This window comes from Electrophorus electricus, chromosome 6, assembly GCF_041902795.1.
Source record: "Electrophorus electricus isolate QZ-2024a chromosome 6, ASM4190279v1, whole genome shotgun sequence".
In the NCBI taxonomy this organism is placed as follows: domain Eukaryota; kingdom Metazoa; phylum Chordata; class Actinopteri; order Gymnotiformes; family Gymnotidae; genus Electrophorus; species Electrophorus electricus.
In genome coordinates, this window is record NC_137502.1 from 10,080,588 (window position 1) to 10,224,766 (window position 144,179).

The 144,179-nt window shown below is 40.8% G+C and overlaps 2 protein-coding genes and 1 pseudogene across 2 annotated transcripts; all 3 read left to right on the plus strand.

Annotated features, from left to right (window-relative positions):
* The first annotated feature begins 8,770 nt into the window (after positions 1-8,770).
* Positions 8,771-33,152, plus strand: LOC145658469 (inosine-5'-monophosphate dehydrogenase 1a-like). Its single transcript, XM_081715355.1, has 6 exons — positions 8,771-11,003; positions 11,081-11,155; positions 11,279-11,485; positions 11,813-11,898; positions 12,026-12,227; positions 33,105-33,152. Exons 1-6 carry the CDS (start codon positions 10,962-10,964, stop codon positions 33,150-33,152), a joined length of 660 nt encoding a protein of 219 aa, XP_081571481.1. The 5' UTR covers positions 8,771-10,961.
* Positions 33,153-34,520: 1,368 nt separating this feature from the next.
* Positions 34,521-76,923, plus strand: LOC145658470 (inosine-5'-monophosphate dehydrogenase 1a-like). The gene is made up of 6 exons (XM_081715356.1): positions 34,521-34,760; positions 34,884-35,090; positions 35,432-35,517; positions 35,645-35,846; positions 69,702-69,803; positions 76,774-76,923. Exons 1-6 carry the CDS (start codon positions 34,689-34,691, stop codon positions 76,921-76,923), a joined length of 819 nt encoding a protein of 272 aa, XP_081571482.1. The 5' UTR covers positions 34,521-34,688.
* Positions 76,924-93,977: 17,054 nt separating this feature from the next.
* LOC145658471 (inosine-5'-monophosphate dehydrogenase 1a-like) lies at positions 93,978-111,247 on the plus strand (annotated as a pseudogene).
* The last annotated feature ends 32,932 nt before the right edge of the window (positions 111,248-144,179 follow it).

A 144,179-nucleotide genomic window follows, 5' to 3' on the forward strand; every position in this document is an offset into this window, starting at 1 on the left:
CAGTAAAGTCAAATAATACGATTCCGACCATTATTTTCTTGTAAAAATATCTTGTCGATCATTTTTGTCAGTGCTGTGCACGTAGAATGATCTGCTTTATAGGCATGCTTGAAATCAATGATTCATTAAGTGAAAAATAGTAGATTATCTGCTCAAGAATAACTTTTTCCATTAGGTTGCTCAATACAAAAGAAACTAATTCCAGGCAAAACACACCATTCTAAATTTGATAATAATAGCCCAAAAGTAACACCAGCAACCTTTGAAAGGATGATCAATACAATGTTTGATAATAATAATAATAACAATAATAATAATAATAATAAGAAGAAGAAGAAGAAGAAGAAGAAGAAGAAGAAGAAGAAGAAGAAGAAGAAGAAGAAGAATTTTATTCTAATTAAGAAATTACGGGCATTTCTTGTTACCCAATGGCACTTTACAAGTTCATACAATATAAAAAAGGTCAAATAAAATATAAAGAAGATTCAAATATATAAATAAGATAACAGGAGGGAGTAAAATTGGTTAAAAAAAATAGACATAATATTGATGCAAGTGCATACTATAGTAACCAATTAAAGGGCAGATGAGTGTCAGAGGGATGGAGACAGAGTGAAGGAAAAGACATATGAGGAACACCAGAAAGGGATGGACAGGTCAGACCATGAGGGCAAAAACCAAGAGAAGGATTTTGTACTGCACACAGCCACGAACAGGAACCCAGTGTAAATGTTTGAGTGTAGTAGTTATATGTTCCCTTAAGCTGGTGTGTGTAAGAACTCCAGCAGCCATTTTCTGAATGTTCTGCAGCTTCTTTAACCTACAGACAGGAAGCCCATAAAGAACAACACTGCAGCAGTCTAATCAACATCGCACAGCACTGTATTAGCCTAATCAGCATCACACAGTTCTGCAGTAGTCTAACTGGTATCATACAGAACTGCAGTAGTCTAGCTGGCATCACACAGCACTTCAGTAGTCTAATTAGCATCACAAAGCGCTGCAGTAGTATAATCATCATCAAAAATGCATAAATAAGTAACCTTGTATCACAATTTGCATGCCTATATCCTTACACATAGATATATTTGCTGACTATTACACCATTGTAACATTTTTTAAACAAATTAATTGCAATAACTAAACAATTGAATAATTTAAATTTAATGTCTCTTATACAATCATAAAGCTGACTAAGGCTGACAACTAATCAATAGGAGAACTTCTACCTTAAAGGATTAGTGTGACGGTTGAGTCTAAGGCATTGTGGGAATTGGAGAAATAATTGAATCATGTAGGTGTAACATAATGAAGAGAGGATAACTTAATAAAACATAGAAGGCTAAGGTTAGTCTAATTTTAATTGGCCCAGGCCATTCACTACCACTAAATGACTAAATAGGGATGTTGTGCCCTCTAGTGGGTGAGTCAGAGATAATTATGCAACAAAAATACTTGTGAAGTCTGGTATGCTTTATCATTAAAGTTGCTATAAGATCTTTTTTGGAAGCACTTTGACTAAACTGTTTTATGTATTTGTAGCTACCAATAAACCTCTCTTGTAGGAGGATATATTCTGTATCTGTTAATTCTATGTGTACATTCAGCACATGGAATCTGCCAACATCCATTCCTGCATGTTCTTTCAGGATCAAGGCCTCTGGAATGGTGACTGATGTAGCAGAGCACCTAGGCAACTTTCAGTATGTGATAAAAATGAAAAATAATATTGAACAAGCTGGTATGCATGCACACATGTGCACACACAAGCAGACCTTTCTTAACCTCTTCTCTTGCCAACCCCAGTTCACCTGTTTCTTACAGTTTATTGAAATTACTGTTTCTCCTTTCAATGTGCCTGTTATTTTTTTTAAATGTTGCTTCTGAGGAACTCACACAAATTTCCCCAATCAGATATGCTGAGCAGAGGTGGTGTTTGTCCTATTCAGCAGCTTCTTCCTGCTTACTTAGAAGCTTTTGCTCCTATAAGCTTCTTCTGGGCTTTGTGGGCTTTCAATCAGGGACTCTGCTGGGTCACTGGTGTATATGTGCATGTGTGATGTGGGCCCTGTGCGTGTGTGTGTGTGTGTGTGTGTATGTGTGGGTGTGGAGCCCAGAGAAGGGAGCTGCTCTTGGAGAGGACCTTCTCCAGTGGGTACTGGGCAAAAGCGCTAATCCCCTTCATTGTGAAGTAGAGCCTCCACAGAGGGTCATAGCAATACAGGCCTGACACAGAGCATGGGCTTCTATGTCATACACATGTCCACATATTCACCTTCAAGCTCACTGAGAGAGGCTTTCCTGCCTTCGCAAACAGTAGTCTCATTCATTATGAGAGAATACTTCTACTGAGAGTGCCTTAACTCTAGAACACTATATATTCAAATAAAAGACACATTTGTTACATATGTTTAATGTTCATAGGAATCATTATTTGTGACTTAATATTTTAATTTCAAAGAGCTGGACAAAGACTTTGAGTTCCTCTGAACAGTACATGGAGATCAGATTACATCTCAGTAAGATGCATGATGAGATCTTGTACTGCAGCTTGTGTTTATTGTAGTTTTCTATGGAATGACCATGATATTTGCATTAAATAGATGCCAGTCAGTTCAGTCAGCAATATATATTGCTAAAAAGATTCCCCTATGTTCTAACAGGCAAAACCTGTATGTCTAGGTTGGATGTAATCATTGAATTAGAACTGAAATTTAATTAATTAGTAAGATGCACAAAATATGGTTGTTTTTGATTGTGTAATGTTTTCCTTTTCCACATATGCCTTTCAGCACTTTAGTTCTGTTTAGTGGTTTATATTTCAGTGGAAACAGGTCCTTACATATTCCGCAGAAAGCAAAAAATAAAAACAACTAAACAACTACCAACTAATAAAGATGTCAAGTTGAACATGGAAAGTCTTGTTTTGTTTATTCATCTGTTGTTGTGGTTTCTCTTTATGCCGTTCTGTTGATTTGTATCCACTTCATGGCAGGTTGAAAATGATTTGATTCTGTGAGACATTTGGAGGAAGTGTGAGTACAGAAAAAAGCATGTAACTGAAGCATGACATTCTTTAATAGGCTGTATCACTTTTTCTTCTGTGAGTCTGTGAGGACCTCATAAAGCATGGCTTGTGGCAAGTGGGTTAGTACAAGGGTAAATATGGGATAGGAGTGTCAGACGAGAGGCTGATGCCTCTTGCCATGAAGCAGACCCTCCAGCAGATCAGAGTGCTCCTGGACTGGGACAGTGGTCTGATCTCCTTCTTTGATCCTCTCAACAACAGATATGTGCACACCTTCAGACAAACATTCACCAAGCAAGCCTATCCATACTTCTATAATGTTTGTCCTGCTATGAGGGTGTTACCAGAATAGGCTGCAACCACTAAGGACATTATGCTAGTGTAATGGAAAAAAGGAACCTAGTCTATTGAAAATGAACACATTTCTACTTGATCATCATTTCAACAAGGGTGCACCGTGAGATAACATTTATTATGGTAATTATGGATGGCCTTTTCACACTTGGCCAAAGTTTTTGCTTTCGGCTCAGTTTTCCATTGCTCTGAGGTTGTCTGCTTAAAGGATTCAAACCTAGTTTAAAGGCAATCAGACTTTCTTTTGTTTCCTGTGATCATATACCTTAAATCATTTAATGTGATAATGTTATTTCTATTTAGGAGTTGTTTTCCTTGTGCACGCAGATGCATGCAATTGAGAAACCATTGTTTAGTGAAAAGAATCAAATTTGTTTGCAACTTCCTGGATTTTCATTTATTTGCAATTTTCCTCAGAACTGTTGTGAGAATACACACTCCCTGATAAACAAATATAAAAGGTTTATTGTAGATATTTCCTGTCCACTAGACACCTCCAATGTTTGCTGTCTAGCAAATGTCAGCTGGGTTTACTAGTTTCTGGGAAAACCCATATTATGTGTATCACCTTCATGGTAACCTTTATAATCTCTGGACCTTTAGCTTTGCTGTTGATTTTCTCAAATACCCCAATATGGTCTTATGTAGCATTAATGCATGCTTTAAAATCTTCTAAGCCAAGTGAAAAGCACTCAGGTATTTACTCTTAAGTGCTGGTCATACTGCTGATTTACTGTGATGTTTTCAGTGTTGTGTAATTACTGAATAGGGCTTAAATAAAACCATTGTCATTGTAAGAAGGCTCAACAGCAGTACTCATCTACTGAAAAAACAAGATGTGGGTTCAGATGAATCTACTTCCCTTTTCATGTACACTGAAAAACATCAGTTTTTCAAATGCTAGGATATATTTTGTCTACAAACACATTTCTATTTATGGTCTTTCTTATCTTTTATAGCATCAAGGGTTCTTTGGAAGGTCAGCAGAAAATGGAAGAGAGGAAGCTGTGTGTGAGTGAATGCTTGTGTGTAATGTCATTTTCTATGTTGAGTGTAGCTCTATGATGTACTCTGGAGAGCTGAAGTTTGAGAAGAGGACCATGTCTGCTCAGGTGGAGGGGGGTGTTCATGGCCTGCACTCGTAAGTCTTCGTCCTCTCTGCTCACTAAACTCCTACTACCGAATCCATCATGCTCAGTGGCTCTTTTAGGGAACACTCCACCAACTGTCAAGCAGTGCCACAAAAGCACTCAAGGACTGGAAAATAACCTGTGTGTGTCTGTTCTCACAGTTTGCAGGCACAGTGTTATGAATAATAATACACAGCAATAGACCCCTGCTGATCTCCACTGAAATCTGAATGGACATGAAGCTGACAATTTATTTATGAATAATTAATTCAGATAAATTGTGGGTTTCTAATAGATAACAGGGTCATGACATAATGAGTAATGCCTCTATAGATTTCTATTCATGTCTTCAAGTAATTCATGTACATACATTGAATTGAAAGAAAACTGGCTTTGGCATGACTGGACAGAGCATTGTAATGTAAACGTCAGTACTATGCACATTTTGCAGTGTGGACTTTTATAAACTCATCAGCTCTGTGCAGATATAGACTGTAGAGCTCTATATTGAATTGTGGATGAGCATATTAAAACCACAAGGCGGAGCTTCGAGAGAGAGAGAGAGAGAGAGAGAGAGAGAGAGAGAGAGAGAGAGAGAGAGAAGATGAAACAGAGCTGTTTAATGTTCAACAAATGGAAAGAAGAAGAAAATTATGAAAATCAGTAGAACTATTAGCAAAGTTGAAACTAGTTAATATTTAGTGACAGCGGAGTGGCTCTAGATCCCTGTGGCAGGGACTACGGACGATCACGGACTACAGGAGCCCACCCTCCGGACTGATGAGTGCGAATGAGTCTCTGGCGAACGAGCTGAATACATTCTTCGCTCGCTTCGAGGCTACATCTAGCAGCGCTAATGCTAACGGCGCTAATGCTAGCAGCGCTAATGCTAACGGCGCTAGTGCTAACAGCACTAATGCTAGCAGCGCTAGTGCTAATGGCACTATCGGCGCAGCCAATGGCACATGCGCGGGGCCCACCATAGAACAGCGCCCTCTCATCGTCACGGAGAGTGACGTGAGAAGAGTGTTTAAAAGGGTGAATACCAGGAAGGCGATGGGAGCAGACGGTATCTGCGGGAGGGTCCTCAAAGCCTGCGCATATCAGCTAGCCCCGGTATTCACCGACATCTTCAATCTCTCCCTGACGCTCGGTATCGTCCCGTCCAGCTTCAAGCGATCCACCATCGTCCCCGTCCCGAAGAAACCTCGACCCTCCGACCTCAATGACTACCGACCTGTCGCCCTCACATCAGTCGTGATGAAGTGCTTTAAAAAGCTAGTCGGAGACTTCATCACATCTTCACTGCCAGCCTCCATGGACCCACTGCAGTTTGCATACCGCCACAACCGCTCCACTGACGATGCAATTGCACATCTGCTCCACACTACACCGACTCACCTGGACGAAGGGAGGGGAAATTATGTTAAAATGCTATTTGTCGACTACAGTTCAGCATTTAACACTATCATCCCCTCCCTACTCACTACTAAGTTGGGGGATCTAGGACTGCATACATCCCTGTGCGACTGGATCTCCAACTTCCTAACAGACAGACCACAATCAGTACGGGTGGGCAACTGCGCCTCATCCACCCTCACCCTCAGCACTGGAGCTCCTCAGGGTTGTGTCCTAAGCCCCCTGCTCTACTCACTGTACACCTACGACTGCACAGCCACTTCCAGCTCCACCATCATTGTCAAGTTTGCTGACGACACCGTTGTCATGGGTCTGATCTCGGACAACGACGAGAGGGCCTACCTGGATTAAACACCTGGAAAACTGGCGCCAGGAAAATTATCTCCTCCTAAACGTCAGTAAGACAAAGGAGCTGATCGTGGATTGCAGCAAGAAGCAGGAGCGGCACTACCAACCTGTGAGGATCAGTGGAACCACGGTGGAGAGAGTAGATAGTTTCAGGTACCTTGGTGTTCACATCTCGCAGGACCTGTCCTTCAGACTGCCCTCCAAGGTACTGCGGAACTTCTATACCTGCACTATCGAGAGCATCCTCACGGGGAACATCACAGTCTGGTTTGGGAATAGCACCAAGCAGGACAGACAAGCACTCCAAAGGGTAGTGCGTTCAGCAGAGCGCATCACTCACACGGAACTTCCTGACCTGCAGACCATCTACTACAAGCGGTGCCAGACCAAGGCCAGGAGGATTGTGAAGGACCCCACCCATCCCAACAATAGACTCTTCTCTCTGTTGAGGTCAGGGAGGCGCTTTCGCTCCCTGAAGACCAAGACAGAGAGGCTGAAGAGCAGCTTCTTCCCACAGGCCATTCGGGCCCTGAATCAGGGAAACTGATAAACTGTGGGGACCACCACCACAATGTAACATAACTGTATATCTGTATATATATATTTATATTCAATGACCTTGTTACACAACAACTGTAGATATGTTATTATACGAAATGGATCTGTACATTCTGTAGATTGTGTACATATATACACAACCATATACATTGTACATTGTGTATATAATCATAATATACATATATTGTATACATTGTTAATATATTTTGTACATACATAGAATATATATATTTATCTTTGCATATATATATTTCACATATAGAGAATGTCTATATTTCTCTATGCACCCCTGTTTTCTTTTCCTCAGTTTGGACAGAGCACTCTCCACCATTTCACTGCGAGTTATGCTGTGTATGACTATGTATGTGACGAATAAACCAAACTTGAACTTGAACTTGAACAGTACTTGTGGTAGCCTTTTTAACTAAGTGTACTTAAAATCAGACATTAGCACACTAAAACATTAAAGCATTAAGATAAAAGATAAATCCTTTATGCAAATGCAGTTGTTTCTTAAAGATTGTTTCTTTTAGAAATATAAGTTCTTATCACACCTGTATTAGAATATGAGCCCAGGAGAGTAACCCTAGAACACTAGGAACATTTATTTTACAATTTCCTTGCAAAATCACAAGCCTGATGTGAATATTAAAATAAGAACAACAAATAGATACACCTGTTATCATTTTATTATCCATCTTCACATAATATAGGGAAGGTGCTTATGTGCTCATTTCTCCTTTGTTAAAAAAGCACTGACATTTTGCTGCATCAAACATTTGTGTGCCATGCATTTAGTGTGTAGCATAACAACAAACAAATTCTGCAAACTCCTACTTTATGAGCATTAAAGGCGGTAGGGCAGAGTGTTGAGTGAAGCTTCAGAGCTTGACTGTAACCTTGTTATATTTCAATGGCAATGAGGGCAGTACAGGTAGTGACTAAGAGGCTTTCCTTCCCAATCCCTCTGAATGTTGTCTCTGACAACATTCCAGACAGCACTTTAGAGAAAACAGTAGTCCAATGGCAGCAGACAGGCCTTTTTAGGGATCACCACTTACAGAGTCTTACCAAGACACCCAGTAGCTTTATTTTGTTTGGGACGAAGCCTCTATCAGAGCCGTATTTCATTCTACCTGATTCAGCTGCTGCTTGTATGATGCATGTTGGATGAATCTCTTACTCTGCTCCTCAGCTAAGAGAAAGCTCTCCATCTCGATCTGAGGAACAAACTTGGATTGTGTGCGTGGCTCCAGCACAACCACTGGTGAATGCGCACGCAGTGTCCCAGGAGCCGCTCTGTGGTGCAGGTGGAGAGGGGAGGTGGGCGGAGGCCCGGGGCGTCAGCTCACGCAGGGTTGTAGAGGAGGATTGGAGTACTGGACATCGCTTACATTGAGGGCCATGTCTATGAGCACTTTGCCAATGGCAAGCACGACAGCTACCAGATCGACTACCGCCTCATTGTGGGCGACACAGAGCCAGCCAGATTGCAGCTGTCGCCTCGCGACCCTGAGCACCAGGGGCCATTTGGCCACAACACATCTCATGGGCATGAGACTGCAGCTCAGCGCTACAGCGCCACGCGCATCCAGGCTGGCTACGAACCAGAGAGGTGAGACTCCTACAGTTTCAAAGGAGTGCTGATCAGCAAAATTAACCATGTTTGCATCACTAGGTTAACGTTAGTGTCACTAAACAAGTTCATTAGGAGTGGACTTTATTTTTCTTTTGGATTGTGTACTTTTAAACTGTTGCACAGACTGGGTTGGGTTCTCAGTGATGTGCAATTTTAGCCCAATTCCATATTGTTGGTCTCAGAAGAACACATTCCTTTCGGGGATTATCATCACATAAAATAGACCTATACATTTACAGTCTCTACAGAGAAATACAGTCATGTCATAGTATAATAAAATGTCCTAATGTGTAAATAGTGATGTTTACTCATTTATAATGTCCAGCACTACTCAAATATAACTGCTTGCCTTCTTTGCCCATCATATTAACATTCCCATGTCATCAGAGTAAAAAGGACCATAAATCTGATTAAGAATTATATTATCAAGACCGATATAATCTGTGTTGTAGAACAGATATGAAAACATTTTGCCATAGCAATGCTCAAAAGCATCACATTCCATTTGTTTTACAGACCCATATCTCTGTACATTTCAATTTACAGAATGGACTAAATTAACTTCCAGGTGTTTAAAGCTCAGTTGGGGGCTGTGTCAGATCCTTTGTGAATAACATAATAAAGTTGAGTATTGGGCAGCCTGACCACGGCTTCAAAACGATTGTGTGGATTTGCTACATCACCAGTCCTCCTTTTATAAGCAAGATGATTATTTCAACCCAAGTCAAAAACATTTTTGTCTCATCCAAACGTAAATTTCACACGTCAGACCTGAACTGGGCTGGCCAGCTAATAGCGTGGACAGTAAAACAAAGGCGCATCGCCCGTCTGTTCTCTCTCACTTCACATCCAAATCCAACTGAAACGCACTATCAGTATTTCAGTTCCATGCCGGAGCTGAGAGACGTGAGCGCCCTTAAAATGTCCCGTCGTCATCCACCACGTTGAGAGGATGAGAGTTTTCTCAAACTGAGCAGGTCGAGTCTTTAAAATGTGTAAACTCCAACTGTGATTCTGGGTGATTTAGCTAAGGGCTAGACTTTCGCTTGACTTTGAGAGATGCCGCAGAGGCTAGTCTGTAACGGTCGCAGATGAAGACCAGCTGTGTTCCTTGACGTCGTTTTTTGTTGTCTGAAGTACGCGACGCTATCGTCTTGTGAGTAACCCGAGAAGCGGGATTTTCATTCACATTCACTAAGAATAAAGCATCATTGTTCAGTCTTGGAAGTATATCACACTAAATCCGTGTGTACTACTTGAGTACGATAATGACGGTTGTTGTTTGCATGCTGCGAATGCGAGACATCGGCTCTCCCGAATAAAAGGATAGCACGTCGAAATGGAGAAAGGGCAAAGCGTAACGAATAGAAATAGCTTTAGCATCCTCGGCCAACACCCACTGGATAAATATTTCGATCCGCGGATCAGTAAAACGCTTACGTTTTAACTCTGTTTACATGAGAGCACAGACAGAATAGCCTTTCTTTAGCGTACATCTACTTCTGATGTGACTTGTATTTGCTAGGTTGTTAGTATAATGTATTTTTAGTATCAGTTTTTCTTTGTTTGTTTGTTCTGTGGTCTTTGATTCAGTGATTTTCTGATCCTGCCTGGCTTCATTGACTTTACCTCAGATGAAGTGGTGAGTACTTTTGCAAAATGCACCAAAACAGCTCAGCAGGTTTCCTGACATGCCCCATAAGGGCTTACCAGTATGTGTGTTTCAGTAAATACAGCACATCTAGTAATGATTTAGTGGAGGGGGCGGGATCTTCCTAATTAATTAGTGAGCTGGCGGTCTCCTCTACCTTCAGTGAGATGGAGGAGCTGAGTCAGTTGCCATGTAGTGCGAACACGACTACAACAGAGGGTGGAGTGTGGCATAGTGTAAGAGAGGGATGAAGGAGTGCAAATAAGATGTGCAAAATAGGTGGTGTTGGCATCCCAGGTGCATAGGGTGTGTTGTCACAGGCAGAGAGGCTGAGGGGTGTGTGGGTGTGTGTGTGTGTGTGTATGACAGTGTGAGGGAGGCACGAACCAAAATTCCCATGTGTAATGGATATGGGATAGTATATATTGTGGTATTTATATTTGGTGTTACATTTTGTGTGTGTGTGTGCTAGAATGTGGGAGAGAACGTAGGATGTTTTTGTCTGTCTTACCACAGGGAGATTAAACTGATGCCCTGCTTATAAAAACAGCAATATTTGTGCTTTGAATGAGCACATCCAAGTCACTTGAAGTCAAATTAATAATGGGATAGAGATGTGTGCATATGTGAAAGCTGTCCAAAGTAACACCCCAAACTGTTCTTATCTTTGTGCAATGCATAGTCTGTATGAAAATACAAGCATGAACATAAACAAAGATAATTGTTCTGTAGAACATTGGTTCCTTTCTGTTACCATTTGCGTCTGTCATTCAGGATCTGACCTGTGCTCTGACCCGGAAGATAACCCTGAAGACGCCGCTTATTTCCTCCCCCATGGGTACTGTGACTGAATCCTCCATGGCCATCGCTATGGCCGTGAGTATCCCCCACACACTCAAAACCATGAAGTCCTGTTGCTTTTCCATTTAGCTTTCTGTGATTTTGTATTACAGCTCATGGGCGGTATTGGGATCATCCATCACAATTGCACCCCAGAGTTCCAAGCAAATGAAGTCCGGAAAGTTAAGGTGTCAAACTTTCAGTGAATTGTCTTAATAGGAATATAATGAACAACACGTTGAACATGCAGATTTACACACAAGCTTCCCTGAGGCCTCTCATCAGCAGAGCAATATATGGTGTCATGGCAGAAATTCGAGCAGGGCTTCATCACGGATCCGGTGGTGATGAGTCCACAGCACACGGTCGGAGATGTGTTTGAGGCCAAGGTGCGACACGGCTTCTCTGGAATCCCTGTCACCGAAACCGGCAAGATGGGCAGCAAGCTTGTGGGAATCGTGACGTCACGAGACATTGACTTCCTCTCAGAGAAGGACTATGACCGGCTGTTGGAGGAGGTTTGTGATTCATCTTTGATTGTACATACAATATACAAAAGGTTTTTAAAAACACAAATGAATCACATATGACATACAATGCTTAAAAATATAGGTGGAATAGAACTATCATGAAATTGTGATATTTCTGTGTCAGTGTGTGAAAGAGGGCAATATATATATATATATATATATATATATATATATATATATATATATATATATATAAAAATAAAAAATGTGTATATATATATAAGTGTGTGTGTGTGTGTGTGTGTGTGTGTGTGTGTATAAAATCACATTCTTTAAACTCACATCTTTTTGTGATTTATTTGTGATATTTGCCAGGCAATGACAAAGAGGGAAGATTTAGTGGTTGCACCAGCAGGTGTTACACTCAAAGAGGCCAATGACATCCTGCAGTGCAGCAAAAAAAGGTCTGATTCTTCATCTTTTCAGCTTGAGAAGTGAAACTGCTTCTAAAGGACTTTGAAAGGTTATTTTCACTTCTCCACTTCTTCTCTGAGTAACGGGTCGGTCGTGGGGACGCTTGTTGATTGCAGGTAAACTGCCCATTGTGAACGACAGTGATGAGCTGGTGGCTATAATTGCTCGCACTGATCTGAAGAAGAACAGAGACTACCCTCTGGCCTCTAAAGACTCCCGCAAACAGCTGCTGTGTGGCGCTGCCATCGTTACCCGTGAGGATGACAAGTACCGGCTGGACCTGCTCGTGCAGGCAGGAGTGGACGTGGTGGTGCTGGTAGGTCTTAAGGTCCTAAAGGGAGTGGGATTAGTCTCCATCCTGAGTATGGTGCCTGAATCAAATGACAAACTATTTTTGCTATGAGGCTGTGTAACACAGGACTGTGATTGGACATAGTGAATTTGGTCTGAAGGCTGTGTCTATTGTTTTAGGACTCATCTCAGGGAAACTCGGTGTTTCAGATCAGCATGATTAACTACATTAAACAGAAGTATCCTGAGCTCCAGGTGGTGGGGGGGAATGGTGAGTCACAGTTCTCACATTTGCTTGTTCTGTAAACTGAGAGGGTTGAGGTAGGTAAGAATTGATGGTGTTTGGTTCTTTTCATTTGTTGCTGTGTTCACTTTCATCCTTCTCTCTCGCTCTGTCTCTGTGTATGTCTGTGTAGTAGTGACAGCTGCTCAGACGAAGAATTTGATTGATGATGGTGTGGATGCTCTTAGAGTGTGGATGGGTTATCTTTGATAAGACATCGTATACCAGAAAATTGTTTAAAAGATGGTAATAGCTAAACCACCAGACATAATAGTGATGGATAAACAGCAGAAAAGAGTCATAGTGATGGATGTAGCAATCGCAAGAGATAGCAACATCAGCAACAAGGAACATGAGACGCTAAAAGAAGAGGCAACACTGGCTCTGGTAGCAATCAGGGCACCAGGGGTTTAGGGACGATGACCATCAAACTGGGAGAGTGGCTCCAGCAGATCCCAGGAACAACATCCGAGATCCTCATCCAGAAGAGTGCAGTCGATGGAACACTTGGGATACTATGCAGGCAAATGTATATATTGTAAATTCCTGTTCTTTTTTATCAACATTCTTAGAACATAATTACTGTTCTAAGTTTACAACATCTGGTCGAGGTTTTCGTTTATTCAAGATGCATCCTGTAGTGCCTTTTCACATTTTTGCACTATTTCTTTATTTTGAGTCAAATGTTTCAAATAAAATAATACAATCCACAAGGAAATGAAAACGAGAATTAAATCAAACTTATTGTTTCAGAAAGATTACTACTCATTCACACACCAGGACGCTACATCTTCTGGAGTATTATGCTCACGTTTCTAAACTTTTAAACATTATAATGTATTTCAGTTATGGAAATCAGTTAAACACTATAGGAAGGCCTACAACAGGAATGTACTACAAATACCTTCCTACTCCAGCACCCCTAATCGTCCACTCCCAATGGTGGGATATCCCTGAATAACAGTTGAATGCTATCTTTGCCTATATTTGCCTCTGTCTGTCTTTCAGGAGACTACAATATGAGAGTTACACACTAACATAAAAGATGAATAATGAATTAAGTAAATGCTGCACCGGCTAACATCTACTTTCTTCCCTGTTTTATTACCTGTATTATTATTTATAATATTTGTGAGCTGAAAACATGATATCCACCAAAAACATGATTCACTGACTCATGAACAATGTCAACAAATCTACACACACACACACACACACAGCAGGTGAGTTTTCTGTGGTGGCAGATGGGTCCAAGTGGGCTCATACTGGCCCTGCCCACATGTCGCCTCCTGCAGGTGTCAACCGTAGCCACTGTGCTCCATGTGCCCTTTCTCCTCTGCCACTGCTGGGAGAGGGCTCTGCCCACCCTCCTGACATGCTCCGCTACGCCTCCTGCATACCCCCTTTGTGCTTCAGACAGAGGCCAAAACCACTGGCTTTGCTGGTTCCAGGAACAGCCTGAGGTTGTCCAGGAGAGTGAAAGAATGCTATACCTTGCAAGGTATGATGGTCTTCATTGAAATGGGGGTTAAAAACATTTCAAGCCAGTGTTTTGTGCACTGACATCCCTCCTGCTACCGAAGGCCACCCGAGTGTTTCTTGTGTTTGTGAGTGTGAGGCAAAGGAGTGTGAAAGTGTTTGTGTGGATCAAGATGTAAATGCATGAAATGAAACGTACTGAGGCTATGTTTATTGTCACATATTTTATATCTAGAATGTTGGCCTACCTCCAAGTGAATTTGCACAAAGACCAAACATTTGTGTGGGGTGTTTGTTTGTGCATGTGAATATAGATGTGTGTAGTTCAATGGTGTATACATGTGTACATGTGAGTATGGATGTGTAAGTGTGAAAGATGTGTGTGTGTGTGTGTGTGTGTGTGAATTATATATTTGTTGGGGGCACATTCATATACTGCCACACTGCTATTCTCTCTGCTACTTTCTGTTTTTCAATTGGCGGAGTGGATTAGGGCCTGTCAGAGAGACTCTGAGAGATCTGGTGAGCCCTGATTGTGATTCTTTTTGTTTCTCTCTCTCTCTCTTTGTGTGTGTGTGTTTGTGTGTGTGTCTCTTGTCAACACAGTGTGAATAATTTTGATTTTAATTGGTTCGTTGTCATGAAATTATCTCTCAACTCTCTCAACCGTCTAAATCACACGCGCACACACACAAACAGTTGACACCCCCCATCCTATAGTCCACATTCATTCATGAGAAACAGAAAATTTGAATTTGAAATTTATTGGATTGAATAACAAAGATCCTTTTCTTTAGAACCATACACAAGCATGGACAATGACAATGTTGTGCTAAATGGTGTGATCAAACCCTATCATCATCCTTCCCAGCAAAGCCCTGATCTAATCCTTCTGTAGTGAGCTAAACGCTATTAATAAACTCCCAAACTCCTCCAGTGCTCTCTCACCATTCTGAGCAGAGCCTGTGCCAGGCCTGCAATTTTATCAACTACATCACAGCTGTTTTCTCTCTTCCAAATGTGTAGAGAAAACACACACACACGCGCGCGCGCGCTCTGTATTCTGACAGTCCCTGCAATGCTCCACTGTAATCCTCTTAGCCTGTAAGCGCTGGGCTCTCCCTGCAAACACACCCTAAACCCAGCACAGCATGGGACTATGTGGAAGACCACTTGCACAAACATCGACCGCACAGCTCCTTTTGCCTTTGCTTGCTATAGTTTCAACTGCTCGATGCACTGAAATGCCAAATACAGAGGCTAAAGCTCGAACACATGCGCCATGAACCAGCTGCACCCATTCCGAGGTAAATCAAATACACAGTTGCCAATGTTTAAAAAAGCTTTTTGAGCTTTTTACATTTTATTGATTTATTTTTTTTTAAAGAACATGAGGACTTTTTCATTTTTATTTGTTCAGAATGTTAAATAGTAGTAGTCCCAGTAATTTTGTAGTTCCAGTAGTATCGTCATTCAGGTCTCCTTTATCAGGTTTTGGATGGATTGGTAGAAGTTCATATTGACTGGTTATAAACATAGTTCTGATGTAGTCAAGCACAGCGTCTGTCTCTTTGGCCAGTTGGTAATCATAGCCTTTTTATGTGCTCGGGAAACCTTTCTGCATACTACCGATTTCTTTAGCTGGTCCTCCTTGGGAAGTGTGTGGTCCCTTTGAGCAGTACAAAGCTTCCCCAGCCATGGCTCTCCCCATGCGCTGCTGCTTAGTTTTCTTCCCCACTACTTTGTCCCATAACGTCTTCAGGTTCTTTCTTTCACACTTTGGGTTTTGGTTTTCACTCTCTAGAGCCTCTCTTTCACTCTTCAGGTGTTGTCTTTCACTCTCAAGATTCTCTCTTTCACCCTTCAGGTGTTGTCTTTCTCTCTCCAGAGCCTCTCTTTCACTCTTCAGGTGTTGTCTTTCACGCTCTAGATCCTCTCTTTCACTCTTCAGGTGTTGTCTTTCACTCTCAAGATTCTCTCTTTCACCCTTCAGGTGTTGTCTTTCTCTCTCTAGAGCCTCTCTTTCACTCTTCAGGTGTTGTCTTTCACGCTCTAGATCCTCTCTTTCACTCTTCAGGTGTTGTCTTTCACTCTCAAGATTCTCTCTTTCACCCTTCAGGTGTTGTCTTTCACTCTCTACATCCTCTCTTTCACTCTTCAGGTGCCATCTTTCACTCTGTTCATTTTTTGTCTCCTTCTGCTTCTCCTCCAACTCCTTCCCACTACATTCCTCCTCAAATTTTCCAATTTTAACACAGTGTCGTTTTCTAATTTCCTTCGTATCTACTCTGTCAGGTAGTTCTTGTTGCAATCTACTCATTGCTTTTTGTGTGTTCCTGTCCAACAAAATCTTCGTTTTCTTCTTCTTCGAAGATCTTCTGTGAGAGCAGCAGAACTGCATTTTGCTGCTGCAACCTCCCATTTCTGTCAACAGACTGACCAATTTTACCTTTGTCAAGCAGATTATAAGAATAGCTATTATGACAATGGTCAGTGATATTATGACATCACAGTTTTGGTTTTGTTGACAATTCCATTGTCATCACACAGAATAGAATAAACTATTGTGGGCTTGCTTTCTTTTCACTTTAGCCTTAATTAGATTAATTAGATTCATATGTTTGCTTTAGATTTGCCTTTTTACATTTTATTTATACCATGAAAAACAATACAGAAACAATTAAAGAAGTCAAAGCCTTTGTCACAGTCTCTCCAGACATGCCTTTCTCTGGTTGTCAAAAAGACAAAAGAGATGACTATGGACTACAGAAGGATGCAAATGCCTCACACCCCAATACATACAGTGAAGAGTGAGAACATACACTCTCTTAAAATCACAAACAATCTCTCATGGTCCCTGAGCACTTTTTCCTTAGTGAAGAAAGCTCTGCTTCCTGAGGAGACTGAAGAAGGACAGCATGTCCGTCATCCTGATCTGGTCTGCAACAGCATCATAGAGAGTGTCCCGACCTGCGCCATCGCTGTCTGGTACTGGCACTGCTCCCCCTGCTCTTTTGGATTGTTTAGTTGAATTTAGCAGTCTGCTCTCAAATTTTCTGTGCCTGTTTTCTGGGATTCTGAAATTCAGGCAATGTTTTTGTTGTTCTTCTGCAACACTATTAAAACTCTGAACTCCTCAAACTATTTTACTTCTCGAAGTAAATCTGTCACACATTTGTCTAGTACAGAATTATTAGATTTCTTTCTTTGACCATAAGCAAGATACACACATTTACTTTGCACATTTACATATTTCTTTGTCTGTTTCTCTCTATCGCTCTCCTTTTCTCAGAGAGTTGGATAAGAGATTAAGGACACTTCCTGAGGCAGAGAATGATTGGTCAGTAGTACATTAGAATGGCCCTACATACATTTCATCATTCCATATCTTTTCAGTGGTTATCAAAACCATTTATACACTTTTGCAGTTAAACAATGTTAAGATATTGATTAGTGTTTCAGTCAAATCAGTCTAACTCTGAAAGTATGTGTTTACCTTCCATATGAGACGCTATTTAAGACTACACACACATCAGATTTTGCAATGAAAATAAAAATGATAAAACAAACAAAGGGAAATAGTCTTTTTAACCTCTTGTTTGCTAGCAGAAAGCAAATAGAGCCTATAGGGATAAGAGAGAAAGAGAAAGAATGACATAAAAAATAAGAATGAGATAAAAAGAGATCCAGATACATGAAGCACATGTTGATGAGGGTTGGACTTGCAGAGGCCACATGGCAGTCACGTTAGAAGTGTTGATGCAGTAACTGCATCTGCAGCTAAACTAATGCTGCGTGCGTGTGTGTGTGTGCATGCGTGCGCGGGTCTGTGTATATGTGTATCTTTTTCCATTCTCCACCAAAAAGAGGCCAGGAGGCAATTGTCTCTCTAGAGATGTAACACACTTTCTGCAAACATATCATCAGATAATGGCAGAACACCTTACAACACACCAATGCATATCTGTTTACATATACAGTTGAATCATGAGAGATTATGCAAGGTGAGAATTATGATTTTAATGTCCTCTGGTTCTATGGCTTTTGATACAGCCTGTGCTAACTGAACATGGTTTTTCTTTTCTCCAAGACAATTGTGTCTCAGTTTTATTGCAGCTTAATGGTTTAATGCTTGGTTCCTAATATACATATACATATACATGCATGCACCCATACACACGTTTTTTCCTTGACAAGCTCTTATAGGCCTCTGGACTAATTAATCCCCAAGAAAAGTGAAATGACAAATATTTATATATATACACACACACAGCGCTTCACTTTTTCCACATTTTATGTTATGTTACAGCCTTATTCCAAATTGGATTAAAAAAAAAAAAATTCCCCTCAAACTCCTACACACAATACCCCATTATGACAAAGTGAAAAAATCTTTGTTTGGAGTTTTTGCAACTTTATTAAAAATAAAAAAACCAAAAATCACATGTACATAAGTATTCATAGCCTTTGCTCAATACTTGGTTGAAGCACCTTGGGCAGCAATTACAGCCTCAAATGTTTTTGAGTATGATGCTACAAGCTTGGCACACATATTTTTGGGCAGTTTCTCCCATTCTTCTTTGTAGAACCTCTCAAGCTCCATCAGGTTGGATGGGGCGCGCCGGGGTACAGCCATTTTCAGATCTCTCCAGAGATGTTCAGTTGGGTTCAAGTCTGGGCTCTGGCTAGGCCACTCAAGAACATTCACAGAGTTGTCCTGAAGCCAGTCCTTTATTCTCTTAGTTGTGTGGTTAGGGCCATTGTCCTGTTGGATGAACCTTCACCCTGGTCCAGAGCACTCTGGAGCAGGTTTTCTTCAAGGATGTCTCTGTATGTTGCTGCATTCATCTTTCCCTGACTAGTCTCCCAGTTCCTGCTGCCAAAAAACAACCCCACAGCATGATGCTGCCACCAGCATGCTTCACTGTAGGGATGGTTTTGGCCAGGTGCTGAGCGCTGCCTGGTTTCCTCCAGACATGATGCTTGGCATTCAGGCCAAAGAGTTGAATCTTTGTTTCATCAGACCAGAGAATTTTGTTTCTCATGGTCTGAGAGTCCTTCAGGTGCCTTTTGGCAAACTCCAAGCAGGCTGTCTTATGCCTTTTACTGAGGAGTGGCTTCCGTCTGGCCACTCTACCATACAGGCCTGATTGGTGGAGTGCTGCAGGAATGGTTGTCCTTCTGGAAGGTTCTCCTCTCTCCACAGAGCAATGCTAAAGCTCTGTCAGAGTGACCCTTGGGTTCTTGGTCACCTCCCTGACTAAGGCCCTTCTACCCCGATCACTCAGATTGGCTGGGCGGCCAGCTCTAGGAAGAGTCCTGGTGGTTCCAAACTTCTTCCATTTACGGATGATGGAAGCCACTGTGCTCATTGGGACCTTCAATGCTGCAGAAATTTTTCTGTACCCTTCCCTCGATCTGTGCCTCGATACAATCCTGTCTCAGTAGTCTACAAAGAATTCCTTGGACTTCATGGCTTGGTTTGTGCTCTGACATGTACTGTCAACTATGGGACCTTATATAGACAGGTGTGTGCCTTTACAAAGCATGTCCAATCAACTGGATTTACCACAGGTGGACTCCAATCAAGTTGTTGAAACAACTGAAGGATGATCAGTGGAAACAAGATGCACATGAGCTCAATTTTGAGTGTCATGGTAAAGGCTGTGAATACTTATGTGCATGTGATTTTTTTGTTTTTTTTATTTTTAATAAATTTGTTACAATTCCAAACAAACTTTTTTTACTTTGTCATTATGGGGTATTGTGTGTAGAATTTTGAGGGGGAAAAAAATAATTTAATCCAATTTGGAATAAGGCTGAAACATAACAAAATGTGGAAAAAGTGAAGCACTGTGAATACTTTCTGGATGCACTGTATATATATATATATATATATATATATATATATATAGAGAGAGAGAGAGAGAGAGAGAGAGAGAGTGTTTATTATAATGGCTTTGTTTGCATACATGGATGTCCTTACTTGAGCAGTCATAATTCATAATCATAATAATTCACTAAAATGATTCATTATAGCTAATGTTTTGAAATAATGAAATCATAGTGTCTGTGATTTCTTTTTTGTGTAAAGTGTCAGACTTTGTTTTTACTAAGATGTTGGGCCCATCAGTACCACCCTAGCTGCTAAGAACTGCTACTTCCTTTACTGAGCCTGTATTCCTCTGTTCACCACACTGCACTCACACTCAATGTGCAACACAATTAATGTGTGAAGAATTGTGAGTTTACTAAAATCTAATGGCTTTAGTTCACTCATTACACTTTAGTAAATCTAAACTCCAATTTCTTTTTTCTACTGAAAAAGAGATGAGCAATAGCTAATAATTAGTAATAGCTACTCTGCAATCTGAAATGTTTTTTTGTTTGTTTGTTTGGCATACATATTACCTCTTGGATTTTAAAGTTCTTTGAATCACAAAGAAAAACAATACGAGACAGTATGATGCTGCAGTAATTTAATCAAAAGAACAAAATTGATTATTCAGAATAAATTAACAGACAGGAATTAGGTCAAACCTTCTAATCATGTTTTTGTCAAATGTAATACTGTATACATACTACATTAAAATGACAGAAAAAAGAAAAGAAAAGTATAGGAAAATGCACTATTAAATGCACTATTATGAAGTTATGCATATTGGTCAGCATCATCCTCAGTTATAGCCTTCATCTCAGTTGCTGGTTTGTCTTCCTCCACCTTCTGAATTGGTTCCTTCATTGCATCTATTGCCTTCTTCAGATTGAGATTGTCCTTTTCACTCAGTGGGGCCAGTGCTGGGGTAAGGATTGTCTTGATTTGAGTTATTCTTTCCTCGCATCTGTTGTAAAACTCCTTCCTGTTTCTTGCTGCAAGGCTGTTGATACCATTTTGGGCAGATTCGCATTCCTTCCCTAACTTGTCAATCTCTGCAAGGAACTGAGGTGAGTTTGGATCCATGGTCATCAGTCTTCCCAGAGTACTGACATTGTTCATCAGGTACTGGACAGACACCTCAGTGTAAGTGGTAGACATCATGTTAACCAAATAGGCGTAGGCAGAAGTATTCAGAGCATTAGTGTAGATTTTGTCTTTGACAAACATGCTGTAGGTGTAGTTGTTCTCTACAGCTATTTCAACAGTCTGCTTAAAATGTTTAAGATTTTCACTAAGAGTGGTCTTAACAATGTTTGAAATGATCTGAAAGAAGTGCACCAGTTTCTCCCACTGTTCTTTCACCTGCCCCATGATTTCCAGGCCTTTCGCTAGCACCACAATTCTCTTGTTGAAGTCGATCTCCTTGAGATTATAATGTTTCAGCTCACTCACAATTTCAGCAAGAGCTTTTTTCTTCTGATCCAAGTTGTCCATAGTCTTCTCGTTCCGTTCATTTGCAATTTTTAGCTGGGTTTCAGCCATTTGTAGACGTAGATGAGATTGTCTTAAGTGCATCTGGACCACATCTGTATTTGCTGAGTCATAGATTTGCTGTTGACTTGACTTGGGGGGTGCTGTCAAGAAAGATGGCTGATTTGTAAAAGACTTGCTTTTGGAATAAAAGGCCATGGCCCTTACATTCAGTTCGTCAATGGCTTTAATAAGCTCCTCTGTTTTGGCATCATCACATTTCCCCTCTGGAGCATATTTACCTAGCTCTGTTAAAGTGGAGATACCCTTGTCACAGATGCCTAGTGCCTCGGATTTAATCGGGCATTCAGCTTCTTGCTGTATATCTCTGCTGACTTGCTGAAATAGTCCCACCAAGTAATCAGACTTTACCGTTTGCTTCTCCTGATCATACACCTCAGGCCAATTTATTTCCTTACCTTTGCAAAGTTCTTCCATTTTCTCAACCACTAGTAGAAATGTTATAGATTTAGAAAATATGTTACTTGTTGCCAACATTTCATCCACGTTACTCTTCATTCCAGTGGCCATGTTTCTGTGGCTTTCAGGAGTGCCTTTTCAGTTTTTGATCACATGTGTTATGGCTTTTGGTGTAATAGTGTCCGCTTGGAGATAGGTTTGGATAATTTGTCCTGGAAGAAATTCTGTTGCAAACGCACAGGCTATTGATATTGCTTGCTCTGACATACTTGATATTAGCTTCAGGCCAAAAAGGCCCCATCCACTTGGCAAATCTTTCATTGCTTGCTGGTAGGCCCTTCTGTCCTCAGCTAATCTTTCATTAGCCAGATTGAAAGCAGCCTCGGCCCTGTCGCTTGCCTCCTTAGCTTCAGCCCGTTTAATCTTTGCTATCTCAATGTTTTTCTTGATTTCTTCCATCTCCTCATCATGACTCTGTCTTGCATTCACCAAAGCCTCCACCAGTTCTTGCATCAGCTTGATGATATCTGAGAATTGTTTCTCAGTCATGATGGCCAGGTTTAAGCATTCTGATGATATGTGCGCAATGTTCTGAAGCTCAGCTGGTAAGAAGGCTTGGACAAGACCATCATCCTCCTGTATTATGAGCCCAACTGAGTTTTTGATGTACTCTGGAACCTGTCCGGTGTACATACGAATTTGGTCCATGTTCTTGTGAGCAACATTAAAGGCTTGCCAGCAACCATTACATACTTGAAAGAGGCAGGCCCTAAAAGAATTGGGGTATCTGATGAATTTGAACCCGTCTTTTGGTGGATTTTTATTGATGGAGAAGTCATCTGCAGCAGAAATGCGTACCAGCTGAGCCAGTAAATCGATGGAGACGGGTGCCGGCAATAGATACTGCTCCCAGTTAGCATAGGGCTGCATCAGCAGCATGATGTCATTTCTGTAATCCTGTGCTTTGGTGAAACTCTTAGTAGCTTGGTTGAGCTTTGACAGCGCCATTGTTTTCCCTAAAATAGAGTAAGGCAGAAAATTTGTATAACATAAAGCCATAATAAGACAATCAGGAGATTCAGCATTTATTATTTCTGTACTATAAAGCAGTTAGCACTAACAACAACAGCACCTGCAGTGTTTCATCCACTAAACAATTTCAGATTAGAACACATCATAAGTTACATGTGGTTGCTTAGTAGTTTTTTTTTTCCTTCACAACAAGTGAAGTAAAATTAGTAGAAAGCAGAAAATAATACTATTTTAACTACCCACCATTTTACAAAATTAATACTCTTTGATTGAGGAGCATTTAAATGCTTTTTTTCATAAACATTGTTTTTTCATAAACTTCATTATGGTGTAGACTTCAACAAATTCACTATACAGTATATTTCATAAAAAAGTTGATGAATGTAAACAGAAATTCATATTATGCAAACATAAACTCACAGAAATCTGTAGAGGATAGAATAGAACGGTTTGTACCTGAAGTACTGTGGATACCTCTTGAAGAAGTGAGTAGTTGAAGTAGTAGCCTACCAGACTAGATGCTGTTCTGCTCCAAAACAACAACTTTTATATCATCCTTTCATATTTGTCAGCAAAGCAATATAACTGTGTCCTGCAAAAATATGCAGTCTGAGTTGTAATTCTGAATTCTACAGAACAGCTTTACTTCCTATAACTACTGAAATGTCTTTGTTTTTCGTGTCTTTATTTGGATCCCCATTAGCTGAGGTAGCAGCTGCTCTTCCTGGGCTCCACCAACAAAACTGTGTACTCCCATGATCATAGTTGGTAACTTGTTCCATACTGTGGTGACCAAGACAATACAGATCTGCACGCTGCATCTGTTTTGGGTTTTGGTTTAACTAACCTGCCTGGCAGTGTGACTATGTTGAGCTCTCGCATAATTTATATTGTGTTTACTATCACAGATATTCCTAAAGACGCCCATTAGACCGCAGGCCAGCCTCTCCTGAGTTCTGAGCCATGAGAGAGGCATGCTCGCTCTCCTTACTGACAGGGCAGTGTGAGGCTTGCAGATTCATTCTCAGCTAACCAGAGCTTAGACAGCTCTTTCCTGACAGCTCCCCTGGGAAACACCACAATGAAAGCATCTAGGGGAGGAGAAACTGCTGTTTTACCATAGACTAAACCCATATATACTTTGTTTTGTTAATAACAAATGCCACAGTAAAGTCAAGTAATACGATTCCGACCATTATTTTCTTGTAAAAATATCTTGTCGATCATTTTTGTCAGTGCTGTGCACGTAGAATGATCTGCTTTATAGGCATGCTTGAAATCAATGATTCATTAAGTGAAAAATAGTAGATTATCTGCTCAAGAATAACTTTTTCCATTAGGTTGCTCAATACAAAAGAAACTAATTCCAGGCAAAACGCACCATTCTAAATTTGATAATAATAGCCCAAAAGTAACACCAGCAACCTTTGAAAGGATGATCAATACAATGTTTGATAAAAATAATAATAATAATAATAAGAAGAAGAAGAAGAAGAAGAAGAAGAAGAAGAAGAAGAAGAAGAAGAATTTTATTCTAATTAAGAAATTACGGGCATTTCTTGTTACCCAATGGCACTTTACAAGTTCATACAATATAAAAAAGGTCAAATAAAATATAAAGAAGATTCAAATATATAAATAAGATAACAGGAGGGAGTAAAACTGGTTAAAAAAAATAGACATAATATTGATGCAAGTGCATACTATAGTAACCAATTAAAGGTTGAAATAATCTCAGACAAAGAGATGAGTTAGGAAATTCTTGGAAATGAGCAGCTGGAGGAAGAAGCCTTGGGTCTGCAGCTCCAGAAACGCCAATAGTGCAGAGTGTGATGTGAGGGACAGAGAGCAGATGAGTGTCAGAGGGATGGAGACAGAGTGAAGGAAAAGACATATGAGGAACACCAGAAAGGGATGGACAGGTCAGACCATGAGGGCAAAAACCAAGAGAAGGATTTTGTACTGCACACAGCCACGAACAGGAACCCATTGTAAATGTTTGAGTGTAGTAGTTATATGTTCCTTTAAGCTGGTGTGTGTAAGAACTCCAGCAGCCATTTTCTGAATGTTCTGCAGCTTCTTTAACCTACAGACAGGAAGCCCATAAAGAACAACACTGCAGCAGTCTAATCAACATCGCACAGCACTGTATTAGCCTAATCAGCATCACACAGTGCTGCAGTAGTCTAACTGGTATCATAAAGTACTGCAGTAGTCTAGCTGGCATCACACAGCACTTCAGTAGTCTAATTAGCATCACAGAGCACTTCAGTAGTCTAATTAGCATCACACAGTGCTGCAGTAGTATAATCATCATCAAAAATGCATAAATAAGAAACCTTGTATCAAAATTTGCATGCCTATATCCTTACACATAGATATATTTGCTGACTATTATGCCATTGTAACATTTTTTAAACAAATTAATTGCAATAACTAAACAATTGAATAATTTAAATTTAATGTCTCTTATACAATCATAAAGCTGACTAAGGCTGACAACCAATCAATAGGAGAACTTCTACCTTAAAGGATTAGTGTGACGGTTGAGTCTAAGGCATTGTGGGAATTGGAGAAATAATTGAATCATGTAGGTGTAACATAATGAAGAGAGGATAATTTAATAAAACATAGAAGGCTAAGGTTAGTCTAATTTTAATTGGCCCAGGCCATTCACTACCACTAAATGACTAAATAGGGATGTTGTGCCCTCTAGTGGGTGAGTCAGAGATAATTATGCAACAAAAATACTTGTGAAGTCTGGTATGCTTTATCATTAAAGTTGCTATAAGATCTTTTTTGGAAACACTTTGACTAAACTGTTTTATGTATTTGTAGCTACCAATAAACCTCTCTTGTAGGAGGATATATTCTGTATCTGTTAATTCTATGTGTACATTCAGCACATGGAATCTGCCAACATCCATTCCTGCATGTTCTTTCAGGATCAAGGCCTCTGGAATGGTGACTGATGTAGCAGAGCACCTAGGCAACTTTCAGTATGTGATAAAAATGAAAAATAATATTGAACAAGCTGGTATGCATGCACACATGTGCACACACAAGCAGACCTTTCTTAACCTCTACTCTTGCCAAGCCCAGTTCACCTGTTTCTTACAGTTTATGGAAGTTACTGTTTCTCCTTTCAATGTTCCTGTTATTAAAGACACATTTGTTACATATGTTTAATGTTCATAGGAATCATTATTTGTGACTTAATATTTTAATTTCAAAGAGCTGGACAAAGACTTTGAATTCCTCTGAACAGTACATGGAGATCAGATTACATCTCAGTAAGATGCATGATGAGATCTTGTACTGCAGCTTGTGTTCATTGTAGTTTTCCATGGAATGACCATGAGATTTGCACTAAATAGATGCCAGTCAGTTCAGTCAGCAATATATATTGCTAAAAAGATTCCCCTATGTTCTAACAGGCAAAACCTGTATGTCTAGGTTGGATGTAATCATTGAATTAGAACTGAAATTTAATTAATTAGTAAGACGCACAAAATATGGTTGTTTTTGATTGTGTAATGTTTTCCTTTTCCACATATGCCTTTCAGCACTTTAGTTCTGTTTAGTGATTTATATTTCAGTGGAAACAGGTCCTTACATATTCCGCAGAAAGCAAAAAATAAAAACAACTAAACAACTACCAACTAATAAAGATGTCAAGTTGAACATGGAAAGTCTTGTTTTGTTTATTCATCTGTTGTTGTGGTTTCTCTTTATGCCGTTCTGTTGATTTGTATCCACTTCATGGCAGGTTGAAAATTATTTGATTCTGTGAGACATTTAGAGGAAGTGTGAGTACAGAAAAAAGCATGTAACTGAAGCATGACATTCTTTAATAGGCTGTATCACTTTTTCTTCTGTGAGTCTGTGAGGACCTCATAAAGCATGGCTTGTGGCAAGTGGGTTAGTACAAGGGTAAATATGGGATAGGAGTGTCAGACGAGAGGCTGATGCCTCTTGCCATGAAGCAGACCCTCCAGCAGATCAGAGTGCTCCTGGACTGGGACAGTGGTCTGATCTCCTTCTTTGATCCTCTCAACAACAGATATGTGCACACCTTCAGACAAACATTCACCAAGCAAGCCTATCCATACTTCTATAATGTTTGTCCTGCTATGAGGGTGTTACCAGAATAGGCTGCAACCACTAAGGACATTATGCTAGTGTAATGGAAAAAAGGAACCTAGTCTATTGAAAATGAACACATTTCTACTTGATCATCATTTCAACAAGGGTGCACCGTGAGATAACATTTATTATGGTAATTATGGATGGCCTTTTCACACTTGGCCAAAGTTTTTGCTTTCGGCTCAGTTTTCCATTGCTCTGAGGTTGTCTGCTTAAAGGATTCAAACCTAGTTTAAAGGCAATCAGACTTTCTTTTGTTTCCTGTGATCATATACCTTAAATCATTTAATGTGATAATGTTATTTCTATTTAGGAGTTGTTTTCCTTGTGCACGCAGATGCATGCAATTGAGAAACCATTGTTTAGTGAAAAGAATCAAATTTGTTTGCAACTTCCTGGATTTTCATTTATTTGCAATTTTCCTCAAAACTGTTGTGAGAATACACACTCCCTGATAAACAAATATAAAAGGTTTATTGTAGATATTTCCTGTCCACTAGACACCTCCAATGTTTGCTGTCTAGCAAATGTCAGCTGGGTTTACTAGTTTCTGGGAAAACCCATATTATGTGCATCACCTTCAAGGTAACCTTTATAATCTCTGGACCTTTAGCTTTGCTGTTGATTTTCTCAAATACCCCAATATGGTCTTATGTAGCATTAATGCATGCTTTAAAATCTTCTAAGCCAAGTGAAAAGCACTCAGGTATTTACTCTTAAGTGCTGGTCATACTGCTGTTTTACTGTGATGTTTTCAGTGTTGTGTAATTACTGAATAGGGCTTAAATAAAACCATTGTCATTGTAAGAAGGCTCAACAGCAGTACTCATCTACTGAAAAAACAAGATGTGGGTTCAGATGAATCTACTTCCCTTTTCATGTACACTGAAAAACATCAGTTTTTCAAATGCTAGGATATATTTTGTCTACAAACACATTTCTATTTATGGTCTTTCTTATCTTTTATAGCATCAAGGGTTCTTTGGAAGGTCAGCAGAAAATGGAAGAGAGGAAGGTGTGTGTGAGTGAATGCTTGTGTGTAATGTCATTTTCTATGTTGAGTGTAGCTCTATGATGTACTCTGGAGAGCTGAAGTTTGAGAAGAGGACCATGTCTGCTCAGGTGGAGGGGGGTGTTCATGGCCTGCACTCGTAAGTCTTCGTCCTCTCTGCTCACTAAACTCCTACTACCGAATCCATCATGCTCAGTGGCTCTTTTAGGGAACACTCCACCAACTGTCAAGCAGTGCCACAAAAGCACTCAAGGACTGGAAAATAACCTGTGTGTGTCTGTTCTCACAGTTTGCAGGGACAGTGTTATGAATAATAATACACAGCAATAGACCCCTGCTGATCTCCACTGAAATCTGAATGGACATGAACTGACAATTTATTTATGAATAATTAATTCAGATAAATTGTGGGTTTCTAATAGATAACAGGGTCATGACATAATGAGTAATGCCTCTATAGATTTCTATTCATGTCTTCAAGTAATTCATTTACATACATTGAATTGAAAGAAAACTGGCTTTGGCATGACTGGACAGAGCATTGTAATGTAAACGTCAGTACTATGCACATTTTGCAGTGTGGACTTTTATAAACTCATCAGCTCTGCAGATATAGACTGTAGAGCTCTATATTGAATTGTGGATGAGCATATTAAAACCACAAGGCGGAGCTTCGAGAGAGAGAGAGAGAGAGAGAGAGAGAGAGAGAGAGAGAGAGAGAGAGAGAGAGAAGATGAAACAGAGCTGTTTAATGTTCAACAAATGGAAAGAAGAAGAAAATTATGAAAATCAGTAGAACTATTAGCAAAGTTGAAACTAGTTAATATTTAGTGACAGCGGAGTGGCTCTAGATCCCTGTGGCAGGGACTACGGACGATCACGGACTACAGGAGCCCACCCTCCGGACTGATGAGTGCGGATGAGTCTCTGGCGAACGAGCTGAATACATTCTTCGCTCGCTTCGAGGCTACATCTAGCAGCGCTAATGCTAACGGCGCTAATGCTAGCAGCGCTAATGCTAACGGCGCTAGTGCTAACAGCACTAATGCTAGCAGCGCTAGTGCTAATGGCACTATCGGCGCAGCCAATGGCACATGCGCGGGGCCCACCATAGAACAGCGCCCTCTCATCGTCACGGAGAGTGACGTGAGAAGAGTGTTTAAAAGGGTGAATACCAGGAAGGCGATGGGAGCAGACGGTATCTGCGGGAGGGTCCTCAAAGCCTGCGCAGATCAGCTAGCCCCGGTATTCACCGACATCTTCAATCTCTCCCTGACGCTCCGTATCGTCCCGTCCAGCTTCAAGCGATCCACCATCCTCCCCGTCCCGAAGAAACCTCGACCCTCCGACCTCAATGACTACCGACCTGTCGCCCTCACATCAGTCGTGATGAAGTGCTTTAAAAAGCTAGTCGGAGACTTCATCACATCTTCACTGCCAGCCTCCATGGACCCAATGCAGTTTGCATACCGCCACAACCGCTCCACTGACGATGCAATTGCACATCTGCTCCACACTACACTGACTCACCTGGACGAAGGGAGGGGAAATTATGTTAAAATGCCATTTGTCGACTACAGTTCAGCATTTAACACTATCATCCCCTCCCTACTCACTACTAAGTTGGGGGATCTAGGACTGCATACATCCCTGTGCGACTGGATCTCCAACTTCCTAACAGACAGACCACAATCAGTACGGGTGGGCAACTGCGCCTCATCCACCCTCACCCTCAGCACTGGAGCTCCTCAGGGTTGTGTCCTAAGCCCCCTGCTCTACTCACTGTACACCTACGACTGCACAGCCACTTCCAGCTCCACCATCATTGTCAAGTTTGCTGACGACACCGTTGTCATGGGTCTGATCTCGGACAACGACGAGAGGGCCTACCTGGATTAAACACCTGGAAAACTGGCGCCAGGAAAATTATCTCCTCCTAAACGTCAGTAAGACAAAGGAGCTGATCGTGGATTGCAGCAAGAAGCAGGAGCGGCACTACCAACCTGTGAGGATCAGTGGAACCACGGTGGAGAGAGTAGATAGTTTCAGGTACCTTGGTGTTCACATCTCGCAGGACCTGTCCTTCAGACTGCCCTCCAAGGTACTGCGGAACTTCTATACCTGCACTATCGAGAGCATCCTCACGGGGAACATCACAGTCTGGTTTGGGAATAGCACCAAGCAGGACAGACAAGCACTCCAAAGGGTAGTGCGTTCAGCAGAGCGCATCACTCACACGGAACTTCCTGACCTGCAGACCATCTACTACAAGCGGTGCCAGACCAAGGCCAGGAGGATTGTGAAGGACCCCACCCATCCCAACAATAGACTCTTCTCTCTGTTGAGGTCAGGGAGGCGCTTTCGCTCCCTGAAGACCAAGACAGAGAGGCTGAAGAGCAGCTTCTTCCCACAGGCCATTCGGGCCCTGAATCAGGGAAACTGATAAACTGTGGGGACCACCACCACAATGTAACATAACTGTATATCTGTATATATATATTTATATTCAATGACCTTGTTACACAACAACTGTAGATATGTTATTATACGAAATGGATCTGTACATTCTGTAGATTGTGTACATATATACACAACCATATACATTGTACATTGTGTATATAATCATAATATACATATATTGTACATACATTGTTAATATATTTTGTACATACATAGAATATATAGATTTATCTTTGCATATATATATTTCACATATAGAGAATGTCTATATTTCTCTATGCACCCCTGTTTTCTTTTCCTCAGTTTGGACAGAGCACTCTCCACCATTTCACTGCGAGTTATGCTGTGTATGACTATGTATGTGACGAATAAACCAAACTTGAACTTGAACTTGAACAGTACTTGTGGTAGCCTTTTTAACTAAGTGTACTTAAAATCAGACATTAGCACACTAAAACATTAAAGCATTAAGATAAAAGATAAATCCTTTATGCAAATGCAGTTGTTTCTTAAAGATTGTTTCTTTTAGAAATATAAGTTCTTATCACACCTGTATTAGAATATGAGCCCAGGAGAGTAACCCTAGAACACTAGGAACATTTATGTTACAATTTCCTTGCAAAATCACAAGCCTGATGTGAATATTAAAATAAGAACAACAAATAGATACACCTGTTATCATTTTATTATCCATCTTCACATAATATAGGGAAGGTGCTTATGTGCTCATTTCTCCTTTGTTAAAAAAGCACTGACATTTTGCTGCATCAAACATTTGTGTGCCATGCATTTAGTGTGTAGCATAACAACAAACAAATTCTGCAAACTCCTACTTTATGAGCATTAAAGGCGGTTGGGCAGAGTGTTGAGTGAAGCTTCAGAGCTTGACTGTAACCTTGTTATATTTCAATGGCAATGAGGGCAGTACAGGTAGTGACTAAGAGGCTTTCCTTCCCAATCCCTCTGAATGTTGTCTCTGACAACATTCCAGACAGCACTTTAGAGAAAACAGTAGTCCAATGGCAGCAGACAGGCCTTTTTAGGGATCACCACTTACAGAGTCTTACCAAGACACCCAGTAGCTTTATTTTGTTTGGGACGAAGCCTCTATCAGAGCCGTATTTCATTCTACCTGATTCAGCTGCTGCTTGTATGATGCATGTTGGATGAATCTCTTACTCTGCTCCTCAGCTAAGAGAAAGCTCTCCATCTCGATCTGAGGAACAAACTTGGATTGTGTGCGTGGCTCCAGCACAACCACTGGTGAATGCGCACGCAGTGTCCCAGGAGCCGCTCTGTGGTGCAGGTGGAGAGGGGAGGTGGGCGGAGGCCCGGGGCGTCAGCTCACGCAGGGTTGTAGAGGAGGATTGGAGTACTGGACATCGCTTACATGGAGGGCCATGTCTATGAGCACTTTGCCAATGGCAAGCACGACAGCTACCAGATCGACTACCGCCTCATTGTGGGCGACACAGAGCCAGCCAGATTGCAGCTGTCGCCTCGCGACCCTGAGCACCAGGGGCCATTTGGCCACAACACATCTCATGGGCATGAGACTGCAGCTCAGCGCTACAGCGCCACGCGCATCCAGGCTGGCTACGAACCAGAGAGGTGAGACTCCTACGGTTTCAAAGGAGTGCTGATCAGCAAAATTAACCATGTTTGCATCACTAGGTTAACGTTAGTGTCACTAAACAAGTTCATTAGGAGTGGACTTTATTTTTCTTTTGGATTGTGTACTTTTAAACTGTTGCACAGACTGGGTTGGGTTCTCAGTGATGTGCAATTTTAGCCCAATTCCATATTGTTGGTCTCAGAAGAACACATTCCTTTCGGGGATTATCATCACATAAAATAGACCTATACATTTACAGTCTCTACAGAGAAATACAGTCATGTCATAGTATAATAAAATGTCCTAATGTGTAAATAGTGATGTTTACTCATTTATAATGTCCAGCACTACTCAAATATAACTGCTTGCCTTCTTTGCCCATCATATTAACATTCCCATGTCATCAGAGTAAAAAGGACCATAAATCTGATTAAGAATTATATTATCAAGACCGATATAATCTGTGTTGTAGAACAGATATGAAAACATTTTGCCATAGCAATGCTCAAAAGCATCACATTCCATTTGTTTTACAGACCCATATCTCTGTACATTTCAATTTACAGAATGGACTAAATTAACTTCCAGGTGTTTAAAGCTCAGTTGGGGGCTGTGTCAGATCCTTTGTGAATAACATAATAAAGTTGAGTATTGGGCAGCCTGACCACGGCTTCAAAACGATTGTGTGGATTTGCTACATCACCAGTCCTCCTTTTATAAGCAAGATGATTATTTCAACCCAAGTCAAAAACATTTTTGTCTCATCCAAACGGAAATTTCACACGTCAGACCTGAACTGGGCTGGCCAGCTAATAGCGTGGACAGTAAAACAAAGGCGCATCGCCCGTCTGTTCTCTCTCACTTCACATCCAAATCCAACTGAAACGCACTATCAGTATTTCAGTTCCATGCCGGAGCTGAGAGACGTGAGCGCCCTTAAAATGTCCCGTCGTCATCCACCACGTTGAGAGGATGAGAGTTTTCTCAAACTGAGCAGGTCGAGTCTTTAAAATGTGTAAACTCCAACTGTGATTCTGGGTGATTTAGCTAAGGGCTAGACTTTCGCTTGACTTTGAGAGATGCCACAGAGGCTAGTCTGTAACGGTCGCAGATGAAGACCAGCTGTGTTCCTTGACGTCGTTTTTTGTTGTCTGAAGTACGCGACGCTATCGTCTTGTGAGTAACCCGAGAAGCGGGATTTTCATTCACATTCACTAAGAATAAAGCATCATTGTTCAGTCTTGGAAGTATATCACACTAAATCCGTGTGTACTACTTGAGTACGATAATGACGGTTGTTGTTTGCATGCTGCGAATGCGAGACATCGGCTCTCCCGAATAAAAGGATAGCACGTCGAAATGGAGAAAGGGCAAAGCGTAACGAATAGAAATAGCTTTAGCATCCTCGGCCAACACCCACTGGATAAATATTTCGATCCGCGGATCAGTAAAACGCTTACGTTTTAACTCTGTTTACATGAGAGCACAGACAGAATAGCCTTTCTTTAGCGTACATCTACTTCTGATGTGACTTGTATTTGCTAGGTTGTTAGTATAATGTATTTTTAGTATCAGTTTTTCTTTGTTTGTTTGTTCTGTGGTCTTTGATTCAGTGATTTTCTGATCCTGCCTGGCTTCATTGACTTTACCTCAGATGAAGTGGTGAGTACTTTTGCAAAATGCACCAAAACAGCTCAGCAGGTATCCTGACATGCCCCATAAGGGCTTACCAGTGTGTGTGTTTCAGTAAATACAGCACATCTAGTAATGATTTAGTGGAGGGGGCGGGATCTTCCTAATTAATTAGTGAGCTGGCGGTCTCCTCTACCTTCAGTGAGATGGAGGAGCTGAGTCAGTTGCCATGTAGTGTGAACACGACTACAACAGAGGGTGGAGTGTGGCATAGTGTAAGAGAGGGATGAAGGAGTGCAAATAAGATGTGCAAAATTGGTGGTGTTGGCATCCCAGGTGCATAGGGTGTGTTGTCACAGGCAGAGAGGCTGAGGGGTGTGTGGGTGTGTGTGTGTGTGTGTGTGTATGACAGTGTGAGGGAGGCGCGAACCAAAATTCCCATGTGTAATGGATATGGGATAGTATATATTGTGGTATTTATATTTGGTGTTACATTTTGTGTGTGTGTGTGCTAGAATGTGGGAGAGAACGTAGGATGTTTTTGTCTGTCTTACCACAGGGAGGTTAAACTGATGCCCTGCTTATAAAAACAGCAATATTTGTGCTTTGAATGAGCACATCCAAGTCACTTGAAGTCAAATTAATAATGGGATAGAGATGTGTGCATATGTGAAAGCTGTCCAAAGTAACACCCCAAACTGTTCTTATCTTTGTGCAATGCATAGTCTGTATGAAAATACAAGCATGAACATAAACAAAGATAATTGTTCTGTAGAACATTGGTTCCTTTCTGTTACCATTTGCGTCTGTCATTCAGGATCTGACCTCTGCTCTGACCCGGAAGATAACCCTGAAGACGCCACTTATTTCCTCCCCCATGGGTACTGTGACTGAATCCTCCATGGCCATCGCTATGGCTGTGAGTATCCCCCACACACTCAAAACCATGAAGTCCTGTTGCTTTTCCATTTAGCTTTCTGTGATTTTGTATTACAGCTCATGGGCGGTATTGGGATCATCCATCACAATTGCACCCCAGAGTTCCAAGCAAATGAAGTCCGGAAAGTTAAGGTGTCAAACTTTCAGTGAATTGTCTTAATAGGAATATAATGAACAACACGTTGAACATGCAGATTTACACACAAGCTTCCCTGAGGCCTCTCATCAGCAGAGCAATATATGGTGTCATGGCAGAAATTCGAGCAGGGCTTCATCACGGATCCGGTGGTGATGAGTCCACAGCACACGGTCGGAGATGTGTTTGAGGCCAAGGTGCGACACGGCTTCTCTGGAATCCCTGTCACCGAAACCGGCAAGATGGGCAGCAAGCTTGTGGGAATCGTGACGTCACGAGACATTGACTTCCTCTCAGAGAAGGACTATGACCGGCTGTTGGAAGAGGTTTGTGATTCATCTTTGATTGTACATACAATATACAAAAGGTTTTTAAAAACACAAATGAATCACATATGACATACAATGCTTAAAAATATAGGTGGAATAGAACTATCATGAAATTGTGATATTTCTGTGTCAGTGTGTGAAAGAGGGCAATATATATATATATATATATATATATATATATATATATATATATATATATATATATATATATATATATATATATATAAAAATAAAAAATGTGTATATATATATGTGTGTGTGTGTGTGTGTGTGTGTGTGTATAAAATCACATTCTTTAAACTCACATCTTTTTGTGATTTATTTGTGATATTTGCCAGGCAATGACAAAGAGGGAAGATTTAGTGGTTGCACCAGCAGGTGTTACACTCAAAGAGGCCAATGACATCCTGCAGTGCAGCAAAAAAAGGTCTGATTCTTCATCTTTTCAGCTTGAGAAGTGAAACTGCTTCTAAAGGACTTTGAAAGGTTATTTTCACTTCTCCACTTCTTCTCTGAGTAACGGGTCGGTCGTGGGGACGCTTGTTGATTGCAGGTAAACTGCCCATTGTGAACGACAGTGATGAGCTGGTGGCTATAATTGCTCGCACTGATCTGAAGAAGAACAGAGACTACCCTCTGGCCTCTAAAGACTCCCGCAAACAGCTGCTGTGTGGCGCTGCCATCGTTACCCGTGAGGATGACAAGTACCGGCTGGACCTGCTCGTGCAGGCAGGAGTGGACGTGGTGGTGCTGGTAGGTCTTAAGGTCCTAAAGGGAGTGGGATTAGTCTCCATCCTGAGTATGGTGCCTGAATCAAATGACAAACTATTTTTGCTATGAGGCTGTGTAACACAGGACTGTGATTGGACATAGTGAATTTGGTCTGAAGGCTGTGTCTATTGTTTTAGGACTCATCTCAGGGAAACTCGGTGTTTCAGATCAGCATGATTAACTACATTAAACAGAAGTATCCTGAGCTCCAGGTGGTGGGGGGGAATGGTGAGTCACAGTTCTCACATTTGCTTGTTCTGTAAACTGAGAGGGTTGAGGTAGGTAAGAATTGATGGTGTTTGGTTCTTTTCATTTGTTGCTGTGTTCACTTTCATCCTTCTCTCTCGCTCTGTCTCTGTGTATGTCTGTGTAGTAGTGACAGCTGCTCAGACGAAGAATTTGATTGATGATGGTGTGGATGCTCTTAGAGTGTGGATGGGTTATCTTTGATAAGACATCGTATACCAGAAAATTGTTTAAAAGATGGTAATAGCCAAACCACCAGACATAATAGTGATGGATAAACAGCAGAAAAGAGTCATAGTGATGGATGTAGCAATCGCAAGAGATAGCAACATCAGCAACAAGGAACATGAGACGCTAAAAGAAGAGGAAACACTGGCTCTGGTAGCAATCAGGGCACCAGGGGTTTAGGGACGATGACCATCAAACTGGGAGAGTGGCTCCAGCAGATCCCAGGAACAACATCCGAGATCCTCATCCAGAAGAGTGCAGTCGATGGAACACTTGGGATACTATGCAGGCAAATGTATATATTGTAAATTCCTGTTCTTTTTTATCAACATTCTTAGAACATAATTACTGTTCTAAGTTTACAACATCTGGTCGAGGTTTTCGTTTATTCAAGATGCATCCTGTAGTGCCTTTTCACATTTTTGCACTATTTCTTTATTTTGAGTCAAATGTTTCAAATAAAATAATACAATCCACAAGGAAATGAAAACGAGAATTAAATCAAACTTATTGTTTCAGAAAGATTACTACTCATTCACACACCAGGACGCTACATCTTCTGGAGTATTATGCTCACGTTTCTAAACTTTTAAACATTATAATGTATTTCAGTTATGGAAATCAGTTAAACACTATAGGAAGGCCTACAACAGGAATGTACTACAAATACCTTCCTACTCCAGCACCCCTAATCGTCCACTCCCAATGGTGGGATATCCCTGAATAACAGTTGAATGCTATCTTTGCCTATATTTGCCTCTGTCTGTCTTTCAGGAGACTACAATATGAGAGTTACACACTAACATAAAAGATGAATAATGAATTAAGTAAATGCTGCACCGGCTAACATCTACTTTCTTCCCTGTTTTATTACCTGTATTATTATTTATAATATTTGTGAGCTGAAAACATGATATCCACCAAAAACATGATTCACTGACTCATGAACAATGTCAACAAATCTACACACACACACACACACACACACACACAGCAGGTGAGTTTTCTGTGGTGGCAGATGGGTCCAAGTGGGCTCATACTGGCCCTGCCCACATGTCGCCTCCTGCAGGTGTCAACCGTAGCCACTGTGCTCCATGTGCCCTTTCTCCTCTGCCACTGCTGGGAGAGGGCTCTGCCCACCCTCCTGACATGCTCCGCTACGCCTCCTGCATACCCCCTTTGTGCTTCAGACAGAGGCCAAAACCACTGGCTTTGCTGGTTCCAGGAACAGCCTGAGGTTGTCCAGGAGAGTGAAAGAATGCTATACCTTGCAAGGTATGATGGTCTTCATTGAAATGGGGGTTAAAAACATTTCAAGCCAGTGTTTTGTGCACTGACATCCCTCCTGCTACCGAAGGCCACCCGAGTGTTTCTTGTGTTTGTGAGTGTGAGGCAAAGGAGTGTGAAAGTGTTTGTGTGGATCAAGATGTAAATGCATGAAATGAAACGTACTGAGGCTATGTTTATTGTCACATATTTTATATCTAGAATGTTGGCCTACCTCCAAGTGAATTTGCACAAAGACCAAACATTTGTGTGGGGTGTTTGTTTGTGCATGTGAATATAGATGTGTGTAGTTCAATGGTGTATACATGTGTACATGTGAGTATGGATGTGTAAGTGTGAAAGATGTGTGTGTGTGTGTGTGTGTGTGTGTGAATTATATATTTGTTGGGGGCACATTCATATACTGCCACACTGCTATTCTCTCTGCTACTTTTTGTTTTTCAATTGGCGGAGTGGATTAGGGCCTGTCAGAGAGACTCTGAGAGATCTGGTGAGCCCTGATTGTGATTATTTTTGTTTCTCTCTCTCTCTCTTTGTGTGTGTGTGTTTGTGTGTGTGTCTCTTGTCAACACAGTGTGAATAATTTTGATTTTAATTGGTTCGTTGTCATGAAATTATCTCTCAACTCTCTCAACCGTCTAAATCACACGCGCACACACACAAACAGTTGACACCCCCCATCCTATAGTCCACATTCATTCATGAGAAACAGAAAATTTGAATTTGAAATTTATTGGATTGAATAACATAGATCCTTTTCTTTAGAACCATGCACAGCATGGACATGACAATGTTGTGCTAAATGGTGTGATCAAACCCTATCATCATCCTTCCCAGCAAAGCCCTGATCTACTCCTTCTGTAGTGAGCTAAACGCTATTAATAAACTCCCAAACTCCTCCAGTGCTCTCTCACCATTCTGAGCAGAGCCTGTGCCAGGCCTGCAATTTTATCAACTACATCACAGCTCTGTTTTCTCTCTTCCAAATGTGTAGAGAAAACACACACACACACACACACACACACGCGCGCGCGCGCTCTGTATTCTGACAGTCCCTGCAATGCTCCACTGTAATCCTCTTAGCCTGTAAGCGCTGGGCTCTCCCTGCAAACACACCCTAAACCCAGCACAGCATGGGACTATGTGGAAGACCACTTGCACAAACATCGACCGCACAGCTCCTTTTGCCTTTGCTTGCTATAGTTTCAACTGCTCGATGCACTGAAATGCCAAATACAGAGGCTAAAGCTCGAACACATGCGCCATGAACCAGCTGCACCCATTCCGAGGTAAATCAAATACACAGTTGCCAATGTTTAAAAAAGCTTTTTGAGCTTTTTACATTTTATTGATTTATTTTTTTTAAAGAACATGAGGACTTTTTCATTTTTATTTTTTCAGAATGCTAAATAGTAGTAGTCCCAGTAATTTTGTAGTTCCAGTAGTATCGTCATTCAGGTCTCCTTTATCAGGTTTTGGATGGATTGGTAGAAGTTCATATTGACTGGTTATAAACATAGTTCTGATGTAGTCAAGCACAGCGTCTGTCTCTTTGGCCAGTTGGTAATCATAGCCTTTTTATGTGCTCGGGAAACCTTTCTGCATACTACCGATTTCTTTAGCTGGTCCTCCTTGGGAAGTGTGTGGTCCCTTTGAGCAGTACAAAGCTTCCCCAGCCATGGCTCTCCCCATGCGCTGCTGCTTAGTTTTCTTCCCCACTACTTTGTCCCATAACGTCTTCAGGTTCTTTCTTTCACACTTTGGGTTTTGGTTTTCACTCTCTAGAGCCTCTCTTTCACTCTTCAGGTGTTGTCTTTCACTCTCAAGATTCTCTCTTTCACCCTTCAGGTGTTGTCTTTCTCTCTCCAGAGCCTCTCTTTCACTCTTCAGGTGTTGTCTTTCACGCTCTAGATCCTCTCTTTCACTCTTCAGGTGTTGTCTTTCACTCTCAAGATTCTCTCTTTCACCCTTCAGGTGTTGTCTTTCTCTCTCTAGAGCCTCTCTTTCACTCTTCAGGTGTTGTCTTTCACGCTCTAGATCCTCTCTTTCACTCTTCAGGTGTTGTCTTTCACTCTCAAGATTCTCTCTTTCACCCTTCAGGTGTTGTCTTTCACTCTCTAGATCCTCTCTTTCACTCTTCAGGTGCCATCTTTCACTCTGTTCATTTTTTGTCTCCTTCTGCTTCTCCTCCAACTCCTTCCCACTACATTCCTCCTCAAATTTTCCAATTTTAACACAGTGTCGTTTTCTAATTTCCTTCGTATCTACTCTGTCAGGTAGTTCTTGTTGCAATCTACTCATTGCTTTTTGTGTGTTCCTGTCCAACAAAATCTTCGTTTTCTTCTTCTTCGAAGATCTTCTGTGAGAGCAGCAGAACTGCATTTTGCTGCTGCAACCTCCCATTTCTGTCAACAGACTGACCAATTTTACCTTTGTCAAGCAGATTATAAGAATAGCTATTATGACAATGGTCAGTGATATTATGACATCACAGTTTTGGTTTTGTTGACAATTCCATTGTCATCACACAGAATAGAATAAACTATTGTGGGCTTGCTTTCTTTTCACTTTAGCCTTAATTAGATTAATTAGATTCATATGTTTGCTTTAGATTTGCCTTTTTACATTTTATTTATACCATGAAAAACAATACAGAAACAATTAAAGAAGTCAAAGCCTTTGTCACAGTCTCTCCAGACATGCCTTTCTCTGGTTGTCAAAAAGACAAAAGAGATGACTATGGACTACAGAAGGATGCAAATGCCTCACACCCCAATACATACAGTGAAGAGTGAGAACATACACTCTCTTAAAATCACAAACAATCTCTCATGGTCCCTGAGCACTTTTTCCTTAGTGAAGAAAGCTCTGCTTCCTGAGGAGACTGAAGAAGGACAGCATGTCCGTCATCCTGATCTGGTCTGCAACAGCATCATAGAGAGTGTCCCGACCTGCGCCATCGCTGTCTGGTACTGGCACTGCTCCCCCTGCTCTTTTGGATTGTTTAGTTGAATTTAGCAGTCTGCTCTCAAATTTTCTGTGCCTGTTTTCTGGGATTCTGAAATTCAGGCAATGTTTTTGTTGTTCTTCTGCAACACTATTAAAACTCTGAACTCCTCAAACTATTTTACTTCTCTAAGTAAATCTGTCACACATTTGTCTAGTACAGAATTATTAGATTTCTTTCTTTGACCATAAGCAAGATACACACATTTACTTTGCACATTTACATATTTCTTTGTCTGTTTCTCTCTATCGCTCTCCTTTTCTCAGAGAGTTGGATAAGAGATTAAGGACACTTCCTGAGGCAGAGAATGATTGGTCAGTAGTACATTAGAATGGCCCTACATACATTTCATCATTCCATATCTTTTCAGTGGTTATCAAAACCATTTATACACTTTTGCAGTTAAACAATGTTAAGATATTGATTAGTGTTTCAGTCAAATCAGTCTAACTCTGAAAGTATGTGTTTACCTTCCATATGAGACGCTATTTAAGACTACACACACATCAGATTTTGCAATGAAAATAAAAATGATAAAACAAACAAAGGGAAATAGTCTTTTTAACCTCTTGTTTGCTAGCAGAAAGCAAATAGAGCCTATAGGGATAAGAGAGAAAGAGAAAGAATGACATAAAAAATAAGAATGAGATAAAAAGAGATCCAGATACATGAAGCACATGTTGATGAGGGTTGGACTTGCAGAGGCCACATGGCAGTCACGTTAGAAGTGTTGATGCAGTAACTGCATCTGCAGCTAAACTAATGCTGCGTGCGTGTGTGTGTGTGCATGCGTGCGCGGGTCTGTGTATATGTGTATCTTTTTCCATTCTCCACCAAAAAGAGGCCAGGAGGCAATTGTCTCTCTAGAGATGTAACACACTTTCTGCAAACATATCATCAGATAATGGCAGAACACCTTACAACACACCAATGCATATCTGTTTACATATACAGTTGAATCATGAGAGATTATGCAAGGTGAGAATTATGATTTTAATGTCCTCTGGTTCTATGGCTTTTGATACAGCCTGTGCTAACTGAACATGGTTTTTCTTTTCTCCAAGACAATTGTGTCTCAGTTTTATTGCAGCTTAATGGTTTAATGCTTGGTTCCTAATATACATATACATATACATGCATGCACCCATACACACGTTTTTTCCTTGACAAGCTCTTATAGGCCTCTGGACTAATTAATCCCCAAGAAAAGTGAAATGACAAATATTTATATATATACACACACACAGCGCTTCACTTTTTCCACATTTTATGTTATGTTACAGCCTTATTCCAAATTGGATTAAAAAAATAATAATTCCCCTCAAACTCCTACACACAATACCCCATTATGACAAAGTGAAAAAATCTTTGTTTGGAGTTTTTGCAACTTTATTAAAAATAAAAAAACCAAAAATCACATGTACATAAGTATTCATAGCCTTTGCTCAATACTTGGTTGAAGCACCTTGGGCAGCAATTACAGCCTCAAATCTTTTTGAGTATGATGCTACAAGCTTGGCACACATATTTTTGGGCAGTTTCTCCCATTCTTCTTTGTAGAACCTCTCAAGCTCCATCAGGTTGGATGGGGCGCGCCGGGGTACAGCCATTTTCAGATCTCTCCAGAGATGTTCAGTTGGGTTCAAGTCTGGGCTCTGGCTAGGCCACTCAAGAACATTCACAGAGTTGTCCTGAAGCCAGTCCTTTATTCTCTTAGTTGTGTGGTTAGGGCCATAATAATCATAATAATTCACTAAAATGATTCATTATAGCTAATGTTTTGAAATAATGAAATCATAGTGTCTGTGATTTCTTTTTTGTGTAAAGTGTCAGACTTTGTTTTTACTAAGATGTTGGGCCCATCAGTACCACCCTAGCTGCTAAGAACTGCTACTTCCTTTACTGAGCCTGTATTCCTCTGTTCACCACACTGCACTCACACTCAATGTGCAACACAATTAATGTGTGAAGAATTGTGAGTTTACTCAAATCTAATGGCTTTAGTTCACTCATTACACTTTAGTAAATCTAAACTCCAATTTCTTTTTTCTACTGAAAAAGAGATGAGCAATAGCTAATAATTAGTAATAGCTACTCTGCAATCTGAAATGGTTTTTTGTTTGTTTGTTTGGCATACATATTACCTCTTGGATTTTAAAGTTCTTTGAATCACAAAGAAAAACAATACGAGACAGTATGATGCTGCAGTAATTTAATCAAAAGAACAAAATTGATTATTCAGAATAAATTAACAGACAGGAATTAGGTCAAACCTTCTAATCATGTTTTTGTCAAATGTAATACTGTATACATACTACATTAAAATGACAGAAAAAAGAAAAGTATAGGAAAATGCACTATTAAATGCACTATTATGAAGTTATGCATATTGGTCAGCATCATCCTCAGTTATAGCCTTCATCTCAGTTGCTGGTTTGTCTTCCTCCACCTTCTGAATTGGTTCCTTCATTGCATCTATTGCCTTCTTCAGATTGAGATTGTCCTTTTCACTCAGTGGGGCCAGTGCTGGGGTAAGGATTGTCTTGATTTGAGTTATTCTTTCCTCGCATCTGTTGTAAAACTCCTTCCTGTTTCTTGCTGCAAGGCTGTTGATACCATTTTGGGCAGATTCGCATTCCTTCCCTAACTTGTCAATCTCTGCAAGGAACTGAGGTGAGTTTGGATCCATGGTCATCAGTCTTCCCAGAGTACTGACATTGTTCATCAGGTACTGGACAGACACCTCAGTGTAAGTGGTAGACATCATGTTAACCAAATAGGCGTAGGCAGAAGCATTCAGAGCATTAGTGTAGATTTTGTCTTTGACAAACATGCTGTAGGTGTAGTTGTTCTCTACAGCTATTTCAACAGTCTGCTTAAAATGTTTAAGATTTTCACTAAGAGTGGTCTTAACAATGTTTGAAATGATCTGAAAGAAGTGCACCAGTTTCTCCCACTGTTCTTTCACCTGCCCCATGATTTCCAGGCCTTTCGCTAGCACCACAATTCTCTTGTTGAAGTCGATCTCCTTGAGATTATAATGTTTCAGCTCACTCACAATTTCAGCAAGAGCTTTTTTCTTCTGATCCAAGTTGTCCATAGTCTTCTCGTTCCGTTCATTTGCAATTTTTAGCTGGGTTTCAGCCATTTGTAGACGTAGATGAGATTGTTTTAAGTGCATCTGGACCACATCTGTATTTGCTGAGTCATAGATTTGCTGTTGACTTGACTCGGGGGGTGCTGTCAAGAAAGATGGCTGATTTGTAAAAGACTTGCTTTTGGAATAAAAGGCCATGGCCCTTACATTCAGTTCGTCAATGGCTTTAATAAGCTCCTCTGTTTTGGCATCATCACATTTCCCCTCTGGAGCATATTTACCTAGCTCTGTTAAAGTGGAGATACCCTTGTCACAGATGCCTAGTGCCTCGGATTTAATCGGGCATTCAGCTTCTTGCTGTATATCTCTGCTGACTTGCTGAAATAGTCCCACCAAGTAATCAGACTTTACCGTTTGCTTCTCCTGATCATACACCTCAGGCCAATTTATTTCCTTACCTTTGCAAAGTTCTTCCATTTTCTCAACCACTAGTAGAAATGTTATAGATTTAGGAAAATATGTTACTTGTTGCCAACATTTCATCCACGTTACTCTTCATTCCAGTGGCCATGTTTCTGTGGCTTTCAGGAGTGCCTTTTCAGTTTTTGATCACATGTGTTATGGCTTTTGGTGTAATAGTGTCCGCTGGAGATAGGTTTGGATAATTTGTCCTGGAAGAAATTCTGTTGCAAACGCACAGGCTATTGATATTGCTTGCTCTGACATACTTGATATTAGCTTCAGGCCAAAAAGGCCCCATCCACTTGGCAAATCTTTCATTGCTTGCTGGTAGGCCCTTCTGTCCTCAGCTAATCTTTCATTAGCCAGATTGAAAGCAGCCTCGGCCCTGTCGCTTGCCTCCTTAGCTTCAGCCCGTTTAATCTTTGCTATCTCAATGTTTTTCTTGATTTCTTCCATCTCCTCATCATGACTCTGTCTTGCATTCACCAAAGCCTCCACCAGTTCTTGCATCAGCTTGATGATATCTGAGAATTGTTTCTCAGTCATGATGGCCAGGTTTAAGCAGTCTGATGATATGTGCGCAATGTTCTGAAGCTCAGCTGGTAAGAAGGCTTGGACAAGACCATCATCCTCCTGTATTATGAGCCCAACTGAGTTTTTGATGTACTCTGGAACCTGTCCGGTGTACATACGAATTTGGTCCATGTTCTTGTGAGCAACATTAAAGGCTTGCCAGCAACCATTACATACTTGAAAGAGGCAGGCCCTAAAAGAATTGGGGTATCTGATGAATTTGAACCCATCTTTTGGTGGATTTTTATTGATGGAGAAGTCATCTGCAGCAGAAATGCGTACCAGCTGAGCCAGTAAATCGATGGAGACGGGTGCCGGCAATAGATACTGCTCCCAGTTAGCATAGGGCTGCATCAGCAGCATCATGTCATTTCTGTAATCCTGTGCTTTGGTGAAACTCTTAGTAGCTTGGTTGAGCTTTAACAGCGCCATTGTTTTCCCTAAAATAGAGTAAGGCAGAAAATTTGCGATAATAAGGCAATCAGGAGATTCAGCATTTATTATTTCTGTACTATAAAGCAGTTAGCACTAACAACAACAGCACCTGCAGTGTTTCATCCACTAAACAATTTCAGATTAGAACACATCATAAGTTACATGTGGTTGCTTAGTAGTTTTTTTTTCCTTCACAACAAGTGAAGTAAAATTAGTAGAAAGCAGAAAATAAAACTATTTTAACTACCCAACAATTTTACAAAATTAATACTCTTTGATTGATGAGCATTTAAATGCTTTTTTTTCATAAACATTGTTTTTCATAAACTTCATTATGGTGTAGACTTCAGCAAATTCACTATACAGTATATTTCATAAAAAAAGTTGATGAATGTAAACAGAAATTCATATTATGCAAACATAAACTCACAGAAATCTGTAGAGGATAGAATAGAACGGTTTGTACCTGAAGTACTGTGGATACCTCTTGAAGAAGTGAGTAGTTGAAGTAGTAGCCTACCAGACTAGATGCTGTTCTGCTCCAAAACAACAACTTTGATATCATCCTTTCATATTTGTCAGCAAAACAATATAACTTTGTCCTGCAAACATATGCAATCTGAGTTGTAATTCTGAATTCTACAGAACAGCTTTACTTCCTATAACTACTGAAATGTCTTTATTTTTCGTGTCTTTATTTGGATCCCCATTAGCTGAGGTAGCAGCTGCTCTTCCTGGGCTCCACCAACAAAACTGTGTACTCCCATGATCATAGTTGGTAACTTGTTCCATACTGTGGTGACCAAGACAATACAGATCTGCACGCTGCACCTGTTTTGGGTTTTGGTTTAACTAACCTGCCTGGCAGTGTGACTATGTTGAGCTCTCGCATAATTTATATTGTGTTTACTATCACAGATATTCCTAAAGACGCCCATTAGACCGCAGGCCAGCCTCTCCTGAGCTCTGAGGCATGAGAGAGGCATGCTCGCTCTCCTTACTGACAGGGCAGTGTGAGGCTTGCAGATTCATTCTCAGCTAACCAGAGCTTAGACAGCTCTTTCCTGACAGCTCCCCTGGGAAACACCACAATGAAAGCATCTAGGGGAGGAGAAACTGCTGTTTTACCATAGACTAAACCCATATATACTTTGTTTTGTTAATAACAAATGCCACAGTAAAGTCAAGTAATACGATTCCGACCATCATTTTCTTGTAAAAATATCTTGTCGATCATTTTTGTCAGTGCTGTGCACGTAGAATGATCTGCTTTATAGGCATGCTTGAAATCAACGATTCATTAAGTGAAAAATAGTAGATTATATGCTCAAGAACAACTTTTTCCATTAGGTTGCTCAATACAAAAGAAACTAATTCCAGGCAAAACGCACCATTCTAAATTTGATAATAATAGCCCAAAAGTAACACCAGCAACCTTTGAAAGGATGATCAATACAATGTTTGATAATAATAATAATAATAATAATAATAATAATAAGAAGAAGAAGAAGAAGAAGAAGAAGAAGAAGAAGAAGAAGAAGAAGAAGAAGAAGAAGAATTTTATTCTAATTAAGAAATTACGGGCATTTCTTGTTACCCAATGACACTTTACAAGTTCATACAATATAAAAAAGGTCAAATAAAATATAAAGAAGATTCAAATATATAAATAAGATAACAGGATGGAGTAAAACTGGTTAAAAAATAGACATAACATTGATGCAAGTGCATACTATAGTAACCAATTAAAGGTTGAAATGATCTCAGACAAAGAGATGAGTTATGAAATTCTTGTAAATGAGCAGCTGGAGGAAGAAGCCTTGGGTCTGCAGCTCCAGAAACGCCAATAGTGCAGAATGTGATGTGAGGGACAGAGAGCAGATGAGTGTCAGAGGGATGGAGACAGAGTGAAGGAAAAGACATATGAGGAACACCAGAAAGGGATGGACAGGTCAGACCATGAGGGCAAAAACCAAGAGAAGGATTTTGTACTGCACACAGCCACGAACAGGAACCCAGTGTAAATGTTTGAGTGTAGTAGTTATATGTTCCCTTAAGCTGGTGTGTGTTCGAACTCCAGCAGCCATTTTCTGAATGTTCTGCAGCTTCTTTAACCTACAGACAGGAAGCCCATAAAGAACAACACTGCAGCAGTCTAATCAACATCGCACAGCACTGTATTAGCCTAATCAGCATCACACAGTGCTGCAGTAGTCTAACTGGTATCATACAGAACTGCAGTAGTCTAGCTGGCATCACACAGCACTTCAGTAGTCTAATTAGCATCACAGAGCACTTCAGTAGTCTAATTAGCATCGCACAGTGCTGCAGTAGTATAATCATCATCAAAAATGCATAAATAAGAAACCTTGTATCAAAATTTGCATGCCTATATCCTTACACATAGATATATTTGCTGACTATTACGCCATTGTAACATTTTTTAAACAAATTAATTGCAATAACTAAACAATTGAATAATTTAAATTTAATGTCTCTTATACAATCATAAAGCTGACTAAGGCTGACAACCAATCAATAGGAGAACTTCTACCTTAAAGGATTAGTGTGACGGTTGAGTCTAAGGCATTGTGGGAATTGGAGAAATAATTGAATCATGTAGGTGTAACATAATGAAGAGAGGATAATTTAATAAAACATAGAAGGCTAAGGTTAGTCTAATTTTAATTGGCCCAGGCCATTCACTACCACTAAATGACTAAATAGGGATGTTGTGCCCTCTAGTGGGTGAGTCAGAGATAATTATGCAACAAAAATACTTGTGAAGTCTGGTATGCTTTATCATTAAAGTTGCTATAAGATCTTTTTTGGAAACACTTTGACTAAACTGTTTTATGTATTTGTAGCTACCAATAAACCTCTCTTGTAGGAGGATATATTCTGTATCTGTTAATTCTATGTGTACATTCAGCACATGGAATCTGCCAACATCCATTCCTGCATGTTCTTTCAGGATCAAGGCCTCTGGAATGGTGACTGATGTAGCAGAGCACCTAGGCAACTTTCAGTATGTGATAAAAATGAAAAATAATATTGAACAAGCTGGTATGCATGCACACATGTGCACACACAAGCAGACCTTTCTTAACCTCTACTCTTGCCAAGCCCAGTTCACCTGTTTCTTACAGTTTATGGAAGTTACTGTTTCTCCTTTCAATGTTCCTGTTATTAAAGACACATTTGTTACATATGTTTAATGTTCATAGGAATCATTATTTGTGACTTAATATTTTAATTTCAAAGAGCTGGACAAAGACTTTGAATTCCTCTGAACAGTACATGGAGATCAGATTACATCTCAGTAAGATGCATGATGAGATCTTGTACTGCAGCTTGTGTTCATTGTAGTTTTCCATGGAATGACCATGAGATTTGCACTAAATAGATGCCAGTCAGTTCAGTCAGCAATATATATTGCTAAAAAGATTCCCCTATGTTCTAACAGGCAAAACCTGTATGTCTAGGTTGGATGTAATCATTGAATTAGAACTGAAATTTAATTAATTAGTAAGATGCACAAAATATGGTTGTTTTTGATTGTGTAATGTTTTCCTTTTCCACATATGCCTTTCAGCACTTTAGTTCTGTTTAGTGGTTTATATTTCAGTGGAAACAGGTCCTTACATATTCCGCAGAAAGCAAAAAATAAAAACAACTAAACAACTACCAACTAATAAAGATGTCAAGTTGAACATGGAAAGTCTTGTTTTGTTTATTCATCTGTTGTTGTGGTTTCTCTTTATGCCGTTCTGTTGATTTGTATCCACTTCATGGCAGGTTGAAAATGATTTGATTCTGTGAGACATTTGGAGGAAGTGTGAGTACAGAAAAAAGCATGTAACTGAAGCATGACATTCTTTAATAGGCTGTATCACTTTTTCTTCTGTGAGTCTGTGAGGACCTCATAAAGCATGGCTTGTGGCAAGTGGGTTAGTACAAGGGTAAATATGGGATAGGAGTGTCAGACGAGAGGCTGATGCCTCTTGCCATGAAGCAGACCCTCCAGCAGATCAGAGTGCTCCTGGACTGGGACAGTGGTCTGATCTCCTTCTTTGATCCTCTCAACAACAGATATGTGCACACCTTCAGACAAACATTCACCAAGCAAGCCTATCCATACTTCTATAATGTTTGTCCTGCTATGAGGGTGTTACCAGAATAGGCTGCAACCACTAAGGACATTATGCTAGTGTAATGGAAAAAAGGAACCTAGTCTATTGAAAATGAACACATTTCTACTTGATCATCATTTCAACAAGGGTGCACCGTGAGATAACATTTATTATGGTAATTATGGATGGCCTTTTCACACTTGGCCAAAGTTTTTGCTTTCGGCTCAGTTTTCCATTGCTCTGAGGTTGTCTGCTTGAAGCATTCAAACCTAGTTTAAAGGTAATCAGACTTTCTTTTGTTTCCTGTGATCATATACCTTCAATCATTTAATGTGATAATGCTATTTCTATTTAGGAGTTATTTTCCTTGTGCACGCAGATGCATGCAATTGAGAAACCATTGTTTAGTGAAAAGAATCAAATTTGTTGGCAACTTCCTGGATTTTCATTTATTTGCAATTTTCCTCAGAACTGTTGTGAGAATACACACTCACTGATAAGCAAATATAAAAGGTTTATTGTAGATATTTCCTGTCCACTAGACACCTCCAATGTTTGCTGTCTAGCAAATGTCAGCTGGGTTTACTAGTTTCTGGGAAAACCCATATTATGTGTATCACCTTCAAGGTAACCTTTATAATCTCTGGACCTTTAGCTTTGCTGTTGATTTTCTCAAATACCCCAATATGGTCTTATGTAGCATTAATGCATGCTTTAAAATCTTCTAAGCCAAGTGAAAAGCACTCAGGTATTTACTCTTAAGTGCTGGTCATACTGCTGTTTTACTGTGATGTTTTCAGTGTTGTGTAATTACTGAATAGGGCTTAAATAAAACCATTGTCATTGTAAGAAGGCTCAGCAGCAGTACTCATCTACTGAAAAAACAAGATGTGGGTTCAGATGAATCTACTTCCCTTTTCATGTACAATGAAAAACATCAGTTTTTCAAATGCTAGGATATATTTTGTCTACAAACACATTTCTATTTATGGTCTTTCTTATCTTTTATAGCATCAAGGGTTCTTTGGAAGGTCAGCAGAAAATGGAAGAGAGGAAGGTGTGTGTGAGTGAATGCTTGTGTGTAATGCCGTTTTCTATGTTGAGTGTAGCTCTATGATCTACTCTGGACAGCTGAAGTTTGAGAAGAGGACCATGTCTGCTCAGGTGGAGGGGGGTGTTCATGGCCTGCACTCGTAAGTCTTCGTCCTCTCTGCTCACTAAACTCCTACTACCGAATCCATCATGCTCAGTGGCTCTTTTAGGGAACACTCCATCAACTGTCAAGCAGTGCCACAAAAGCATTCAGGGACTGGAAAATAACCTGTGTGTGTCTGTTCTCACAGTTTGCAGGCACAGTGTTATGAATAATAATACACAGTAATAGACCCCTGCTGATCTCCACTGAAATCTGAATGGACATGAAGCTGACAATTTATTTATGAATAATTAATTCAGATAAATTGTGGGTTTCTAATAGATAACAGGGTCATGACATAATGAGTAATGCCTCTATAGATTTCTATTCATGTCTTCAAGTAATCAAGTAAGAGACTGTTTTTGTTCGTTTTGTGGATCATGGATCACAATGACTTAAATAGCCTAAAGAAGCAGTATTTGCAAACTGTCCATATTACATATTACACCTGCACTGTACATTCTGTAGATTGTGTACATATATACCCAACCATATACATTGTACATTGTGTATATAATCATAATATACATATATTGTACATACATTGTTAATATATTTTGTACATACATAGAGTATATATATTTATCTTGCATATATATATTTTTCTCTATGCACCCCTGTTTCCTTTCCTCAGTTTGGACACAGCACTCTCCACCATTTCACTGCGAGTTATACTGTGTATGACTATGTATGTGAGGAATAAACCGAACTTGAACTTGAACTTGAACAATGACAAAGAGGGAAGATTTAGTGGTTGCACCAGCAGGTGTTACACTCAAAGAGGCCAATGACATCCTGCAGTGCAGCAAAAAAAGGTCTGATTCTTCATCTTTTCAGCTTGAGAAGTGAAACTGCTTCTAAAGGACTTTGAAAGGTTATTTTCACTTCTCCACTTCTTCTCTGAGTAACGGGTCGGTCGTGGGGACGCTTGTTGATTGCAGGTAAACTGCCCATTGTGAACGACAGTGATGAGCTGGTGGCTATAATTGCTCGCACTGATCTGAAGAAGAACAGAGACTACCCTCTGGCCTCTAAAGACTCCCGCAAACAGCTGCTGTGTGGCGCTGCCATCGTTACCCGTGAGGATGACAAGTACCGGCTGGACCTGCTCGTGCAGGCAGGAGTGGACGTGGTGGTGCTGGTAGGTCTTAAGGTCCTAAAGGGAGTGGGATTAGTCTCCATCCTGAGTATGGTGCCTGAATCAAATGACAAACTATTTTTGCTATGAGGCTGTGTAACACAGGACTGTGATTGGACATAGTGAATTTGGTCTGAAGGCTGTGTCTATTGTTTTAGGACTCATCTGAGGGAAACTCAGTGTTTCAGATCAGCATGATTAACTACATTAAACAGAAGTATCCTGAGCTCCAGGTGGTGGGGGGGAATGGTGAGTCACAGTTCTCACATTTGCTTGTTCTGTAAACTGAGAGGGTTGAGGTAGGTAAGAATTGATGGTGTTTGGTTCTTTTCATTTGTTGCTGTGTTCACTTTCATCCTTCTCTCTCGCTCTGTCTCTGTGTATGTCTGTGTAGTAGTGACAGCTGCTCAGACGAAGAATTTGATTGGTGATGGTGTGGATGCTCTTAGAGTGGGGATGGGTTATACTTGATAAGACATCGTATACCACAAAATTGTTTAAAAGATGGTAATAGCTAAACCACCAGACATAATAGTGATGGATAAACAGCAGAAAAGAGTCATAGTGACGGATGTAGCAATCGCAAGAGATAGCAACATCAGCAACAAGGAACATGAGACGCTAAAAGAAGAGGAAACACTGGCTCTGGTAGCAATCAGAGCACCAGGGGTTTAGGGACGATGACCATCAAACTGGGAGAGTGGCTCCAGCAGATCCCAGGAACAACATCCGAGATCCTCATCCAGAAGAGTGCAGTCGATGGAACACTTGGGATACTATGCAGGAAAATGTATATATTGTAAATTCCTGTTCTTTTTTATCAACATTCTTAGAACATAATTACTGTTCTAAGTTTACAACATCTGGGCGAGGTTTTCGTTTATTCAAGATGCATCCTGTAGTGCCTTTTCACATTTTTGCACTATTTCTTTATTTTGAGTCAAATGTTTCAAATAAAATAATACAATCCACAAGGAAATGAAAACGAGAATTAAATCAAACTTATTGTTTCAGAAAGATTACTACTCATTCACACACCAGGACGCTACATCTTCTGGAGTATTATGCTCACGTTTCTAAACTTTTAAACATTATAATGTATTTCAGTTATGGAAATCAGTTAAACACTATAGGAAGGCCTACAACAGGAATGTACTACAAATACCTTCCTACTCCAGCACCCCTAATCGTCCACTCCCAATGGTGGGATATCGCTGAATAACAGTTGAATGCTATCGTTGCCTATATTTGCCTCTGTCTGTCTTTCAGGAGACTACAATATGAGAGTTACACACTAACATAAAAGAACGAATAATGAATTAAGTAAATGCTGCACTGGCTAACATCTACTTTCTTCCCTGTTTTATTACCTGTATTATTATTTATATTATTTGTGAGCTGAAAACATGATATCCACCAAAAACATGATTCACTGACTCATGAACAATGTCAACAAATCTACACGCACACACACAAACACACACACACACACAGCAGGTGGGTTTTCTGTAGTGGCAGATGGGTCCAAGTGGGCTCATACTGGCCCTGCCCACATGTCGCCTCCTGCAGGTGTCAACCGTAGCCACTGTGCTCCATGTGCCCTTTCTCCTCTGCCACTGCTGGGAGAGGGCTCTGCCCAACCTCCTGACATGCTCCGCTACGCCTCCGGCATACGCCCATTGTGCTTCAGACAGAGGCCAAAACCACTGGCTTTGCTGGTTCCAGGAACAGCCTGAGGTTGTCCAGGAGAGTGAAAGAATGGTATACCTTGCAAGGTATGATGGTCTTCATTGAAATGGGGGTTAAAAACATTTCAAGTCAGTGTTTTGTGCACTGACATCCCTCCTGCTACCGAAGACCACCCGAGTGTTTCTTGTGTTTGTAAGTGTGAGGCAAAGGAGTGTGAAAGTGTTTGGATCAAGATGTAAATGCATGAAATGAAACGTACTGAGGCTATGTTTATTGTCACATATTTTATATCTAGAATGTTGGCCTACCTCCAAGTGAATTTGCACAAAGATCAAACATTTGTGTGGGGTGTTTGTTTGTGCATGTGAATATAGATGTGTGTAGTTCAATGGTGTATACATGTGTACATGTGAGTATGGATGTGTAAGTGTGAAAGATGTGTGTGTGTGTGTGTGTGTGTGTGAATTATATATTTGTTGGGGGCACATTCATATACTGCCACACTGCTATTCTCTCTGCTACTTTCTGTTTTTCAATTGGCGGAGTGGATTAGGGCCTGTCAGAGAGACTCTGAGAGATCTGGTGAGCCCTGATTGTGATTCTTTTTGTTTCTCTCTCTCTCTCTTTGTGTGTGTGTGTTTGTGTGTGTGTCTCTTGTCAACACAGTGTGAATAATTTTGATTTTAATTGGTTCGTTGTCATGACATTATCTCTCAACTCTCTCAACCGTCTAAATCACACGCGCACACACACAAACAGTTGACACCCCCCATCCTATAGTCCACATTCATTCATGAGAAACAGAAAATTTCAATTTGAAATTTATTGGATTGAATAACAAAGATCCTTTTCTTTAGAACCATGCACAGCATGGACATGACAATGTTGTGCTAAATGGTGTGATCAAACCCTATCATCATCCTTCCCAGCAAAGCCCTGATCTACTCCTTCTGTAGTGAGCTAAACGCTATTAATAAACTCCCAAACTCCTCCAGTGCTCTCTCACCATTCTGAGCAGAGCCTGTGCCAGGCCTGCAATTTTATCAACTACATCACAGCTGTTTTCTCTCTTCCAAATGTGTAGAGAAAACACACACACACACACACGCGCGCGCGCGCTCTGTATTCTGACAGTCCCTGCAATGCTCCACTGTAATCCTCTTAGCCTGTAAGCGCTGGGCTCTCCCTGCAAACACACCCTAAACCCAGCACAGCATGGGACTATGTGGAAGACCACTTGCACAAACATCGACCGCACAGCTCCTTTTGCCTTTGCTTGCTATAGTTTCAACTGCTCGATGCACTGAAATGCCAAATACAGAGGCTAAAGCTCGAACACATGCGCCATGAACCAGCTGCACCCATTCCGAGGTAAATCAAATACACAGTTGCCAATGTTTAAAAAAGCTTTTTGAGCTTTTTACATTTTATTGATTTATTTTTTTTAAAGAACATGAGGACTTTTTCATTTTTATTTTTTCAGAATGTTAAATAGTAGTAGTCCCAGTAATTTTGTAGTTCCAGTAGTATCGTCATTCAGGTCTCCTTTATCAGGTTTTGGATGGATTGGTAGAAGTTCATATTGACTGGTTATAAACATAGTTCTGATGTAGTCAAGCACAGCGTCTGTCTCTTTGGCCAGTTGGTAATCATAGCCTGTTTATGTGCTCGGGAAACCTTTCTGCATACTACCGATTTCTTTAGCTGGTCCTCCTTGGGAAGTGTGTGGTCCCTTTGAGCAGTACAAAGCTTCCAAAGCCATGGCTCTCCCCATGCGCTGCTGCTTAGTTTTCTTCCCCACTACTTTGTCCCATAACGTCTTCAGGTTCTTTCTTTCACACTTTGGGTTTTGGTTTTCACTCTCTAGAGCCTCTCTTTCACTCTTCAGGTGTTGTCTTTCACTCTCAAGATTCTCTCTTTCACCCTTCAGGTGTTGTCTTTCTCTCTCCAGAGCCTCTCTTTCACTCTTCAGGTGTTGTCTTTCACGCTCTAGATCCTCTCTTTCACTCTTCAGGTGTTGTCTTTCACTCTCAAGATTCTCTCTTTCACCCTTCAGGTGTTGTCTTTCTCTCTCTAGAGCCTCTCTTTCACTCTTCAGGTGTTGTCTTTCACGCTCTAGATCCTCTCTTTCACTCTTCAGGTGTTGTCTTTCACTCTCAAGATTCTCTCTTTCACCCTTCAGGTGTTGTCTTTCACTCTCTACATCCTCTCTTTCACTCTTCAGGTGCCATCTTTCACTCTGTTCATTTTTTGTCTCCTTCTGCTTCTCCTCCAACTCCTTCCCACTACATTCCTCCTCAAATTTTCCAATTTTAACACAGTGTCGTTTTCTAATTTCCTTCGTATCTACTCTGTCAGGTAGTTCTTGTTGCAATCTACTCATTGCTTTTTGTGTGTTCCTGTCCAACAAAATCTTCGAAGATCTTCTGTGAGAGCAGCAGAACTGCATTTTGCTGCTGCAACCTCCCATTTCTGTCAACAGACTGACCAATTTTACCTTTGTCAAGCAGATTATAAGAATAGCTATTATGACAATGGTTCCATGTGACATCACAGTTTTGGTTTTGTTGACAATTCCATTGTCATCACACAGAATAGAATAAACTATTGTGGGCTTGCTTTCTTTTCACTTTAGCCTTAATTAGATTAATTAGATTCATATGTTTGCTTTAGATTTGCCTTTTTACATTTTATTTATACCATGAAAAACAATACAGAAATAATTAAAGAAGTCAAAGCCTTTGTCACAGTCTCTCCAGACATGCCTTTCTCTGGTTGTCAAAAAGACAAAAGAGATGACTATGGACTACAGAAGGATGCAAATGCCTCACACCCCAATACATACAGTGAAGAGTGAGAACATACACTCTCTTAAAATCACAAACAATCTCTCATGGTCCCTGAGCACTTTTTCCTTAGTGAAGAAAGCTCTGCTTCCTGAGGAGACTGAAGAAGGACAGCATGTCCGTCATCCTGATCTGGTCTGCAACAGCATCATAGAGAGTGTCCCGACCTGCGCCATCGCTGTCTGGTACTGGCACTGCTCCCCCTGCTCTTTTGGATTGTTTAGTTGAATTTAGCAGTCTGCTCTCAAATTTTCTGTGCCTGTTTTCTGGGATTCTGAAATTCAGGCAATGTTTTTGTTGTTCTTCTGCAACACTATTAAAACTCTGAACTCCTCAAACTATTTTACTTCTCTAAGTAAATCTGTCACACATTTGTCTAGTACAGAATTATTAGATTTCTTTCTTTGACCATAAGCAAGATACACACATTTACTTTGCACATTTACATATTTCTTTGTCTGTTTCTCTCTATCGCTCTCCTTTTCTCAGAGAGTTGGATAAGAGATTAAGGACACTTCCTGAGGCAGAGAATGATTGGTCAGTAGTACATTAGAATGGCCCTACATACATTTCATCATTCCATATCTTTTCAGTGGTTATCAAAACCATTTATACACTTTTGCAGTTAAACAATGTTAAGATATTGATTAGTGTTTCAGTCAAATCAGTCTAACTCTGAAAGTGTTTACCTTCCATATGAGACGCTATTTAAGACTACACACACATCAGATTTTGCAATGAAAATAAAAATGATAAAACAAACAAAGGGAAATAGTCTTTTTAACCTCTTGTTTGCTAGCAGAAAGCAAATAGGGCCTATAGGGATAAGAGAGAAAGAGAAAGAATGACATAAAATATAAGAATGAGATAAAAAGAGATCCAGATACATGAAGCACATGTTAATGAGGGTTGGACTTGCAGAGGCCACATGGCAGTCACGTTAGAAGTGTTGATGCAGTAACTGCATCTGCAGCTAAACTAATGCTGCGTGCGTGTGTGTGTGTGCATGCGTGCGCGGGTCTGTGTATATGTGTATCTTTTTCCATTCTCCACCAAAAAGAGGCCAGGAGGCAATTGTCTCTCTAGAGATGTAACACACTTTCTGCAAACATATCATCAGATAATGGCAGAACACCTTACAACACACCAATGCATATCTGTTTACATATACAGTTGAATCATGAGAGATTATGCAAGGTGAGAATTATGATTTTAATGTCCTCTGGTTCTATGGCTTTTGATACAGCCTGTGCTAACTGAACATGGTTTTTCTTTTCTCCAAGACAATTGTGTCTCAGTTTTATTGCAGCTTAATGGTTTAATGCTTGGTTCCTAATATACATATACATATACATGCATGCACCCATACACACGTTTTTTCCTTGACAAGCTCTTATAGGCCTCTGGACTAATTAATCCCCAAGAAAAGTGAAATGACAAATATTTATATATATACACACACACAGCGCTTCACTTTTTCCACATTTTATGTTATGTTACAGCCTTATTCCAAATTGGATTAAAAAAAAAAAAATTCCCCTCAAACTCCTACACACAATACCCCATTATGACAAAGTGAAAAAATCTTTGTTTGGAGTTTTTGCAACTTTATTAAAAATAAAAAAACCAAAAATCACATGTACATAAGTATTCATAGCCTTTGCTCAATACTTGGTTGAAGCACCTTGGGCAGCAATTACAGCCTCAAATCTTTTTGAGTATGATGCTACAAGCTTGGCACACATATTTTTGGGCAGTTTCTCCCATTCTTCTTTGTAGAACCTCTCAAGCTCCATCAGGTTGGATGGGGCGCGCCGGGGTACAGACATTTTCAGATCTCTCCAGAGATGTTCAGTTGGGTTCAAGTCTGGGCTCTGGCTAGGCCACTCAAGAACATTCACAGAGTTGTCCTGAAGCCAGTCCTTTATTATCTTAGTTGTGTGGTTAGGGCCATTGTCCTGTTGGATGAACCTTCACCCTGGTCCAGAGCACTCTGGAGCAGGTTTTCTTCAAGGATGTCTCTGTATGTTGCTGCATTCATCTTTCCCTGACTAGTCTCCCAGTTCCTGCTGCCAAAAAACAACCCCACAGCATGATGCTGCCACCAGCATGCTTCACTGTAGGGATGGTATTGGCCAGGTGCTGAGCGGTGCCTGGTTTCCTCCAGACATGATGCTTGGCATTCAGGCCAAAGAGTTGAATCTTTGTTTCATCAGACCAGAGAATTTTGTTTCTCATGGTCTGAGAGTCCTTCAGGTGCCTTTTGGCAAACTCCAAGCAGGCTGTCTTATGCCTTTTACTGAGGAGTGGCTTCCGTCTGGCCACTCTACCATACAGGCCTGATTGGTGGAGTGCTGCAGGAATGGTTGTCCTTCTGGAAGGTTCTCCTCTCTCCACAGAGCAATGCTAAAGCTCTGTCAGAGTGACCCTTGGGTTCTTGGTCACCTCCCTGACTAAGGCCCTTCTACCCCGATCACTCAGATTGGCTGGGCGGCCAGCTCTAGGAAGAGTCCTGGTGGTTCCAAACTTCTTCCATTTACGGATGATGGAAGCCACTGTGCTCATTGGGACCTTCAATGCTGCAGAAATTTTTCTGTACCCTTCCCCCGATCTGTGCCTCGATACAATCCTGTCTCAGTAGTCTACAAAGAATTCCTTGGACTTCATGGCTTGGTTTGTGCTCTGACATGTACTGTCAACTATGGGACCTTATATAGACAGGTGTGTGCCTTTACAAAGCATGTCCAATCAACTGGATTTACCACAGGTGGACTCCAATCAAGTTGTTGAAACAACTGAAGGATGATCAGTGGAAACAAGATGCACATGAGCTCAATTTTGAGTGTCATGGTAAAGGCTGTGACTACTTATGTGCATGTGATTTTTTTGTTTTTTTTATTTTTAATAAATTTGTTACAATTCCAAACAAACTTTTTTTACTTTGTCATTATGGGGTATTGTGTGTAGAATTTTGAGGGGGAAAAAAATAATTTAATCCAATTTGGAATAAGGCTGAAACATAACAAAATGTGGAAAAAGTGAAGCACTGTGAATACTTTCTGGATGCACTGTATATATATATATATATATATATATATATATATATATATATATATATATATATATATATATAGAGAGAGAGAGAGAGAGAGAGAGAGAGAGAGAGAGAGAGAGAGTGTTTATTATAATGGCTTTGTTTGCATACATGGATGTCCTTACTTGAGCAGTCATAATTCATAATCATAATAATTCACTAAAATGATTCATTATAGCTAATGTTTTGAAATAATGAAATCATAGTGTCTGTGATTTCTTTTTTGTGTAAAGTGTCAGACTTTGTTTTTACTAAGATGTTGGGCCCATCAGTACCACCCTAGCTGCTAAGAACTGCTACTTCCTTTACTGAGCCTGTATTCCTCTGTTCACCACACTGCACTCACACTCAATGTGCAACACAATTAATGTGTGAAGAATTGTGAGTTTACTCAAATCTAATGGCTTTAGTTCACTCATTACACTTTAGTAAATCTAAACTCCAATTTCTTTTTTCTACTGAAAAAGAGATGAGCAATAGCTAATAATTAGTAATAGCTACTCTGCAATCTGAAATGGTTTTTTGTTTGTTTGTTTGGCATACATATTACCTCTTGGATTTTAAAGTTCTTTGAATCACAAAGAAAAACAATACGAGACAGTATGATGCTGCAGTAATTTAATCAAAAGAACAAAATTGATTATTCAGAATAAATTAACAGACAGGAATTAGGTCAAACCTTCTAATCATGTTTTTGTCAAATGTAATACTGTATACATACTACATTAAAATGACAGAAAAAAGAAAAGAAAAGTATAGGAAAATGCACTATTAAATGCACTATTATGAAGTTATGCATATTGGTCAGCATCATCCTCAGTTATAGCCTTCATCTCAGTTGCTGGTTTGTCTTCCTCCACCTTCTGAATTGGTTCCTTCATTGCATCTATTGCCTTCTTCAGATTGAGATTGTCCTTTTCACTCAGTGGGGCCAGTGCTGGGGTAAGGATTGTCTTGATTTGAGTTATTCTTTCCTCGCATCTGTTGTAAAACTCCTTCCTGTTTCTTGCTGCAAGGCTGTTGATACCATTTTGGGCAGATTCGCATTCCTTCCCTAACTTGTCAATCTCTGCAAGGAACTGAGGTGAGTTTGGATCCATGGTCATCAGTCTTCCCAGAGTACTGACATTGTTCATCAGGTACTGGACAGACACCTCAGTGTAAGTGGTAGACATCATGTTAACCAAATAGGCGTAGGCAGAAGCATTCAGAGCATTAGTGTAGATTTTGTCTTTGACAAACATGCTGTAGGTGTAATTGTTCTCTACAGCTATTTCAACAGTCTGCTTAAAATGTTTAAGATTTTCACTAAGAGTGGTCTTAACAATGTTTGAAATGATGAGATTGTCTTAAGTGCATCTGGACCACATCTGTATTTGCTGAGTCATAGATTTGCTGTTGACTTGACTTGGGGGGTGCTGTCAAGAAAGATGGCTGATTTGTAAAAGACTTGCTTTTGGAATAAAAGGCCATGGCCCTTACATTCAGTTCGTCAATGGCTTTAATAAGCTCCTCTGTTTTGGCATCATCACATTTCCCCTCTGGAGCATATTTACCTAGCTCTGTTAAAGTGGAGATACCCTTGTCACAGATGCCTAGTGCCTCGGATTTAATCGGGCATTCAGCTTCTTGCTGTATATCTCTGCTGACTTGCTGAAATAGTCCCACCAAGTAATCAGACTTTACCGTTTGCTTCTCCTGATCATACACCTCAGGCCAATTTATTTCCTTACCTTTGCAAAGTTCTTCCATTTTCTCAACCACTAGTAGAAATGTTATAGATTTAGAAAATATGTTACTTGTTGCCAACATTTCATCCACGTTACTCTTCATTCCAGTGGCCATGTTTCTGTGGCTTTCAGGAGTGCCTTTTCAGTTTTTGATCACATGTGTTATGGCTTTTGGTGTAATAGTGTCCGCTTGGAGATAGGTTTGGATAATTTGTCCTGGAAGAAATTCTGTTGCAAACGCACAGGCTATTGATATTGCTTGCTCTGACATACTTGATATTAGCTTCAGGCCAAAAAGGCCCCATCCACTTGGCAAATCTTTCATTGCTTGCTGGTAGGCCCTTCTGTCCTCAGCTAATCTTTCATTAGCCAGATTGAAAGCAGCCTCGGCCCTGTCGCTTGCCTCCTTAGCTTCAGCCCGTTTAATCTTTGCTATCTCAATGTTTTTCTTGATTTCTTCCATCTCCTCATCATGACTCTGTCTTGCATTCACCAAAGCCTCCACCAGTTCTTGCATCAGCTTGATGATATCTGAGAATTGTTTCTCAGTCATGATGGCCAGGTTTAAGCATTCTGATGATATGTGCGCAATGTTCTGAAGCTCAGCTGGTAAGAAGGCTTGGACAAGACCATCATCCTCCTGTATTATGAGCCCAACTGAGTTTTTGATGTACTCTGGAACCTGTCCGGTGTACATACGAATTTGGTCCATGTTCTTGTGAGCAACATTAAAGGCTTGCCAGCAACCATTACATACTTGAAAGAGGCAGGCCCTAAAAGAATTGGGGTATCTGATGAATTTGAACCCGTCTTTTGGTGGATTTTTATTGATGGAGAAGTCATCTGCAGCAGAAATGCGTACCAGCTGAGCCAGTAAATCGATGGAGACGGGTGCCGGCAATAGATACTGCTCCCAGTTATCATAGGGCTGCATCAGCAGCATGATGTCATTTCTGTAATCCTGTGCTTTGGTGAAACTCTTAGTAGCTTGGTTGAGCTTTGACAGCGCCATTGTTTTCCCTAAAATAGAGTAAGGCAGAAAATTTGTATAACATAAAGCCATAATAAGACAATCAGGAGATTCAGCATTTATTATTTCTGTACTATAAAGCAGTTAGCACTAACAACAACAGCACCTGCAGTGTTTCATCCACTAAACAATTTCAGATTAGAACACATCATAAGTTACATGTGGTTGCTTAGTAGTTTTTTTTTTCCTTCACAACAAGTGAAGTAAAATTAGTAGAAAGCAGAAAATAATACTATTTTAACTACCCACCATTTTACAAAATTAATACTCTTTGATTGAGGAGCATTTAAATGCTTTTTTTCATAAACATTGTTTTTAAAAACTTCATTATGGTGTAGACTTCAAGAAATTCACTATACAGTATATTTCATAAAAAAGTTGATGAATGTAAACAGAAATTCATATCATGCAAACATAAACTCACAGAAATCTGTAGAGGATAGAATAGAACGGTTTGTACCTGAAGTACTGTGGATACCTCTTGAAGAAGTGAGTAGTTGAAGTAGTAGCCTACCAGACTAGATGCTGTTCTGCTCCAAAACAACAACTTTTATATCATCCTTTCATGTTTGTCAGCAAAGCAATATAACTGTGTCCTGCAAAAATATGCAGTCTGAGTTGTAATTCTGAATTCTACAGAACAGCTTTACTTCCTATAACTACTGAAATGTCTTTGTTTTTCGTGTCTTTATTTGGATCCCCATTAGCTGAGGTAGCAGCTGCTCTTCCTGGGCTCCACCAACAAAACTGTGTACTCCCATGATCATGGTTGGTAACTTGTTCCATACTGTGGTGACCAAGACAATACAGATCTGCACGCTGCACCTGTTTTGGGTTTTGGTTTAACTAACCTGCCTGGCAGTGTGACTATGTTGAGCTCTCGCATAATTTATATTGTGTTTACTATCACAGATATTCCTAAAGACGCCCATTAGACCGCAGGCCAGCCTCTCCTGAGCTCTGAGCCATGAGAGAGGCATGCTCGCTCTCCTTACTGACAGGGCAGTGTGAGGCTTGCAGATTCATTCTCAGCTAACCAGAACTTAGACAGCTCTTTCCTGACAGCTCCCCTGGGAAACACCACAATGAAAGCATCTAGGGGAGGAGAAACTGCTGTTTTACCATAGACTAAACCCATATATACTTTGTTTTGTTAATAACAAATGCCACAGTAAAGTCAAGTAATACGATTCCGACCATCATTTTCTTGTAAAAATATCTTGTCGATCATTTTTGTCAGTGCTGTGCACGTAGAATGATCTGCTTTATAGGCATGCTTGAAATCAACGATTCATTAAGTGAAAAATAGTAGATTATCTGCTCAAGAACAACTTTTTCCATTAGGTTGCTCAATACAAAAGAAACTAATTCCAGGCAAAACGCACCATTCTAAATTTGATAATAATAGCCCAAAAGTAACACCAGCAACCTTTGAAAGGATGATCAATACACTGTTTGATAATAATAATAATAATAAGAAGAAGAAGAAGAAGAAGAAGAAGAATTTTATTCTAATTAAGAAATTACGTGCATTTCTTGTTACCCAATGGCACTTTACAAGATCATACAATATAAAAAAGGTCAAATAAAATATAAAGAAGCTTCAAATATATAAATAAGATAACAGGAGGAAGTAAAACTGGTTAAAAAAAATAGACATAATATTGATGCAAGTGCATACTATAGTAACCAATTAAAGGTTGAAATGATCTCAGACAAAGAGATGAGTTATGAAATTCTTGTAAATGAGCAGCTGGAGGAAGAAGCCTTGGGTCTGCAGCTCCAGAAACGCCAATAGTGCAGAGTGTGACGTGAGCGACAGAGAGCAGATGAGTGTCAGAGGGATGGAGACAGAGTGAAGGAAAAGACATATGAGGAACACCAGAAAGGGATGGACAGGTCAGACCATGAGGGCAAAAACCAAGAGAAGGATTTTGTACTGCACACAGCCATGAACAGGAACCCAGTGTAAATGTTTGAGTGTAGTAGTTATATGTTCCCTTAAGCTGGTGTGTGTAAGAACTCCAGCAGCCATTTTCTGAATGTTCTGCAGCTTCTTTAACCCACAGACAGGAAGCCCATAAAGAACAACACTGCAGCAGTCCAATCAACATCGCACAGCACTGTATTAGCCTAATCAGCATCACACAGTTCTGCAGTAGTCTAGCTGGCATCACACAGCACTTCAGTAGTCTAATTAGCATCACAAAGCGCTGCAGTAGTATAATCATCATCAAAAATGCATAAATAAGAAACCTTGTATCAAAATTTGCATGCCTATATCCTTACACATAGATATATTTGCTGACTATTACACCATTGTAACATTTTTTAAACAAATTAATTGCAATAACTAAACAATTGAATAATTTAAATTTAATGTCTCTTATACAATCATAAAGCTGACTAAGGCTGACAACTAATCAATAGGAGAACTTCTACCTTAAAGGATTAGTGTGACGGTTGAGTCTAAGGCATTGTGGGAATTGGAGAAATAATTGAATCATGTAGGTGTAACATAATGAAGAGAGGATAACTTAATAAAACATAGAAGGCTAAGGTTAGTCTAATTTTAATTGGCCCAGGCCATTCACTACCACTAAATGACTAAATAGGGATGTTGTGCCCTCTAGTGGGTGAGTCAGAGATAATTATGCAACAAAAATACTTGTGAAGTCTGGTATGCTTTATCATTAAAGTTGCTATAAGATCTTTTTTGGAAGCACTTTGACTAAACTGTTTTATGTATTTGTAGCTACCAATAAACCTCTCTTGTAGGAGGATATATTCTGTATCTGTTAATTCTATGTGTACATTCAGCACATGGAATCTGCCAACATCCATTCCTGCATGTTCTTTCAGGATCAAGGCCTCTGGAATGGTGACTGATGTAGCAGAGCACCTAGGCAACTTTCAGTATGTGATAAAAATGAAAAATAATATTGAACAAGCTGGTATGCATGCACACATGTGCACACACAAGCAGACCTTTCTTAACCTCTTCTCTTGCCAACCCCAGTTCACCTGTTTCTTACAGTTTATGGAAATTACTGTTTCTCCTTTCAATGTGCCTGTTATTTTTTTTAAATGTTGCTTCTGAGGAACTCACACAAATTTCCCCCAATCAGATATGCTGAGCAGAGGTGGTGTTTGTCCTATTCAGCAGCTTCTTCCTGCTTACTTAGAAGCTTTTGCTCCTATAAGCTTCTTCTGGGCTTTGTGGGCTTTCAATCAGGGACTCTGCTGGGTCACTGGTGTATATGTGCATGTGTGATGTGGGCCCTGTGCGTGTGTGTGTGTGTGTGTGTGTATGTGTGGGTGTGGAGCCCAGAGAAGGGAGCTGCTCTTGGAGAGGACCTTCTCCAGTGGGTACTGGGCAAAAGCGCTAATCCCCTTCATTGTGAAGTAGAGCCTCCACAGAGGGTCATAGCAATACAGGCCTGACACAGAGCATGGGCTTCTATGTCATACACATGTCCACATATTCACCTTCAAGCTCACTGAGAGAGGCTTTCCTGCCTTCGCAAACAGTAGTCTCATTCATTATGAGAGAATACTTCTACTGAGAGTGCCTTAACTCTAGAACACTATATATTCAAATAAAAGACACATTTGTTACATATGTTTAATGTTCATAGGAATCATTATTTGTGACTTAATATTTTAATTTCAAAGAGCTGGACAAAGACTTTGAGTTCCTCTGAACAGTACATGGAGATCAGATTACATCTCAGTAAGATGCATGATGAGATCTTGTACTGCAGCTTGTGTTTATTGTAGTTTTCTATGGAATGACCATGATATTTGCACTAAATAGATGCCAGTCAGTTCAGTCAGCAATATATATTGCTAAAAAGATTCCCCTGTGTTCTAACAGGCAAAACCTCTATGTCTTGGTTGGATGTAATCATTGAATGTGTTGGATGTAATCATTGAATTAGAACTGAAATTTAATTAATTATTAAGATGCACAAAATATGGTTGTTTTTGATTGTGTAATGTTTTCCTTTTCCACATATGTCTTTTAGCCATTTAGTTCTGTTTAGTGGTTTATATTTCAGTGGAAACAGGTGCTTACATATTCCGCAGAAAGCAAAAAATAAAAACAACTAAACAACTACCAACTAATAAAGATGTCAAGTTGAACATGGAAAGTCTTGTTTTGTTTATTCATTTGTTGTTGTGGTTTCTCTTTATGCCGTTCTGTTGATTTGTATCCACTTCATGGCAAGTTGAAAATGATTTGATTCTATGAGACATTTGGAGGAAGTGCGAGTACAGAAAAAAAGCGTGTAACTTAAATGTGACGTTCTTTAATAGGCTGTATCACTTCTTTTTCTGTGAGTCTGTGAGGACCTCATAAAGCATGGCTTGTGGCAAGTGGGTTAGTACAAGGGTAAATATGGGATAGGAGTGTCAGACGATAGGCTGATGCCTCTTGCCATGAAGCAGACCCTCCAGCAGATCAGAGTGCTCCTGGACTGGGACAGTGGTCTGATCTCCTTCTTTGATCCTCTCAACAACAGATACGTGCACACTTTCAGACAAACATTCACCAAGCAAGTCTATCCATACTTCTATAATGTTTGTCCTGCTAAAACTATGAGGGTGTTACCAGAATAGGCTGCAACCACTAAGAACATTATGCTAGTGTAATGAAAAAAAATTGTAATTATGGATGGCCTTTTCCCACTTGGCCAAAGTTTTTCCTTTTGGCTCAGTTTTCCATTGCTCTGAGGTTGTCTGCTTGAAGCATTCAAACCTAGTTTAAAGGTAATCAGACTTTCTTTTGTTTCCTGTGATCATATACCTTCAATCATTTAATGTGATAATGCTATTTCTATTTAGGAGTTATTTTCCTTGTGCACGCAGATGCATGCAATTGAGAAACCATTGTTTAGTGAAAAGAATCAAATTTGTTGGCAACTTCCTGGATTTTCATTTATTTGCAATTTTCCTCAGAACTGTTGTGAGAATACACACTCACTGATAAGCAAATATAAAAGGTTTATTGTAGATATTTCCTGTCCACTAGACACCTCCAATGTTTGCTGTCTAGCAAATGTCAGCTGGGTTTACTAGTTTCTTGGAAAACCCATATTATGTGCATCACTTTCATGGTAACCTTTATAATCTCTGGACCTTTAGCTTCGCTGTTGAATTTCTCAAATACCCCAATATGGTCTTATGTAGCATTAATGCATGCTTTAAAATCTTCTAAGCCAAGTGAAAAGCACTCAGGTATTTACTCTTAAGTGCTGGTCATACTGCTGTTTTACTGTGATGTTTTCAGTGTTGTGTAATTACTGAATAGGGCTTAAATAAAACCATTGTCAGTGTAAGAAGGCTCAACAGCAGTACTCATCTACCGAAAAAACAAGATGTGAGTTAAGATGATTCTATTTCCCTTTTCATGTACACTGAAAAACATCAGAACAAATGCTAGGATATATTTTGTCTACAAACACATTTCTATTTATGGTCTTTCTTATCTTTTATAGCATCAAGGGTTCTTTGGAATTTCAGCAGAAAATGGAAGAGAGGAAGCTGTGTGTGAGTGAATGCTTGTGTGTAATGTCGTTTTCTATGTTGAGTGTAGCTCTATGATGTACCCTGGAGATCTGAAGTTTGAGAAGAGGACCATGTCTGCTCAGTTGGAGGGGGGTGTTCATGGCCTGCACTCGTAAGTCTTCTTCCTCTCTGCTCACTAAACTCCTACTACCAAATCCATCATGCTCAGAGGCTCTTTTAGGGAACACTCCACCAACTGTCAAGCAGTGCCACAAAAGCACTCAGGGACTGGAAAATAACCTGTGTGTGTCTGTTCACACAGTTTGCAGGCACAGTGTTATGAATAATAATACACAGTAATAGACCCCTGCTGATCTCCACTGAAATCTGAATGGACATGAAGCTGACAATTTATTTATGAATAATTAATTCAGATAAATTGTGGGTTTCTAATAGATAACAGGGTCATGACATAATGAGTAATGCCTCTATAGATTTCTATAGACAGAATTGGAGATCATGACCTCTCTTGTTCTGCTTTTCAAGTAGGGCAGTGCAAAGAGCTTTCTTTGATGATGTTATCAAAGATGTGAAGATGTATCCCTAGGCACTATCTAGCTGAGAAGAGGTCTCTGTCTATTTCTGCCCACTAGGCCGCCATCTTTAATCTCTGTAATGGAGGCTTTATCTGCACTAGATCCCACACTAGAGGACACTCTGAACTGTGGCCTTATGATTGTCGTACTGCTGGGATGCTCTCTCTCTCACACACGGATGTTCGCATACGCTGCTCTATTTTGTTTACAGTTAGGCTTCCTTTGGCTGCCTCTCTGTCTCCCGTGTCCTCTCAAGCAGTGGTGGGACATTAATGCCACTTTAATGGATAGGCTGTGACATGACGCATGCTTAAGAACATTAACACGACATCATTGGACAACATACTCTTAGGTAGATTAACTTATTCCATACTCCAGAATATGCGCTCAACTCTGCAAATCAAGCAGGTATGTTCAATTCATGCTACTGGGACATGAAGTTTGAAGTTGAAATTGACCTCACATGTATGCACACAAAGTGTCCGAGCTTCTGCTAGTCGCAGGTGGCTATGGGAGCAATCATCAGTCATGTCTCCTCGTTCTATCAGCATGGGTGTGTGGAACTCCCCACGGTCATTTGGTATATGATGCACTAACTGATATGAGAATGTGAGAGTGTAGCATGTATGTCTCAGTGAACTAATTGGTATATATTTTTTTATTTGGCTTGTTTTTCTTTATTTGTTTGTTCTGTGGTCTTTGATTCAGTGATTTTCTGATCCTGCCTGGCTTCATTGACTTTACCTCAGATGAAGTGGTGAGTTCTTTTGCAAAATGCACCAAAACAGCTCAGCAGGTTTCCTGACATGCCCCATAAGGGCTTACCAGTGTGTGTGTTTCAGTAAATACAGCACATCTAGTAATGATTTAGTGGAGGGGGCGGGATCTTCCTAATTAATTAGGGAGCTGGCGGTCTCCTCTACCTTCAGTGAGATGGAGGAGCTGAGTCAGTTGCCATGTAGTGCGAACACGACTACAACAGAGGGTGGAGTGTGGCATAGTGTAAGAGAGGGATGAAGGAGTACAAATAAGATGTGCAAAATAGGTGGTGTTGGCATCCCAGGTGCATAGGGTGTGTTGTCACAGGCAGAGAGGCTGAGGGGGGTGTGTGTGTGTATGTGTATGACAGTGTGAGGGAGGAGCGAACCAAAATTCCCATGTGTAATGGATATGGGATAGTATATATTGTGGTATTTAAATTTGGTGTTACATTTTGTGTGTGTGTGTGTGTGTGCTGGAATGTGGGAGAGAACGTAGGATGTTTTTGTCTGTCTTACCACAGGGAGGTTAAACTGATGCCCTGCTTATAAAAACAGCAATATTTGTGCTTTGAATGAGCACATTCAAGTCACTTGAAGTCAAATTAATAATGGGACAGAGATGTGTGCATATGTGAAAGCTGTCCAAAGTAACACCCCAAACTGTTCTTATCTTTGTGCAATGCATAGTCTGTATGAAAATACAAGCATGAACATAAACAAAGATAATTGTTCTGTAGAACATTGGTTCCTTTCTGTTACCATTTACGTCTGTCATTCAGGATCTGACCTCTGCTCTGACCCGGAAGATAACCCTGAAGACGCCGCTTATTTCCTCTCCCATGGATACTGTGACTGAATCCTCCATGGCCATCGCTATGGCTGTGAGTATCCCCCACACACTCAAAACCATGAAGTCCTGTTGCTTTTCCATTTAGCTTTCTGTGATTTTGTATTACAGCTCATGGGCGGTATTGGGATCATCCATCACAATTGCACCCCAGAGTTCCAAGCAAATGAAGTCCAGAAAGTTAAGGTGTCAAACTTTCAGTGAATTGTCTTAATAGGAATATAATGAACAACACGTTGAACATGCAGATTTACACACAAGCTTCCCTGAGGCCTCTCATCAGCAGAGCAATATATGGTGTCATGGCAGAAATTCGAGCAGGGCTTCATCGCGGATCCGGTGGTGATGAGTCCATAGCACACGGTCGGAGATGTGTTTGAGGCCAAGGTGCGACACGGCTTCTCTGGAATCCCTGTCACCGAAACCGGCAAGATGGGCAGCAAGCTTGTGGGAATCGTGACGTCACGAGACATTGACTTCCTCTCAGAGAAGGACTATGACCGGCTGTTGGAGGAGGTTTCTGATTCATCTTTGATTGTACATACAATATACAAAAGGTTTTTAAAAACACAAATGAATCACATATGACATACAATGCTTAAAAATATAGGTGGAATAGAACTATCATGAAATTGTGATATTTCTGTGTCAGTGTGTGAAAGAGGGCAATATATATATATATATATATATATATATATATATATATATATATATATAAATAAAAAATGTGTATATATATATATATATATATAAGTGTGTGTGTGTGTGTGTGTGTGTGCGCGTAAAATCACATTCTTTAAATTCACATCTTTTTTTGATTTATTTGTGATATTTGCCAGGCAATGACAAAGAGGGAAGATTTAGTGGTTGCACCAGCAGGTGTTACACTCAAAGAGGCCAATGACATCCTGCAGTGCAGCAAAAAAAGGTCTGATTCTTCATCTTTTCAGCTTGAGAAGTGAAACTGCTTCTAAAGGACTTTGAAAGGTTATTTTCACTTCTCCACTTCTTCTCTGAGTAACGGGTCGGTCGTGGGGACGCTTGTTGATTGCAGGTAAACTGCCCATTGTGAACGACAGTGATGAGCTGGTGGCTATAATTGCTCGCACTGATCTGAAGAAGAACAGAGACTACCCTCTGGCCTCTAAAGACTCCCGCAAACAGCTGCTGTGTGGCGCTGCCATCGTTACCCGTGAGGATGACAAGTACCGGCTGGACCTGCTCGTGCAGGCAGGAGTGGACGTGGTGGTGCTGGTAGGTCTTAATGTCCTAAAGGGAGTGGGATTAGTCTCCATCCTGAGTATGGTGCCTGAATCAAATGACAAACTATTTTTGCTATGAGGCTGTGTAACACAGGACTGTGATTGGACATAGTGAATTTGGTCTGAAGGCTGTGTCTATTGTTTTAGGACTCATCTCAGGGAAACTCGGTGTTTCAGATCAGCATGATTAACTACATTAAACAGAAGTATCCTGAGCTCCAGGTGGTGGGGGGGAATGGTGAGTCACAGTTCTCACATTTGCTTGTTCTGTAAACTGAGAGGGTTGAGGTAGGTAAGAATTGATGGTGTTTGGTTCTTTTCATTTGTTGCTCTGTTCACTTTCATCCTTCTTCTCTCTCGCTCTGTCTCTGTGTATGTCTGTGTAGTAGTGACAGCTGGTCAGACCAAGAATTTGATTGATGATGGTGTGGATGCTCTTAGAGTGTGGATGGGTTATCTTTGATAAGACATCGTATACCAGAAAATTGTTTAAAAGATGGTAATAGCTAAACCACCAGACATAATAGTGATGGATAAACAGCAGAAAAGAGCCATAGTGACGGATGTAGCAATCCCAAGAGATAGCAACATCAGCAACAAGGAACATGAGACGCTAAAAGAAGAGGAAACACTGGCTCTGGTAGCAATCAGAGCACCAGGGTTTTAGGGATGATGACCATCAAACTGGGAGAGTGGCTCTAGCAGATCCCAGGAACAACATCCGAGATCCTCATCCAGAAGAGTGCAGTCGATGGAACACCTGGGATACTATGCAGGCAAATGTATATATTGTAAATTCCTGTTATTTTTTATCAACATTCTTAGAACATAATTACTGTTCTAAGTTTACAACATCTGGTCGAGGTTTTCGTTTATTCAAGATGCATCCTGTAGTGCTTTTTCACATTTTTGCACTATTTCTTAATTTTGAATCAAATGTTTCAAAAATAATACAATCCACAAGGAAATGAAAACGAGAATTAAATCAAACGTATTGTTTCAGAAAGATTACTACTCATTCACACACCAGGACGCTACATCTTCTGGAGTATTATGCTCACGTTTCTAAACTTTTAAACATTATAATGTATTTCAGTTATGGAAATCAGTTAAACACTATAGGAAGGCCTACAACAGGAATGTACTACAAATACCTTCCTACTCCAGCACCCCTAATTGTCCACTCCCAATGGTGGGATATCCCTGAATAACAGTTATCCACCAAAAACATGATTCACTGACTCATGAACAATGTCAACAAATCTACACACACACACACACACGCACGCACACACACACACACACACACACACACACACACACACACACACACACACACACACACACACAGCAGGTGGGTTTTCTGTGGTGGCAGATGGGTCCAAGTGGGCTCATACTGGCCCTGCCCACATGTCGCCTCCTGCAGGTGTCAACCGTAGCCACTGTGCTCCATGTGCCCTTTCTCCTCTGCCACTGCTGGGAGAGGGCTCTGCCCACCCTCCTGACATGCTCCGCTACGCCTCCTGCATACCCCCTTTGTGCTTCAGACAGAGGCCAAAACCACTGGCTTTGCTGGTTCCAGGAACAGCCTGAGGTTGTCCAGGAGAGTGAAAGAATGCTATACCTTGCAAGGTATGATGGTCTTCATTGAAATGGGGGTTAAAAACATTTCAAGTCAGTGTTTTGTGCACTGACATCCCTCCTGCTACCGAAGGCCACCCGAGTGTTTCTTGTGTTTGTGAGTGTGAGGCAAAGGAGTGTGAAAGTGTTTGTGTGGATCAAGATGTAAATGCATGAAATGAAACGTACTGAGGCTATGTTTATTGTCACATATTTTATATCTAGAATGTTGGCCTACCTCCAAGTGAATTTGCACAAAGACCAAACATTTGTGTGGGGTGTTTGTTTGTGCATGTGAATATAGATGTGTGTAGTTCAATGATGTATACATGTGTACATGTGAGTATGGATGTGTAAGTGTGAAAGATGTGTGTGTGTGTGTGTGTGTGTGTGAATTATATATTTGTTGGGGGCACATTCATATACTGCCACACTGCTATTCTCTCTGCTACTTTCTGTTTTTCAATTGGCGGAGTGGATTAGGGCCTGTCAGAGAGACTCTGAGAGATCTGGTGAGCCCTGATTGTGATTCTTTTTGTTTCTCTCTCTCTCTCTTTGTGTGTGTGTGTTTGTGTGTGTGTCTCTTGTCAACACAGTGTGAATAATTTTGATTTTAATTGGTTCGTTGTCATGAAATTATCTCTCAACTCTCTCAACCGTCTAAATCACACGCGCACACACACAAACAGTTGACACCCCCCATCCTATAGTCCACATTCATTCATGAGAAACAGAAAAATTGAATTTGAAATGTATTGGATTGAATAACAAAGATCCTTTTCTTTAGAACCATGCACAGCATGGACATGACAATGTTGTGCTAAATGGTGTGATCAAACCCTATCATCATCCTTCCCAGCAAAGCCCTGATCTACTCCTTCTGTAGTGAGCTAAACGCTATTAATAAACTCCCAAACTCCTCCAGTGCTCTCTCACCATTCTGAGCAGAGCCTGTGCCAGGCCTGCAATATTATCAACTACAGCACAGCTCTGTTTTCTCTCTTCCAAATGTGTAGAGAAAACACACACACACACACACGCGCGCGCGCGCTCTGTATTCTGACAGTCCCTGCAATGCTCCACTGTAATCCTCTTAGCCTGTAAGCGCTGGGCTCTCCCTGCAAACACACCCTAAACCCAGCACAGCATGGGACTATGTGGAAGACCACTTGCACAAACATCGACCGCACAGCTCCTTTTGCCTTTGCTTGCTATAGTTTCAACTGCTCGATGCACTGAAATGCCAAATACAGAGGCTAAAGCTCGAACACATGCGCCATGAACCAGCTGCACCCATTCCGAGGTAAATCAAATACACAGTTGCCAATGTTTAAAAAAGCTTTTTGAGCTTTTTACATTTTATTGATTTATTTTTTTTAAAGAACATGAGGACTTTTTCATTTTTATTTTTTCAGAATGCTAAATAGTAGTAGTCCCAGTAATTTTGTAGTTCCAGTAGTATCGTCATTCAGGTCTCCTTTATCAGGTTTTGGATGGATTGGTAGAAGTTCATATTGACTGGTTATAAACATAGTTCTGATGTAGTCAAGCACAGCATCTGTCTCTTTGGCCAGTTGGTAATCATAGCCTTTTTATGTGCTCGGGAAACCTTTCTGCATACTACCGATTTCTTTAGCTGGTCCTCCTTGGGAAGTGTGTGGTCCCTTTGAGCAGTACAAAGCTTCCCCAGCCATGGCTCTCCCCATGCGCTGCTGCTTAGTTTTCTTCCCCACTACTTTGTCCCATAACGTCTTCAGGTTCTTTCTTTCACACTTTGGGTTTTGGTTTTCACTCTCTAGAGCCTCTCTTTCACTCTTCAGGTGTTGTCTTTCACTCTCAAGATTCTCTCTTTCACCCTTCAGGTGTTGTCTTTCTCTCTCCAGAGCCTCTCTTTCACTCTTCAGGTGTTGTCTTTCACGCTCTAGATCCTCTCTTTCACTCTTCAGGTGTTGTCTTTCACTCTCAAGATTCTCTCTTTCACCCTTCAGGTGTTGTCTTTCTCTCTCTAGAGCCTCTCTTTCACTCTTCAGGTGTTGTCTTTCACGCTCTAGATCCTCTCTTTCACTCTTCAGGTGTTGTCTTTCACTCTCAAGATTCTCTCTTTCACCCTTCAGGTGTTGTCTTTCACTCTCTACATCCTCTCTTTCACTCTTCAGGTGCCATCTTTCACTCTGTTCATTTTTTGTCTCCTTCTGCTTCTCCTCCAACTCCTTCCCACTACATTCCTCCTCAAATTTTCCAATTTTAACACAGTGTCGTTTTCTAATTTCCTTCGTATCTACTCTGTCAGGTAGTTCTTGTTGCAATCTACTCATTGCTTTTTGTGTGTTCCTGTCCAACAAAATCTTCGTTTTCTTCTTCTTCGAAGATCTTCTGTGAGAGCAGCAGAACTGCATTTTGCTGCTGCAACCTCCCATTTCTGTCAACAGACTGACCAATTTTACCTTTGTCAAGCAGATTATAAGAATAGCTATTATGACAATGGTCAGTGATATTATGACATCACAGTTTTGGTTTTGTTGACAATTCCATTGTCATCACACAGAATAGAATAAACTATTGTGGGCTTGCTTTCTTTTCACTTTAGCCTTAATTAGATTAATTAGATTCATATGTTTGCTTTAGATTTGCCTTTTTACATTTTATTTATACCATGAAAAACAATACAGAAATAATTAAAGAAGTCAAAGCCTTTGTCACAGTCTCTCCAGACATGCCTTTCTCTGGTTGTCAAAAAGACAAAAGAGATGACTATGGACTACAGAAGGATGCAAATGCCTCACACCCCAATACATACAGTGAAGAGTGAGAACATACACTCTCTTAAAATCACAAACAATCTCTCATGGTCCCTGAGCACTTTTTCCTTAGTGAAGAAAGCTCTGCTTCCTGAGGAGACTGAAGAAGGACAGCATGTCCGTCATCCTGATCTGGTCTGCAACAGCATCATAGAGAGTGTCCCGACCTGCGCCATCGCTGTCTGGTACTGGCACTGCTCCCCCTGCTCTTTTGGATTGTTTAGTTGAATTTAGCAGTCTGCTCTCAAATTTTCTGTGCCTGTTTTCTGGGATTCTGAAATTCAGGCAATGTTTTTGTTGTTCTTCTGCAACACTATTAAAACTCTGAACTCCTCAAACTATTTTACTTCTCTAAGTAAATCTGTCACACATTTGTCTAGTACAGAATTATTAGATTTCTTTCTTTGACCATAAGCAAGATACACACATTTACTTTGCACATTTACATATTTCTTTGTCTGTTTCTCTCTATCGCTCTCCTTTTCTCAGAGAGTTGGATAAGAGATTAAGGACACTTCCTGAGGCAGAGAATGATTGGTCAGTAGTACATTAGAATGGCCCTACATACATTTCATCATTCCATATCTTTTCAGTGGTTATCAAAACCATTTATACACTTTTGCTGTTAAACAATGTTAAGATATTGATTAGTGTTTCAGTCAAATCAGTCTAACTCTGAAAGTATGTGTTTACCTTCCATATGAGACGCTATTTAAGACTACACACACATCAGATTTTGCAATGAAAATAAAAATGATAAAACAAACAAAGGGAAATAGTCAGTGTACACACACACACACACACACACACACACACACACACACACACACACACACACTCAGTCTGCATAATAAAACAAACTTTATTTAATAGTCCACAATTTGGTAAGGTGACCTGCAATTTTAAAATCCACATTCCACAGTCTGCATTTCTCAAGCATTGCAGATTATTATTATAATGTTAAGTATAGAGACTATCTCTATGCTGCATTAGTTCTGCTGTCCTACTGCAGAGGTACACGTGGTCAAAGTGCTGTGTGTAGGGGTAGAGAGAGAGAGAGTGAGGGAGAGTGTAGAGAGGGAGGGTGGGAGTGTTAGAGAACAATAATCAAATACATTAGAGCAATCTAGCCAGAGAGACCAATGAAGACTTTGTCCCTAGGGTGTGGCAGTCACTGCTATAGGTGTGTGTGTGTATGTGTGTGTGTGTTCCTGTCTTGGAGGGGATCGAACACTTCACTTACCATAAGGAGGCAGATGGCGGATTCAGGCATCAGCTGTACAGCCATGTTCCCCTGCTGCTCCCTCCCTCACCCAAACCTTAGACGCACTGCACAGGTAACACCCAGCACCTCCAGCACACTGGCAATGCCCACGAGACCCCCAGCACAGTGGCTCTCCGCCGTAACGTTCAGAAAACGCAAAGTCAAGACTCAGGCAACACCAGCTTCTGGGCTCCAGGCAGAGAGTTGTAGTGCAGCCTGCTCCTATTGTCCAATGCCTTGCAAGCGCTGGCTGAAAGGTCCACGTGCCAGCCCCTTGTCTTGTCGTTCCGCACAGTCTTTCCCTCTTCCGTCAGGACCCCCGGCTGTTCTGTCTGCGCTCTCTCACACACTCCTGCTTCTGTGACATCCAACGGCCAGTTAAAGCTCCCTCCTCCCCTCAGAATGGGTGCTGGGACATGCACACATGCGCATATGCACACAAACACACACACACACACACAAACACACACACACACACAAGCACTGGCTCCCTTCCTTCTCTCTCCCCTTCATGCACACTCTCACAGGAATGGTGATAGGACATGGATCGGCTTCTCGGGTGGAGAGGAGGGGCAGCAGAAGCCCATACATCCGCTTGTGTACTTTTCCGCTCCCAAATCCATCGCATCACACTCCTAAAACCAGGGCAATGAACAAGAGAGAAAGAGGGAGAAGGAGGGAGGAAGAAAGAAGGAAGGAAGAGATCAGTCTCATCTCCAGACTGCCTCTGAACTCATTTCAAGCTCTGCAAGGCAGAGGCACTGGCAAATACAGACACGAGTGCATACACACTCACACCTCAACCCCCCCCCTCCACTGTCTGTACATGAGATGGTTCTTATAGTCTTTTTAACCTCTTGTTTGCTAGCAGAAAGCAAATAGAGCCTATAGGGATAAGAGAGAAAGAGAAAGAATGACATAAAAAATAAGAATGAGATAAAAAGAGATCCAGATACATGAAGCACATGTTGATGAGGGTTGGACTTGCAGAGGCCACATGGCAGTCACGTTAGAAGTGTTGATGCAGTAACTGCATCTGCAGCTAAACTAATGCTGCGTGCGTGTGTGTGTGTGCATGCGTGCGCGGGTCTGTGTATATGTGTATCTTTTTCCATTCTCCACCAAAAAGAGGCCAGGAGGCAATTGTCTCTCTAGAGATGTAACACACTTTCTGCAAACATATCATCAGATAATGGCAGAACACCTTACAACACACCAATGCATATCTGTTTACATATACATTTGAATCATGAGAGATTATGCAAGGTGAGAATTATGATTTTAATGTCCTCTGGTTCTATGGCTTTTGATACAGCCTGTGCTAACTGAACATGGTTTTTCTTTTCTCCAAGACAATTGTGTCTCAGTTTTATTGCAGCTTAATGGTTTAATGCTTGGTTCCTAATATACATATACACATACATGCATGCACCCATACACACGTTTTTTCCTTGACAAGCTCTTATAGGCCTCTGGACTAATTAATCCCCAAGAAAAGTGAAATGACAAATATTTATATATATACACACACACACAGCGCTTCACTTTTTCCACATTTAATGTTATGTTACAGCCTTATTCCAAATTGGATTAAAAAAAAAAAAAATTCCCCTCAAACTCCTACACACAATACCCCATTATGACAAAGTGAAAAAATCTTTGTTTGGAGTTTTTGCAACTTTATTAAAAATAAAAAAACCAAAAATCACATGTACATAAGTATTCATAGCCTTTGCTCAATACTTGGTTGAAGCACCTTGGGCAGCAATTACAGCCTCAAATCTTTTTGAGTATGATGCTACAAGCTTGGCACACATATTTTTGGGCAGTTTCTCCCATTCTTCTTTGTAGAACCTCTCAAGCTCCATCAGGTTGGATGGGGCGCGCCGGGGTACAGACATTTTCAGATCTCTCCAGAGATGTTCAGTTGGGTTCAAGTCTGGGCTCTGGCTAGGCCACTCAAGAACATTCACAGAGTTGTCCTGAAGCCAGTCCTTTATTATCTTAGTTGTGTGGTTAGGGCCATTGTCCTGTTGGATGAACCTTCACCCTGGTCCAGAGCACTCTGGAGCAGGTTTTCTTCAAGGATGTCTCTGTATGTTGCTGCATTCATCTTTCCCTGACTAGTCTCCCAGTTCCTGCTGCCAAAAAACAACCCCACAGCATGATGCTGCCACCAGCATGCTTCACTGTAGGGATGGTATTGGCCAGGTGCTGAGCGGTGCCTGGTTTCCTCCAGACATGACGCTTGGCATTCAGGCCAAAGAGTTGAATCTTTGTTTCATCAGACCAGAGAATTTTGTTTCTCATGGTCTGAGAGTCCTTCAGGTGCCTTTTGGCAAACTCCAAGCAGGCTGTCTTATGCCTTTTACTGAGGAGTGGCTTCCGTCTGGCCACTCTACCATACAGGCCTGATTGGTGGAGTGCTGCAGGAATGGTTGTCCTTCTGGAAGGTTCTCCTCTCTCCACAGAGCAATGCTAAAGCTCTGTCAGAGTGACCCTTGGGTTCTTGGTCACCTCCCTGACTAAGGCCCTTCTACCCCGATCACTCAGATTGGCTGGGCGGCCAGCTCTAGGAAGAGTCCTGGTGGTTCCAAACTTCTTCCATTTATGGATGATGGAAGCCACTGTGCTCATTGGGACCTTCAATGCTGCAGAAATTTTTCTGTACTCTTCCCCCGATCTGTGCCTCAATACAATCCTGTCTCAGTGGTCTACAAACAATTCCTTGGACTTCATGGCTTGGTTTGTGCTCTGACATGTACTGTCAACTATGGGACCTTATATAGACAGGTGTGTGCCTTTACAAAGCATGTCCAATCAACTGGATTTACCACAGGTGGACTCCAATCAAGTTGTTGAAACAACTGAAGGATGATCAGTGGAAACAAGATGCACCTGAGCTCAATTTTGAGTGTCATGGTAAAGGCTGTGAATACTTATGTGCATGTGATTTTTTTGTTTTTTTTATTTTTAATAAATTTGTTACAATTCCAAACAAACTTTTTTTACTTTGTCATTATGGGGTATTGTGTGTAGAATTTTGAGGGGGAAAAAAAAAAATTTAATCCAATTTGGAATAAGGCTGAAACATAACAAAATGTGGAAAAAGTGAAGCACTGTGAATACTTTCTGGATGCACTGTATATATATATATATATATATATATATATATATATATATATATATATAGAGAGAGAGAGAGAGAGAGAGAGAGAGAGAGAGAGAGATAGAGAGAGTGTGTATTATAATGGCTTTGTTTGCATACATGGATGTCCTTACTTGAGCAGTCATAATTCATAATCATAATAATTCACTAAAATGATTCATTATATCTAATGTTTTGAAATAATGAAATCATAGTGTCTGTGATTTCTTTTTTGTGTAAAGTGTCAGACTTTGTTTTTACTAAGATGTTGGGCCCATCAGTACCACCCTAGCTGCTAAGAACTGCTACTTCCTTTACTGAGCCTGTATTCCTCTGTTCACCACACTGCACTCACACTCAATGTGCAACACAATTAATGTGTGAAGAATTGTGAGTTTACTCAAATCTAATGGCTTTAGTTCACTCATTACACTTTAGTAAATCTAAACTCCAATTTCTTTTTTCTACTGAAAAAGAGATGAGCAATAGCTAATAATTAGTAATAGCTACTCTGCAATCTGAAATGTTTTTTTGTTTGTTTGTTTGGCATACATATTACCTCTTGGATTTTAAATTTCTTTGAATCACAAAGAAAAACAATACGAGACAGTATGATGCTGCAGTAATTTAATCAAAAGAACAAAATTGATTATTCAGAATAAATTAACAGACAGGAATTAGGTCAAACCTTCTAATCATGTTTTTGTCAAATGTAATACTGTATACATACTACATTAAAATGACAGAAAAAAGAAAAGAAAAGTATAGGAAAATGCACTATTAAATGCACTATTATGAAGTTATGCATATTGGTCAGCATCATCCTCAGTTATAGCCTTCATCTCAGTTGCTGGTTTGTCTTCCTCCACCTTCTGAATTGGTTCCTTCATTGCATCTATTGCCTTCTTCAGATTGAGATTGTCCTTTTCACTCAGTGGGGCCAGTGCTGGGGTAAGGATTGTCTTGATTTGAGTTATTCTTTCCTCGCATCTGTTGTACAACTCCTTCCTGTTTCTTGCTGCAAGGCTGTTGATACCATTTTGGGCAGATTCGCATTCCTTCCCTAACTTGTCAATCTCTGCAAGGAACTGAGGTGAGTTTGGATCCATGGTCATCAGTCTTCCCAGAGTACTGACATTGTTCATCAGGTACTGGACAGACACCTCAGTGTAAGTGGTAGACATCATGTTAACCAAATAGGCGTAGGCAGAAGCATTCAGAGCATTAGTGTAGATTTTGTCTTTGACAAACATGCTGTAGGTGTAGTTGTTCTCTACAGCTATTTCAACAGTCTGTTTAAAATGTTTAAGATTTTCACTAAGAGTGGTCTTAACAATGTTTGAAATGATCTGAAAGAAGTGCACCAGTTTCTCCCACTGTTCTTTCACCTGCCCCATGATTTCCAGGCCTTTCGCTAGCACCACAATTCTCTTGTTGAAGTCGATCTCCTTGAGATTATAATGTTTCAGCTCACTCACAATTTCAGCAAGAGCTTTTTTCTTCTGATCCAAGTTGTCCATAGTCTTCTCGTTCCGTTCATTTGCAATTTTTAGCTGGGTTTCAGCCATTTGTAGACGTAGATGAGATTGTCTTAAGTGCATCTGGACCACATCTGTATTTGCTGAGTCATAGATTTGCTGTTGACTTGACTTGGGGGTGCTGTCAAGAAAGATGGCTGATTTGTAAAAGACTTGCTTTTGGAATAAAAGGCCATGGCCCTTACATTCAGTTCGTCAATGGCTTTAATAAGCTCCTCTGTTTTGGCATCATCACATTTCCCCTCTGGAGCATATTTACCTAGCTCTGTTAAAGTGGAGATACCCTTGTCACAGATGCCTAGTGCCTCGGATTTAATCGGGCATTCAGCTTCTTGCTGTATATCTCTGCTGACTTGCTGAAATAGTCCCACCAAGTAATCAGACTTTACCGTTTGCTTCTCCTGATCATACACCTCAGGCCAATTTATTTCCTTACCTTTGCAAAGTTCTTCCATTTTCTCAACCACTAGTAGAAATGTTATAGATTTAGAAAATATGTTACTTGTTGCCAACATTTCATCCACGTTACTCTTCATTCCAGTGGCCATGTTTCTGTGGCTTTCAGGAGTGCCTTTTAAGTTTTTGATCACATGTGTTATGGCTTTTGGTGTAATAGTGTCCGCTTGGAGATAGGTTTGGATAATTTGTCCTGGAAGAAATTCTGTTGCAAACGCACAGGCTATTGATATTGCTTGCTCTGACATACTTGATATTAGCTTCAGGCCAAAAAGGCCCCATCCACTTGGCAAATCTTTCATTGCTTGCTGGTAGGCCCTTCTGTCCTCAGCTAATCTTTCATTAGCCAGATTGAAAGCAGCCTCGGCCCTGTCGCTTGCCTCCTTAGCTTCAGCCCGTTTAATCTTTGCTATCTCAATGTTTTTCTTGATTTCTTCCATCTCCTCATCATGACTCTGTCTTGCATTCACCAAAGCCTCCACCAGTTCTTGCATCAGCTTGATGATATCTGAGAATTGTTTCTCAGTCATGATGGCCAGGTTTAAGCATTCTGATGATATGTGCGCAATGTTCTGAAGCTCAGCTGGTAAGAAGGCTTGGACAAGACCATCATCCTCCTGTATTATGAGCCCAACTGAGTTTTTGATGTACTCTGGAACCTGTCTGGTGTACATACGAATTTGGTCCATGTTCTTGTGAGCAACATTAAAGGCTTGCCAGCAACCATTATATACTTGAAAGAGGCAGGCCCTAAAAGAATTGGGGTATCTGATGAATTTGAACCCATCTTTTGGTGGATTTTTATTGATGGAGAAGTCATCTGCAGCAGAAATGCGTACCAGCTGAGCCAGTAAATCGATGGAGACGGGTGCCGGCAATAGATACTGCTCCCAGTTAGCATAGGGCTGCATCAGCAGCATCATGTCATTTCTGTAATCCTGTGCTTTGGTGAAACTCTTAGTAGCTTGGTTGAGCTTTGACAGCGCCATTGTTTTCCCTCAAATAGAGTAAGGCAGAAAATTTGCGATAATAAGACAATCAGGAGATTCAGCATTTATTATTTCTGTACTATAAAGCAGTTAGCACTAACAACAACAGCACCTGCAGTGTTTCATCCACTAAACAATTTCAGATTAGAACACATCATAAGTTACATGTGGTTGCTTAGTAGTTTTTTTTTCCTTCACAACAAGTGAAGTAAAATTAGTAGAAAGCAGAAAATAATACTATTTTAACTACCCACCATTTTACAAAATTAATACTCTTTGATTGATGAGCATTTAAATGCTTTTTTTTCATAAACATTGTTTTTCATAAACTTCATTATGGTGTAGACTTCAGCAAATTCACTATACAGTATATTTCATAAAAAAAGTTGATGAATGTAAACAGAAATTCATATTATGCAAACATAAACTCACAGAAATCTGTAGAGGATAGAATAGAACGGTTTGTACCTGAAGTACTGTGGATACCTCTTGAAGAAGTGAGTAGTTGAAGTAGTAGCCTACCAGACTAGATGCTGTTCTGCTCCAAAACAACAACTTTGATATCATCCTTTCATATTTGTCAGCAAAACAATATAACTGTGTCCTGCAAAAATATGCAGTCTGAGTTGTAATTCTGAATTCTACAGAACAGCTTTACTTCCTATAACTACTGAAATGTCTTTGTTTTTCGTGTCTTTATTTGGATCCCCATTAGCTGAGGTAGCAGCTGCTCTTCCTGGGCTCCACCAACAAAACTGTGTACTCCCATGATCATAGTTGGTAACTTGTTCCATACTGTGGTGACCAAGACAATACAGATCTGCACGCTGCACCTGTTTTGGGTTTTGGTTTAACTAACCTGCCTGGCAGTGTGACTATGTTGAGCTCTCGCATAATTTATATTGTGTTTACTATCACAGATATTCCTAAAGACGCCCATTAGACCGCAGGCCAGCCTCTCCTGAGCTCTGAGCCATGAGAGAGGCATGCTCGCTCTCCTTACTGACAGGGCAGTGTGAGGCTTGCAGATTCATTCTCAGCTAACCAGAACTTAGACAGCTCTTTCCTGACAGCTCCCCTGGGAAACACCACAATGAAAGCATCTAGGGGAGGAGAAACTGCTGTTTTACCATAGACTAAACCCATATATACTTTGTTTTGTTAATAACAAATGCCACAGTAAAGTCAAGTAATACGATTCCGACCATCATTTTCTTGTAAAAATATCTTGTCGATCATTTTTGTCAGTGCTGTGCACGTAGAATGATCTGCTTTATAGGCATGCTTGAAATCAACGATTCATTAAGTGAAAAATAGTAGATTATCTGCTCAAGAACAACTTTTTCCATTAGGTTGCTCAATACAAAAGAAACTAATTCCAGGCAAAACGCACCATTCTAAATTTGATAATAATAGCCCAAAAGTAACACCAGCAACCTTTGAAAGGATGATCAATACACTGTTTGATAATAATAATAATAATAAGAAGAAGAAGAAGAAGAAGAAGAAGAAGAAGAAGAAGAATTTTATTCTAATTAAGAAATTACGTGCATTTCTTGTTACCCAATGGCACTTTACAAGATCATACAATATAAAAAAGGTCAAATAAAATATAAAGAAGCTTCAAATATATAAATAAGATAACAGGAGGGAATAAAACTGGTAAAAAAAAAAAATAGACATAATATTGATGCAAGTGCATACTATAGTAACCAATTAAAGGTTGAAATGATCTCAGACAAAGAGATGAGTTATGAAATTATTGTAAATGAGCAGCTGGAGGAAGAAGCCTTGGGTCTGCAGCTCTAGAAACGCCAATAGTGCAGAGTGTGACGTGAGCGACAGACAGCAGATGAGTGTCAGAGGGATGGAGACAGAGTGAAGGAAAAGACATATGAGGAACGCCAGAAAGGGATGGACAGGTCAGACCATGAGGGCAAAAACCAAGAGAAGGATTTTGTACTGCACACAGCCATGAACAGGAACCCAGTGTAAATGTTTGAGTGTAGTAGTTATATGTTCCCTTAAGCTGGTGTGTGTAAGAACTCCAGCAGCCATTTTCTGAATGTTCTGCAGCTTCTTTAACCCACAGACAGGAAGCCCATAAAGAACAACACTGCAGCAGTCCAATCAACATCGCACAGCACTGTATTAGCCTAATCAGCATCACACAGTTCTGCAGTAGTCTAACTGGTATCATACAGAACTGCAGTAGTCTAGCTGGCATCACACAGCACTTCAGTAGTCTAATTAGCATCACAAAGCGCTGCAGTAGTATAATCATCATCAAAAATGCATAAATAAGTAACCTTGTATCAAAATTTGCATGCCTATATCCTTACACATAGATATATTTGCTGACTATTACACCATTGTAACATTTTTTAAACAAATTAATTGCAATAACTAAACAATTGAATAATTTAAATTTAATGTCTCTTATACAATCATAAAGCTGACTAAGGCTGACAACTAATCAATAGGAGAACTTCTACCTTAAAGGATTAGTGTGACGGTTGAGTCTAAGGCATTGTGGGAATTGGAGAAATAATTGAATCATGTAGGTGTAACATAATGAAGAGAGGATAACTTAATAAAACATAGAAGGCTAAGGTTAGTCTAATTTTAATTGGCCCAGGCCATTCACTACCACTAAATGACTAAATAGGGATGTTGTGCCCTCTAGTGGGTGAGTCAGAGATAATTATGCAACAAAAATACTTGTGAAGTCTGGTATGCTTTATCATTAAAGTTGCTATAAGATCTTTTTTGGAAGCACTTTGACTAAACTGTTTTATGTATTTGTAGCTACCAATAAACCTCTCTTGTAGGAGGATATATTCTGTATCTGTTAATTCTATGTGTACATTCAGCACATGGAATCTGCCAACATCCATTCCTGCATGTTCTTTCAGGATCAAGGCCTCTGGAATGGTGACTGATGTAGCAGAGCACCTAGGCAACTTTCAGTATGTGATAAAAATGAAAAATAATATTGAACAAGCTGGTATGCATGCACACATGTGCACACACAAGCAGACCTTTCTTAACCTCTTCTCTTGCCAACCCCAGTTCACCTGTTTCTTACAGTTTATGGAAATTACTGTTTCTCCTTTCAATGTGCCTGTTATTTTTTTTAAATGTTGCTTCTGAGGAACTCACACAAATTTCCCCCAATCAGATATGCTGAGCAGAGGTGGTGTTTGTCCTATTCAGCAGCTTCTTCCTGCTTACTTAGAAGCTTTTGCTCCTATAAGCTTCTTCTGGGCTTTGTGGGCTTTCAATCAGGGACTCTGCTGGGTCACTGGTGTATATGTGCATGTGTGATGTGGGCCCTGTGCGTGTGTGTGTGTGTGTGTGTGTATGTGTGGGTGTGGAGCCCAGAGAAGGGAGCTGCTCTTGGAGAGGACCTTCTCCAGTGGGTACTGGGCAAAAGCGCTAATCCCCTTCATTGTGAAGTAGAGCCTCCACAGAGGGTCATAGCAATACAGGCCTGACACAGAGCATGGGCTTCTATGTCATACACATGTCCACATATTCAGCTTCAAGCTCACTGAGAGAGGCTTTCCTGCCTTCGCAAACAGTAGTCTCATTCATTATGAGAGAATACTTCTACTGAGAGTGCCTTAACTCTAGAACACTATATATTCAAATAAAATACACATTTGTTACATATGTTTAATGTTCATAGGAATCATTATTTGTGACTTAATATTTTAATTTCAAAGAGCTGGACAAAGACTTTGAGTTCCTCTGAACAGTACATGGAGATCAGATTACATCTCAGTAAGATGCATGATGAGATCTTGTACTGCAGCTTGTGTTTATTGTAGTTTTCTATGGAATGACCATGATATTTGCATTAAATAGATGCCAGTCAGTTCAGTCAGCAATATATATTGCTAAAAAGATTCCCCTATGTTCTAACAGGCAAAACCTGTATGTCTAGGTTGGATGTAATCATTGAATTAGAACTGAAATTTAATTAATTAGTAAGATGCACAAAATATGGTTGTTTTTGATTGTGTAATGTTTTCCTTTTCCACATATGCCTTTCAGCACTTTAGTTCTGTTTAGTGGTTTATATTTCAGTGGAAACAGGTCCTTACATATTCCGCAGAAAGCAAAAAATAAAAACAACTAAACAACTACCAACTAATAAAGATGTCAAGTTGAACATGGAAAGTCTTGTTTTGTTTATTCATCTGTTGTTGTGGTTTCTCTTTATGCCGTTCTGTTGATTTGTATCCACTTCATGGCAGGTTGAAAATGATTTGATTCTGTGAGACATTTGGAGGAAGTGTGAGTACAGAAAAAAGCATGTAACTGAAGCATGACATTCTTTAATAGGCTGTATCACTTTTTCTTCTGTGAGTCTGTGAGGACCTCATAAAGCATGGCTTGTGGCAAGTGGGTTAGTACAAGGGTAAATATGGGATAGGAGTGTCAGACGAGAGGCTGATGCCTCTTGCCATGAAGCAGACCCTCCAGCAGATCAGAGTGCTCCTGGACTGGGACAGTGGTCTGATCTCCTTCTTTGATCCTCTCAACAACAGATATGTGCACACCTTCAGACAAACATTCACCAAGCAAGCCTATCCATACTTCTATAATGTTTGTCCTGCTATGAGGGTGTTACCAGAATAGGCTGCAACCACTAAGGACATTATGCTAGTGTAATGGAAAAAAGGAACCTAGTCTATTGAAAATGAACACATTTCTACTTGATCATCATTTCAACAAGGGTGCACCGTGAGATAACATTTATTATGGTAATTATGGATGGCCTTTTCACACTCGGCCAAAGTTTTTGCTTTCGGCTCAGTTTTCCATTGCTCTGAGGTTGTCTGCTTAAAGGATTCAAACCTAGTTTAAAGGCAATCAGACTTTCTTTTGTTTCCTGTGATCATATACCTTCAATCATTTAATGTGATAATGCTATTTCTATTTAGGAGTTGTTTTCCTTGTGCACGCAGATGCATGCAATTGAGAAACCATTGTTTAGTGAAAAGAATCAAATTTGTTGGCAACTTCCTGGATTTTCATTTATTTGCAATTTTCCTCAGAACTGTTGTGAGAATACACACTCCCTGATAAACAAATATAAAAGGTTTATTGTAGATATTTCCTGTCCACTAGACACCTCCAATGTTTGCTGTCTAGCAAATGTCAGCTGGGTTTACTAGTTTCTGGGAAAACCCATATTATGTGTATCACCTTCATGGTAACCTTTATAATCTCTGGACCTTTAGCTTTGCTGTTGATTTTCTCAAATACCCCAATATGGTCTTATGTAGCATTAATGCATGCTTTAAAATCTTCTACGCCAAGTGAAAAGCACTCAGGTATTTACTCTTAAGTGCTGGTCATACTGCTGTTTTACTGTGATGTTTTCAGTGTTGTGTAATTACTGAATAGGGATTAAATAAAACCATTGTCATTGTAAGAAGGCTCAAGAGCAGTACTCATCTACTGAAAAAACAAGATGTGGGTTCAGATGAATCTACTTCCCTTTTCATGTACACTGAAAAACATCAGTTTTTCAAATGCTAGGATATATTTTGTCTACAAACACATTTCTATTTATGGTCTTTCTTATCTTTTATAGCATCAAGGGTTCTTTGGAAGGTCAGCAGAAAATGGAAGAGAGGAAGCTGTGTGTGAGTGAATGCTTGTGTGTAATGTCATTTTCTATGTTGAGTGTAGCTCTGTGATGTACTCTGGAGAGCTGAAGTTTGAGAAGAGGACCATGTCTGCTCAGGTGGAGGGGGGTGTTCATGGCCTGCACTCGTAAGTCTTCGTCCTCTCTGCTCACTAAACTCCTACTACCGAATCCATCATGCTCAGTGGCTCTTTTAGGGAACACTCCACCAACTGTCAAGCAGTGCCACAAAAGCACTCAAGGACTGGAAAATAACCTGTGTGTGTCTGTTCTCACAGTTTGCAGGCACAGTGTTATGAATAATAATACACAGCAATAGACCCCTGCTGATCTCCACTGAAATCTGAATGGACATGAAGCTGACAATTTATTTATGAATAATTAATTCAGATAAATTGTGGGTTTCTAATAGATAACAGGGTCATGACATAATGAGTAATGCCTCTATAGATTTCTATTCATGTCTTCAAGTAATTCATGTACATACATTGAATTGAAATAAAACAGGCTTTGGCATGACTGGACAGAGCATTGTAATGTAAACGTCAGTACTATGCACATTTTGCAGTGTGGACTTTTATAAAGTCATGAGCTCTGTGCAGATATAGACTGTAGAGCTCTATATTGAATTGTGGATGAGCATATTAAAACCACAAGGCGGAGCTTCGAGAGAGAGAGAGAGAGAGAGAGAGAGAGAGAGAGAGAGAGAGAGAGAGAGAGAGAGAGAGAGAGAGAGAGAGAGAGAGAGAGAGAGAGAGAGAGAGAGAGAGAGAGAGAGGATGAAACAGTTGTTTAATGTTCAACAAATGGAAAGAAGAAGACAATTATGAAAATCAGTAGAACTATTAGCAAAGTTGAAACTAGTTAATATTTAGTGACAGCAGAGTGGCTCTAGATCCCTGTGGCAGGGACTACGGACGATCACGGACTACAGGAGCCCACCCTCCGGACTGATGAGTGCGGATGAGTCTCTGGCGAACGAGCTGAATACATTCTTCGCTCGCTTCGAGGCTACATCTAGCAGCGCTAACGCTAACGGCGCTAATGCTAGCAGCGCTAATGCTAACGGCGCTAATGCTAGCAGCGCTAATGCTAACGGCGCTAATGCTAGCAGCGCTAATGCTAGCAGCGCTAGTGCTAACAGCACTAATGCTAGCAGCGCTAGTGCTAATGGCACTATCGGCGCAGCCAATGGCACATGCGCGGGGCCCACCATAGAACAGCGCCCTCTCATCGTCACGGAGAGTGACGTGAGAAGAGTGTTTAAAAGGGTGAATACCAGGAAGGCGATGGGAGCAGACGGTATCTGCGGGAGGGTCCTCAAAGCCTGCGCAGATCAGCTAGCCCCGGTATTCACCGACATCTTCAATCTCTCCCTGACGCTCGGTATCGTCCCGTCCAGCTTCAAGCGATCCACCATCGTCCCCGTCCCGAAGAAACCTCGACCCTCCGACCTCAATGACTACCGACCTGTCGCCCTCACATCAGTCGTGATGAAGTGCTTTAAAAAGCTAGTCGGAGACTTCATGACATCTTCACTGCCAGCCTCCATGGACCCACTGCAGTTTGCATACCGCCACAACCGCTCCACTGACGATGCAATTGCACATCTGCTCCACACTACACTGACTCACCTGGACGAAGGGAGGGGAAATTATGTTAAAATGCTATTTGTCGACTACAGTTCAGCATTTAACACTATCATCCCCTCCCTACTCACTACTAAGTTGGGGGATCTAGGACTGCATACATCCCTGTGCGACTGGATCTCCAACTTCCTAACAGACAGACCACAATCAGTACGGGTGGGCAACTGCGCCTCATCCACCCTCACCCTCAGCACTGGAGCTCCTCAGGGTTGTGTCCTAAGCCCCCTGCTCTACTCACTGTACACCTACGACTGCACAGCCACTTCCAGCTCCACCATCATTGTCAAGTTTGCTGACGACACCGTTGTCATGGGTCTGATCTCGGACAACGACGAGAGGGCCTACCTGGATTAAACACCTGGAAAACTGGCGCCAGGAAAATTATCTCCTCCTAAACGTCAGTAAGACAAAGGAGCTGATCGTGGATTGCAGCAAGAAGCAGGAGCGGCACTACCAACCTGTGAGGATCAGTGGAACCACGGTGGAGAGAGTAGATAGTTTCAGGTACCTTGGTGTTCACATCTCGCAGGACCTGTCCTTCAGACTGCCCTCCAAGGTACTGCGGAACTTCTATACCTGCACTATCGAGAGCATCCTCACGGGGAACATCACAGTCTGGTTTGGGAATAGCACCAAGCAGGACAGACAAGCACACCAAAGGGTAGTGCGTTCAGCAGAGCGCATCACTCACACGGAACTTCCTGACCTGCAGACCATCTACTACAAGCGGTGCCAGACCAAGGCCAGGAGGATTGTGAAGGACCCCACCCATCCCAACAATAGACTCTTCTCTCTGTTGAGGTCAGGGAGGCGCTTTCACTCCCTGAAGACCAAGACAGAGAGGCTGAAGAGCAGCTTCTTCCCACAGGCCATTCGGGCCCTGAATCAGGGAAACTGATAAACTGTGGGGACCACCACCACAATGTAACATAACTGTATATCTGTATATATATATTTATATTCAATGACCTTGTTACACAACAACTGTAGATATGTTATTATACGAAATGGATCTGTACATTCTGTAGATTGTGTACATATATACACAACCATATACATTGTACATTGTGTATATAATCATAATGTACATATATTGTGCATACATTGTTAATATATTTTGTACATACATAGAATATATATATATATATATATATATATATATATATATTTATCTTTGCATATATATATTTCACATATAGAGAATGTCTATATTTCTCTATGCACCCGTTTTCTTTTCCTCAGTTTGGACAGAGCACTCTCCACCATTTCACTGCGAGTTATACTGTGTATGACTATGTATGTGACGAATAAACCAAACTTGAACTTGAACTTGAACAGTACTTGTGGTAGCCTTTTTAACTAAGTGTACTTAAAATCAGACATTAGCACACTAAAACATTAAGCATTAAGATAAAAGATAAATCCTTTATGCAAATGCAGTTGTTTCTTAAAGATTGTTTCTTTTAGAAATATAAGTTCTTATCACACCTGTATTAGAATATGAGCCCAGGAGAGTAACCCTAGAACACTAGGAACATTTATGTTACAATTTCCTTGCAAAATCACAAGCCTGATGTGAATATTAAAATAAGAACAACAAATAGATACACCTGTTATCATTTTATTATCCATCTTCACATAATATAGGGAAGGTGCATATGTGCTCATTTCTCCTTTGTTAAAAAAGCACTGACATTTTGCTGCATCAAACATTTGTGTGCCATGCATTTAGTGTGTAGCATAACAACAAACAAATTCTGCAAACTCCTACTTTATGAGCATTAAAGGCGGTTGGGCAGAGTGTTGAGTGAAGCTTCAGAGCTTGACTGTAACCTTGTTATATTTCAATGGCAATGAGGGCAGTACAGGTAGTGACTAAGAGGCTTTCCTTCCCAATCCCTCTGAATGTTGTCTCTGACAACATTCCAGACAGCACTTTAGAGAAAACAGTAGTCCAATGGCAGCAGACAGGCCTTTTTAGGGATCACCACTTACAGAGTCTTACCAAGACACCCAGTAGCTTAATTTTGTTTGGGACAAAGCCTCTATCAGAGCCGTATTTCATTCTACCTGATTCAGCTGCTGCTTGTATGATGCATGTTGGATGAATCTCTTACTCTGCTCCTCAGCTAAGAGAAAGCTCTCCATCTCGATCTGAGGAACAAACTTGGATTGTGTGCGTGGCTCCAGCACAACCACTGGTGAATGCGCACGCAGTGTCCCAGGAGCCGCTCTGTGGTGCAGGTGGAGAGGGGAGGTGGGCGGAGGCCCGGGGCGTCAGCTCACGCAGGGTTGTAGAGGAGGATTGGAGTACTGGACATCGCTTACATGGAGGGCCATGTCTATGAGCACTTTGCCAATGGCAAGCACGACAGCTACCAGATCGACTACCGCCTCATTGTGGGCGACACAGAGCCAGCCAGATTGCAGCTGTCGCCTCGCGACCCTGAGCACCAGGGGCCATTTGGCCACAACACATCTCATGGGCATGAGACTGCAGCTCAGCGCTACAGCGCCACACGCATCCAGGCTGGCTACGAACCAGAGAGGTGAGACTCCTACGGTTTCAAAGGAGTGCTGATCAGCAAAATTAACCATGTTTGCATCACTAGGTTAACGTTAGTGTCACTAAACAAGTTCATTAGGAGTGGACTTTATTTTTCTTTTGGATTGTGTACTTTTAAACTGTTGCACAGACTGGGTTGGGTTCTCAGTGATGTGCAATTTTAGCCCAATTCCATATTGTTGGTCTCAGAAGAACACATTCCTTTCGGGGATTATCATCACATAAAATAGACCTATACATTTACAGTCTCTACAGAGAAATACAGTCATGTCATAGTACAATAAAATGTCCTAATGTGTAAATAGTGATGTTTACTCATTTATAATGTCCAGCACTACTCAAATATAACTGCTTGCCTTCTTTGCCCATCATATTAACATCCCCATGTCAGCAGATTAAAAAGGACCATAAATCTGATTAAGAATTATATTATCAAGACCGATATAATCTGTGTTGTAGAACAGATATGAAAACATTTTGTCATAGCAATGCTCAAAAGCATCACATTCCATTTGTTTTACAGACCCATATCTCTGTACATTTCAATTTACAGAATGGACTAAATTAACTTCCAGGTGTTTAAAGCTCAGTTGGGGGCTGTGTCAGATCCTTTGTGAATAACATAAAGTTGAATATTGGGCAGCCTGACCACGGCTTCAGAACGATTGTATGGATTTGCTACATCACCAGTCCTCCTTTTATAAGCAAGATGATTATTTCAACCCAAGTCAAAAACATTTTTTGTCTCATCCAAACGGAAATTTCACACCTGAACTATTAGGCCACCTAATAGCGTGGACAGTAAAACGGGCGCATCGCCCGTCTGCTCTCTCTTAACATGTCCCGTCGTCATCCACCACGTTGAGAGGATGAGAGTTTTCTCAAACTGAGCAGGTCGAGTCTTTAAAATGTGTAAACTCCAACTGTGATTCTGGGTGATTTAGCTAAGGGCTAGACTTTCGCTTGACTTTGAGAGATGCCACAGAGGCTAGTCTGTAACGGTCGCAGATGAAGACCAGCTGTGTTCCTTGACGTCGTTTTTTGTTGTCTGAAGTACGCGACGCTATCGTCTTGTGAGTAACCCGAGAAGCGGGATTTTCATTCACATTCACTAAGAATAAAGCATCATTGTTCAGTCTTGGAAGTATATCACACTAAATCCGTGTGTACTACTTGAGTACGATAATGACGGTTATTGTTTGCATGCTGCGAATGCGAGACATCGGCTCTCCCGAATAAAAGGATAGCACGTCGAAATGGAGAAAGGGCAAAGCGTAACGAATAGAAATAGCTTTAGCATCCTCGACCAACACCCACTGGATAAATATTTCGATCCGCGGATCAGTAAAACACTTACGTTTTAACTCTGTTTACATGAGAGCGCAGACAGAATAGCCTTTCTTTAGCGTACATCTACTTCTGATGTGACGTGTATTTGCTAGGTTGTTAGTATAATGTATTTTTAGTATCAGTTTTTCTTTGTTTGTTTGTTCTGTGGTCTTTGATTCAGTGATTTTCTGATCCTGCCTGGCTTCATTGACTTTACCTCAGATGAAGTGGTGAGTACTTTTGCAAAATGCACCAAAACAGCTCAGCAGGTTTCCTGACATGCCCCATAAGGGCTTACCAGTGTGTGTGTTTCAGTAAATACAGCACATCTAGTAATGATTTAGTGGAGGGGGCGGGATCTTCCTAATTAATTAGTGAGCTGGCGGTCTCCTCTACCTTCAGTGAGATGGAGGAGCTGAGTCAGTTGCCATGTAGTGCGAACACGACTACAACAGAGGGTGGAGTGTGGCATAGTGTAAGAGAGGGATGAAGGAGTACAAATAAGATGTGCAAAATAGGTGGTGTTGGCATCCCAGGTGCATAGGGTGTGTTGTCACAGGCAGAGAGGCTGAGGGGTGTGTGGGTGTGTGTGTGTGTGTATGACAGTGTGAGGGAGGCGCGAACCAAAATTCCCATGTGTAATGGATATGGGATAGTATATATTGTGGTATTTATATTTGGTGTTACATTTTGTGTGTGTGTGTGTTAGAATGTGGGAGAGAACGTAGGATGTTTTTGTCTGTCTTACCACAGGGAAGTTAAACTGATGCCCTGCTTATAAAAACAGCAATATTTGTGCTTTGAATGTGCACATCCAAGTCACTTGAAGTCAAATTAATAATGGGATAGAGATGTGTGCATATGTGAAAGCTGTCCAAAGTAACACCCCAAACTGTTCTTATCTTTGTGCAATGCATAGTCTGTATGAAAATACAAGCATGAACATAAACAAAGATAATTGTTCTGTAGAACATTGGTTCCTTTCTGTTACCATTTGCGTCTGTCATTCAGGATCTGACCTCTGCTCTGACCCGGAAGATAACCCTGAAGACGCCGCTTATTTCCTCCCCCATGGGTACTGTGACTGAATCCTCCATGGCCATCGCTATGGCTGTGAGTATCCCCCACACACTCAAAACCATGAAGTCCTGTTGCTTTTCCATTTAGCTTTCTGTGATTTTGTATTACAGCTCATGGGTGGTATTGGGATCATCCATCACAATTGCACCCCAGAGTTCCAAGCAAATGAAGTCCGGAAAGTTAAGGTGTCAAACTTTCAGTGAATTGTCTTAATAGGAATATAATGAACAACACGTTGAACATGCAGATTTACACACAAGCTTCCCTGAGGCCTCTCATCAGCAGAGCAATATATGGTGTCATGGCAGAAATTCGAGCAGGGCTTCATCACGGATCCGGTGGTGATGAGTCCACAGCACACGGTCGGAGATGTGTTTGAGGCCAAGGTGCGACACGGCTTCTCTGGAATCCCTGTCACCGAAACCGGCAAGATGGGCAGCAAGCTTGTGGGAATCGTGACGTCACGAGACATTGACTTCCTCTCAGAGAAGGACTATGACCGGCTGTTGGAGGAGGTTTGTGATTCATCTTTGATTGTACATACAATATACAAAAGGTTTTTAAAAACACAAATGAATCACATATGACATACAATGCTTAAAAATATAGGTGGAATAGAACTATCATGAAATTGTGATATTTCTGTGTCAGTGTGTGAAAGAGGGCAATATATATATATATATATAAAAATAAAAAATGTGTATATATATAAGTGTGTGTGTGTGTGTGTGTGTGTGTGTGTGTATAAAATCACATTCTTTAAACTCACATCTTTTTGTGATTTATTTGTGATATTTGCCAGGCAATGACAAAGAGGGAAGATTTAGTGGTTGCACCAGCAGGTGTTACACTCAAAGAGGCCAATGACATCCTGCAGTGCAGCAAAAAAAGGTCTGATTCTTCATCTTTTCAGCTTGAGAAGTGAAACTGCTTCTAAAGGACTTTGAAAGGTTATTTTCACTTCTCCACTTCTTCTCTGAGTAACGGGTCGGTCGTGGGGACGCTTGTTGATTGCAGGTAAACTGCCCATTGTGAACGACAGTGATGAGCTGGTGGCTATAATTGCTCGCACTGATCTGAAGAAGAACAGAGACTACCCTCTGGCCTCTAAAGACTCCCGCAAACAGCTGCTGTGTGGCGCTGCCATCGTTACCCGTGAGGATGACAAGTACCGGCTGGACCTGCTCGTGCAGGCAGGAGTGGACGTGGTGGTGCTGGTAGGTCTTAAGGTCCTAAAGGGAGTGGGATTAGTCTCCATCCTGAGTATGGTGCCTGAATCAAATGACAAACTATTTTTGCTATGAGGCTGTGTAACACAGGACTGTGATTGCACATAGTGAATTTGGTCTGAAGGCTGTGTCTATTGTTTTAGGACTCATCTCAGGGAAACTCAGTGTTTCAGATCAGCATGATTAACTACATTAAACAGAAGTATCCTGAGCTCCAGGTGGTGGGGGGGGAATGGTGAGTCACAGTTCTCACATTTGCTTGTTCTGTAAACTGAGAGGGTTGAGGTAGGTAAGAATTGATGGTGTTTGGTTCTTTTCATTTGTTGCTGTGTTCACTTTCATCCTTCTTCTCTCTCGCTCTGTCTCTGTGTATGTCTGTGTAGTAGTGACAGCTGCTCAGACGAAGAATTTGATTGATGATGGTGTGGATGCTCTTAGAGTGTGGATGGGTTATCTTTGATAAGACATCGTATACCAGAAAATTGTTTAAAAGCTGGTAATAGCTAAACCACCAGACATAATAGTGATGGATAAACAGCAGAAAAGAGTCATAGTGACGGATGTAGCAATCGCAAGAGATAGCAACATCAGCAACAAGGAACATGAGACGCTAAAAGAAGAGGAAACACTGGCTCTGGTAGCAATCAGAGCACCAGGGGTTTAGGGACGATGACCATCAAACTGGGAGAGTGGCTCCAGCAGATCCCAGGAACAACATCCGAGATCCTCATCCAGAAGAGTGCAGTCGATGGAACACTTGGGATACTATGCAGGCAAATGTATATATTGTAAATTCCTGTTCTTTTTTATCAACATTCTTAGAACATAATTACTGTTCTAAGTTTACAACATCTGGTCGAGGTTTTCGTTTATTCAAGATGCATCCTGTAGTGCCTTTTCACATTTTTGCACTATTTCTTTATTTTGAGTCAAATGTTTCAAATAAAATAATACAATCCACAAGGAAATGAAAACGAGAATTAAATCAAACTTATTGTTTCAGAAAGATTACTACTCATTCACACACCAGGACGCTACATCTTCTGGAGTATTATGCTCACGTTTCTAAACTTTTAAACATTATAATGTATTTCAGTTATGGAAATCAGTTAAACACTATAGGAAGGCCTACAACAGGAATGTACTACAAATACCTTCCTACTCCAGCACCCCTAATCGTCCACTCCCAATGGTGGGATATCCCTGAATAACAGTTGAATGCTATCTTTGCCTATATTTGCCTCTGTCTGTCTTTCAGGAGACTACAATATGAGAGTTACACACTAACATAAAAGATGAATAATGAATTAAGTAAATGCTGCACCGGCTAACATCTACTTTCTTCCCTGTTTTATTACCTGTATTATTATTTATAATATTTGTGAGCTGAAAACATGATATCCACCAAAAACATGATTCACTGACTCATGAACAATGTCAACAAATCTACACACACACACACACACACAGCAGGTGAGTTTTCTGTGGTGCAGATGGGTCCAAGTGGGCTCATACTGGCCCTGCCCACATGTCGCCTCCTGCAGGTGTCAACCGTAGCCACTGTGCTCCATGTGCCCTTTCTCCTCTGCCACTGCTGGGAGAGGGCTCTGCCCACCCTCCTGACATGCTCCGCTACGCCTCCTGCATACCCCCTTTGTGCTTCAGACAGAGGCCAAAACCACTGGCTTTGCTGGTTCCAGGAACAGCCTGAGGTTGTCCAGGAGAGTGAAAGAATGCTATACCTTGCAAGGTATGATGGTCTTCATTGAAATGGGGGTTAAAAACATTTCAAGCCAGTGTTTTGTGCACTGACATCCCTCCTGCTACCGAAGGCCACCCGAGTGTTTCTTGTGTTTGTGAGTGTGAGGCAAAGGAGTGTGAAAGTGTTTGTGTGGATCAAGATGTAAATGCATGAAATGAAACGTACTGAGGCTATGTTTATTGTCACATATTTTATATCTAGAATGTTGGCCTACCTCCAAGTGAATTTGCACAAAGACCAAACATTTGTGTGGGGTGTTTGTTTGTGCATGTGAATATAGATGTGTGTAGTTCAATGGTGTATACATGTGTACATGTGAGTATGGATGTGTAAGTGTGAAAGATGTGTGTGTGTGTGTGTGTGTGTGAATTATATATTTGTTGGGGGCACATTCATATACTGCCACACTGCTATTCTCTCTGCTACTTTCTGTTTTTCAATTGGCAGAGTGGATTAGGGCCTGTCAGAGAGACTCTGAGAGATCTGGTGAGCCCTGATTGTGATTCTTTTTGTTTCTCTCTCTCTCTCTCTCTCTCTCTCTCTCTCTCTCTCTCTTTGTGTGTGTGTGTTTGTGTGTGTGTCTCTTGTCAACACAGTGTGAATAATTTTGATTTTAATTGGTTCGTTGTCATGACATTATCTCTCAACTCTCTCAACCGTCTAAATCACACGCGCACACACACAAACAGTTGACACCCCCCATCCTATAGTCCACATTCATTCATGAGAAACAGAAAATTTCAATTTGAAATTTATTGGATTGAATAACAGATCCTTTTCTTTAGAACCATGCACAGCATGGACATGACAATGTTGTGCTAAATGGTGTGATCAAACCCTATCATCATCCTTCCCAGCAAAGCCCTGATCTACTCCTTCTGTAGTGAGCTAAACGCTATTAATAAACTCCCAAACTCCTCCAGTGCTCTCTCACCATTCTGAGCAGAGCCTGTGCCAGGCCTGCAATTTTATCAACTACATCACAGCTGTTTTCTCTCTTCCAAATGTGTAGAGAAAACACACACACACACACACACACACACACGCGCGCGCGCTCTGTATTCTGACAGTCCCTGCAATGCTCCACTGTAATCCTCTTAGCCTGTAAGCGCTGGGCTCTCCCTGCAAACACACCCTAAACCCAGCACAGCATGGGACTATGTGGAAGACCACTTGCACAAACATCGACCGCACAGCTCCTTTTGCCTTTGCTTGCTATAGTTTCAACTGCTCGATGCACTGAAATGCCAAATACAGAGGCTAAAGCTCGAACACATGCGCCATGAACCAGCTGCACCCATTCCGAGGTAAATCAAATACACAGTTGCCAATGTTTAACAAAGCTTTTTGAGCTTTTTACATTTTATTGATTTATTTTTTTTTAAAGAACATGAGGACTTTTTCATTTTTATTTGTTCAGAATGTTAAATAGTAGTAGTCCCAGTAATTTTGTAGTTCCAGTAGTATCGTCATTCAGGTCTCCTTTATCAGGTTTTGGATGGATTGGTAGAAGTTCATATTGACTGGTTATAAACATAGTTCTGATGTAGTCAAGCACAGCGTCTGTCTCTTTGGCCAGTTGGTAATCATAGCCTTTTTATGTGCTCGGGAAACCTTTCTGCATACTACCGATTTCTTTAGCTGGTCCTCCTTGGGAAGTGTGTGGTCCCTTTGAGCAGTACAAAGCTTCCCCAGCCATGGCTCTCCCCATGCGCTGCTGCTTAGTTTTCTTCCCCACTACTTTGTCCCATAACGTCTTCAGGTTCTTTCTTTCACACTTTGGGTTTTGGTTTTCACTCTCTAGAGCCTCTCTTTCACTCTTCAGGTGTTGTCTTTCACTCTCAAGATTCTCTCTTTCACCCTTCAGGTGTTGTCTTTCTCTCTCCAGAGCCTCTCTTTCACTCTTCAGGTGTTGTCTTTCACGCTCTAGATCCTCTCTTTCACTCTTCAGGTGTTGTCTTTCACTCTCAAGATTCTCTCTTTCACCCTTCAGGTGTTGTCTTTCTCTCTCTAGAGCCTCTCTTTCACTCTTCAGGTGTTGTCTTTCACGCTCTAGATCCTCTCTTTCACTCTTCAGGTGTTGTCTTTCACTCTCAAGATTCTCTCTTTCACCCTTCAGGTGTTGTCTTTCACTCTCTAGATCCTCTCTTTCACTCTTCAGGTGCCATCTTTCACTCTGTTCATTTTTTGTCTCCTTCTGCTTCTCCTCCAACTCCTTCCCACTACATTCCTCCTCAAATTTTCCAATTTTAACACAGTGTCGTTTTCTAATTTCCTTCGTATCTACTCTGTCAGGTAGTTCTTGTTGCAATCTACTCATTGCTTTTTGTGTGTTCCTGTCCAACAAAATCTTCGTTTTCTTCTTCTTCGAAGATCTTCTGTGAGAGCAGCAGAACTGCATTTTGCTGCTGCAACCTCCCATTTCTGTCAACAGACTGACCAATTTTACCTTTGTCAAGCAGATTATAAGAATAGCTATTATGACAATGGTTCCATGTGACATCACAGTTTTGGTTTTGTTGACAATTCCATTGTCATCACACAGAATAGAATAAACTATTGTGGGCTTGCTTTCTTTTCACTTTAGCCTTAATTAGATTAATTAGATTCATATGTTTGCTTTAGATTTGCCTTTTTACATTTTATTTATACCATGAAAAACAATACAGAAATAATTAAAGAAGTCAAAGCCTTCGTCACAGTCTCTCCAGACATGCCTTTCTCTGGTTGTCAAAAAGACAAAAGAGATGACTATGGACTACAGAAGGATGCAAATGCCTCACACCCCAATACATACAGTGAAGAGTGAGAACATACACTCTCTTAAAATCACAAACAATCTCTCATGGTCCCTGAGCACTTTTTCCTTAGTGAAGAAAGCTCTGCTTCCTGAGGAGACTGAAGAAGGACAGCATGTCCGTCATCCTGATCTGGTCTGCAACAGCATCATAGAGAGTGTCCCGACCTGCGCCATCGCTGTCTGGTACTGGCACTGCTCCCCCTGCTCTTTTGGATTGTTTAGTTGAATTTAGCAGTCTGCTCTCAAATTTTCTGTGCCTGTTTTCTGGGATTCTGAAATTCAGGCAATGTTTTTGTTGTTCTTCTGCAACACTATTAAAACTCTGAACTCCTCAAACTATTTTACTTCTCTAAGTAAATCTGTCACACATTTGTCTAGTACAGAATTATTAGATTTCTTTCTTTGACCATAAGGAAAATACACACATTTACATATTTCTTTGTGTTGGATAAGAGATTAAGGACACTTCCTGAGGCAGAGAATGATTGGTCAGTAGTACATTAGAATGGCCCTACATACATTTCATCATTCCATATCTTTTCAGTGGTTATCAAAACCATTTATACACTTTTGCAGTTAAACAATGTTAAGATATTGATTAGTGTTTCAGTCAAATCAGTCTAACTCTGAAAGTATGTGATTACCTTCCATATGAGATGCTATTTAAGACTACACACACATCAGATTTTGCAATGAAAAGATGCACACATGCATACATGATAAAACAAAGGCAAATAGTCATTGTACACACACACACACACACACACACACACACACACGTTTTAGGCTCCTTTTGTCATTCAGTTTTGAAAGAAGGAGATGGAGGGCATGTCAGTATGCAGCAGTAGCCATAGTATTGGAACAGATGGGTCAGCATGGTAAGGGCAAACAGAACGTTGGTCAGGGTGTATCACTGGTCTCCATTGCATCTCAGTGATTCAAAATTCAGAACTAAAATATTAGAAAAAACACTCTCAAAGCATAGAGGGTCAAGTCAGTAGTTGCACTAATATCAGAATTTGTATCAAGATATTTTTAAGTGAGAAATTTTTAAGTGAGAAATAAGTTTAGCCCTCATTAAAAATGCTGTAATTTCAACTCTTTGACACTCTTGGAAAAATAAATGTAATATTTTGTTCAAAATATTATTTATTTGGGGAAAAAAGTGATCTGCAGGCACTGCGGATTCTTGCCCTGCTAGAGATGATTAAGAAAAGAGGTTAAATTGATTAGGAATTCTAACCTGTAGTAATAAACAGTATAAATTGATATGAAATGAAATAGGCAGATGCTGACTGTATATGAATTGTATGGGGCAGCAGTGTCTCACAAAGACTGGAGCACAGCAATGATGTCATCATGTCATGGGTGTGAAAAGAAGGTCTCTAGGAAATAGGCTTCGTCAAGGGGCATGGGGGCTGGGGCCAAAAGACAGAGCGCAGGAGACTAATGAATGAAGATGGAGAACCCCTCTGTTCGCTACTGTAATATACACAGTAATGAGAGGTAGAGGAGCAAAGACTCTTCATCAGGCCCTCAGCCAGCCTGGCACTAGCTCATCAACAGATGTCTCCCTCTCTGAGAGAGAGAGAGAGAGAGAGAGAGAGAGAGAGAGAGAGAGAGAGAGAGAGAGAGAGAGTGAGAGAGAGGGTCTTATTGAATTATATGCTTTGTTGTCATCTGTGTAGCATTACTACAGATTCTTTTTAACTCAGTATCTGCAATGTTTGGTTTAGAATCACAGATGAGGATGTGTTTAATGTGACGTGGTTGGTTTACGTCTCACAAATGTCAATTGTCTTCATTAATGTTCCATCTGAAATATTAATGTTCACAGCAGAGACCTCATCAATATTCATCAACCCGGAAACGTTGCACAATCTCCTGTTAAAATTTCATGAGATGGCGTGTCTCTAACATAATATGATTGTGTGTGTGTGCGTGTGTGTGTGTGTGTGTGTGTGTGTGTGTAAAGTACATGTCAAGTTCACATGTGTTTGTGTATGTATATAGGTTCAGGAAGAAGCTAAGGGTTTTGACCTCAGCATAGACTTCACTGGTGCTGACATCATCACCAGCTAAGTGACCTGTTCCTCTCATCCTGGTGTGTGTCTGTGTGTGTGTGTGTGTGTGTGTGTGTGTGTGTGTGTGTGTGTGTGTGTGTGTGTGTGTGTCTGTGCGTGTGTGTGTCCAGCTGTGATCGGCCCTTACTCATACACATTTCACTTGGCTGACACACAGTGAAAAAAGTGCATTTACAGTCCTCTGTGGTCTCATTGCCAGCCCAGATTTCCAAAACTTATTATATATTTTACATATGTAGTAGTCATTATATATTATTTGAAACTACAATTTTGAACTGTGTTTCAGTGTTGTGTAATTACTGAATAGGGCTTAAATAAAACCATTGTCATTGTAAGAAGGCTCAACAGCAGTACTCATCTACTCATCTACCACACATTTCACTGTGTGTTGTACTGTGTAAGACTATGTATGTGACAAATAAACCAAACTTGAAACTTGAAAAAACAAGATGTGGGTTAAGATGAATCTACTTCCCTTTTCATGTACACTGAAAAACATCAGTTTTTCAAATGCTAGGATATATTTTGTCTACAAACACATTTCTATTTATGGTCTTTCTTATCTTTTATAGCATCAAGGGTTCTTTGGAAGGTCAGCAGAAAATGGAAGAGAGGAAGCTGTGTGTGAGTGAATGCTTGTGTGTAATGTCATTTTCTATGTTGAGTGTAGTAGCTCTGTGATGTACTCTGGAGAGCTGAAGTTTGAGAAGAGGACCATGTCTGCTCAGGTGGAGGGGGGTGTTCATGGCCTGCACTCGTAAGTCTTCGTCCTCTCTGCTCACTAAACTCCTACTACCGAATCCATCATGCTCAGTGGCTCTTTTAGGGAACACTCCACCAACTGTCAAGCAGTGCCACAAAAGCACTCAAGGACTGGAAAATAACCTGTGTGTGTCTGTTCTCACAGTTTGCAGGCACAGTGTTATAAATAATAATACACAGCAATAGACCCCTGCTGATCTCCACTGAAATCTGAATGGACATGAAGCTGACAATTTATTTATGAATAATTAATTCAGATAAATTGTGGGTTTCTAATAGATAACAGGGTCATGACATAATGAGTAATGCCTCTATAGATTTCTATTCATGTCTTCAAGTAATTCATGTACATACATTGAATTGAAATAAAACAGGCTTTGGCATGACTGGACAGAGCATTGTAATGTAAACGTCAGTACTATGCACATTTTGCAGTGTGGACTTTTATAAAGTCATGAGCTCTGTGCAGATATAGACTGTAGAGCTCTATATTGAATTGTGGATGAGCATATTAAAACCACAAGGCGGAGCTTCGAGAGAGAGAGAGAGAGAGAGAGAGAGAGAGAGAGAGAGAGAGAGAGAGAGAGGATGAAACAGCTGTTTAATGTTCAACAAATGGAAAGAAGAAGACAATTATGAAAATCAGTAGAACTATTAGCAAAGTTGAAACTAGTTAATATTTTGTGACAGCAGAGTGGCTCTAGATCCCTGTGGCAGGGATTACGGACGATCACGGACTACAGGAGCCCACCCTCCGGACTGATGAGTGCGGATGAGTCTCTGGCGAACGAGCTGAATACATTCTTCGCTCGCTTCGAGGCTACATCTAGCAGCGCTAATGCTAACGGCGCTAATGCTAGCAGCGCTAATGCTAACGGCGCTAATGCTAGCAGCGCTAATGCTAACGGCGCTAGTGCTAACAGCACTAATGCTAGCAGCGCTAGTGCTAATGGCACTATCGGCGCAGCCAATGGCACATGCGCGAGGCCCACCATAGAACAGCGCCCTCTCATCATCACGGAGAGTGACGTGAGAAGAGTGTTTAAAAGGGTGAATACCAGGAAGGCGATGGGAGCAGACGGTATCTGCGGGAGGGTCCTCAAAGCCTGCGCAGATCAGCTAGCCCCGGTATTCACCGACATCTTCAATCTCTCCCTGACGCTCGGTATCGTCCCGTCCAGCTTCAAGCGATCCACCATCGTCCCCGTCCCGAAGAAACCTCGACCCTCCGACCTCAATGACTACCGACCTGTCGCCCTCACATCAGTCGTGATGAAGTGCTTTAAAAAGCTACTCGGAGACTTCATCACATCTTCACTGCCAGCCTCCATGGACCCACTGCAGTTTGCATACCGCCACAACCGCTCCACTGACGATGCAATTGCACATCTGCTCCACACTACACCGACTCACCTGGACGAAGGGAGGGGAAATTATGTTAAAATGCTATTTGTCGACTACAGTTCTCCCTACTCACTACTAAGTTGGGGGATCTAGGACTGCATACATCCCTGTGCGACTGGATCTCCAACTTCCTAACAGACAGACCACAATCAGTACGGGTGGGCAACTGCGCCTCATCCACCCTCACCCTCAGCACTGGAGCTCCTCAGGGTTGTGTCCTAAGCCCCCTGCTCTACTCACTGTACACCTACGACTGCACAGCCACTTCCAGCTCCACCATCATTGTCAAGTTTGCTGACGACACCGTTGTCATGGGTCTGATCTCGGACAACGACGAGAGGGCCTACCTGGATTAAACACCTGGAAAACTGGCGCCAGGAAAATTATCTCCTCCTAAACGTCAGTAAGACAAAGGAGCTGATCGTGGATTGCAGCAAGAAGCAGGAGCGGCACTACCAACCTGTGAGGATCAGTGGAACCACGGTGGAGAGAGTAGATAGTTTCAGGTACCTTGGTGTTCACATCTCGCAGGATCTGTCCTTCAGACTGCCCTCCAAGGTACTGCGGAACTTCTATACCTGCACTATCGAGAGCATCCTCACGGGGAACATCACAGTCTGGTTTGGGAATAGCACCAAGCAGGACAGACAAGCACACCAAAGGGTAGTGCGTTCAGCAGAGCGCATCACTCACACGGAACTTCCTGACCTGCAGACCATCTACTACAAGCGGTGCCAGACCAAGGCCAGGAGGAGTGTGAAGGACCCCACCCATCCCAACAATAGACTCTTCTCTCTGTTGAGGTCAGGGAGGCGCTTTCGCTCCCTGAAGACCAAGACAGAGAGGCTGAAGAGCAGCTTCTTCCCACAGGCCATTCGGGCCCTGAATCAGGGAAACTGATAAACTGTGGGGACCACCACCACAATGTAACATAACTGTATATCTGTATATATATATTTATATTCAATGACCTTGTTACACAACAACTGTAGATATGTTATTATACGAAATGGATCTGTACATTCTGTAGATTGTGTACATATATACACAACCATATACATTGTACATTGTGTATATAATCATAATGTACATATATTGTACATACATTGTTAATATATTTTGTACATACATAGAATATATATATATATATATATATATATATATATATATATATATATATATATTATCTTTGCATATATATATTTCACATATAGAGAATGTCTATATTTCTCTATGCACCCGTTTTCTTTTCCTCAGTTTGGACAGAGCACTCTCCACCATTTCACTGCGAGTTATACTGTGTATGACTATGTATGTGACGAATAAACCAAACTTGAACTTGAACTTGAACAGTACTTGTGGTAGCCTTTTTAACTAAGTGTACTTAAAATCAGACATTAGCACACTAAAACATTAAGCATTAAGATAAAAGATAAATCCTTTATGCAAATGCAGTTGTTTCTTAAAGATTGTTTCTTTTAGAAATATAAGTTCTTATCACACCTGTATTAGAATATGAGCCCAGGAGAGTAACCCTAGAACACTAGGAACATTTATGTTACAATTTCCTTGCAAAATCACAAGCCTGATGTGAATATTAAAATAAGAACAACAAATAGATACACCTGTTATCATTTTATTATCCATCTTCACATAATATAGGGAAGGTGCATATGTGCTCATTTCTCCTTTGTTAAAAAAGCACTGACATTTTGCTGCATCAAACATTTGTGTGCCATGCATTTAGTGTGTAGCATAACAACAAACAAATTCTGCAAACTCCTACTTTATGAGCATTAAAGGCGGTTGGGCAGAGTGTTGAGTGAAGCTTCAGAGCTTGACTGTAACCTTGTTATATTTCAATGGCAATGAGGGCAGTACAGGTAGTGACTAAGAGGCTTTCCTTCCCAATCCCTCTGAATGTTGTCTCTGACAACATTCCAGACAGCACTTTAGAGAAAACAGTAGTCCAATGGCAGCAGACAGGCCTTTTTAGGGATCACCACTTACAGAGTCTTACCAAGACACCCAGTAGCTTTATTTTGTTTGGGACGAAGCCTCTATCAGAGCCGTATTTCATTCTACCTGATTCAGCTGCTGCTTGTATGATGCATGTTGGATGAATCTCTTACTCTGCTCCTCAGCTAAGAGAAAGCTCTCCATCTCGATCTGAGGAACAAACTTGGATTGTGTGCGTGGCTCCAGCACAACCACTGGTGAATGCGCACGCAGTGTCCCAGGAGCTGCTCTGTGGTGCAGGTGGAGAGGGGAGGTGGGCGGAGGCCCGGGGCGTCAGCTCACGCAGGGTTGTAGAGGAGGATTGGAGTACTGGACATCGCTTACATGGAGGGCCATGTCTATGAGCACTTTGCCAATGGCAAGCACGACAGCTACCAGATCGACTACCGCCTCATTGTGGGCGACACAGAGCCAGCCAGATTGCAGCTGTCGCCTCGCGACCCTGAGCACCAGGGGCTATTTGGCCACAACACATCTCATGGGCATGAGACTGCAGCTCAGCGCTACAGCGCCACGCGCATCCAGGCTGGCTACGAACCAGAGAGGTGAGACTCCTACGGTTTCAAAGGAGTGCTGATCAGCAAAATTAACCATGTTTGCATCACTAGGTTAACGTTAGTGTCACTAAACAAGTTCATTAGGAGTGGACTTTATTTTTCTTTTGGATTGTGTACTTTTAAACTGTTGCACAGACTGGGTTGGGTTCTCAGTGATGTGCAATTTTAGCCCAATTCCATATTGTTGGTCTCAGAAGAACACATTCCTTTCGGGGATTATCATCACATAAAATAGACCTATACATTTACAGTCTCTACAGAGAAATACAGTCATGTCATAGTATAATAAAATGTCCTAATGTGTAAATAGTGATGTTTACTCATTTATAATGTCCAGCACTACTCAAATATAACTGCTTGCCTTCTTTGCCCATCATATTAACATCCCCATGTCAGCAGATTAAAAAGGACCATAAATCTGATTAAGAATTATATTATCAAGACCGATATAATCTGTGTTGTAGAACAGATATGAAAACATTTTGTCATAGCAATGCTCAAAAGCATCACATTCCATTTGTTTTACAGACCCATATCTCTCTACATTTCAATTTACAGAATGGACTAAATTAACTTCCAGGTGTTTAAAGCTCAGTTGGGGGCTGTGTCAGATCCTTTGTGAATAACATAAAGTTGAATATTGGGCAGCCTGACCACGGCTTCAAAACGATTGTATGGATTTGCTACATCACCAGTCCTCCTTTTATAAGCAAGATGATTATTTCAACCCAAGTCAAAAACATTTTTGTCTCATCCAAACGGAAATTTCACACCTGAACTGGGCTGGCCACCTAATAGCGTGGACAGTAAAACAAAGGCGCATCGCCCGTCTGCTCTCTCTTAACATGTCCCGTCGTCATCCACCACGTTGAGAGGATGAGAGTTTTCTCAAACTGAGCAGGTCGAGTCTTTAAAATGTGTAAACTCCAACTGTGATTCTGGGTGATTTAGCTAAGGGCTAGACTTTCGCTTGACTTTGAGAGATGCCACAGAGGCTAGTCTGTAACTGTCGCAGATGAAGACCAGCTGTGTTCCTTGACGTCGTTTTTTGTTGTCTGAAGTACGCGACGCTATCGTCTTGTGAGTGACCCGAGAAGCGGGATTTTCATTCACATTCACTAAGAATAAAGCATCATTGTTCAGTCTTGGAAGTATATCACACTAAATCCGTGTGTACTACTTGAGTACGATAATGACGGTTATTGTTTGCATGCTGCGAATGCGAGACATCGGCTCTCCCGAATAAAAGGATAGCACGTCGAAATGGAGAAAGGGCAAAGCGTAACGAATAGAAATAGCTTTAGCATCCTCGGCCAACACCCACTGGATAAATATTTCGATCCGCGGATCAGTAAAACGCTTACGTTTTAACTCTGTTTACATGAGAGCACAGACAGAATAGCCTTTCTTTAGCGTACATCTACTTCTGATGTGACTTGTATTTGCTAGGTTGTTAGTATAATGTATTTTTAGTATCAGTTTTTCTTTGTTTGTTTGTTCTGTGGTCTTTGATTCAGTGATTTTCTGATCCTGCCTGGCTTCATTGACTTTACCTCAGATGAAGTGGTGAGTACTTTTGCAAAATGCACCAAAACAGCTCAGCAGGTTTCCTGACATGCCCCATAAGGGCTTACCAGTGTGTGTGTTTCAGTAAATACAGCACATCTAGTAATGATTTAGTGGAGGGGGCGGGATCTTCCTAATTAATTAGTGAGCTTAATAGGAATATAATGAACAACATGTTGAACATGCAGATTTACACACAAGCTTCCCTGAGGCCTCTCATCAGCAGAGCAATATATGGTGTCATGGCAGAAATTCGAGCAGGGCTTCATCACGGATCCGGTGGTGATGAGTCCACAGCACACGGTCGGAGATGTGTTTGAGGCCAAGGTGCGACACGGCTTCTCTGGAATCCCTGTCACCGAAACCGGCAAGATGGGCAGCAAGCTTGTGGGAATCGTGACGTCACGAGACATTGACTTCCTCTCAGAGAAGGACTATGACCGGCTGTTGGAGGAGGTTTGTGATTCATCTTTGATTGTACATACAATATACAAAAGGTTTTTAAAAACACAAATGAATCACATATGACATACAATGCTTAAAAATATAGGTGGAATAGAACTATCATGAAATTGTGATATTTCTGTGTCAGTGTGTGAAAGAGGGCAATATATATATATATATATAAAAATAAAAAATATGTATATATATAAGTGTGTGTGTGTGTGTGTGTGTGTGTGTGTGTGTGTGTGTGTGTGTGTGTGTGTGTGTGTAAAATCACATTCTTTAAACTCACATCTTTTTGTGATTTATTTGTGATATTTGCCAGGCAATGACAAAGAGGGAAGATTTAGTGGTTGCACCAGCAGGTGTTACACTCAAAGAGGCCAATGACATCCTGCAGTGCAGCAAAAAAAGGTCTGATTCTTCATCTTTTCAGCTTGAGAAGTGAAACTGCTTCTAAAGGACTTTGAAAGGTTATTTTCACTTCTCCACTTCTTCTCTGAGTAACGGGTCGGTCGTGGGGACGCTTGTTGATTGCAGGTAAACTGCCCATTGTGAACGACAGTGATGAGCTGGTGGCTATAATTGCTCGCACTGATCTGAAGAAGAACAGAGACTACCCTCTGGCCTCTAAAGACTCCCGCAAACAGCTGCTGTGTGGCGCTGCCATCGTTACCCGTGAGGATGACAAGTACCGGCTGGACCTGCTCGTGCAGGCAGGAGTGGACGTGGTGGTGCTGGTAGGTCTTAATGTCCTAAAGGGAGTGGGATTAGTCTCCATCCTGAGTATGGTGCCTGAATCAAATGACAAACTATTTTTGCTATGAGGCTGTGTAACACAGGACTGTGATTGGACATAGTGAATTTGGTCTGAAGGCTGTGTCTATTGTTTTAGGACTCATCTCAGGGAAACTCGGTGTTTCAGATCAGCATGATTAACTACATTAAACAGAAGTATCCTGAGCTCCAGGTGGTGGGGGGGAATGGTGAGTCACAGTTCTCACATTTGCTTGTTCTGTAAACTGAGAGGGTTGAGGTAGGTAAGAATTGATGGTGTTTGGTTCTTTTCATTTGTTGCTGTGTTCACTTTCATCCTTCTCTCTCGCTCTGTCTCTGTGTATGTCTGTGTAGTAGTGACAGCTGCTCAGACGAAGAATTTGATTGATGATGGTGTGGATGCTCTTAGAGTGTGGATGGGTTATCTTTGATAAGACATCGTATACCAGAAAATTGTTTAAAAGATGGTAATAGCTAAACCACCAGACATAATAGTGATGGATAAACAGCAGAAAAGAGTCATAGTGACGGATGTAGCAATCGCAAGAGATAGCAACATCAGCAACAAGGAACATGAGACGCTAAAAGAAGAGGAAACACTGGCTCTGGTAGCAATCAGGGCACCAGGGGTTTAGGGACGATGACCATCAAACTGGGAGAGTGGCTCCAGCAGATCCCAGGAACAACATCCGAGATCCTCATCCAGAAGAGTGCAGTCGATGGAACACTTGGGATACTATGCAGGCAAATGTATATATTGTAAATTCCTGTTCTTTTTTATCAACATTCTTAGAACATAATTACTGTTCTAAGTTTACAACATCTGGTCGAGGTTTTCGTTTATTCAAGATGCATCCTGTAGTGCCTTTTCACATTTTTGCACTATTTCTTTATTTTGAGTCAAATGTTTCAAATAAAATAATACAATCCACAAGGAAATGAAAACGAGAATTAAATCAAACTTATTCTTTCAGAAAGATTACTACTCATTCACACACCAGGACGCTACATCTTCTGGAGTATTATGCTCACGTTTCTAAACTTTTAAACATTATAATGTATTTCAGTTATGGAAATCAGTTAAACACTATAGGAAGGCCTACAACAGGAATGTACTACAAATACCTTCCTACTCCAGCACCCCTAATCGTCCACTCCCAATGGTGGGATATCCCTGAATAACAGTTGAATGCTATCTTTGCCTATATTTGCCTCTGTCTGTCTTTCAGGAGACTACAATATGAGAGTTACACACTAACATAAAAGATGAATAATGAATTAAGTAAATGCTGCACTGGCTAACATCTACTTTCTTCCCTGTTTTATTACCTGTATTATTATTTATAATATTTGTGAGCTGAAAACATGATATCCACCAAAAACATGATTGACTGACTCATGAACAATGTCAACAAATCTACACACACACACACACACACAGCAGGTGAGTTTTCTGTGGTGGCAGATGGGTCCAAGTGGGCTCATACTGGCCCTGCCCACATGTCGCCTCCTGCAGGTGTCAACCGTAGCCACTGTGCTCCATGTGCCCTTTCTCCTCTGCCACTGCTGGGAGAGGGCTCTGCCCACCCTCCTGACATGCTCCGCTACGCCTCCTGCATACCCCCTTTGTGCTTCAGACAGAGGCCAAAACCACTGGCTTTGCTGGTTCCAGGAACAGCCTGAGGTTGTCCAGGAGAGTGAAAGAATGCTATACCTTGCAAGGTATGATGGTCTTCATTGAAATGGGGGTTAAAAACATTTCAAGCCAGTGTTTTGTGCACTGACATCCCTCCTGCTACCGAAGGCCACCCGAGTGTTTCTTGTGTTTGTGAGTGTGAGGCAAAGGAGTGTGAAAGTGTTTGTGTGGATCAAGATGTAAATGCATGAAATGAAACGTACTGAGGCTATGTTTATTGTCACATATTTTATATCTAGAATGTTGGCCTACCTCCAAGTGAATTTGCACAAAGACCAAACATTTGTGTGGGGTGTTTGTTTGTGCATGTGAATATAGATGTGTGTAGTTCAATGGTGTATACATGTGTACATGTGAGTATGGATGTGTAAGTGTGAAAGATGTGTGTGTGTGTGTGTGTGAATTATATATTTGTTGGGGGCACATTCATATACTGCCACACTGCTATTCTCTCTGCTACTTTCTGTTTTTCAATTGGCGGAGTGGATTAGGGCCTGTCAGAGAGACTCTGAGAGATCTGGTGAGCCCTGATTGTGATTCTTTTTGTTTCCCTCTCTCTCTCTTTGTGTGTGTGTGTTTGTGTGTGTGTCTCTTGTCAACACAGTGTGAATAATTTTGATTTTAATTGGTTCGTTGTCATGAAATTATCTCTCAACTCTCTCAACCGTCTAAATCACACGCGCACACACACAAACAGTTGACACCCCCCATCCTATAGTCCACATTCATTCATGAGAAACAGAAAATTTGAATTTGAAATTTATTGGATTGAATAACAAAGATCCTTTTCTTTAGAACCATACACAAGCATGGACAATGACAATGTTGTGCTAAATGGTGTGATCAAACCCTATCATCATCCTTCCCAGCAAAGCCCTGATCTAATCCTTCTGTAGTGAGCTAAACGCTATTAATAAACTCCCAAACTCCTCCAGTGCTCTCTCACCATTCTGAGCAGAGCCTGTGCCAGGCCTGCAATTTTATCAACTACATCACAGCTGTTTTCTCTCTTCCAAATGTGTAGAGAAAACACACACACGCGCGCGCGCGCTCTGTATTCTGACAGTCCCTGCAATGCTCCACTGTAATCCTCTTAGCCTGTAAGCGCTGGGCTCTCCCTGCAAACACACCCTAAACCCAACACAGCATGGGACTATGTGGAAGACCACTTGCACAAACATCGACCGCACAGCTCCTTTTGCCTTTGCTTGCTATAGTTTCAACTGCTCGATGCACTGAAATGCCAAATACAGAGGCTAAAGCTCGAACACATGCGCCATGAACCAGCTGCACCCATTCCGAGGTAAATCAAATACACAGTTGCCAATGTTTAAAAAAGCTTTTTGAGCTTTTTATATTTTATTGATTTATTTTTTTTTAAAGAACATGAGGACTTTTTCATTTTTATTTGTTCAGAATGTTAAATAGTAGTAGTCCCAGTAATTTTGTAGTTCCAGTAGTATCGTCATTCAGGTCTCCTTTATCAGGTTTTGGATGGATTGGTAGAAGTTCATATTGACTGGTTATAAACATAGTTCTGATGTAGTCAAGCACAGCGTCTGTCTCTTTGGCCAGTTGGTAATCATAGCCTTTTTATGTGCTCGGGAAACCTTTCTGCATACTACCGATTTCTTTAGCTGGTCCTCCTTGGGAAGTGTGTGGTCCCTTTGAGCAGTACAAAGCTTCCCCAGCCATGGCTCTCCCCATGCGCTGCTGCTTAGTTTTCTTCCCCACTACTTTGTCCCATAACGTCTTCAGGTTCTTTCTTTCACACTTTGGGTTTTGGTTTTCACTCTCTAGAGCCTCTCTTTCACTCTTCAGGTGTTGTCTTTCACTCTCAAGATTCTCTCTTTCACCCTTCAGGTGTTGTCTTTCTCTCTCCAGAGCCTCTCTTTCACTCTTCAGGTGTTGTCTTTCACGCTCTAGATCCTCTCTTTCACTCTTCAGGTGTTGTCTTTCACTCTCAAGATTCTCTCTTTCACCCTTCAGGTGTTGTCTTTCTCTCTCTAGAGCCTCTCTTTCACTCTTCAGGTGTTGTCTTTCACGCTCTAGATCCTCTCTTTCACTCTTCAGGTGTTGTCTTTCACTCTCAAGATTCTCTCTTTCACCCTTCAGGTGTTGTCTTTCACTCTCTAGATCCTCTCTTTCACTCTTCAGGTGCCATCTTTCACTCTGTTCATTTTTTGTCTCCTTCTGCTTCTCCTCCAACTCCTTCCCACTACATTCCTCCTCAAATTTTCCAATTTTAACACAGTGTCGTTTTCTAATTTCCTTCGTATCTACTCTGTCAGGTAGTTCTTGTTGCAATCTACTCATTGCTTTTTGTGTGTTCCTGTCCAACAAAATCTTCGTTTTCTTCTTCTTCGAAGATCTTCTGTGAGAGCAGCAGAACTGCATTTTGCTGCTGCAACCTCCCATTTCTGTCAACAGACTGACCAATTTTACCTTTGTCAAGCAGATTATAAGAATAGCTATTATGACAATGGTTCCATGTGACATCACAGTTTTGGTTTTGTTGACAATTCCATTGTCATCACACAGAATAGAATAAACTATTGTGGGCTTGCTTTCTTTTCACTTTAGCCTTAATTAGATTAATTAGATTCATATGTTTGCTTTAGATTTGCCTTTTTACATTTTATTTATACCATGAAAAACAATACAGAAATAATTAAAGAAGTCAAAGCCTTTGTCACAGTCTCTCCAGACATGCCTTTCTCTGGTTGTCAAAAAGACAAAAGAGATGACTATGGACTACAGAAGGATGCAAATGCCTCACACCCCAATACATACAGTGAAGAGTGAGAACATACACTCTCTTAAAATCACAAACAATCTCTCATGGTCCCTGAGCACTTTTTCCTTAGTGAAGAAAGCTCTGCTTCCTGAGGAGACTGAAGAAGGACAGCATGTCCGTCATCCTGATCTGGTCTGCAACAGCATCATAGAGAGTGTCCCGACCTGCGCCATCGCTGTCTGGTACTGGCACTGCTCCCCCTGCTCTTTTGGATTGTTTAGTTGAATTTAGCAGTCTGCTCTCAAATTTTCTGTGCCTGTTTTCTGGGATTCTGAAATTCAGGCAATGTTTTTGTTGTTCTTCTGCAACACTATTAAAACTCTGAACTCCTCAAACTATTTTACTTCTCTAAGTAAATCTGTCACACATTTGTCTAGTACAGAATTATTAGATTTCTTTCTTTGACCATAAGGAAAATACACACATTTACATATTTCTTTGTGTTTCTCTCTATCGCTCTCCTTTTCTCAGAGAGTTGGATAAGAGATTAAGGACACTTCCTGAGGCAGAGAATGATTGGTCAGTAGTACATTAGAATGGCCCTACATACATTTCATCATTCCATATCTTTTCAGTGGTTATCAAAACCATTTATACACTTTTGCAGTTAAACAATGTTAAGATATTGATTAGTGTTTCAGTCAAATCAGTCTAACTCTGAAAGTATGTGATTACCTTCCATATGAGATGCTATTTAAGACTACACACACATCAGATTTTGCAATGAAAAGATGCACACATGCATACATGATAAAACAAAGGCAAATAGTCATTGTACACACACACACACACACACACACACACACACACGTTTTAGGCTCCTTTTGTCATTCAGTTTTGAAAGAAGGAGATGGAGGGCATGTCAGTATGCAGCAGTAGCCATAGTATTGGAACAGATGGGTCAGCATGGTAAGGGCAAACAGAACGTTGGTCAGGGTGTATCACTGGTCTCCATTGCATCTCAGTGATTCAAAATTCAGAACTAAAATATTAGAAAAAACACTCTCAAAGCATAGAGGGTCAAGTCAGTAGTTGCACTAATATCAGAATTTGTATCAAGATATTTTTAAGTGAGAAATTTTTAAGTGAGAAATAAGTTTAGCCCTCATTAAAAATGCTGTAATTTCAACTCTTTGACACTCTTGGAAAAATAAATGTAATATTTTGTTCAAAATATTATTTATTTGGGGAAAAAAGTGATCTGCAGGCACTGCGGATTCTTGCCCTGCTAGAGATGATTAAGAAAAGAGGTTAAATTGATTAGGAATTCTAACCTGTAGTAATAAACAGTATAAATTGATATGAAATGAAATAGGCAGATGCTGACTGTATATGAATTGTATGGGGCAGCAGTGTCTCACAAAGACTGGAGCACAGCAATGATGTCATCATGTCATGGGTGTGAAAAGAAGGTCTCTAGGAAATAGGCTTCGTCAAGGGGCATGGGGGCTGGGGCCAAAAGACAGAGCGCAGGAGACTAATGAATGAAGATGGAGAACCCCTCTGTTCGCTACTGTAATATACACAGTAATGAGAGGTAGAGGAGCAAAGACTCTTCATCAGGCCCTCAGCCAGCCTGGCACTAGCTCATCAACAGATGTCTCCCTCTCTGAGAGAGAGAGAGAGAGAGAGAGAGAGAGAGAGAGAGAGAGAGAGAGAGAGAGAGAGAGTGAGAGAGAGGGTCTTATTGAATTATATGCTTTGTTGTCATCTGTGTAGCATTACTACAGATTCTTTTTAACTCAGTATCTGCAATGTTTGGTTTAGAATCACAGATGAGGATGTGTTTAATGTGACGTGGTTGGTTTACGTCTCACAAATGTCAATTGTCTTCATTAATGTTCCATCTGAAATATTAATGTTCACAGCAGAGACCTCATCAATATTCATCAACCCGGAAACGTTGCACAATCTCCTGTTAAAATTTCATGAGATGGCGTGTCTCTAACATAATATGATTGTGTGTGTGTGCGTGTGTGTGTGTGTGTGTGTGTGTGTGTGTAAAGTACATGTCAAGTTCACATGTGTTTGTGTATGTATATAGGTTCAGGAAGAAGCTAAGGGTTTTGACCTCAGCATAGACTTCACTGGTGCTGACATCATCACCAGCTAAGTGACCTGTTCCTCTCATCCTGGTGTGTGTCTGTGTGTGTGTGTGTGTGTGTGTGTGTGTGTGTGTGTGTGTGTGTGTGTGTGTGTGTGTGTGTGTGTGTGTCTGTGCGTGCGTGTGTGCGTGTGTGTGTCCAGCTGTGATCGGCCCTTACTCATACACATTTCACTTGGCTGACACACAGTGAAAAAAGTGCATTTACAGTCCTTAAATAAAACCATTGTCATTGTAAGAAGGCTCAACAGCAGTACTCATCTACTCATCTACCACACATTTCACTGTGTGTTGTACTGTGTAAGACTATGTATGTGACAAATAAACCAAACTTGAAACTTGAAAAAACAAGATGTGGGTTAAGATGAATCTACTTCCCTTTTCATGTACACTGAAAAACATCAGTTTTTCAAATGCTAGGATATATTTTGTCTACAAACACATTTCTATTTATGGTCTTTCTTATCTTTTATAGCATCAAGGGTTCTTTGGAAGGTCAGCAGAAAATGGAAGAGAGGAAGCTGTGTGTGAGTGAATGCTTGTGTGTAATGTCATTTTCTATGTTGAGTGTAGCTCTGTGATGTACTCTGGAGAGCTGAAGTTTGAGAAGAGGACCATGTCTGCTCAGGTGGAGGGGGGTGTTCATGGCCTGCACTCGTAAGTCTTCGTCCTCTCTGCTCACTAAACTCCTACTACCGAATCCATCATGCTCAGTGGCTCTTTTAGGGAACACTCCACCAACTGTCAAGCAGTGCCACAAAAGCACTCAAGGACTGGAAAATAACCTGTGTGTGTCTGTTCTCACAGTTTGCAGGCACAGTGTTATAAATAATAATACACAGCAATAGACCCCTGCTGATCTCCACTGAAATCTGAATGGACATGAAGCTGACAATTTATTTATGAATAATTAATTCAGATAAATTGTGGGTTTCTAATAGATAACAGGGTCATGACATAATGAGTAATGCCTCTATAGATTTCTATTCATGTCGTCAAGTAATTCATGTACATACATTGAATTGAAATAAAACAGGCTTTGGCATGACTGGACAGAGCATTGTAATGTAAACGTCAGTACTATGCACATTTTGCAGTGTGGACTTTTATAAAGTCATGAGCTCTGTGCAGATATAGACTGTAGAGCTCTATATTGAATTGTGGATGAGCATATTAAAACCACAAGGCGGAGCTTCGAGAGAGAGAGAGAGAGAGAGAGAGAGAGAGAGAGAGAGAGAGAGAGAGAGAGAGAGAGAGAGAGGATGAAACAGCTGTTTAATGTTCAACAAATGGAAAGAAGAAGAAAATTATGAAAATCAGTAGAACTATTAGCAAAGTTGAAACTAGTTAATATTTTGTGACAGCAGAGTGGCTCTAGATCCCTGTGGCAGGGACTACGGACGATCACGGACTACAGGAGCCCACCCTCCGGACTGATGAGTGCGGATGAGTCTCTGGCGAACGAGCTGAATACATTCTTCGCTCGCTTCGAGGCTACATCTAGCAGCGCTAATGCTAACGGCGCTAATGCTAGCAGCGCTAATGCTAACGGCGCTAATGCTAGCAGCGCTAATGCTAACGGCGCTAGTGCTAACAGCACTAATGCTAGCAGCGCTAGTGCTAATGGCACTATCGGCGCAGCCAATGGCACATGCGCGAGGCCCACCATAGAACAGCGCCCTCTCATCATCACGGAGAGTGACGTGAGAAGAGTGTTTAAAAGGGTGAATACCAGGAAGGCGATGGGAGCAGACGGTATCTGCGGGAGGGTCCTCAAAGCCTGCGCAGATCAGCTAGCCCCGGTATTCACCGACATCTTCAATCTCTCCCTGACGCTCGGTATCGTCCCGTCCAGCTTCAAGCGATCCACCATCGTCCCCGTCCCGAAGAAACCTCGACCCTCCGACCTCAATGACTACCGACCTGTCGCCCTCACATCAGTCGTGATGAAGTGCTTTAAAAAGCTAGTCGGAGACTTCATCACATCTTCACTGCCAGCCTCCATGGACCCACTGCAGTTTGCATACCGCCACAACCGCTCCACTGACGATGCAATTGCACATCTGCTCCACACTACACCGACTCACCTGGACGAAGGGAGGGGAAATTATGTTAAAATGCTATTTGTCGACTACAGTTCTCCCTACTCACTACTAAGTTGGGGGATCTAGGACTGCATACATCCCTGTGCGACTGGATCTCCAACTTCCTAACAGACAGACCACAATCAGTACGGGTGGGCAACTGCGCCTCATCCACCCTCACCCTCAGCACTGGAGCTCCTCAGGGTTGTGTCCTAAGCCCCCTGCTCTACTCACTGTACACCTACGACTGCACAGCCACTTCCAGCTCCACCATCATTGTCAAGTTTGCTGACGACACCGTTGTCATGGGTCTGATCTCGGACAACGACGAGAGGGCCTACCTGGATTAAACACCTGGAAAACAGGCGCCAGGAAAATTATCTCCTCCTAAACGTCAGTAAGACAAAGGAGCTGATCGTGGATTGCAGCAAGAAGCAGGAGCGGCACTACCAACCTGTGAGGATCAGTGGAACCACGGTGGAGAGAGTAGATAGTTTCAGGTACCTTGGTGTTCACATCTCGCAGGACCTGTCCTTCAGACTGCCCTCCAAGGTACTGCGGAACTTCTATACCTGCACTATCGAGAGCATCCTCACGGGGAACATCACAGTCTGGTTTGGGAATAGCACCAAGCAGGACAGACAAGCACACCAAAGGGTAGTGCGTTCAGCAGAGCGCATCACTCACACGGAACTTCCTGACCTGCAGACCATCTACTACAAGCGGTGCCAGACCAAGGCCAGGAGGACTGTGAAGGACCCCACCCATCCCAACAATAGACTCTTCTCTCTGTTGAGGTCAGGGAGGCGCTTTCGCTCCCTGAAGACCAAGACAGAGAGGCTGAAGAGCAGCTTCTTCCCACAGGCCATTCGGGCCCTGAATCAGGGAAACTGATAAACTGTGGGGACCACCACCACAATGTAACATAACTGTATATCTGTATATATATATTTATATTCAATGACCTTGTTACACAACAACTGTAGATATGTTATTATACGAAATGGATCTGTACATTCTGTAGATTGTGTACATATATACACAACCATATACATTGTACATTGTGTATATAATCATAATGTACATATATTGTACATACATTGTTAATATATTTTGTACATACATAGAATATATATATATATATATATATTTATCTTTGCATATATATATTTCACATATAGAGAATGTCTATATTTCTCTATGCACCCGTTTTCTTTTCCTCAGTTTGGACAGAGCACTCTCCACCATTTCACTGCGAGTTATACTGTGTATGACTATGTATGTGACGAATAAACCAAACTTGAACTTGAACTTGAACAGTACTTGTGGTAGCCTTTTTAACTAAGTGTACTTAAAATCAGACATTAGCACACTAAAACATTAAGCATTAAGATAAAAGATAAATCCTTTATGCAAATGCAGTTGTTTCTTAAAGATTGTTTCTTTTAGAAATATAAGTTCTTATCACACCTGTATTAGAATATGAGCCCAGGAGAGTAACCCTAGAACACTAGGAACATTTATGTTACAATTTCCTTGCAAAATCACAAGCCTGATGTGAATATTAAAATAAGAACAACAAATAGATACACCTGTTATCATTTTATTATCCATCTTCACATAATATAGGGAAGGTGCATATGTGCTCATTTCTCCTTTGTTAAAAAAGCACTGACATTTTGCTGCATCAAACATTTGTGTGCCATGCATTTAGTGTGTAGCATAACAACAAACAAATTCTGCAAACTCCTACTTTATGAGCATTAAAGGCGGTTGGGCAGAGTGTTGAGTGAAGCTTCAGAGCTTGACTGTAACCTTGTTATATTTCAATGGCAATGAGGGCAGTACAGGTAGTGACTAAGAGGCTTTCCTTCCCAATCCCTCTGAATGTTGTCTCTGACAACATTCCAGACAGCACTTTAGAGAAAACAGTAGTCCAATGGCAGCAGACAGGCCTTTTTAGGGATCACCACTTACAGAGTCTTACCAAGACACCCAGTAGCTTTATTTTGTTTGGGACGAAGCCTCTATCAGAGCCGTATTTCATTCTACCTGATTCAGCTGCTGCTTGTATGATGCATGTTGGATGAATCTCTTACTCTGCTCCTCAGCTAAGAGAAAGCTCTCCATCTCGATCTGAGGAACAAACTTGGATTGTGTGCGTGGCTCCAGCACAACCACTGGTGAATGCGCACGCAGTGTCCCAGGAGCCGCTCTGTGGTGCAGGTGGAGAGGGGAGGTGGGCGGAGGCCCGGGGCGTCAGCTCACGCAGGGTTGTAGAGGAGGATTGGAGTACTGGACATCGCTTACATGGAGGGCCATGTCTATGAGCACTTTGCCAATGGCAAGCACGACAGCTACCAGATCGACTACCGCCTCATTGTGGGCGACACAGAGCCAGCCAGATTGCAGCTGTCGCCTCGCGACCCTGAGCACCAGGGGCTATTTGGCCACAACACATCTCATGGGCATGAGACTGCAGCTCAGCGCTACAGCGCCACGCGCATCCAGGCTGGCTACGAACCAGAGAGGTGAGACTCCTACGGTTTCAAAGGAGTGCTGATCAGCAAAATTAACCATGTTTGCATCACTAGGTTAACGTTAGTGTCACTAAACAAGTTCATTAGGAGTGGACTTTATTTTTCTTTTGGATTGTGTACTTTTAAACTGTTGCACAGACTGGGTTGGGTTCTCAGTGATGTGCAATTTTAGCCCAATTCCATATTGTTGGTCTCAGAAGAACACATTCCTTTCGGGGATTATCATCACATAAAATAGACCTATACATTTACAGTCTCTACAGAGAAATACAGTCATGTCATAGTATAATAAAATGTCCTAATGTGTAAATAGTGATGTTTACTCATTTATAATGTCCAGCACTACTCAAATATAACTGCTTGCCTTCTTTGCCCATCATATTAACATCCCCATGTCAGCAGATTAAAAAGGACCATAAATCTGATTAAGAATTATATTATCAAGACCGATATAATCTGTGTTGTAGAACAGATATGAAAACATTTTGTCATAGCAATGCTCAAAAGCATCACATTCCATTTGTTTTACAGACCCATATCTCTCTACATTTCAATTTACAGAATGGACTAAATTAACTTCCAGGTGTTTAAAGCTCAGTTGGGGGCTGTGTCAGATCCTTTGTGAATAACATAAAGTTGAATATTGGGCAGCCTGACCACGGCTTCAAAACGATTGTATGGATTTGCTACATCACCAGTCCTCCTTTTATAAGCAAGATGATTATTTCAACCCAAGTCAAAAACATTTTTGTCTCATCCAAACGGAAATTTCACACCTGAACTGGGCTGGCCACCTAATAGCGTGGACAGTAAAACAAAGGCGCATCGCCCGTCTGCTCTCTCTTAACATGTCCCGTCGTCATCCACCACGTTGAGAGGATGAGAGTTTTCTCAAACTGAGCAGGTCGAGTCTTTAAAATGTGTAAACTCCAACTGTGATTCTGGGTGATTTAGCTAAGGGCTAGACTTTCGCTTGACTTTGAGAGATGCCACAGAGGCTAGTCTGTAACTGTCGCAGATGAAGACCAGCTGTGTTCCTTGACGTCGTTTTTTGTTGTCTGAAGTACGCGACGCTATCGTCTTGTGAGTGACCCGAGAAGCGGAATTTTCATTCACATTCACTAAGAATAAAGCATCATTGTTCAGTCTTGGAAGTATATCACACTAAATCCGTGTGTACTACTTGAGTACGATAATGACGGTTATTGTTTGCATGCTGCGAATGCGAGACATCGGCTCTCCCGAATAAAAGGATAGCACGTCGAAATGGAGAAAGGGCAAAGCGTAACGAATAGAAATAGCTTTAGCATCCTCGGCCAACACCCACTGGATAAATATTTCGATCCGCGGATCAGTAAAACGCTTACGTTTTAACTCTGTTTACATGAGAGCACAGACAGAATAGCCTTTCTTTAGCGTACATCTACTTCTGATGTGACTTGTATTTGCTAGGTTGTTAGTATAATGTATTTTTAGTATCAGTTTTTCTTTGTTTGTTTGTTCTGTGGTCTTTGATTCAGTGATTTTCTGATCCTGCCTGGCTTCATTGACTTTACCTCAGATGAAGTGGTGAGTACTTTTGCAAAATGCACCAAAACAGCTCAGCAGGTTTCCTGACATGCCCCATAAGGGCTTACCAGTGTGTGTGTTTCAGTAAATACAGCACATCTAGTAATGATTTAGTGGAGGGGGCGGGATCTTCCTAATTAATTAGTGAGCTTAATAGGAATATAATGAACAACATGTTGAACATGCAGATTTACACACAAGCTTCCCTGAGGCCTCTCATCAGCAGAGCAATATATGGTGTCATGGCAGAAATTCGAGCAGGGCTTCATCACGGATCCGGTGGTGATGAGTCCACAGCACACGGTCGGAGATGTGTTTGAGGCCAAGGTGCGACACGGCTTCTCTGGAATCCCTGTCACCGAAACCGGCAAGATGGGCAGCAAGCTTGTGGGAATCGTGACGTCACGAGACATTGACTTCCTCTCAGAGAAGGACTATGACCGGCTGTTGGAGGAGGTTTGTGATTCATCTTTGATTGTACATACAATATACAAAAGGTTTTTAAAAACACAAATGAATCACATATGACATACAATGCTTAAAAATATAGGTGGAATAGAACTATCATGAAATTGTGATATTTCTGTGTCAGTGTGTGAAAGAGGGCAATATATATATATATATATATAAAAATAAAAAATGTGTATATATATGTGTGTGTGTGTGTGTGTGTGTGTAAAATCACATTCTTTAAACTCACATCTTTTTGTGATTTATTTGTGATATTTGCCAGGCAATGACAAAGAGGGAAGATTTAGTGGTTGCACCAGCAGGTGTTACACTCAAAGAGGCCAATGACATCCTGCAGTGCAGCAAAAAAAGGTCTGATTCTTCATCTTTTCAGCTTGAGAAGTGAAACTGCTTCTAAAGGACTTTGAAAGGTTATTTTCACTTCTCCACTTCTTCTCTGAGTAACGGGTCGGTCGTGGGGACGCTTGTTGATTGCAGGTAAACTGCCCATTGTGAACGACAGTGATGAGCTGGTGGCTATAATTGCTCGCACTGATCTGAAGAAGAACAGAGACTACCCTCTGGCCTCTAAAGACTCCCGCAAACAGCTGCTGTGTGGCGCTGCCATCGTTACCCGTGAGGATGACAAGTACCGGCTGGACCTGCTCGTGCAGGCAGGAGTGGACGTGGTGGTGCAGGTAGGTCTTAAGGTCCTAAAGGGAGTGGGATTAGTCTCCATCCTGAGTATGGTGCCTGAATCAAATGACAAACTATTTTTGCTATGAGGCTGTGTAACACAGGACTGTGATTGGACATAGTGAATTTTTTCTGAAGGCTGTGTCTATTGTTTTAGGACTCATCTCAGGGAAACTCAGTGTTTCAGATCAGCATGATTAACTACATTAAACAGAAGTATCCTGAGCTCCAGGTGGTGGGGGGGAATGGTGAGTCACAGTTCTCACATTTGCTTGTTCTGTAAACTGAGAGGGTTGAGGTAGGTAAGAATTGATGGTGTTTGGTTCTTTTCATTTGTTGCTGTGTTCACTTTCATCCTTCTCTCTCGCTCTGTCTCTGTGTATGTCTGTGTAGTAGTGACAGCTGCTCAGACGAAGAATTTGATTGATGATGGTGTGGATGCTCTTAGAGTGTGGATGGGTTATCTTTGATAAGACATCGTATACCAGAAAATTGTTTAAAAGATGGTAATAGCTAAACCACCAGACATAATAGTGATGGATAAACAGCAGAAAAGAGTCATAGTGATGGATGTAGCAATCGCAAGAGATAGCAACATCAGCAACAAGGAACATGTGACGCTAAAAGAAGAGGCAACACTGGCTCTGGTAGCAATCAGGGCACCAGGGGTTTAGGGACGATGACCATCAAACTGGGAGAGTGGCTCCAGCAGATCCCAGGAACAACATCCGAGATCCTCATCCAGAAGAGTGCAGTCGATGGAACACTTGGGATACTATGCAGGCAAATGTATATATTGTAAATTCCTGTTCTTTTTTATCAACATTCTTAGAACATAATTACTGTTCTAAGTTTACAACATCTGGTCGAGGTTTTCGTTTATTCAAGATGCATCCTGTAGTGCCTTTTCACATTTTTGCACTATTTCTTTATTTTGAGTCAAATGTTTCAAATAAAATAATACAATCCACAAGGAAATGAAAACGAGAATTAAATCAAACTTATTGTTTCAGAAAGATTACTACTCATTCACACACCAGGACGCTACATCTTCTGGAGTATTATGCTCACGTTTCTAAACTTTTAAACATTATAATGTATTTCAGTTATGGAAATCAGTTAAACACTATAGGAAGGCCTACAACAGGAATGTACTACAAATACCTTCCTACTCCAGCACCCCTAATCGTCCACTCCCAATGGTGGGATATCCCTGAATAACAGTTGAATGCTATCTTTGCCTATATTTGCCTCTGTCTGTCTTTCAGGAGACTACAATATGAGAGTTACACACTAACATAAAAGATGAATAATGAATTAAGTAAATGCTGCACCGGCTAACATCTACTTTCTTCCCTGTTTTATTACCTGTATTATTATTTATAATATTTGTGAGCTGAAAACATGATATCCACCAAAAACATGATTCACTGACTCATGAACAATGTCAACAAATCTACACACACACACACACACACAGCAGGTGAGTTTTCTGTGGTGGCAGATGGGTCCAAGTGGGCTCATACTGGCCCTGCCCACATGTCGCCTCCTGCAGGTGTCAACCGTAGCCACTGTGCTCCATGTGCCCTTTCTCCTCTGCCACTGCTGGGAGAGGGCTCTGCCCACCCTCCTGACATGCTCCGCTACGCCTCCTGCATACCCCCTTTGTGCTTCAGACAGAGGCCAAAACCACTGGCTTTGCTGGTTCCAGGAACAGCCTGAGGTTGTCCAGGAGAGTGAAAGAATGCTATACCTTGCAAGGTATGATGGTCTTCATTGAAATGGGGGTTAAAAACATTTCAAGCCAGTGTTTTGTGCACTGACATCCCTCCTGCTACCGAAGGCCACCCGAGTGTTTCTTGTGTTTGTGAGTGTGAGGCAAAGGAGTGTGAAAGTGTTTGTGTGGATCAAGATGTAAATGCATGAAATGAAACGTACTGAGGCTATGTTTATTGTCACATATTTTATATCTAGAATGTTGGCCTACCTCCAAGTGAATTTGCACAAAGACCAAACATTTGTGTGGGGTGTTTGTTTGTGCATGTGAATATAGATGTGTGTAGTTCAATGGTGTATACATGTGTACATGTGAGTATGGATGTGTAAGTGTGAAAGATGTGTGTGTGTGTGTGTGTGTGTGTGTGAATTATATATTTGTTGGGGGCACATTCATATACTGCCACACTGCTATTCTCTCTGCTACTTTTTGTTTTTCAATTGGCGGAGTGGATTAGGGCCTGTCAGAGAGACTCTGAGAGATCTGGTGAGCCCTGATTGTGATTATTTTTGTTTCTCTCTCTCTCTCTTTGTGTGTGTGTGTTTGTGTGTGTGTCTCTTGTCAACACAGTGTGAATAATTTTGATTTTAATTGGTTCGTTGTCATGAAATTATCTCTCAACTCTCTCAACCGTCTAAATCACACGCGCACACACACAAACAGTTGACACCCCCCATCCTATAGTCCACATTCATTCATGAGAAACAGAAAATTTCAATTTGAAATTTATTGGATTGAATAACAAAGATCCTTTTCTTTAGAACCATGCACAGCATGGACATGACAATGTTGTGCTAAATGGTGTGATCAAACCCTATCATCATCCTTCCCAGCAAAGCCCTGATCTACTCCTTCTGTAGTGAGCTAAACGCTATTAATAAACTCCCAAACTCCTCCAGTGCTCTCTCACCATTCTGAGCAGAGCCTGTGCCAGGCCTGCAATTTTATCAACTACATCACAGCTCTGTTTTCTCTCTTCCAAATGTGTAGAGAAAACACACACACACACACACACACACACGCGCGCGCGCGCTCTGTATTCTGACAGTCCCTGCAATGCTCCACTGTAATCCTCTTAGCCTGTAAGCGCTGGGCTCTCCCTGCAAACACACCCTAAACCCAGCACAGCATGGGACTATGTGGAAGACCACTTGCACAAACATCGACCGCACAGCTCCTTTTGCCTTTGCTTGCTATAGTTTCAACTGCTCGATGCACTGAAATGCCAAATACAGAGGCTAAAGCTCGAACACATGCGCCATGAACCAGCTGCACCCATTCCGAGGTAAATCAAATACACAGTTGCCAATGTTTAAAAAAGCTTTTTGAGCTTTTTACATTTTATTGATTTATTTTTTTTAAAGAACATGAGGACTTTTTCATTTTTATTTTTTCAGAATGCTAAATAGTAGTAGTCCCAGTAATTTTGTAGTTCCAGTAGTATCGTCATTCAGGTCTCCTTTATCAGGTTTTGGATGGATTGGTAGAAGTTCATATTGACTGGTTATAAACATAGTTCTGATGTAGTCAAGCACAGCGTCTGTCTCTTTGGCCAGTTGGTAATCATAGCCTTTTTATGTGCTCGGGAAACCTTTCTGCATACTACCGATTTCTTTAGCTGGTCCTCCTTGGGAAGTGTGTGGTCCCTTTGAGCAGTACAAAGCTTCCCCAGCCATGGCTCTCCCCATGCGCTGCTGCTTAGTTTTCTTCCCCACTACTTTGTCCCATAACGTCTTCAGGTTCTTTCTTTCACACTTTGGGTTTTGGTTTTCACTCTCTAGAGCCTCTCTTTCACTCTTCAGGTGTTGTCTTTCACTCTCAAGATTCTCTCTTTCACCCTTCAGGTGTTGTCTTTCTCTCTCCAGAGCCTCTCTTTCACTCTTCAGGTGTTGTCTTTCACGCTCTAGATCCTCTCTTTCACTCTTCAGGTGTTGTCTTTCACTCTCAAGATTCTCTCTTTCACCCTTCAGGTGTTGTCTTTCTCTCTCTAGAGCCTCTCTTTCACTCTTCAGGTGTTGTCTTTCACGCTCTAGATCCTCTCTTTCACTCTTCAGGTGTTGTCTTTCACTCTCAAGATTCTCTCTTTCACCCTTCAGGTGTTGTCTTTCACTCTCTAGATCCTCTCTTTCACTCTTCAGGTGCCATCTTTCACTCTGTTCATTTTTTGTCTCCTTCTGCTTCTCCTCCAACTCCTTCCCACTACATTCCTCCTCAAATTTTCCAATTTTAACACAGTGTCGTTTTCTAATTTCCTTCGTATCTACTCTGTCAGGTAGTTCTTGTTGCAATCTACTCATTGCTTTTTGTGTGTTCCTGTCCAACAAAATCTTCGTTTTCTTCTTCTTCGAAGATCTTCTGTGAGAGCAGCAGAACTGCATTTTGCTGCTGCAACCTCCCATTTCTGTCAACAGACTGACCAATTTTACCTTTGTCAAGCAGATTATAAGAATAGCTATTATGACAATGGTCAGTGATATTATGACATCACAGTTTTGGTTTTGTTGACAATTCCATTGTCATCACACAGAATAGAATAAACTATTGTGGGCTTGCTTTCTTTTCACTTTAGCCTTAATTAGATTAATTAGATTCATATGTTTGCTTTAGATTTGCCTTTTTACATTTTATTTATACCATGAAAAACAATACAGAAACAATTAAAGAAGTCAAAGCCTTTGTCACAGTCTCTCCAGACATGCCTTTCTCTGGTTGTCAAAAAGACAAAAGAGATGACTATGGACTACAGAAGGATGCAAATGCCTCACACCCCAATACATACAGTGAAGAGTGAGAACATACACTCTCTTAAAATCACAAACAATCTCTCATGGTCCCTGAGCACTTTTTCCTTAGTGAAGAAAGCTCTGCTTCCTGAGGAGACTGAAGAAGGACAGCATGTCCGTCATCCTGATCTGGTCTGCAACAGCATCATAGAGAGTGTCCCGACCTGCGCCATCGCTGTCTGGTACTGGCACTGCTCCCCCTGCTCTTTTGGATTGTTTAGTTGAATTTAGCAGTCTGCTCTCAAATTTTCTGTGCCTGTTTTCTGGGATTCTGAAATTCAGGCAATGTTTTTGTTGTTCTTCTGCAACACTATTAAAACTCTGAACTCCTCAAACTATTTTACTTCTCTAAGTAAATCTGTCACACATTTGTCTAGTACAGAATTATTAGATTTCTTTCTTTGACCATAAGCAAGATACACACATTTACTTTGCACATTTACATATTTCTTTGTCTGTTTCTCTCTATCGCTCTCCTTTTCTCAGAGAGTTGGATAAGAGATTAAGGACACTTCCTGAGGCAGAGAATGATTGGTCAGTAGTACATTAGAATGGCCCTACATACATTTCATCATTCCATATCTTTTCAGTGGTTATCAAAACCATTTATACACTTTTGCAGTTAAACAATGTTAAGATATTGATTAGTGTTTCAGTCAAATCAGTCTAACTCTGAAAGTATGTGTTTACCTTCCATATGAGACGCTATTTAAGACTACACACACATCAGATTTTGCAATGAAAATAAAAATGATAAAACAAACAAAGGGAAATAGTCTTTTTAACCTCTTGTTTGCTAGCAGAAAGCAAATAGGGCCTATAGGGATAAGAGAGAAAGAGAAAGAATGACATAAAAAATAAGAATGAGATAAAAAGAGATCCAGATACATGAAGCACATGTTGATGAGGGTTGGACTTGCAGAGGCCACATGGCAGTCACGTTAGAAGTGTTGATGCAGTAACTGCATCTGCAGCTAAACTAATGCTGCGTGCGTGTGTGTGTGTGCATGCGTGCGCGGGTCTGTGTATATGTGTATCTTTTTCCATTCTCCACCAAAAAGAGGCCAGGAGGCAATTGTCTCTCTAGAGATGTAACACACTTTCTGCAAACATATCATCAGATAATGGCAGAACACCTTACAACACACCAATGCATATCTGTTTACATATACAGTTGAATCATGAGAGATTATGCAAGGTGAGAATTATGATTTTAATGTCCTCTGGTTCTATGGCTTTTGATACAGCCTGTGCTAACTGAACATGGTTTTTCTTTTCTCCAAGACAATTGTGTCTCAGTTTTATTGCAGCTTAATGGTTTAATGCTTGGTTCCTAATATACATATACATATACATGCATGCACCCATACACACGTTTTTTCCTTGACAAGCTCTTATAGGCCTCTGGACTAATTAATCCCCAAGAAAAGTGAAATGACAAATATTTATATATATACACACACACAGCGCTTCACTTTTTCCACATTTTATGTTATGTTACAGCCTTATTCCAAATTGGATTAAAAAAATAATAATTCCCCTCAAACTCCTACACACAATACCCCATTATGACAAAGTGAAAAAATCTTTGTTTGGAGTTTTTGCAACTTTATTAAAAATAAAAAAACCAAAAATCACATGTACATAAGTATTCATAGCCTTTGCTCAATACTTGGTTGAAGCACCTTGGGCAGCAATTACAGCCTCAAATCTTTTTGAGTATGATGCTACAAGCTTGGCACACATATTTTTGGGCAGTTTCTCCCATTCTTCTTTGTAGAACCTCTCAAGCTCCATCAGGTTGGATGGGGCGCGCCGGGGTACAGCCATTTTCAGATCTCTCCAGAGATGTTCAGTTGGGTTCAAGTCTGGGCTCTGGCTAGGCCACTCAAGAACATTCACAGAGTTGTCCTGAAGCCAGTCCTTTATTCTCTTAGTTGTGTGGTTAGGGCCATAATAATCATAATAATTCACTAAAATGATTCATTATAGCTAATGTTTTGAAATAATGAAATCATAGTGTCTGTGATTTCTTTTTTGTGTAAAGTGTCAGACTTTGTTTTTACTAAGATGTTGGGCCCATCAGTACCACCCTAGCTGCTAAGAACTGCTACTTCCTTTACTGAGCCTGTATTCCTCTGTTCACCACACTGCACTCACACTCAATGTGCAACACAATTAATGTGTGAAGAATTGTGAGTTTACTCAAATCTAATGGCTTTAGTTCACTCATTACACTTTAGTAAATCTAAACTCCAATTTCTTTTTTCTACTGAAAAAGAGATGAGCAATAGCTAATAATTAGTAATAGCTACTCTGCAATCTGAAATGGTTTTTTGTTTGTTTGTTTGGCATACATATTACCTCTTGGATTTTAAAGTTCTTTGAATCACAAAGAAAAACAATACGAGACAGTATGATGCTGCAGTAATTTAATCAAAAGAACAAAATTGATTATTCAGAATAAATTAACAGACAGGAATTAGGTCAAACCTTCTAATCATGTTTTTGTCAAATGTAATACTGTATACATACTACATTAAAATGACAGAAAAAAGAAAAGTATAGGAAAATGCACTATTAAATGCACTATTATGAAGTTATGCATATTGGTCAGCATCATCCTCAGTTATAGCCTTCATCTCAGTTGCTGGTTTGTCTTCCTCCACCTTCTGAATTGGTTCCTTCATTGCATCTATTGCCTTCTTCAGATTGAGATTGTCCTTTTCACTCAGTGGGGCCAGTGCTGGGGTAAGGATTGTCTTGATTTGAGTTATTCTTTCCTCGCATCTGTTGTAAAACTCCTTCCTGTTTCTTGCTGCAAGGCTGTTGATACCATTTTGGGCAGATTCGCATTCCTTCCCTAACTTGTCAATCTCTGCAAGGAACTGAGGTGAGTTTGGATCCATGGTCATCAGTCTTCCCAGAGTACTGACATTGTTCATCAGGTACTGGACAGACACCTCAGTGTAAGTGGTAGACATCATGTTAACCAAATAGGCGTAGGCAGAAGCATTCAGAGCATTAGTGTAGATTTTGTCTTTGACAAACATGCTGTAGGTGTAGTTGTTCTCTACAGCTATTTCAACAGTCTGCTTAAAATGTTTAAGATTTTCACTAAGAGTGGTCTTAACAATGTTTGAAATGATCTGAAAGAAGTGCACCAGTTTCTCCCACTGTTCTTTCACCTGCCCCATGATTTCCAGGCCTTTCGCTAGCACCACAATTCTCTTGTTGAAGTCGATCTCCTTGAGATTATAATGTTTCAGCTCACTCACAATTTCAGCAAGAGCTTTTTTCTTCTGATCCAAGTTGTCCATAGTCTTCTCGTTCCGTTCATTTGCAATTTTTAGCTGGGTTTCAGCCATTTGTAGACGTAGATGAGATTGTTTTAAGTGCATCTGGACCACATCTGTATTTGCTGAGTCATAGATTTGCTGTTGACTTGACTTGGGGGGTGCTGTCAAGAAAGATGGCTGATTTGTAAAAGACTTGCTTTTGGAATAAAAGGCCATGGCCCTTACATTCAGTTCGTCAATGGCTTTAATAAGCTCCTCTGTTTTGGCATCATCACATTTCCCCTCTGGAGCATATTTACCTAGCTCTGTTAAAGTGGAGATACCCTTGTCACAGATGCCTAGTGCCTCGGATTTAATCGGGCATTCAGCTTCTTGCTGTATATCTCTGCTGACTTGCTGAAATAGTCCCACCAAGTAATCAGACTTTACCGTTTGCTTCTCCTGATCATACACCTCAGGCCAATTTATTTCCTTACCTTTGCAAAGTTCTTCCATTTTCTCAACCACTAGTAGAAATGTTATAGATTTAGAAAATATGTTACTTGTTGCCAACATTTCATCCACGTTACTCTTCATTCCAGTGGCCATGTTTCTGTGGCTTTCAGGAGTGCCTTTTCAGTTTTTGATCACATGTGTTATGGCTTTTGGTGTAATAGTGTCCGCTGGAGATAGGTTTGGATAATTTGTCCTGGAAGAAATTCTGTTGCAAACGCACAGGCTATTGATATTGCTTGCTCTGACATACTTGATATTAGCTTCAGGCCAAAAAGGCCCCATCCACTTGGCAAATCTTTCATTGCTTGCTGGTAGGCCCTTCTGTCCTCAGCTAATCTTTCATTAGCCAGATTGAAAGCAGCCTCGGCCCTGTCGCTTGCCTCCTTAGCTTCAGCCCGTTTAATCTTTGCTATCTCAATGTTTTTCTTGATTTCTTCCATCTCCTCATCATGACTCTGTCTTGCATTCACCAAAGCCTCCACCAGTTCTTGCATCAGCTTGATGATATCTGAGAATTGTTTCTCAGTCATGATGGCCAGGTTTAAGCATTCTGATGATATGTGCGCAATGTTCTGAAGCTCAGCTGGTAAGAAGGCTTGGACAAGACCATCATCCTCCTGTATTATGAGCCCAACTGAGTTTTTGATGTACTCTGGAACCTGTCCGGTGTACATACGAATTTGGTCCATGTTCTTGTGAGCAACATTAAAGGCTTGCCAGCAACCATTACATACTTGAAAGAGGCAGGCCCTAAAAGAATTGGGGTATCTGATGAATTTGAACCCGTCTTTTGGTGGATTTTTATTGATGGAGAAGTCATCTGCAGCAGAAATGCGTACCAGCTGAGCCAGTAAATCGATGGAGACGGGTGCCGGCAATAGATACTGCTCCCAGTTAGCATAGGGCTGCATCAGCAGCATCATGTCATTTCTGTAATCCTGTGCTTTGGTGAAACTCTTAGTAGCTTGGTTGAGCTTTAACAGCGCCATTGTTTTCCCTAAAATAGAGTAAGGCAGAAAATTTGCGATAATAAGGCAATCAGGAGATTCAGCATTTATTATTTCTGTACTATAAAGCAGTTAGCACTAACAACAACAGCACCTGCAGTGTTTCATCCACTAAACAATTTCAGATTAGAACACATCATAAGTTACATGTGGTTGCTTAGTAGTTTTTTTTTCCTTCACAACAAGTGAAGTAAAATTAGTAGAAAGCAGAAAATAAAACTATTTTAACTACCCAACAATTTTACAAAATTAATACTCTTTGATTGATGAGCATTTAAATGCTTTTTTTTCATAAACATTGTTTTTCATAAACTTCATTATGGTGTAGACTTCAGCAAATTCACTATACAGTATATTTCATAAAAAAAGTTGATGAATGTAAACAGAAATTCATATTATGCAAACATAAACTCACAGAAATCTGTAGAGGATAGAATAGAACGGTTTGTACCTGAAGTACTGTGGATACCTCTTGAAGAAGTGAGTAGTTGAAGTAGTAGCCTACCAGACTAGATGCTGTTCTGCTCCAAAACAACAACTTTGATATCATCCTTTCATATTTGTCAGCAAAACAATATAACTTTGTCCTGCAAACATATGCAATCTGAGTTGTAATTCTGAATTCTACAGAACAGCTTTACTTCCTATAACTACTGAAATGTCTTTATTTTTCGTGTCTTTATTTGGATCCCCATTAGCTGAGGTAGCAGCTGCTCTTCCTGGGCTCCACCAACAAAACTGTGTACTCCCATGATCATAGTTGGTAACTTGTTCCATACTGTGGTGACCAAGACAATACAGATCTGCACGCTGCACCTGTTTTGGGTTTTGGTTTAACTAACCTGCCTGGCAGTGTGACTATGTTGAGCTCTCGCATAATTTATATTGTGTTTACTATCACAGATATTCCTAAAGACGCCCATTAGACCGCAGGCCAGCCTCTCCTGAGCTCTGAGGCATGAGAGAGGCATGCTCGCTCTCCTTACTGACAGGGCAGTGTGAGGCTTGCAGATTCATTCTCAGCTAACCAGAGCTTAGACAGCTCTTTCCTGACAGCTCCCCTGGGAAACACCACAATGAAAGCATCTAGGGGAGGAGAAACTGCTGTTTTACCATAGACTAAACCCATATATACTTTGTTTTGTTAATAACAAATGCCACAGTAAAGTCAAGTAATACGATTCCGACCATCATTTTCTTGTAAAAATATCTTGTCGATCATTTTTGTCAGTGCTGTGCACGTAGAATGATCTGCTTTATAGGCATGCTTGAAATCAACGATTCATTAAGTGAAAAATAGTAGATTATATGCTCAAGAACAACTTTTTCCATTAGGTTGCTCAATACAAAAGAAACTAATTCCAGGCAAAACGCACCATTCTAAATTTGATAATAATAGCCCAAAAGTAACACCAGCAACCTTTGAAAGGATGATCAATACAATGTTTGATAATAATAATAATAATAATAATAATAATAATAAGAAGAAGAAGAAGAAGAAGAAGAAGAAGAAGAAGAAGAAGAAGAAGAAGAAGAAGAAGAATTTTATTCTAATTAAGAAATTACGGGCATTTCTTGTTACCCAATGACACTTTACAAGTTCATACAATATAAAAAAGGTCAAATAAAATATAAAGAAGATTCAAATATATAAATAAGATAACAGGATGGAGTAAAACTGGTTAAAAAATAGACATAACATTGATGCAAGTGCATACTATAGTAACCAATTAAAGGTTGAAATGATCTCAGACAAAGAGATGAGTTATGAAATTCTTGTAAATGAGCAGCTGGAGGAAGAAGCCTTGGGTCTGCAGCTCCAGAAACGCCAATAGTGCAGAATGTGATGTGAGGGACAGAGAGCAGATGAGTGTCAGAGGGATGGAGACAGAGTGAAGGAAAAGACATATGAGGAACACCAGAAAGGGATGGACAGGTCAGACCATGAGGGCAAAAACCAAGAGAAGGATTTTGTACTGCACACAGCCACGAACAGGAACCCAGTGTAAATGTTTGAGTGTAGTAGTTATATGTTCCCTTAAGCTGGTGTGTGTTCGAACTCCAGCAGCCATTTTCTGAATGTTCTGCAGCTTCTTTAACCTACAGACAGGAAGCCCATAAAGAACAACACTGCAGCAGTCTAATCAACATCGCACAGCACTGTATTAGCCTAATCAGCATCACACAGTGCTGCAGTAGTCTAACTGGTATCATACAGAACTGCAGTAGTCTAGCTGGCATCACACAGCACTTCAGTAGTCTAATTAGCATCACAGAGCACTTCAGTAGTCTAATTAGCATCGCACAGTGCTGCAGTAGTATAATCATCATCAAAAATGCATAAATAAGAAACCTTGTATCAAAATTTGCATGCCTATATCCTTACACATAGATATATTTGCTGACTATTACGCCATTGTAACATTTTTTAAACAAATTAATTGCAATAACTAAACAATTGAATAATTTAAATTTAATGTCTCTTATACAATCATAAAGCTGACTAAGGCTGACAACCAATCAATAGGAGAACTTCTACCTTAAAGGATTAGTGTGACGGTTGAGTCTAAGGCATTGTGGGAATTGGAGAAATAATTGAATCATGTAGGTGTAACATAATGAAGAGAGGATAATTTAATAAAACATAGAAGGCTAAGGTTAGTCTAATTTTAATTGGCCCAGGCCATTCACTACCACTAAATGACTAAATAGGGATGTTGTGCCCTCTAGTGGGTGAGTCAGAGATAATTATGCAACAAAAATACTTGTGAAGTCTGGTATGCTTTATCATTAAAGTTGCTATAAGATCTTTTTTGGAAACACTTTGACTAAACTGTTTTATGTATTTGTAGCTACCAATAAACCTCTCTTGTAGGAGGATATATTCTGTATCTGTTAATTCTATGTGTACATTCAGCACATGGAATCTGCCAACATCCATTCCTGCATGTTCTTTCAGGATCAAGGCCTCTGGAATGGTGACTGATGTAGCAGAGCACCTAGGCAACTTTCAGTATGTGATAAAAATGAAAAATAATATTGAACAAGCTGGTATGCATGCACACATGTGCACACACAAGCAGACCTTTCTTAACCTCTACTCTTGCCAAGCCCAGTTCACCTGTTTCTTACAGTTTATGGAAGTTACTGTTTCTCCTTTCAATGTTCCTGTTATTAAAGACACATTTGTTACATATGTTTAATGTTCATAGGAATCATTATTTGTGACTTAATATTTTAATTTCAAAGAGCTGGACAAAGACTTTGAATTCCTCTGAACAGTACATGGAGATCAGATTACATCTCAGTAAGATGCATGATGAGATCTTGTACTGCAGCTTGTGTTCATTGTAGTTTTCCATGGAATGACCATGAGATTTGCACTAAATAGATGCCAGTCAGTTCAGTCAGCAATATATATTGCTAAAAAGATTCCCCTATGTTCTAACAGGCAAAACCTGTATGTCTAGGTTGGATGTAATCATTGAATTAGAACTGAAATTTAATTAATTAGTAAGATGCACAAAATATGGTTGTTTTTGATTGTGTAATGTTTTCCTTTTCCACATATGCCTTTCAGCACTTTAGTTCTGTTTAGTGGTTTATATTTCAGTGGAAACAGGTCCTTACATATTCCGCAGAAAGCAAAAAATAAAAACAACTAAACAACTACCAACTAATAAAGATGTCAAGTTGAACATGGAAAGTCTTGTTTTGTTTATTCATCTGTTGTTGTGGTTTCTCTTTATGCCGTTCTGTTGATTTGTATCCACTTCATGGCAGGTTGAAAATGATTTGATTCTGTGAGACATTTGGAGGAAGTGTGAGTACAGAAAAAAGCATGTAACTGAAGCATGACATTCTTTAATAGGCTGTATCACTTTTTCTTCTGTGAGTCTGTGAGGACCTCATAAAGCATGGCTTGTGGCAAGTGGGTTAGTACAAGGGTAAATATGGGATAGGAGTGTCAGACGAGAGGCTGATGCCTCTTGCCATGAAGCAGACCCTCCAGCAGATCAGAGTGCTCCTGGACTGGGACAGTGGTCTGATCTCCTTCTTTGATCCTCTCAACAACAGATATGTGCACACCTTCAGACAAACATTCACCAAGCAAGCCTATCCATACTTCTATAATGTTTGTCCTGCTATGAGGGTGTTACCAGAATAGGCTGCAACCACTAAGGACATTATGCTAGTGTAATGGAAAAAAGGAACCTAGTCTATTGAAAATGAACACATTTCTACTTGATCATCATTTCAACAAGGGTGCACCGTGAGATAACATTTATTATGGTAATTATGGATGGCCTTTTCACACTTGGCCAAAGTTTTTGCTTTCGGCTCAGTTTTCCATTGCTCTGAGGTTGTCTGCTTGAAGCATTCAAACCTAGTTTAAAGGTAATCAGACTTTCTTTTGTTTCCTGTGATCATATACCTTCAATCATTTAATGTGATAATGCTATTTCTATTTAGGAGTTATTTTCCTTGTGCACGCAGATGCATGCAATTGAGAAACCATTGTTTAGTGAAAAGAATCAAATTTGTTGGCAACTTCCTGGATTTTCATTTATTTGCAATTTTCCTCAGAACTGTTGTGAGAATACACACTCACTGATAAGCAAATATAAAAGGTTTATTGTAGATATTTCCTGTCCACTAGACACCTCCAATGTTTGCTGTCTAGCAAATGTCAGCTGGGTTTACTAGTTTCTGGGAAAACCCATATTATGTGTATCACCTTCAAGGTAACCTTTATAATCTCTGGACCTTTAGCTTTGCTGTTGATTTTCTCAAATACCCCAATATGGTCTTATGTAGCATTAATGCATGCTTTAAAATCTTCTAAGCCAAGTGAAAAGCACTCAGGTATTTACTCTTAAGTGCTGGTCATACTGCTGTTTTACTGTGATGTTTTCAGTGTTGTGTAATTACTGAATAGGGCTTAAATAAAACCATTGTCATTGTAAGAAGGCTCAGCAGCAGTACTCATCTACTGAAAAAACAAGATGTGGGTTCAGATGAATCTACTTCCCTTTTCATGTACAATGAAAAACATCAGTTTTTCAAATGCTAGGATATATTTTGTCTACAAACACATTTCTATTTATGGTCTTTCTTATCTTTTATAGCATCAAGGGTTCTTTGGAAGGTCAGCAGAAAATGGAAGAGAGGAAGGTGTGTGTGAGTGAATGCTTGTGTGTAATGCCGTTTTCTATGTTGAGTGTAGCTCTATGATCTACTCTGGACAGCTGAAGTTTGAGAAGAGGACCATGTCTGCTCAGGTGGAGGGGGGTGTTCATGGCCTGCACTCGTAAGTCTTCGTCCTCTCTGCTCACTAAACTCCTACTACCGAATCCATCATGCTCAGTGGCTCTTTTAGGGAACACTCCATCAACTGTCAAGCAGTGCCACAAAAGCATTCAGGGACTGGAAAATAACCTGTGTGTGTCTGTTCTCACAGTTTGCAGGCACAGTGTTATGAATAATAATACACAGTAATAGACCCCTGCTGATCTCCACTGAAATCTGAATGGACATGAAGCTGACAATTTATTTATGAATAATTAATTCAGATAAATTGTGGGTTTCTAATAGATAACAGGGTCATGACATAATGAGTAATGCCTCTATAGATTTCTATTCATGTCTTCAAGTAATCAAGTAAGAGACTGTTTTTGTTCGTTTTGTGGATCATGGATCACAATGACTTAAATAGCCTAAAGAAGCAGTATTTGCAAACTGTCCATATTACATATTACACCTGCACTGTACATTCTGTAGATTGTGTACATATATACCCAACCATATACATTGTACATTGTGTATATAATCATAATATACATATATTGTACATACATTGTTAATATATTTTGTACATACATAGAGTATATATATTTATCTTGCATATATATATTTTTCTCTATGCACCCCTGTTTCCTTTCCTCAGTTTGGACACAGCACTCTCCACCATTTCACTGCGAGTTATACTGTGTATGACTATGTATGTGAGGAATAAACCGAACTTGAACTTGAACTTGAACAATGACAAAGAGGGAAGATTTAGTGGTTGCACCAGCAGGTGTTACACTCAAAGAGGCCAATGACATCCTGCAGTGCAGCAAAAAAAGGTCTGATTCTTCATCTTTTCAGCTTGAGAAGTGAAACTGCTTCTAAAGGACTTTGAAAGGTTATTTTCACTTCTCCACTTCTTCTCTGAGTAACGGGTCGGTCGTGGGGACGCTTGTTGATTGCAGGTAAACTGCCCATTGTGAACGACAGTGATGAGCTGGTGGCTATAATTGCTCGCACTGATCTGAAGAAGAACAGAGACTACCCTCTGGCCTCTAAAGACTCCCGCAAACAGCTGCTGTGTGGCGCTGCCATCGTTACCCGTGAGGATGACAAGTACCGGCTGGACCTGCTCGTGCAGGCAGGAGTGGACGTGGTGGTGCTGGTAGGTCTTAAGGTCCTAAAGGGAGTGGGATTAGTCTCCATCCTGAGTATGGTGCCTGAATCAAATGACAAACTATTTTTGCTATGAGGCTGTGTAACACAGGACTGTGATTGGACATAGTGAATTTGGTCTGAAGGCTGTGTCTATTGTTTTAGGACTCATCTGAGGGAAACTCAGTGTTTCAGATCAGCATGATTAACTACATTAAACAGAAGTATCCTGAGCTCCAGGTGGTGGGGGGGAATGGTGAGTCACAGTTCTCACATTTGCTTGTTCTGTAAACTGAGAGGGTTGAGGTAGGTAAGAATTGATGGTGTTTGGTTCTTTTCATTTGTTGCTGTGTTCACTTTCATCCTTCTCTCTCGCTCTGTCTCTGTGTATGTCTGTGTAGTAGTGACAGCTGCTCAGACGAAGAATTTGATTGGTGATGGTGTGGATGCTCTTAGAGTGGGGATGGGTTATACTTGATAAGACATCGTATACCACAAAATTGTTTAAAAGATGGTAATAGCTAAACCACCAGACATAATAGTGATGGATAAACAGCAGAAAAGAGTCATAGTGACGGATGTAGCAATCGCAAGAGATAGCAACATCAGCAACAAGGAACATGAGACGCTAAAAGAAGAGGAAACACTGGCTCTGGTAGCAATCAGAGCACCAGGGGTTTAGGGACGATGACCATCAAACTGGGAGAGTGGCTCCAGCAGATCCCAGGAACAACATCCGAGATCCTCATCCAGAAGAGTGCAGTCGATGGAACACTTGGGATACTATGCAGGAAAATGTATATATTGTAAATTCCTGTTCTTTTTTATCAACATTCTTAGAACATAATTACTGTTCTAAGTTTACAACATCTGGGCGAGGTTTTCGTTTATTCAAGATGCATCCTGTAGTGCCTTTTCACATTTTTGCACTATTTCTTTATTTTGAGTCAAATGTTTCAAATAAAATAATACAATCCACAAGGAAATGAAAACGAGAATTAAATCAAACTTATTGTTTCAGAAAGATTACTACTCATTCACACACCAGGACGCTACATCTTCTGGAGTATTATGCTCACGTTTCTAAACTTTTAAACATTATAATGTATTTCAGTTATGGAAATCAGTTAAACACTATAGGAAGGCCTACAACAGGAATGTACTACAAATACCTTCCTACTCCAGCACCCCTAATCGTCCACTCCCAATGGTGGGATATCGCTGAATAACAGTTGAATGCTATCGTTGCCTATATTTGCCTCTGTCTGTCTTTCAGGAGACTACAATATGAGAGTTACACACTAACATAAAAGAACGAATAATGAATTAAGTAAATGCTGCACTGGCTAACATCTACTTTCTTCCCTGTTTTATTACCTGTATTATTATTTATATTATTTGTGAGCTGAAAACATGATATCCACCAAAAACATGATTCACTGACTCATGAACAATGTCAACAAATCTACACGCACACACACAAACACACACACACACACAGCAGGTGGGTTTTCTGTAGTGGCAGATGGGTCCAAGTGGGCTCATACTGGCCCTGCCCACATGTCGCCTCCTGCAGGTGTCAACCGTAGCCACTGTGCTCCATGTGCCCTTTCTCCTCTGCCACTGCTGGGAGAGGGCTCTGCCCAACCTCCTGACATGCTCCGCTACGCCTCCGGCATACGCCCATTGTGCTTCAGACAGAGGCCAAAACCACTGGCTTTGCTGGTTCCAGGAACAGCCTGAGGTTGTCCAGGAGAGTGAAAGAATGGTATACCTTGCAAGGTATGATGGTCTTCATTGAAATGGGGGTTAAAAACATTTCAAGTCAGTGTTTTGTGCACTGACATCCCTCCTGCTACCGAAGACCACCCGAGTGTTTCTTGTGTTTGTAAGTGTGAGGCAAAGGAGTGTGAAAGTGTTTGGATCAAGATGTAAATGCATGAAATGAAACGTACTGAGGCTATGTTTATTGTCACATATTTTATATCTAGAATGTTGGCCTACCTCCAAGTGAATTTGCACAAAGATCAAACATTTGTGTGGGGTGTTTGTTTGTGCATGTGAATATAGATGTGTGTAGTTCAATGGTGTATACATGTGTACATGTGAGTATGGATGTGTAAGTGTGAAAGATGTGTGTGTGTGTGTGTGTGTGTGTGTGAATTATATATTTGTTGGGGGCACATTCATATACTGCCACACTGCTATTCTCTCTGCTACTTTCTGTTTTTCAATTGGCGGAGTGGATTAGGGCCTGTCAGAGAGACTCTGAGAGATCTGGTGAGCCCTGATTGTGATTCTTTTTGTTTCTCTCTCTCTCTCTTTGTGTGTGTGTGTTTGTGTGTGTGTCTCTTGTCAACACAGTGTGAATAATTTTGATTTTAATTGGTTCGTTGTCATGACATTATCTCTCAACTCTCTCAACCGTCTAAATCACACGCGCACACACACAAACAGTTGACACCCCCCATCCTATAGTCCACATTCATTCATGAGAAACAGAAAATTTCAATTTGAAATTTATTGGATTGAATAACAAAGATCCTTTTCTTTAGAACCATGCACAGCATGGACATGACAATGTTGTGCTAAATGGTGTGATCAAACCCTATCATCATCCTTCCCAGCAAAGCCCTGATCTACTCCTTCTGTAGTGAGCTAAACGCTATTAATAAACTCCCAAACTCCTCCAGTGCTCTCTCACCATTCTGAGCAGAGCCTGTGCCAGGCCTGCAATTTTATCAACTACATCACAGCTGTTTTCTCTCTTCCAAATGTGTAGAGAAAACACACACACACACACACGCGCGCGCGCGCTCTGTATTCTGACAGTCCCTGCAATGCTCCACTGTAATCCTCTTAGCCTGTAAGCGCTGGGCTCTCCCTGCAAACACACCCTAAACCCAGCACAGCATGGGACTATGTGGAAGACCACTTGCACAAACATCGACCGCACAGCTCCTTTTGCCTTTGCTTGCTATAGTTTCAACTGCTCGATGCACTGAAATGCCAAATACAGAGGCTAAAGCTCGAACACATGCGCCATGAACCAGCTGCACCCATTCCGAGGTAAATCAAATACACAGTTGCCAATGTTTAAAAAAGCTTTTTGAGCTTTTTACATTTTATTGATTTATTTTTTTTAAAGAACATGAGGACTTTTTCATTTTTATTTTTTCAGAATGTTAAATAGTAGTAGTCCCAGTAATTTTGTAGTTCCAGTAGTATCGTCATTCAGGTCTCCTTTATCAGGTTTTGGATGGATTGGTAGAAGTTCATATTGACTGGTTATAAACATAGTTCTGATGTAGTCAAGCACAGCGTCTGTCTCTTTGGCCAGTTGGTAATCATAGCCTGTTTATGTGCTCGGGAAACCTTTCTGCATACTACCGATTTCTTTAGCTGGTCCTCCTTGGGAAGTGTGTGGTCCCTTTGAGCAGTACAAAGCTTCCAAAGCCATGGCTCTCCCCATGCGCTGCTGCTTAGTTTTCTTCCCCACTACTTTGTCCCATAACGTCTTCAGGTTCTTTCTTTCACACTTTGGGTTTTGGTTTTCACTCTCTAGAGCCTCTCTTTCACTCTTCAGGTGTTGTCTTTCACTCTCAAGATTCTCTCTTTCACCCTTCAGGTGTTGTCTTTCTCTCTCCAGAGCCTCTCTTTCACTCTTCAGGTGTTGTCTTTCACGCTCTAGATCCTCTCTTTCACTCTTCAGGTGTTGTCTTTCACTCTCAAGATTCTCTCTTTCACCCTTCAGGTGTTGTCTTTCTCTCTCTAGAGCCTCTCTTTCACTCTTCAGGTGTTGTCTTTCACACTCTAGATCCTCTCTTTCACTCTTCAGGTGTTGTCTTTCACTCTGTTCATTTTTTGTCTCCTTCTGCTTCTCCTCCAACTCCTTCCCACTACA

Coding starts and splice junctions, on each gene's coding strand:
- LOC145658469 (XM_081715355.1), top strand. CDS start 10,962: ATGGGTACTGTGACTGAATCCTCCATGGCCATCGCTATGGCC. Junction 11,004..11,080: donor CCATGGCCATCGCTATGGCC/GTGAGTATCCCC, acceptor TTTGTATTACAG/CTCATGGGCGGTATTGGGAT. Junction 12,228..33,104: donor GAGTGGACGTGGTGGTGCTG/GTAGGTCTTAAG, acceptor TGGGTGATTTAG/CTAAGGGCTAGACTTTCGCT.
- LOC145658470 (XM_081715356.1), top strand. CDS start 34,689: ATGGGCGGTATTGGGATCATCCATCACAATTGCACCCCAGAGTTCCAA. Junction 35,091..35,431: donor ATGACCGGCTGTTGGAAGAG/GTTTGTGATTCA, acceptor GATATTTGCCAG/GCAATGACAAAGAGGGAAGA. Junction 35,518..35,644: donor ATCCTGCAGTGCAGCAAAAA/AAGGTCTGATTC, acceptor CTTGTTGATTGC/AGGTAAACTGCCCATTGTGA.